Source organism: Megalobrama amblycephala, linkage group LG21, assembly GCF_018812025.1.
Source record: "Megalobrama amblycephala isolate DHTTF-2021 linkage group LG21, ASM1881202v1, whole genome shotgun sequence".
Taxonomy (NCBI): Eukaryota; Metazoa; Chordata; class Actinopteri; order Cypriniformes; family Xenocyprididae; genus Megalobrama; species Megalobrama amblycephala.
The window spans coordinates 20395569-20525888 of record NC_063064.1 but is presented as its reverse complement, the minus strand read 5'-3'; the positions used below and the strand labels follow the sequence as shown (position 1 = coordinate 20525888).

Here is a 130320-nt window from a genome sequence, read left to right as displayed (position 1 = left end):
ACTGAAACAACCATTCTTTGAGATAATGGCATTATTATATCCAACTGTTGTATGAATAAAAATCATAATAGAACTATAATAGATGTGCTGTGAACATTAACTATGATACAATGTTATTTCTTTTCATATCTGTCATATTATTTCAAGTTCCTCCATTGTCCAAATCTCAGAGTATTGCCTTAAAAAAAGTTATGACATCTGAGTATGATGATTTAAATGGACACAGGTCTGGGCTTCACTTTATCTCTGTGCTGTCCAGCGAGTCGAGCAGCATTGCCACACAGATTTTGATAGGTGCTCAGCAATAATAAAACAGGCAGTGTGACAAAGCTGTTTATTATTATGTTTTTAATTATTATATCTGAGGTATACTAGTATAAGGATAATATTTCTGAGATAAACACACGTAAGTTGCCAAATTCATAGACAGAGTCGTTCCCTGAACGAAAAATGAAAAATCTAGTTGAATTTCTTGTTTTTTCATGTTTTTGAGAAAAAATCTGTTTTCAATCACTTTTTTGAGTGTCGTCTCACCTTGATTTTCCTTTTTGATTTCTTCAATCTGAGCTTCACTCTTAGCAAATCTGATTTCCAGATCTTGTTTGATTTCCTCAATCTGAGCTTGTTTTTCCTTTTTTATTTCTTCAATTTGAGCTTCACTCTTGGCAAGTCTGATTTCCAGATCTTGTTTTTCCTTTTTGATTTCTTCAATTTGAGCTTCACTCTTAGCCAGTCTGATTTCCAGATCTTGTTTGATTTCCTCAGTCTTAGATTCACTCTTAGCATGTCTGATTTCCAGATCTTTTAGTTGCTTCTCTGTGGCTCCAAGTTCCTTCAGTACATCTGTGCATGTTTTCAAAGGACAAGGCAATCCTGAGACGGCAGGTTCTGTCGCGAATATGACATTCGGAGCGAATACAAGACATTTGTACAGAAGCAGAAGAACTGCTACTCTGAACTTCATTCTTAGTGCTTTAGCTAAAGCGTGTTGGAGATGTGTGTGCTGTATCTGTATGTTCAGAGTGTTACAAATCAAATGCTTTTATACCATAATCTTCAGTAATGCTCACATGATTAACAATTTAGCCAATGACAGACAAAATAGCCAACAGCATATGACTGTTCCTCAAAAAATATTGTTGTGCTGGCTTAATGTTTTACAAATGTATGCAATGTTGACAGATTAAAGTTGTGTTTTCTTTGGCAGCTTTGATCTTACAAAACGCTGAACTTTGGGCTTAATAACAGTACAAGCTATCCAGTACTAGACACGCATTCCTCTATGTTTGCAACATGTTTTTTTCTTCATTCACTGTAGTTTGGATTCTGAGAGCCGCACAGTGACAAAACGCGGCTGTTTGAGATCCTGCTGTGCTTATTCCATTAATTCATGTATCATATCGTACAAGTTATAAATAATATACATATCAAATACTAACATGTGTATGATGTAGTATTTTAGTTGATTTACTCTTGTCAAGCTCTGATTTCTGAGACACAAACACAGAGGAAACAGCATCGCAGCTATTTAATTTGTGCTCAATTCATTCAAAGAGTTTACGCTCATTCATTATTGCAGTGACCCTACAGGTTTGGGTATAATACTGTGTTTTCCCCTGGCTCTCCTGAAATCCAGAAACACGAGGAGTGACAGTGTCAGTGGAACCGGCTTGTCACTGCTGTTACGTTTCTCTCTGCATTGTGTACAATGAAGACCAGGGCTGGATTTCCCGAAACCTTCTTAACTCTACGTCATTCTTAAATTATACCTTAAGCTGAACCTTAACGTTAATACATGTTTCCAGAAACGTTCTTAGTTAAGTATACCTTCTGTAAGTCATATTTTCTTAAGGTTGGTCTGGACTGCTCTTAGCTATATCTTATTATCACTGTTGACAGTCAATATGAATATAATTCTGAAGCTGTAATACACCCAGTGTTCGATTAGGACTATGGCAAAGAATAAAATGCAAAGATTCACTGCTAAATTCAAATGTGCTTTAGCGCTGACGCTTGTCATGTGTCACAACTAAACTATTCTGTGTTTTTAACCTCATCAGGTTTATTTTAGATTTCAGACATTTAAAGACATTCAGACATACAGGCTGCTGCATAAAAAAAGACAATTATAGTTTGTTAAAATCAAATTCCATACACTGATGTCTACAGAAGCTGCAACAATAACTTGTATATCAAATTATATAATTTGATGAAGTGATACACAGATATCAGATACACGTTGTTTATGAAACAATAAAGTTTACTCTATACCTCTCCCAGTTCACCAGCAACATAGGCTACTTTTATGTATTTCAGGGAAGATTTCATAAATCTTACACCTCTGAATTGCCGTGCATACTCACATTCTTTCACATATTTTACAATCAGAATATATCATAAATTCATTATATAGGAAGCTTTGGAGCATTATGAATCAGTGTATCGAATCATGATTCAGATAGTGTTTCAAACCGCCAAACTGCTGAAGTCACGTGACTTTGGTGCTCCGAACAGCTGATTCGACACTCTGATTCATTATGCTCCGATGCTTCCTGAAGCAGTGTTTTGAAATCGGCCATCACTATATAAGTCGTTATTTTGTTTTGTTTTTTGGCACACCAAAAATATTCTTGTCACTTTATAATATTAATATTGAACCACTGTACTCACGCGAACTGATTTAAATATGTTTTTAGTAGAGATGTTCCGATACCCCTTTTCCATTCCCGATACCGATTCCGATACCTGAGCTCAGGGTATCGGCCGATACCGAGTACCGATCCGATACCTGGGTGTGTATCTGTATATATATATACACTACTAGCCCTGTATGAATTGATAGAATTATTTATGGTGTGCTTCAGACTTATCCCTTAATAAAACAAGAACAAAAACATACAGTGAACTAGAGTATTTTTATTATCTGACATACATTTGGCAGTTATATTATTTATTTATTTATTTTAAGTGAAAAAGAACTTCAAATGCAGCCACAAATCTAACACTGTAAACTGAAAAAGGTATATTAGTTTTACAATATAACTATAAAAACAGTGCAACAAATAAATCTAGGAATATAATTAGGCTATATAAGAAAATAATCTCTTTAAAACCGTAAGTCCAGAAACAATTTTAAATAAAAATTCCACGTTTTCAACGACTGACAGCAGCTGGTCATCCAGAACAATAAACCCGACAATTTTGTCGGTTATCTTTATTTGTCTTTTGAAAACTTTTCTCTTTGTTTGAATGAAGCTGGCACGCCTCATCCTTCTCTATCTTAAGCGCGTCAAACGCCCGAATCGCTCAATTCGCACCGCGTCATTCACGCGAATCGCGCCGCAGGGAGTCAATTCGCGTCTTTGCATTGACTTAACATGTAAATCACTCGCGCTTATCGCTTCATTCACGTCTGGTGTGAACGCAGCATTAGCCTTTCTGTAACCATTGTGTTGCGCGAGGTGACGCGTCTTCAAATGCTTTATTAAGTTATTTGTGTTAAAGTTGCCAATACTTGTGCCACTCGAAATTGCAGCATTGCATATGAGACATGTCGCCGTTTTACTGGTCTGAAATACTGCCAAACAGCAGACATACTGCTAGCGCGTTTTCACTTCTCCGCTGCTCTAAACAGTGGTTGCTTGTGGCAACACAGCACAACTTCCTGTGTTTGCATTCTGAGCCGCGAAGAAGAATTGATTTCCGATTTGCTGCGTTAAGCTAAGATAGCGGGCACAACTAGGTATTGTTTAAGAAAATGGTATCGGATCGGTACGTGAGTTTAAATACTCGCCGATACCGATGCCAGAAATTTTTGTGGTATCGGTGGTATTTCCGATACTAGTATCGGAATCAGAACAACCCTAGTTTTTAGTACCTTTATGGATCTTGAGAGAGGAAATGTCATTGCTGGCTATGCAGGCCTCACTGAGCCATCGGATTTCAACTAAAATATCTCAATAAATGACAGAATTTTCATTTTTGGGTGAACTAACCCTTTAACATCTGGAGCTGCACAGCTGAATCATTAGACTTTATGCAGGTAAGCAAGCAAGAACAATAGCGAAAATGGCAGATGGAGCAATAATAACTGACATGATCCATGATATCATGATATTTTTAGTGATATTTGTAAATTGTCTTTCTAAATGTTTCATTAGCATGTTGCTAATGTACTGTTAAATGTGGTTAAAGTTACCATCGTTTCTTACTGTATTCACGGAGACAAGAGCCGTCACTATTTTCATTTTTAAACACTTGCAGTCTGTATGATTCATAAACACAACTTCATTCTTTATAAATCTCTCCAACAGTGTGTAATGTTAGCTTTAGCTACAGAGCACAGCCTCAAACTCATTCAGAATCAAATGTAAACATCCAAATAAATACCATACTTACAAGTTATATGATCTGATATGCTGCATGATGAACACTTTGTAAATATCCATTTTGAGGGTTATATTAGCTGTGTGAACTTTGTTTATGCAATGTATTATAGAGTTGCGAGCTCAGGGGCAGGGAGTGCAAGCATTTAAAGGGGACGCACATTTTTAATTACGCCCCAAAATAGGCAGTTAAAGCATTGTATAATAAAAAATCTATGGGGTATTTTGAGCTGAAATTTCACAGACACATTCTGGTGACACCTTAGACTTATATTACATCTTGTGAAATAGTGTTCTAGTGCACCTTTAAATCCTAACTCTGTTCCCCCTTCTTTTACAAATTAAAAAATATGATATGTTCTTTCTGCCAGTTTAGCATAGTGGTTGAAGAAATGTTTGGGTGAACAAGGTTTACCATCAACACTAAATCAAATACCATCTTTAATACTGCAGATTTCCTCCAGACAGCTCTCTCTGCCTCTGAAGCAAATATTTCATGCTCTGTAGAGAGTTAGAACAGTCAAAGTTATTTTTAACGTATTATTATTATTATTAGATAACGTACACACAATCTTCCTTGTTTGGGTGGCAACAGCTTTTGCCTTTTTAGAAACAGAAATCCAAATGGGCAACAAAATATCGTCCAGCAAATCTGACACGAACACATAATGAATGATTTGGCGACCATCTGACTTCAATCATTTTCCATGTTTCCACAGCGCCCCAATATCATTTAACACCCCAAAACAAAAACAGGAGTCTGTCAATCGTCACACATTTTCCTGCCATTAATTTACAGATCATTTTGATAGTGACTGTCATTTTTATATCCCTACTGTCAAGTCTATAACATGTTCAGTTTATCATTCTGATCATACATAGATAACGGTATTTAAATTTAGACCCTCAGTTCAATTTAGATAAAGCGTCAATCTTCAACTTCACATTTCCAGTTTGAATCAATGCTTAAACTAATCCTGAATGTAATTCAAATCAACATCATAAATGACAGAAGTAGTCTTTAGCAGACAGAACTGATAACCGGTCTAATTAAAGCTCATCTGTATCATCTTTTTCATCAGATTCAGTCTGAATTATCAGCTTCTTTAAAGTTTTGTCATTTCATTTAACCCATCTGTAATGACACTCTTTCCAGAGGTTAGTGACACAATATACACACGGTAGGGACAGAATAGTACCTTGAACTAACAAATACAAAACAAAGTCCAATGAACACACACACACACACACAGACACACACACTCATACTAGACACACACACTCATACTAGACACACATGACTATTAACCGCTCATTTTCAAGGTTTGCTTTTTGGTGTTAACTCTAAAAACATTTAAATGTTGCATTTTTCAGGTTTTATCTAGTTCTTTACATGGTCTCTTAACCATTTTTAAAGCATGTCTGATCATTATAAATTAGTTTTAAAAGAGTCAGCTGGGATTGTTTTGGTTGTGATATCATTACTTTATGTTTTGTTTAAGCTTTAGCAGATAACATCCCTGCTTCCACTAAGGCTCTCTCTCTCTCTCTCTCTCTTACAGCACAAATAATCTTTTCAATGGCCTCCTAAGACTGTAACTCAGACAGAATGTAATATTAAATTAATTTCAATAAAGAACCCTTAATGTTAAAATGTAAATGTTGCACACACAGAAGAGACGGGGACTTCTGGTGGCACATATATTGTTTTATTGCTGTAAACACTGTAAACACACATAAACAGAGATAAGAATTAGTTATCTTCAACTGTGTATTAGTGACTGCCAGAGTGGCTTCTTCATATATAAAATAATATATGAAGCTTTCTCTCAATAAACACACTTTGCACAATCTTATGACAATACATCAAAAGAGAATGAGAATACATTGCTGTATACTGTCTTTAACACATTAACATTACATCAAACAAACAATACTCAATAAACATACACAAATGGTGTATAAGCACTTTGTTTCCTTTTTAGTAGACTATATTTCTCTCTATGTGCTCTGTTGTTAACGATCGTATCAGCAATTTAGTTGTCCCTAACCAATGACAGATTTACAGAACACAAACATAACAATAAACAAATATCAACTCTTTTATAACAACGAGTGATTGCAATTATATTGTCTAACGACATTAAGCACTATTATTATGTCGTGATGTCTCGCGCGGGCGCCACCGGCCGCATACCAACCGCCAAATCCATCGCTCCAATATACAAACTCATTAAACTAACACATATAACTAACGTATAAACACTTTATGAACACAAACTGTGATGCCACATCACTCATCTTACCTGTAAACACACATAAACAGAGATAAGAATTAGTTATCTTCAACTGTGTATTAGGCTGCGTCCGAAAACTGGAAAATGCTGCCTTCTGAGGACACATTTCAAGGAAGGAAGGCATCAAGGCACATCCGAGTCCAATGTTAGCTTCACTTCCTGTCTCATGAGATACCTTCATCTGATCGATTTTTGAAGGAAGCATAGATGTATCCTTAGCTGCCTTTGATATCCCACAATCCTGTGCTTTCCATTCTGTGACAGTTGAGCTAGAAAAATAAAGATGGCGTCCGAAAGTTGCGTTTGCTTCTCAGTTTGTGTAAAAATGTACGATTTTGACCAACATATTTCAATTTTGATATCATTTCTATCGAGAAATTACTACTGTAATAATTAAATATTTGTTTAGTTCTCACCAAAGCTCGCGCTATATTGCTGTAGATCATTAAACTCTTACGCTGCCTCAGAAGTCTGTCCGAAATCAGTTTCGTGAGGTACCTTCATGGACAAACGCTGCCGTACAAGTCATTCTCTTATAAGACAGGGAGGAAGCAAGACAGCTACCTAGGTTTTCGGACGCAGCCTTAGGGTGCTTCTCAATATCCCTCCTCGTCTCCTCGCTCCTCCGTCCTCCATCCTATGACCCGGAAAATGATCGAGCTCAGCCATCTTGAAGGATATCTCAATTCTCTAATTACACCATGAGGAGGCGAGGATCGAGGAGTGAGGAGGCTTCCCAAGGAGTTATGAGCGAGGATACACAGGTGCATCCTTTGCGGAAGTCTTTGCAATCGAGAAACGTGACGCACGCATAAATTCTCCTCCCCCTTTATATCGATCACAATAATTTAAATTTAAATAAAGTTTGGTTATTTAAAGAAATATATAATAAATATTAATAAAGCAAGATGCCCCGTTGAAATATATGAGGTATAAAGTTTATCAACATGTGGGTATCCCTCGTGCACAGCCGATGACGCTTTGAAGTGACGCTAAAGGGAGTGAGGATATATCATTACACTTGATTCAATTCCTACATCCTCGTATCTTTTCCTTGCTTCCTTCCCTCGCATCCTGAAGGGGTGGAGCTAAGACGCGAGGAAAGGAAGCAAGGAAAGGAAACGAGGATGCACAAATAAGAATTGAGAAGCACCCTTAGTGACTGCCAGAGTGGCTTCTTCATATATAAATGAAGCTCTATATCCTGCGGCTCACGATCACCCTCTAGCGTCACCCGCCAGCGTCTACAGGTCTAAGTGATGTTCAAGTTGGCATCCTTGCACAGTACTACATACAAATGTATTTTCATAAACATTTAACGCAAGAACTATATTTAACAAATGACAACTAATAATATTAATGATAAACAATACATACATGACTACTTGAGTTCATATCACTACATAAATGTTTAACTACCAAATAAAAACCATTACAACAATCTTGAAATATTTTATGCTAGAATCATTTTTAAGGTTACCTTTAAAGCCGAGTTCAGACTGCACGATTTTATCCCCGATTTTGGCTCGCCGACAGGTTTTGAGAAATCGCCGACAAATGCCCGAAATCACAGGCAAATCGGTGCTCGTTCACGCGAGTGACAATCACACAGTGTGAATGAGCAAAGACGCGATCTGAGAGAATGGCCGACGAGTCGCAGACACCCGTGAGATATTTGGCATGCTAAATATCTGGACCTGTCGGTGATTCAAAATCCTGCTGTGTGAAAAGTGTTCTGACTGAAAACTACATCGGCGATGACCGACAGCCAATGAGAGAGCAAGATCAGAGCAGCGGGGAGTTCGGGGAGGAGTTATAGACCACAATATCAGCAAGCATGGCTTCGTTTCAGATAAACATTACAATTCCATCAAACAGAAACAAAGCACAAACATTTGCTTGACCATCAGCAACAGCAGCACATTGAAAAGTTATGTATTTACCTCCAACTCTCGTTGCAGAACACACAATCCAGTCTCCCCAACCATTTCCTCCTCCATATTCTTCTTTTCTTTTTCTTGTTTTCGCTGCAAATCAGCGCACAGGCAATTCGTATTGCAAGCTTCTTGGGGGCTACCCTTTTTAATAATAATAATAATAATAACTCCGGTCTTGCACGTGTGATATTGCGTTGTTTCCTTGTCACATATCGCGTGTGTTTGGTTGTGAAACACAGTTTGCGTGCCAAACAGAGTTGTCGGCGATTCTTCCTATTGTAAAGTCATGCAGTGTGAAACCTTCTGTCGCCGATCCATCGTGCAGTTTGAACACAGCAGCGACTGAATGCTGGCCAAGATAGTCATGCAGTGTGAAAAGAACAGTGACCCGACTGCTTTGAAAATCGTGCAGTCTGAACTCGGCATTAGTTAAATTGCTGAAATCACTTATCCTTTGTAATCCAGACTTTTCTTTAGGCACCACCATGTCTTGGAGTTATTCTATGTCATGTCTAATGACCTGCAGGATTGAAAACTATAATAAAGACATATTTGTTCAATATCAACATATCTCACAGGTTCAGGAACTCATCATAATGCTGAATCCTAAACTTCTACAGTTCTTGCCCATACGGCAACCAACATCATGGCATTGTTCAGCCCTGACAAAACATTGCAAAACGTTTTTTAAACAGAAACGGAGGTGTGTTGAACACCCTCTTCTGATGACGCAGGAGTTGCAACTATGGCAGCTGAGAAGGACATTCTTTGTGTTGTTTTTGAATTATTTTCAGAGCCTGATGAAATCGGTATAAATACGTGTTTAATACTGCAAAATACACTCGATGTTACAGTCACTGCCCTTACCGTCCAGAATAAAAGAGAACATCCCAATCGAGTGAAGGGATTTGTGGAAACTTCTCATTATTGTCATACAACACTTGCCTTGCATTTCAGGATGAAAAGACAAACATTTCAGGTGAAGGATAATCCACTTCTTACCTCTGAGACTGTGTTATGATCTATATTTTTATTGGTTGTATTAGGCTTATCATTATTGCTGATCACTGTTGTTGTGCTTTGATATTGTAATATTTACCATTATATAATCAGAGGAGTATAGAAAAGTTTATGAAAGTGTCACTTCACAATACAACAGCAAAATATACAAGTATAGTATTTTTATGTTACATTAATACCCGTTGTGCGAGCCGTCTCTTTAATACCGCGTGGTTTAAATACATCTTGCTGCTGATTGGGCTGACATTTCTGACACACCCACCAAACAAGAGAAAACGCATCTCAAACCCGTTGCACACCGTTTCCAGGAAACATGTCGTTCAACCCGGAAAACGACAAAACTTTGTGCACCGGTTTGAGCTTGAACGTGCCCCATGTTAATAACTTCCCTCAGTCTCGTTGACTCAGGCTGCATTCCAGTTCGGTTTTTAAATGCCCTTTCCTCGCTAACTCCCCTCAGTCTTGTTGACTTGGATGTACGTCATTGCTTACGTTGCACGAGTGCCCACTTCTGGCAGAACCTTTTGTAGTGGGCTGAATTGGAACGTCCTAAACCCTTGATCACTTGATATCCACTATGAAGCTGATTTATTATGTATTTTCCCTCTTACAATTGTACAGTATTCTATATGTATATATATAAATGTGTGCTTTTTAAATGTTTAAAAAATAATTAATATATCGAGTGCTTGTGGTGGGGTAGATTAAACGAGATATGCGGTGATGTGCGAGGGAGCGAGGGTCTGTCCATAAACTTCCCTCGTCAACTTCACGAAGTGGAACGCACTTCAAAAAGGCGGCAGGGATTCCCCCGAGGGGAAGTGTTTAGGGAAGTTTGCGAGTGAGCGTCTAAGGCTACGTTTACACGTGGGCGGCTATTTTCATAAACGGACATTTCAACCTCTCCGGTTTCAAAAATAACATCGTGCACACATGTCAGTTTTCAGAAAAGTTTTCATTTACACGTATCCATGTACATATGCAACTTTTTCAAGGTACTACTATAATATAAATGCATGCATACATTTCATACAGTTTCTATTTGAGGCATAAAGGGTTAATTCACCCAAACATATAAATTATTTACTCGCCTTCATGCTGTTCAATCCATGTGCTCATTTCTTTTTTCTTTTTTTCTGAACACAAAAGGTGATTTGTCAAGTTTTTCCTGCTAGTTTCTGGTCATATAATATCAGTCAATGAAGCCTGACTTCCAGAAGCTTCATGACATTATTTGATGATGCTTTTGAAGCTCCAGTGTATGAACAGAAACCAGCAGAACAAACTTGACCAAAATCACATCCTCACTGTCCTCTGGATGTCTAGATGCTCTCTCTGAGGATGAAGAACTGCTATTAAGTCCAAAGGTCAAAGTTCAGTGTTTTGTAAGATTAAAGCTGCCAAAGAAAACACAACTTTAATCTGTCAACATTGCATACATTTGTAAAACATTAAGCCAGCACAACAATATTTTTTGAGAAACAGTCATATGCTATAGGCTATTTTGTCTGTCATTGCCTAAATTGTTAATCATGTGAGCATTACTGAAGATTATAGTATAAAAGCATTTGATTTGTAACACTCTGAACATACAGATACAGCACACACTATAGTGAAGCCCAGACCTGTTTCCATTTGAATCATCATACTCAGATGTCATAACTTTTTTAGGAAATACTCTGAGATTTGGACAATGGAGGAACTTGAAATAATATGACAGATATGAAAAGAAATAACATTGTATCATAGTCAATGCTCAAGAACCACTGGGCTCTGTAATTTTGAAAAGGAGAACACTGATAATATCTTAAAATATAATTTCAACATTTTATTTCATATATAACACCAAATAAAACAAACAAAAAATATATATGAAATGTTACATTGCAGTGTTTCCCACAGGATTTTGTGAAACTATGGGGGCACGTTTGTCATTTATAAGGTTTTGTATATTTTATATCTCAAATATGATACAACAGGCTTTGAGGAACATTTATTTGTTCATCTCTCAATCATCATTGTATGCATTTGCATTGCATTGCATTGTGTTTTGCCCCCCACAATAAAAATGATAGAGCTTTCATCATGAAACTAAGCATCTTCTTATCAAGACATATTGTAAGAGATATAGAGTGACAAGTTATATTTATATGCATTTTATGAAAGTAGTCTGCTGTACTGTTATACAGATCTCATTGATTTACATAAATAACTGCAGCAAACTGCATTTTTTGCTCAGTTTTGGCCTCTGAATAAAATTAAGCTGTTTTCCCCTTCCATACTCTAACCATATCATACTATATGGGCCATAAAATCCTGGTGTATCAAATTATGACAAAACATAAAGTAAATGCAAACTTCTTTTATTTTTTGTCTAAAGATTAAAAAAAATGATGTTTAAAAAAAATGAATTATTTTCTGACTATTACATTATTTCAAGCTTTACCGGGTTGATTAGTATTTTTATAATACAACAAAAAAAGAGCCTTAAATATAACAGTGGCCTACTTTTGAAAAATACACAAAATGTATGAAGCAAACAAATGTCTCAAACAGATTAAAGTGCAAAAGAACATAACTATATAGTTTGAATGTAAACCATCAGTAGACAAGCGGTGTCAGAAAGGTGAAGTAGTTTCCTGCTGTTTTTACAGGGGTGACCCTGGAAATATTATCGAATACATTTTCATTCAGCATCTCCTTCACTTGTTCCGTCTTGCTCCTCGTCCATTTTGGGGCTGTTTACAGAGTGAGTGAACTTATGCAACATACAGACACTGTTGATAAACTGAACCGATTGATGGAAACGATGTCACTCAGTGCGTGTGTGTGTGTGTGTCTGTGTGTGTGTGTGTGTGAGAGAGAGTTGCGCTTACAGCGGGAGCAGGGTTATAGAGTGCCCCAGGAATGACGCGTATTTGTAGGCCAACCCGGAAGTTAGCGGCGCACGGGTTCCCTCGGTTGAAAGCCTATTCATTTTTCCCATAGACTTTTGAAAAATCGCAGAAAATAAGCTCTGTGTTTAACAAAGGGTTATGACACTTACACGTTTTGTCTATCAAGATAATCTTTACAAGTTAACACAACATTTATAGATTTTGAAGCCTAAATAAAGTGGTCCGATATAAAAAGCTAACAGTAGGCTATAAACAGACTACAGCACACCATGGTCGCGGATCAACGTCGTCACCACCGAGGTTCCTCAAACTGTATTTAAAAAACAACTTTATTTAAAAACATGCTCGCTGATTATGATCTGTGCTGTTATGAATACTTTTCCACTTTTTCATGAGAAATGCTGTCCAAATGTCCCATTTTTAATGATGACGTCTAAAGTCCCCGCCAAAGGAAGTAGTCCCTTTTAGCAATTTGTTAGCAACCGCCGATTTTAAGAAACAGTAAAGGTTTAAAAAATCACAAGTGGGTTATAACTGGTGTGTTTTATGTCATAGATCAAAACGTGAAAGTATTTAGAGGCTTTGTTTACCACAGACCTTATTTCAGGCGATTTAGCAAAAACCCATTCAAAAAACCCATAGACTTTACGGCGTTGGAACCGGAAGTCCTAAAAGGCTAACTCGCTTCCGGGTTTTGCCTACAAAAATGCGTCATCCCTGAGGCACTCTATTGCGGTGGTTAACTGATTAACTGACTGACAGATAGCCGAATCAGCGCCGCAAACAGTTGTTTATCGATCGATTCAAGTTCAATGCACGTAGTCTACTTCGAAGTGGGCTTTCCTTTGGCTGAATGTACGTTGTGATTACGTCACATGATGCGTTTAGGCCCCAAATCTGCGGAAAATATGCGGCAATTTAGAAAAATTGCAAGCCCCTCCGAGTTTTGCAAAGTTTGCTTGATTTTGTGCTAAATTCTGCGATCGCGGAATCCTGGAGGGACTGATTATAGTTCTGTTATGAATTTTATTCATACGCTGTAAGAAATATTATTATACTGTTTATCTCTGATATAATAATTTACTTTGCACCTGCACTAAAAACTACCTAGCCAACAGCTTTGGCACACTGCCTGTTTAATTATTGCTGACCACCTATCAAAATCTGTGTGGCAATGCTGCGCGAGTGGAGTATCCTGAAATGTTTGTCTGTTCATCCTGAAATGCAAGGCAAGTGTTGTATGACAATAATAAGAAGTTTCCACAAATCCCTTCACTCGATTGGGATGTTCTCTTTTATTCTGGACGGTAAGGGCAGTGACTGTAACATCGAGCGTATTTTGTAGTATTAAACACGTATTTATACCGATTTCATCAGGCTCTGAAAATTCTTCAAAAAGAACACAAAGAATGTCCTTCTCAGCTGCCATAGTTGCAACTCCTGCGTCATCAGAAGAGGGTGTTCAACACACCTCCGTTTCCGTTTAAAAAACGTTTTGCAATGTTTTGTCAGGGCTGAACGCAGCCATGATGTTGATTGCCTTACGGGCAAGAACTGTAGAAGTTTAGGATTCATCATTATGGTGAGTTCCTGAACCTGTGAGATATGTTGATATTGAACAAATATGTCTTTATTATAGTTTTCAATCCTGCAGGTCATTAGACATGACATAGAATAACTCCAAGACATGATGGTGCCTAAAGAAAAGTCTGGATTACAAAGGTTAAGTGATTTTAGCATTTTAACTAAAGGTAACCTTAAAAATGATCCTAGCATAAAATATTTCAAGATTGTTGTAATGGATTTTATTTGGTAGTTAAACATTTACATTTGAACATTAAGGGTTTTATATCGTAATGAATTTAATATTACATTCTGTCTGAGTTACAGTCTTAGGAGGCCATTGAAAAGATTATTTGTGCTGTAAGAGAGAGAGAGAGAGAGAGAGAGAGAGCCTTAGTGGAAGCAGGGATGTTATCTGCTAAAGCTTAAACAAAACATAAAGTAATGATATCACAACCAAAACAATCCCAGCTGACTCTTTTAAAACTAATTTATAATGATCAGACATGCTTTAAAAATGGTTAAGAGACCATGTAAAGAACTAGATAAAACCTGAAAAATACAACATTTAAATGTTTTTAGAGTTAACACCAAAAATCTAACCTTGAAAATGAGCGGCTAATAGTCATGTGTGTGTTTGTGTGTGTGTGGTCACTGGACTTTGTTTTGTATTTGTTAGTTCAAGGTACTATTCTGTCCCTACCGTGTGTATATTGTGTCACTAACCTCTGGAAAGAGTGTCATTACAGATGGGTTAAATGAAATGACAAAACTTTAAAGAAGATGATAATTCAGACTGAATCTGATGAAAAAGATGATACAGATGAGCTTTAATTAGAGCGGTTATCAGTTCTGTCTGCTAAAAACTACTTCTGTCATTTATGATGCTGATTTGAATTACATTCAGGATTAGTTTAAGTATTGATTCAAACTGGAAATGTGAAGTTGAAGATTGACGCTTTATCTAAATTGAACTGAGGGTCTAAATTTAAATACCGTTAGCTATGTGTGATCAGAATGATAAACTGAACATGTTATAGACTGTAATGTTTACATTTGATTCTGAATGAGTTTGAGGCTATGCTCCGTGGCTAAAGCTAACATTACACACTGTTGGAGAGATTTATAAAGAATGAAGTAGTGTTTATGAATTATACAGACTGCAAGTGTTTAATAATGAAAATAACGACATGACTCTGGTCTCCATGAATACAGTAAGAAACGATGGTAACTTTAACCACATTTAACAGTACATTAGCAACATGCTAACCAAACATATTGCTCCATCTGCCATTTTTCGCTATTGTTCTTGCTTGCTTACCTGCATAAAGTCTGATGATTCAGCTGTACAGCTCCAGATGTTAAAGGGTTGGTTCACCCAAAAATGAAAATTCTGTCATCATTTACTCTCCCTCATGTCGTTCCACACCCCTAAAAGACCTTCGTTAATCCTCAGAACACAAATTAAGATATTTAAGTTGAAATCCGATGGCTCCGTGAGGCCTGCATATGGAGTAATGACATTTCCTCTCTCAAGATCCATAAAGGTACTAAAAACATATCTAAATCAGTTCATGTGAGTACAGTGGTTCAATATTAATATTATAAAGTGACGAGAATATTTTTGGTGCACCAAAAAAAAAAAAAAAAAAAAAAATTACGGCTTATATAGTGATGACTGATTTCAAAACACTGCTTCAGGAAGCATCGGAGCATAAATGAATCAGCATGTCGAATCAGCTATTCGAAGTGTTCACCTGACCAAAAGTCAGACCAAAGTCACGTGATTTCAGCAGTTTGAAACACGATCTGAATCTTGATTCGATACACTGATTCATAATTCTCTAAAGCTTCCTATATAATGAATTTATGATATATTCTGATTGTAAAATATCTGTAAGAATGTGTTTTGTCACGCAATGAGTTTGCACGCCAATTCAGAGCTGTCAGATTTACGAAATCTTCCCCGAAATACATAAAAGTAACCTATGTTGCCAGTGAACTGGGAGAAGAATAGAGTAAACTTTATCGTTCATATTATTTTACTGATATGAATAAAACACTTCATCAAATTATATAATTAAAAGGGTTATTGTTGCAGCTTCCGTAGACATCAGTGTATGGAATTTGATTTTGATTTTCAGCCTGAATGTCTGAATGTCTTTAAATGTCTGAAACCTAAAATAAACCTGATGAGGTTAAAAACACTGAATAGTTGTGACACATGACAAGCGTCTGTCTCTGGATCAGCGCTAAAGCACATTTGAATTTAGCAGTGAATCTTTGCATTTTATTCTTTGCCATAATTCTAATCAAACACTGGGTGTATTACAGCTTCAGAATTATATTCGTATTGACTGTCAGCAGTGATAATAAGATATAGCTAAGAGTGGTCCAGATCAACCTTAAGAAAGTATGACTTACAGAAGGTATACTTAACTAAGAACGTTTCTGGAAACACGTATTAACGTTAAGATGCATCTTAAGGTATAATGTAAGAACGACGTAGAGTTAAGAAGTTTTCGGGAAATCCAGCCCTGGTCTTCATTGTACACAATGCAGAGAGAAACGTAACAGCAGACGGTGACAAGCCGGTTACACTGACACTGTCACTCCTCGTGTTTGCTGGATTTCAGGAGAGCCAGGGGAAAACACAGTATTATACCCAAACCTGTAGGGTCACTGCAATAATGAATGAGTGTAAACTCTTTGAATGAATTGAGCACAAATTAAATAGCTGCGTTGCTGTTTCCTCTGTGTGTGTGTCTCAGAAATCAGAGCTTGGCAAGAGTAAATCAAATAAAATACTACGTCATACACATGTTCTAGTATTTGATATGTATATTTAAATTATTTATACCTTGTATGATATAATACATGAATTAATGGAATAAGCGCAGCAGGATCTCAAACAGCCGCGTTTCGTCACTCTCAGAATCCAAACTACAGTGAATGCAGAAAAAAACATGTTGCAAACATAGAGGAATGCGTGTCTAGTACTGGATAGCTTGTACTGTTATTAAGTCAAACGTTCAGTGTTTTGTAAGATTAAAGCTGCCAAAGAAAACACAACTTTAATCTGTCAACATTGCATACATTTGTAAAACATTAAGCCAGCACAACAATATTTTTTGAGAAACAGTCATATGCTGTAGGCTATTTTGTCTGTCATTGGCTAAATTGTTAATCATGTGAGCATTACTGAAGATTATGGTATAAAAGCATTTGATTTGTGACACTCTGAACATACAGATACAGCACACACATCTCCAACACGCTTTAGCTAAAGCACTAAGAATGAAGTTCAGAGTAGCAGTTCTTCTGCTTCTGTACAAATGTCTTGTATTCGCTCCGAATATCATATTCGCGACAGAATCTGCCGTCTCAGGATTGACTTGTCCTTTGAAAATATGCACAGATGTCCTGAAGGAACTAAAAGATCTGGAAATCAGACATGCTAAGAGTGAAGATCAGATTGAGGAAATCAAAAAGGAAAAACAAGCTCAGATTGAGGAAATCAAAAAGGAAAAACAAGATCTGGAAATCAGATTTGCTAAGAGTGAAACTCAAATTGAAGAAATCAAAAAGGAAAAACAAGCTCAGATTGAGGAAATCAAACAAGATCTGGAAATCAGATTTGCTAAGAGTTAAGCTCAAATTGAAGAAATCAAAAAGGAAAAACAAGATCTGGAAATCAGACATGCTAAGAGTGAAGATCAGATTGAGGAAATCAAAAAGGAAAAACAAGATCTGGAAATCAGATTTGCTAAGAGTGAAACTCAAATTGAAGAAATCAAAAAGGAAAAACAAGCTCAGATTGAGGAAATCAAAAAGGAAAAACAAGCTCAGATTGAGGAAATCAAAAAGGAGAAACAAGATCTGGAAATCAGATTTGCTAAGAGTGAAGCTCAAATTGAAATCAAAAAGGAAAAACAAGCTCAGATTGAGGAAATCAAAAAGGAAAAACAAGCTCAGATTGAGGAAATCAAAAAGGAGAAACAAGATCTGGAAATCAGATTTGCTAAGAGTGAAGCTCAAATTGAAGAAATCAAAAAGGAAAAACAAGCTCAGATTGAGGAAATCAAAAAGGAAAAACAAGATCTGGAAATCAGATTTGCTAAGAGTGAAGCTCAAATTGAAGAAATCAAAAAGGAAAAACAAGCTCAGATTGAGGAAATCAAAAAGGAAAAACAAGATCTGGAAATCAGATTTGCTAAGAGTGAAGCTCAGATTGAAGAAATCAAAAAGGAAAAACAAGCTCAGATTGAGGAAATCAAAAAGGAAAAACAAGCTCAGATTGAGGAAATCAAAAAGGAGAAACAAGATCTGGAAATCAGATTTGCTAAGAGTGAAGCTCAAATTGAAGAAATCAAAAAGGAAAAACAAGCTCAGATTGAGGAAATCAAAAAGGAAAAACAAGATCTGGAAATCAGATTTGCTAAGAGTGAAGCTCAGATTGAAGAAATCAAAAAGGAAAAACAAGCTCAGATTGAGGAAATCAAAAAGGAAAAACAAGCTCAGATTGAGGAAATCAAAAAGGAGAAACAAGATCTGGAAATCAGATTTGCTAAGAGTGAAGCTCAGATTGAAGAAATCAAAAAGGAAAAACAAGCTCAGATTGAGGAAATCAAAAAGGAAAAACAAGCTCAGATTGAGGAAATCAAAAAGGAGAAACAAGATCTGGAAATCAGATTTGCTAAGAGTGAAGCTCAAATTGAAGAAATCAAAAAGGAAAAACAAGATCTGGAAATCAGATTTGCTAAGAGTGAAGCTCAAATTGAAGAAATCAAAAAGGAAAAACAAGCTCAGATTGAGGAAATCAAACAAGATCTGGAAATCAGATTTGCTAAGAGTGAAGCTCAGATTGAAGAAATCAAAAAGGAAAAACAAGATCTGGAAATCAGACTGGCTAAGAGTGAAAATCAGATTGAGGCAATCAAAAAGGAAAAACAAGGTGAGACAAAAAAGTGATTGAAAGCAGTTTTTTTTTTTTTTTTTTTTTTTTTTTCAAAAACATGAAAAAACTAGAAATTCAACTAGATTTTTCATTTTTCGTTCAGGGAACGACTCTGTCCATGAATTTGGCAACTTACGTGTGTTTATCTCAGAAATATTATCCTTATACTAGTTTATCTCAGATATAATAATTTACTTTGCACCCACAACTACCTAATAGCCAACAGCTTTTTCACACTGCCTGTTTTATTATTGCTGAGCACCTATCAAAATCTGTGTGGCAATGCTGCTCGACTCGCTGGACAGCACAGAGATATAGTGAAGCCCAGACCTGTGTCCATTTAAATCATCATATTCAGATGTCATAACTTTTTTAGGAAATACTCTGAGATTTGGACAATGGAGGAACTTGAAATAATATGACAGATATGAAAAGAAATAACATTGTATCATAGTCAATGTTCATCTGTTATAGTTCTATTATGATTTTTATTCATACAACAGTTGGATATAATAATGCCATTATCTCAAAGAATGGTTGTTTCAGTGATTGACTTTAGTGAAATATGAATTTGAGGCTAATGATTTTAAGGTGAACTTGTTTGAATTGAATAAAACCCTGAAATAAGACTTTGTACAATAAACCAGAGATGAAGGGTTTTCATATTTAATGCCATCTACCAGTGTCAGAAATTAACTTTCTCATATGAAACAAATCATTTTCAGGGGTATTTTTCTTTTACATTTATATAGAATTTATTTCCTAATCTTATTACCGCATACATTATGATAAATCTATAGAAAAAAATATTTGATGCTTTTTCTTTTCTTAGAATGGCTTAACTTGAAGTGCTGAAAATTTTTTTGGAAAAAATTATTATTTTAATGTAGTTTATGATATGTTTCCATATGGCAACAACACGCAATAGTGGAAATAACTTAGAACAGTAGTTAATATTTTTCCTCAGAAATGTTGTTTGTATTGAATCAATTGGTGCTATTATAAGCTTTAGCAGTGATTATAAACACCTTATACATATTTTCCAACATCTTGGGCTTTTATTTATTCCATTTTCTTTTGATGAATAATGCTTTATATTTTTTAAATTTCATTATGTTTTTCATGAATATTATTTAAATTGCAAATGTAGACAGTTAAAAACAAATCTAATACTGTTCATCATGTATCATAAAACATTGACATAAAACCAAAAACATTGCAGTTCATGAAAATTCAACATTACGCAATCTTATGAGAGGAAGGTTATGTACATAAATCCCCCATAATCCTTGAAATTTCACCTTTTTCTGTACGAAACTTCAAACAAAAAAAAAAAATTTCAGAGGTGAGACACAGGGACACATCACATTTGGTGCACTTCACCCTAACAATACACTTACAACCACTTGCACCAGCCTTTTTGAGACACAATGGTAGGCCAGTGGTTGGTCTGGTCCAGTAGTACTGGCTGTGATGGCAGGTCTCTGATGTTGATTTAATCCATAATACAAATGTCATGGCAGTCCTTAACATATGACTAATCAACATTATATCACTAGCATTAATGTTTTTTTTGTTACATCTTAAGAGACTGCAGCTGACCTTTGCTAGCTAGCTAACCTATTATAATAATGTCATTCCATTATTGTGCAGTGTTGCCATATGGCAACACAGACATTTTATCGATTTACCAAAAACTAATTTCATAACTTTTTTGAGTGGTGAATATGTCATCATAACCTACCTGAGACGATGTTAACATTTTTTTTTTGTGGATGTGACATGGGCGGGTCCTTGAGAATGTTCTCTTAAAGAGACAGTGGCAAGGAAATGAACGCAAAGATTATGTTGCCATATGGCAACACTATGCGGTAGAGGGTTGAATATGTATGCTATCTATAAAGTTAAATTCTTAAAGGATTAGTTCACTTTTAAATAAACTTTTCCTGATAATTTACTCACCCCCATGTCATCCAAGATGTTCATGTTTTTCTTTCTTCAGTCGAAAAGAAATTAAGGTTTTTGATGAAAATACACAAAATATTGCCTTGAACGTACTTCCGGTTTCCGCATTCTTCAAAACGCTTATGCTGTATGTCCCACGCCTTTCCTATTCTACTTACGGAACGAACGCAGCGCCAGTTTCGTTTCTTCACGACGCAATCATGCAGAGGGTTTCCACAGCGTCATTTTCTATGCAATGTCTCGTTCCCTCCTCAGGGAACAAAGGTTACAGTCGTAACTGAAACGTTTTTTACATTTTCTGATTTCAATATTAAATCAAAAAACAAATGACCAAAAGATACACGGATCGAACACACTGAACTTTCTGAACCACTGCCTGTGGGAAATCAAACAGGAAGTGTTTGTCAGATCTCACAACAGGTTTTGGGAAATGCAAATGTTTTGCGAGGGAAAAGTTAAAAAAAAAAAAATTTTCATCTCATCCCAAATTTTTTCCACCACTATGTCCCTTTAGTGGCTCCGTAGTATTGTGCTGTGCATTTATGAATTTTATTTTGTAAATATATTATTTTTGAGGCTGATCTGGCTCTGTATGAATTGGTCGATGTGATGAGCAAAACATTATTTTATCGTAACAACAATGCATGATTCTTGATTCGAATTGGAGATTATAAAAATGTTCTCTGTTACATATTTTGTCAAACAAATAATCAGTTACAATGCAGAACACACACAGAAGTGAAGGAGTGACACCATAACACATCCACAATAGAGAACAAACACACACACAACACCATGTTCAGGTTTGACTGTATTTGTGACATAATTGCAAAAAAAAAAAAAAAAAAATACTTCAGTGATCATATATTGTTATATTGTCTAAACACAAATCTAGATAAAAACTTGTGAAAAGATACCTATAAAAATAGATATGTGCAAAATGAGTGATGCTCTTCAGCCAACTAGTGGCTGTTCTTAAAATTTCAAGTTATTTTAATTTTTAATGTTTGTTTTCCGGTAGATGTCAGCAAACTAATGAACAAAATTAAGAAATTAGATGTAAATTATCACCAATGCAAACTTATGCATTATAAAATCACCATATAAGTGGTCATGCTTATGATTATTTTTTATGGATTTATCAAGGATTCTTGATGCCTATTCATCATACAGTAAACATTTTTCTTTTATTCATATTATATATACTTTTTTTTATTTCAAAAGCTTATAAAGTGGGACGATTTGACAATTCCATACCGACTCTTATTCTACCAGAAATAAGGCCGTCCTGAAGACGGCACGGTTTGACCAATCAGATGAAAGGGGCATTTCGGCACCTCCCACATGTGTGAATGAAATATCAAAGCCATAAATTGATTTATAAATCACAACTGAAAAATGAGAAATCAGGCCAAAATCTCATTTTCCATTTATTAACCCTTTGAGCCGTACGGTTTTATTTCTGTGCCCCTGGGCGTACGGTCCCACATATGGGATTTAGTATGTTGGGCGATGTCACATGACTGCCAGATTCAAACTGTGCTTTTGCGCTTTGACTGCGAGACGGACATGCTCAGCATTTGTCATACGCAGTGTTTTCAGCCACATAATGTTTTTTTTTTTTAAGGTTTCAGACATTTAAATACGCATAAGCACCAGTAAAACAACACATTTAGAGTTTGCAAAATACACACTGATGTCAGATATCAGTGGAAGCAGCAATAACAATCCATTCAAATATAATTTGCCGACATGTATTCATATCAGACAGACACAATGGGCCTAAGTAACTATAAAGTTTACTCTTTTATTCTTCCAGTTCACCAGCCACTTACTTTTATATGTATTCGGGAGAAACCAATGAATTCACATTCTGTACTCTGAAAACTGCCGGGCAAACTAAGATGGCGGCGCCCGCGTTATGGATCAAGGTAAAGATCATTTATAAATGTTTTTAAACAACAAAACACACTCACGCTTAAAAGGGTTAAATTAAACAAAAACCGAATAAACAAGCCGTCTTTTCATTTCTCGTTATTCCATTCCAAATAGGAAATGAAATGATCAAAATGTTCACAGATCACAGGGCTTTCTTCAGTGCAGAAATAAACGTCATAGAAATAGGTACGCATAGGGCATAACCTGATATTGCTGAGTTCAACATGTTCCTGGGTCAACATTTTTGTTGATCCTGGAACAACATTCAAATCAACCAATCAGATTTGAGGGACAAGTTTACAGATTATGTCAAGTTTAGGCTTAAAATCATGAATTGATGCTTCTACATCAGTGTTATTCATCTATCATTTCCCTCTTATTTATGGGATAACTTATGGGTAGGGTTAGGTTTAGGGATAGGAATAGGGTTAAGACTAAATTTTCAGACTAGAATGTTGTTCCAGGATCAACAAAATATGTATCTAACTCAGCAATATCAGGACGTGCACCATATAGGTGTTTATTTTAGAAATATGAATGTACCTCACATCTTCTCCCGTACATTGCCCATTACTTCTTTGGCCTGTTTTGTTTAGCTGACCAGCTCTCAAACTCTCATCTGTGTGTGAAAGCTGCAGGAAGCCCTGGACAGCGCAGAGAGAACACAAACTTCAGTTAATACTCAATATCAATTAAAGGGTTAGTTCACCCAAAAATGCAAATTCTGTCATTTATTACTTACCCTTGTGCCGTTCCACACCCATAAGACCTTCGTTAATCTTCGGAACACAAATTAAGATATTTTTGTTGAAATCCGATGGCTCCGTGAGGCCTTCATAGGGAGCAATGACATTTCCTCTCTCAAGATCCATAAAGGTACTAAAAACATATTTAAATCAGTTCATGTGAGTACAGTGGTTCAATATTAATATTATAAAGTGACGAGAATATTTTTGGTGCGCCAAAAAAAAACAAAATAGCAACTTATTTAGTGATGGCCGATTTCAAAACACTGCTTCAGGAAGCATCGGGGCATAAATGAATCAGTGTGTCGAATCAGCTGTTCGGAGCACCAAAGTCACGTGGCTTCAGCAGTTTGACACACGATCTGAATCATGATTCGATACACTGATTCATTTAGCTGATGCTGCGGCTCGTGACCACACATTGATGTCCTAAGAAACGAAATAATCGGTTTGTGCGAGAAACCAAACAGTATTTATATCATTTTTTACCTCTAATACACCACTATGTCCAACTGCGTTCAGCACTCGTTTAGTGAGGTCTGATCGCGCTCTGACAACGGCAGTGATGTCTCACGCTTATACTTCAATGAGTGCCAGACATCACTTCCGTTGTCAGAGCGCCCTTTTGGGCAAACTGAAGTTGATAGGATGGCTAGAATATATATTGTGCAGGCCACAAAATGGCCGCCTACAGTTGTTTAGAGTAGCTTGAGTTAGCACTCATCACTTCAGTTAATATGTATGTTTAGGTCGGCCTTAATCAGCCGCCTGACATTGTTTGCTTGTGAGCTTCACTTTCTTTCTCTTATCTATGAGATTTGGAAGTGAAGCCCAGGCTTCACTAGGCTTGTGGCCCTGTAAGAAGGCCCGTAGCTTAGCAGCCAGGCTAGAGCTAGGTTAGGTGTTATGTCTGTATTTATCAAGTTTGAGTTGAAGATGCTAGTTTTTAGAACAGATTTGAGAATCTGTATGAGAGAGTGTTTTTCCTTTTAAACAGCATGTACAGTGGGTACGGAAAGTATTCAGACCCCCTTAAATTTTTCACTCTTTGTTATATTGCAGCCATTTGCTAAAATCATTTGTTCATTTTTATTTCCTCATTAATGTACACACCACACCCCATATTGACAGGAAAACACAGAATTGTTGACTGTAACAATGTTCGATGTAAGGAAGGAAGAGGACAGGGTCGGCTTGACTACTGACTGCTTTATTCAGCTTCAAAAAACAACAACAAAAAGGTGTGCAACAGGCACGGGGTGATCAAACGACATAAACAATAATCTCCGTCTTCATTCGGGAGTGCAGCAGTCAGTAGTCCTTTTCTCTCTCACACACTCCTGCTTCTCCTGGCGTTAAATACTCTCTCCACGCCAATTACTGAAACAAGAGACAGGTGTTCATTATTTGCGCTTAATCCACTCACGCACCGCGGCTCTCCTGCCTCTCTCTCCCGCTGCAGACTCCGCTGAACCACGCCCCTCCTGCCACATACCCCCACCGCCCGACTCAGGCCGGGGAGCCGTCCAATAACCCTTTGTTAAGTCCAATGTTGAATAAAAACGAGCCGTACCAAGCCGGTCAAGCAATTCGTCAACCCGTGGCATTGGATATGCGTCGAATTTCGACACAGCATTCACCTTGCGAAAATCCACACAGAACCGAACTGAGCCGCCTGTTTTAGGAACCAAAACTATCGGGCTCGCCCAGTTACTGTTGGATTCTTCTATTACTCCAATTTCAAGCATAGCTCCTAATTCTTCCTGAACTACTTTTTTCTTATGTTAAGGTAAGCGATATGGCCGGCTGCGAACCACCACGCCCGGCTCTGTCTCGATATGGTGCTGAATGAGATTTGTACGTCCAGGTAGGGGAGAAAACACGTCCGCAAACTCTGCTTGTAATTTGGTTAAATCAATGAGCTGCGAGGGCGAGAGATGATCTCCTCCTGGGGCCAGTGCGAGAGATTCTTTTTTTTTATTCGCCTCTGGCCCGAGATCATCCTCTCCGCTAATCACCGTCGCCAGCATCACTGATTCTCCCTCATTCCATTTTTTAAGGAGATTGAGGTGGTAAATTTGACGTGCTCCCCTCCTATCTGAACGTATGACCTCATAATCGAGCTCTCCAACTTGCCGTGTGACCTCAAACGGTCCTTGCCGCTTTGCAAGTAATTTTGAACTTGACGTTGGGAGCAATGCAAGCACTTTCTCTCCCGGTGCAAATTTACGCAAATTGGTTCCCCTGTTGTACAGCCGGCTCTGTTTGTCCTGGGCCTGTAACAAAATTCTCCGTAGAGAGCCGCCCCAAAGTGTGGAGTTTTGTTCTCAGGTCCAGCACATACTGAATTTCGTTTTTTGACTGAGAAGGTCCGTCCTCCCAAGCTTCCCTTATGACGTCTAACACCCCCCTGGGCTGACGACCATAAAGTAACTCGAAGGGGGAAAACCCCGTGGAGGCTTGCGGGACCTCTCGCACAGCGAACAACAGGGGTTCCAACCATCTATCCCAATTTTTGGCGTCTTCCTGTACGAATTTACGAATCATTGTTTTAAGCGTGCGATTAAAACGTTCGACCAGCCCGTCTGTTTGTGGGTGAAAGACGCTGGTACGAATCGATTTAATGCCCAATAATTCGTAAAGTTCGCATAACGTCCGTGACATAAACGCTGTGCCCTGATCAGTGAGGATTTCCTTGGGAATCCCCACTCGGGAGATTAAAGAAAACAGTGCGTCAGCAACACTCTTAGCGGAAATGTTGCGGAGAGCCACTGCTTCTGGATATCGTGTTGCATAATCCACAATGACTAATGCAAAACGATGTCCTCTTGCTGATCGCTCTAATGGCCCGATGAGGTCCATGCCAATTCTCTCGAAGGGGACCTGCATTAATGGGAGAGGGCGCAAAGGCGCTTTTGGGGTGGCCGGTGGGTTTACCAACTGACATTCACGACAAGCCGAGCACCACCTGCGCACATTCTCGTGAATGCCCGACCAAAAAAATTGGGTCATGAGGCGATTTACTGTTTATCCCTGTCCTAAATGACCAGCCATCGGATTAGAATGAGCCGCTTGAAAAAGCATTTCCCTGCGGCTCCTTGGAACTAACAACTGGGTTGTATCTTCTTTTGTCTGAGCGTCTTGGGTCACTCGATACAACCTATTTTTTATAATTGCAAAATATGGATAAGTAAGCGGCTGTCCAGGATGGAGAGGCTGACCGTCGATGGTGCTGACCTGTTCAAATGCGCGTTTCAGCGTCTCATCCTGAGACTGCTCCAGGGGAAAATCATCGCGCTCCGAAAGAATGAGTCTTCCGATTTCGCTCTGCTCCCCTGAGGCAGTACCCAGTGGTCCCGGTTCAGTCTCTCCCGCCTGCACACTCGCATTACCCTCCAGTGCATTCTTCCCCCAAGAGGCATCCGTACATAAAACCCCCAACAATTCTGTAAATGCTGGCCAATTGGTTCCCAAAATTAACGGATGCCGGAGGTGCGGATTAACTGCCACCTCAACACTATGCTTTTTTCCCCGGAATTGAATAATGACTGGCACAATAGGATATTCTACCACGTCACCGTGCACACACCACACCTTAACCATGCGGCTCGTATCCAATGCCCCGGATTGTATCAGATTTTGATGAATGGAGGTTTGGTTACAACCTGAATCCACCAATGCCTGATAGGTAGCCCCCTTGATACTCACAGGTATTTGGTCCCACCCAGCCTGACCGGGGGCAGCCTGCGGGACATCCGGGACCCGGACCAATGTCCCCACCTCCATAACGGGGCACATATCCACAAAATTATCCAGGTCCCCGCAACGCCAGCAGGCCGACCCAGACCTCCCCGCCGCTCCCGTGGCAGAGAGTGGGTTAAGCGGTTGACGTGGAGAGAGCGGAGAAGCAGGAGCGGGGTCCAACCCGGCTGATGACTGTCCCGCCCCCCTGGGCTGAAAAGGGAACCTGGCTATTCCCGCCCCCGGGTGATAGCTGAGTGATAAACTGCTCCAGCACCACTCGATCGATGATTCCCTCCACGTCGCTTCCCTCAGCCAGCAGCCATTTGCGGCAGGAGTCCCGGAGCTGTTGGGCCATCACAAAGGGCCGGCCGGACTCGCTCAGCTCCAGAGACCGGAAGCGCTGGCGGTGTTGTTCAGGGCTCCGGCCGACCCGCTGGATGATGGCCCTCTTCAGGTCGTCAAAGACCAGGAGATTCTGAACCGGAAGCTGCTGTGCCGCAACCTGGGACTCCCCGGAGAGCAGCGGGACCAGGCGCATAGGCCACTGGTCCCTCGGCCACCCACAGACTTCGGCCGTCTTTTCAAATAAGTCCAGGAACGCCTCCGGATCGTCCGCAGGGCCCATTTTATTGAGAGGCAGGTGGGCCGGCACAGCTTGATGTTCCGTGGCTTCCGGCCAAATCCCCCGGTCCATCCAGCTCCGGAACCTCTCGCGGTCCTCCTGCTGGGCTTGTAGGACCGCGTGGAACCTCCGTTCTTGGTCTTGGTGTAAGTCCAGCAGGGCTTGATGTTGATCCTGTTGTAGGACCGTGAGGGACTGGAATAACTCCACAAATGGCGAACCTGAGGACGCTTGCATGGCGGCGGCTTCCGTTTTCCTTCCCGGGTTTCGGCACCAGTGTAACAATGTTCGATGTAAGGAAGGAAGAGGACAGGGTCGGCTTGACTACTGACTGCTTTATTCAGCTTCAAAAAACAACAACGAAACAAGAGACAGGTGTTCATTATTTGCGCTTAATCCACTCACGCACCGCGGCTCTCCTGCTTCTCTCTCCCGCTGCAGACTCCGCTGAACCACGCCCCTCTTGCCACATAGACATTTTTGCAGATTTATTAAAAAAGAAAAACTGAAATATCACATGGTCCTAAGTATTCAGACCCTTTGCTCAGTATTTAGTAGAAGAACCCTTTTGATCTAATACAGCCATGAGTCTTTTTGGGAAAGATGCAACAAGTTTTTCACACCTGGATTTGGGGATCCTCTGCCATTCCTCCTTGCAGATCCTCTCCAGTTCTGTCAGGTTGGATGGTAAACGTTGGTGGACAGCCATTTTTAGGTCTCTCCAGAGATGCTCAATTGGGTTTAAGTCAGGGCTCTGGGCCATTCAAGAACAGTCACGGAGTTGTTGTGAAGCCACTCCTTTGTTATTTTAGCTGTGTGCTTAGGGTCATTGTCTTGTTGGAAGGTAAACCTTCGGCCCAGTCTGAGGTCCTGAGCACTCTGGAGAAGGTTTTCGTCCAGGATATCCCTGTACTTGGCCGCATTCATCTTTCCCTCGATTGCAACCAGTCGTCCTGTCCCTGCAGCTGAAAAACACCCCCACAGCATGATGCTGCCACCACCATGCTTCACTGTTGGGACTGTATTGGACAGGTGATGAGCAGTGCCTGGTTTTCTCCACACATACCGCATAGAATTAAGGCCAAAAAGTTCTATCTTGGTCTCATCAGACCAGAGAATCTTATTTCTCACCATCTTAGCAAACTCCATGCGGGCTTTCATGTGTCTTGCACTGAGGAGAGGCTTCCGTCGGGCCACTCTGCCATAAAGCCCTGACTGGTGGAGGGCTGCAGTGATGGTTGACTTTCTACAACTTTCTCCCATCTCCCGACTGCATCTCTGGAGCTCAGCCACAGTGATCTTTGGGTTCTTCTTTACCTCTCTCACCAAGGCTCTTCTCCCCCGATAGCTCAGTTTGGCCGGACAGCCAGCTCTAGGAAGGGTTCTAGTCGTCCCAAACGTCTTCCATTTAAGGATTATGGAGGCCACTGTGCTCTCAGGAACCTTAAGTGCAGCAGAAATTTTTTTGTAACCTTGGCCAGATCTGTCACTTGCCACAATTCTGTCTCTGAGCTCTTCAGGCAGTTCCTTTGACCTCATGATTCTCATTTGCTCTGACGTGCACTTGAGCTGTAAGGTCTTATATAGACAGGTGTGTGGCTTTCCTAATCAAGTCCAATCAGTATAATCAAACACAGCTGGACTCAAATGAAGGTGGGTGTAGAACCATCTCAAGGATGATCAGAAGAAATGGACAGCACCTGAGTTAAATATATGAGTGTCACAGCAAAGGGTCTGAATACTTAGGACCATGTGATATTTCAGTTTTTCTTTTTTAATAAATCTGCAAAAATGTCAACAATTCTGTGTTTTTCTGTCAATATGGGTTACTGTGTGTACATTAATGAGGAAAAAAATGAACTTAAATGATTTTAGCAAATGGCTGCAATATAACAAAGAGTGAAAAATTTAAGGGGGTCTGAATACTTTCCGTACCCACTGTATATCAGCGTTTTGTGTTAATTTGAGTTCTAGACTTTTGCCCTACATTTGTATGTGATTTTACTTATGCTGCCACAGGTTAGCACCTGTTCTCATAATATTAGGCTCTTTTTGCTGTAAAGCGGCCTCTATTTGAGAGGATGGTGACTATATATTCCCCAGTTAACCCTCTGGAGTCTGAGGCTGATTTGGGGCCTGGAGAAGTTTTGACATGCCCTGACATTTGTGCTTTTTTCAGTTGTTCATAAACATATTAATGACAAAAGTGTCATTACACTGTATTCAGCACAAACTAGGCTACCATAATATGTGAGGAACATGTATGTACATGTTTGTGTTTTTGAAGGAATAATGTTTATGTGTGGTTATTGAAAAAACAAAAAACTTAAGTCACTGAAATAAGGCCAAAAAAAGTATATTAAATCTGTGTTCACAAGACTTCTGGGTATTGGAGGTTGTAGACTAGAGTTTTTGCTTCAAAATTATGTAAAAATTATAATGCCTACTTGTTCATATAAAACAATATATTGATTTAGTTTTTGTAAGACACTTTTTGTCAAGAAACACAGTATGTGTGGAGGCGTGAATCATCATGAATAATGGGTCATTTACACCTGAGAAGACAAAAGAATCACATAATAATGACCTGAAATGACTTGCATAGGCCTTTCAGTCAGGTAGGCTGTGAAAAAGCCCTCTGTAATCATGTCTCAGCTCAATTTAAAATAATGGTATTCTATTATATTCTTTAAAATATAATGTATTTCTGTGATGCAAAGTGTCTGAACAATTATGTAACCTCTATGGCATTTCATATAGGCTTTTAGCTTAAAATCATGCACATTTGGAGAAATATTGATGGATTCTTATATGTTTATGTCAATATTCTATACTGAGGAGTAATATTTATTCAATATTTATTATCATCACTATGAGTGCTGGATACTGTAGGTGCGTCCCAATTCGCGTACTTATGCACTATTCTATGACGTTTTTAAGTATAAATAGTGTGAGTAGTGCGTTCACATTGAAAATTCCAAAAAGAAAAAGTACACTTTAAATACCCAGATATTGTGTTTTCAATTCATACTTGCAGCCGGAGGGCGCTCTGTACACCTTGAGGCCACAAATTATTCTAAAGAAGAAAAGGAACCAGGAACTAACGGTATGTCTTCTAGAGGTCGCTAACCATGGCTTTAACATCCAGATAAACACTTTTCAGGACAATAAATACACGATTGAGACAATGCATACAAGTATTGCCTCTGAATTTGCATCTGAATAGCGCTGGCTCCGTGGGCGTGGCCGCATTAGCGGATAATGAGCTGAATCACGGAGTTCTGACATGGCTCTCTTTTCATACAGATTACATAAACACAGAATGATTGTTTTCGATTTGACTTGCATGATTTAAAACCTGATATTTCAACGTTTTTTTAGACATAAATGTCTTTTTTGTCATTAGTATTCATAAGTTACAGTTCATTTTCTGAGAACTATCAGATTGGACTTCGTGCAGAGGGAGACGAGAGATCACACATCATGTTAGTTTTCTTTATTTTACAAAAAGCACAACACTGTGTTTTTACTCTGAGTGTACACAAATAAAATAAGACATTATAGTTTCAATTGATATATTACTTATGTCTCTATGACAAGAAATGACGGAGTATTTTAAGTCTGTTTTGCTGCAATGTGAAAAAAATCCTGCAAAACGCACCGGTGCTCAGGGAGTTAAGAGGTTTATTTGTGTCACTGAGTGCATCACCTGTTGGATTGCATACTCAGGGTAGTTAGAACCACTCTTTGAGGAAAGTTGGTATCTATTTAGCTCCCTCCTTGGTGATCTTGTTAGCAGCTATATTGCATATAACTCCGATTGTAGGATTTATGATATTTCGCCTCCTTCTAGTTAGCAGTTGTTTTCTACAATGCTGTTTAACTGATCATAGTTTGCTCACATATTTACACTGCCACAGGCCTTTGCCACGTGTCTGTTTGAGGTAGTAGGCCTTATAACCTCCCTTAGACCATGTTGGCTTTGTTTGGTTCCCTTTAGTCATATGTTTAGGGTACATTGCCTGTTGGAATGTGTAGCCTAGCGCAGGTCGCAGTTAGCTTCCCATAGTTATGTTGGGTTAGAGCTGGTTACCTGTAGCTTGGTCCCCTTTTAAATTCACAAGCTGGAGCCAGGTGTCATTGAATTGGTAGGCCCCTTCAGGCCTCCTTTTTAGTCCACATGCTGGCACAATTTGTGTTTTTAATTTGCAAACAGGCTGAACGCCACTTGTTGCTGGAATGGTAGGCCACTCAAGGCCTCCTTTTTTAGTCGACTTGTTGGCAGGATGCCTGGGAAACCATGCCACCATCGGCCATGCCCCATCGCCAACGGATAGGCCCTAAACAGGCCTGTTCACAATGTTTGGCAGCGTTTCATGTATTCCCTCTTTAGAAATTTCTAACATTATTATACTCCTCTCAATATGAGGGTTCATAGCTGAGTTCTGCTCTCCAGGATGCCCGTCTCTACGCGTGGGGGAGTTGCTCCTGCCTTTCTGCAGTCACTCTTACCTGCTCTCTTCTATCAAGAATGCGTTACGGAGATTCTGTACTCAGGACAAACTTAGTCTTGGCCAACCCAGTCTATGACAGACCAGGTCGACCTTCCTGGTGGCATTGGGGGTGACTTTGTTCCCCTCTAGTGACTGGCCGGGGTTCCTTTCGGTTCTCTGGCCACATTCCCTTAAATGGACCACTTTCTCTTTGGAAAAGTTGGTTCCAGATGCCTTTAGCGGCCTTGGTAGGCCTTCTGTGAAAGGCCTTCTGTAGGCTCAGCTTGGGCTGTTGGACAAAGGGAATGCTGTCACTGACAGCCTGGTGTGACCCGAGGGTGAGTTGCTAAGCGTTTCCTTCGAAACTGCTCGACATTTGTCAGCCATATTATTTGGCATGCACTCTCCTCAAGCATGGCGGCATGGGTATATTGTTTCCCATTGCGTATTCAACGCAGAGCGAGTTCCCTTTCGAAAGGGAACGTCTCAGGTTACGTATGTAACCATAGTTCCCTGAGAACCAGGGAATGAGACGTTTCCTTGCCATGCTTCGGGTTCTGCCTGCAGAACAGTCCCTCAAGACGATAAATACTGACTGTTTCTCCAGGCGCTCCTTTATACTTCCGGGTCATGCCATATTATGTCATAGGCTGTTGCCGGCCAATAGGGATTGGAGTTGTTGGATAGTTGGCTTTCAGACATCGGATCACGTGTGACGTTCCCCATTGAGTATTCAACGCAGAGTCTTGTTCCCTGGTTCTCTGGGAACTATGGTTACATACGTAACCTGAGACGTTTTGAGCACTTCAATTTGGAACGACCCTTCAATATGGCGGCCATGATTATTTTCACTCCGAAGTGCCCTTAGGAGAGCGACATATCCCGTTTGGAACGCACCGTATATCATGAAAATGAATGTGGCCGACCCCCTGACCAGTGCCCTGACTACTGAACTAGGGAGCTGAAGCTGATTGAGACGCATCCTTTAGCTCTGCCCACGGCATGACGGCAGACACGCCTCCAGGAGCGCTGCTTTTTACAGAAAGACTCGGTACAGCATATCTGTCTTTTATAAATATGATAAAACTAAAGATTCTTCAGAGATATGAAGTATGCTATAGGTGTGTAACAATACATTGATACATCAATCTAATGTCTAACAATACGATGTATCGATGCAACGCATAAAAAATTGATACCTGTGGGCTATTTATAGAGGCACCTTTGTTTTAACACTATCCACATTTTCACACAATGACAGTCAATGCATTATCACCAATGTGTGCTTCTGGTTTAAAGGTGCCATAGAATTGAAAATTGAATTTACCTTGGCATAGTTCAATAACAAGAGTTCTGTACATGGAAATGACATACAGTGAGTCTCAAACACCCTTGTTTCCTCGCAACAGTCGGGATCATTAATATGTACGGCCCCAAATTTTGCATATACCAGCCCATGTTCAAGGCATTAGACAAGCCAATATTAACGTCTGGATCTGTGCACAGCTGAATCATCAGACTTTATGCAGGTAAGCAAGCAAGGCCAATAGTGAAAAATGGCAGATGGAGCAATAATAACTGACATGATCTATGATAACATGACATTTTTAGTGATATTTGTAAATTGTCTTTCTAAATGTTTCGTTAGCATGTTGCTAATGTACTGTTAAATGTGGTTAAAGTTACCATTGTTTATTACTGTATTCACAAAGACAAGAGCCATCGCTATTTTCATTATTAAACACTTTCAGTCTGTATAATTCACAAACACAACTTCATTCTTTATAAATCTCTCCAACAGTGTGTAATGTTAGCTTTAGCCATGGTGCACTATCAAACTCATTCAGAATCAAATGTAAACATCCAAATAAATACTATACTTACATGATCCGATAGGCTGCATGATGAACACTTTGTAAAGATCCATTTTGAGGGTTATATTAGCTGTGTGAACTTTGTTTATGCAATGTATTATAGAGTTGCGAGCTCAGGGGCGGGGAGCGCGAGCATTTAAAGGGGAAGCATGCTGAGTCTAAATCTCAATAATAGGTGGAATATTTGTAGTCTCAGTCATCAGTTTAGAAACAGGCGCCTCAACCCCTGTGATGTGTGGCAGCAGCAGCGCAAGAGCTCGGGAGAATGACCAAGCAGACACAGATCAAGTGTGGTACAAAGCATTCTCAGATTTATTCAGGAAGAAGGATCATATTTATAGACATAGGTCAAACAACAATCTCCAGGATGGCTTGAGCATCCAATCATACGACTTAAGAATCAAACCTTACCATGTATGGCATTAAGAAATATAATAACAAATAAGAAATGTATGTGCGTAAATGTGTGCGTGTCTTCAACTTCTGGTTACGTGTGAGAGTGTCAGTGTGTCCAAGGACTACTACTTCTTGTTTTGTCTAAGTAGGTTCATGATGTGCACAATGGAAAAATCCCAAGACACAGAGAAAGTAAAAAAGTGAAGCCCAATAAATAAGAAATTATTTAATTATGCCCCAAAATAGGCCGTTAAAAAATTGAATAAAAATAAATCTATGGGGTATTTTGAGCTGAAACTTCACAGACACATTCAGAGGACACCTTAGACTTATATTACATCTTGTGATAAAGTGTTCTAGGGCACCTTTAAACTACCTTTCAGAACTTGTGAAAGACGCTTGGGACAGTAGATGGAACTGAGCCAGTGCTGAATCTTCACGAAAGTTTATAATTTGTTCACGTTTAAAGCCTTGGAAAAAACAGTGCGTGTACATCTCAGACAGTGTCTGTTACTTTGATCACAACACTGGAGAACAGAGCGCTGTGAATTGTTCTGAACACACACAGTAACTGTTAAAAGTAAATCCTCAATAAACTGTGACTCTGTGTTGCTTCAAGTGCATCATTCTGCACATGGGATGTGTATAAGTGCTTTGTGCCGCTCTGTATTGGAGCCTTTATAAAACCTTTGCACAATGAGAGATTATTAATGACCAGTCTTGCTCTGTCCTACGTATATGTAGGATATACATTTAAAGAGTATACATTTTGTATACATTTAAAGGGTTAGTTCAGCCAAAAATGAAAATCATGTCATTTATTGCTTACCCTCATGTCGTTTCACACCCGTAAGACTTCAGAACACAAATTAACATACTTTTTAAAAATTTGATGGCTCAGTGAGGCCTTCATAGGGAGCAATGGCATTTCCTCTCTCAAGATCCATAAAGGTACTAAAAACATATTTAAATCAGTTCATGTGAGTACAGTGGTTCAATATTAATATTATAAAGTGACGAGAATATTTTTGGTGCGCCAAAAAAACAAAATAATGACTTATTTAGACTTTCGTTAATCTTCAGAACACAAATTAAGATACTTTTTTTAAAATTTGATGCTCTGAAGCTTCCTGAAGCAGTGTTTTGAAATCCGCCATCATTAAATAAGTTGTGCGCGCATATGATCGGTTTCAGCGTGGAGCTCTGCTTTCTGTTTAACAACACCAGCCACGTGGATCCTAGCTCATATACAGAATAAAGTATCCCTGTTTATGCACACATATTTCATCAAGTCCTCTTCAAATGAATTATATGTGCAAAATGGACACAGATACAGTGGTGTAGCCACATCTGAACACGATGACGTGATTATTCTAATAGACAAAAGACTGATTTAGAACACCACCCCCGAAAAAAATATTCATCAATCAAATTACTAAGTCATCACTCTAAAATGGAGTGTACTCGTGAAACATGCTCTGATTGTAGAAATATTTACATAATTTACAGCAAATTGAAATGAGTCCGCATAATCCAGGAAGCCAATCATGAGATATTGCTCACACAATTAAGACACATAAAACCCCACAGACACACAGATGCTAACTAAAACTAACGTCTCAGGTTACGTATGTAACCATAGTTCCCTGAGAACAGGGAACGAGACTCTGATTCAGATTCAGATTCAGATATCTTTATTAGTCCCCAAGGGGGCAATTCAGTTCTACAGCCAACCCATCCAATAAGGGTTAAATTAGAATTATTAGCACACAATAAATATAAAAATTATAAAGTTAAAAAATGTATACAAACGATCACACCCTGACACACACATACAGCACAACACACACATTCACCTGCCAGTGACAGAACAAAGCAGTGGAATACAAGAGCCATTTATGTAGTTATGAGTTCTCATTCAAGAATCTTATAGCAGAGGGAAGGAATGAGTTTGCATAACGATTCGTTTTCCGTATTGGCACATAATACCGCCGACCTGACTGCATGAGAACAAATCCATGCCTGAGCACATGATCTGGTTGGCACAGTATTCTATCTGCTTTTTGGACCACTCTTTTTTTCCAGAGAGAACAGAGATCATTTAATTGGGTACCAGTAATTTTTGAGCATACTTTAACAATGTCGCTCAAACTCTTTTTGTCTTTCACAGCTAAACCATTAAACCAACCCAAGAAAGAAAAGGTTAATAGACTCTCAATGAATGCCTGATAGAATGTACATAAAATTCTTTTACAAACCCCAAAGGAGTTCAACTTCCTCAGTAGGTATATTCTTTGGTTTGCTCGCTTAATAATGCTATCAGTGTTCTCTCTGAAATTCATTTGTGAATCAAATACTGTGCCCAAATACTTGTATGTTTGAACCACTTGAACACCTTCATTGTGTATTACACTCAGTTTTGGTTCGTCGCTAACCTTCCTAAAATCTATTATTAATTCTTTGGTCTTTGACACATTTAAGTCAAGGAGACTGTAAAAGGGACAACAGAGCTGTGTCATCTGAAAACTTCACTAAGTAGCTGTTCTCCCAAGATGACCTGCAGTTGTCAGTGTATAATATGAAAAGAAGGGGGGAGAGCACACAGCCCTGAGGAGAGCCTGTGTTTGATACGATAACAGATGACATATTTCCATTTACATAGACCTGCTGCCTTCTATTTGTTAAAAAGTTTAAGATAAGTAATAGGATCTGCTCAGGTAACTTAAAATATGAAACTAATCGTTCAATTAGAATGTGAGGCTGCATTTTATTAAAAGCTGAACTAAAGTCAGCAAATAAAATTCTTACATGTGATGCAGGTTTCTCAAGATGTTTATACACCTTGTCAAGGATAAAAAGTTTTGCATCCTCTACACCCTTACCCGCTTGATATGCGAACTGTAGAGGATCTAATTTGTCTACAGTTAGGGGGATGATTGTGTCCTTCAAGATCTTTTCAAAACATTTCATGACCAGGGAAGTTAATGCAATTGGTCTAAATTCATTGAGGTCTTTAGGAAATTTTGTTTTTGGGATGGGTATTACTGTTGATGTTTTCCATAAATCAGGTATATCCCCACTATCAGCACATTTTTGAAAGATAACTGTAAAAGCCTCACTAAGCTGCTCGGCACAATAATGGAGTGTACGCCCACAGATTGCGTCAGGACCGGGAGCCTTACCTATTTTTATACTTTTAAATAGTGTTGTGACTTTTTCCTGTTGTATTTTTATCCCTCTCTGAGGCTTCCACGTCTCTCTCAATGTGACTAGGCTATCTGAGAAGGACCTTTCGAACCTGCAGAAAAATTTATTAAAAATATCAGGCAAATCGCCGTCATCTATACCATTCAATTTTATTGATTGCCCTGTTCTACACACAGGCTGATTAATGGCTGCCATGGTTTTAATGCCTTGCCAGGCTGCCTTTAAATCCCCACTATTATACTGATTTTCAATTTTATTCCTGTATTGGCTTTTTGCTTTCCTTATTTCATTTTTGACTTCTCTTGAGACAGCTTTTTTTCTCTACCAGGTCCCCTAAATAGAATGTCTTTTTTTTCCTGTTGATAACACTTTTCAATTCCTTCGTTACCCAAGGCTTGTTATTAGGATAAATGACCACTTTTTTAGATGGAATAATCATATCAACACAATATTTGACATAGGCAGACATTGTTTCTGTGAGTTCATTAATATCATTAAAAGTGTCATAAAAACAAGTCCAATCAGTACATTCCAGACACCCCTGTAGAGAGGAAATGCTGTCTTCTCTCCAAAGTTTTATGTTTTTTTCCTCACGCTCAAGACGTCTGAACGCGGGCTTATACACAGGCATCAAATAAATACTGTTGTGGTAGGAGGCACCAAGTGGCGGCATAGCCATAGATCTATAGGCTCCATTTACTGAACCATAACATAGATCTAAAGTGTTCTCTGCGTTGTAGAACAAGTTATATACTGTTCATATGATCTTAAGGTCTTGTCTAAAGTACAGTGGTTAAAATCTCCTATAAAAAACTTGGGAGCCTCTGGGCAAATAGAGTCCAGTCTGTGAGTAACATCAGCGATCACTTGCGCTGCAATAGAAGCATTGGCTCGCGGATGAATATACACAAGCGTATAAAACAGTTGTTGGAACTCTCGAGGTAAATAGAACGGCCGGAGAGACACTGTCAACAATTCAATATCCGAAGTGCATATTCTTTCTCTCAATACCACAGTGTTACAGTACCTTTTATTTACATAGAGGCACACTCCTCCTCCCCGACTTTTCCCAGTTGTCATCGGGTCTCGGTCCAGGCGAATTGGGCTACCAAACCCACTCATAATCAGGTCCTCGTCCCGGTCTAACTCCCTTAGCCATGTTTCCGAGAAGGCGAGAAGACAAGTCAAGTCAAGTCAAATTTATTTATATAGCGCTTTTTACAATAGGTAATTGTTTCAAAGCAGCTTTACATATTAGAAGCACAGAAAAAAGAGAAGTGGTTAAAAATAAGCTGTACAAGCAAGCGTGGTAATATGTAACATATACAAGATGGTGCTACATTAAGCCAATGTCGACTGACTCCCAGGGGTGGAAAAAACCCCCTAGGAGAAAAACCCAGCGTGCTAACACTGGGAAAAAAGTCCTAGGAGGGAAAAAACCCCTTGGAAGATATATATAATATATGTAAATGGATATGGAGATCAAAATCTGAATTATACATTTTTATTATAGAGATTAAAAATAGATTATATATAAATATATGTAAGCGGATACGGAGATTTAAAAATCTGAATTATAGATGCAGCCAGAACTGGATCTGTAGGCCCATTGTCTCCTGGGCTACGTTGTAGTCAGGTCCAGACACAGGTTCTCCATCTGATCTGGATACGGCCTGGATCCAGCACCCGGCAAACCTCAGGATAAGCAGAGAGACTGATATTAGCGTAGATGCCATTCTTATTCTGATGTACAGGTATATCTAGTGTTATAGGAAATGTTCTCGGTTCCGGCCGACCTAATTATTGCAGCGTAACAATCCTTTAACGGATTTGAAAAAAAATGTTAATGTATTGATAGTGTGTTATGTGTCTGCAAGAGCAAAGAGATGTGTTTTTAGTCAAGATTTAAACTGACAGAGTGTGTCTGCTTCCCGAACAATGCTAGGAAGATTGTTCCAGAGTTTAGGTGCTAAATAGGAAAAGGATCTGCCACCTTCAGTTAATTTTGATATTCTGGGTATTATCAACTGGCCTGAATTCTGAGATCACAATAGACGTGAAGGACTATAATGCACCAAGAGCTCGCTTAGATATTGGGGAGCTAAACCATTTAGAGCTTTATAAGTAAGTAGCAAGATTTTAAAATCTATATGATGTTTAATAGGGAGCCAATGTAATGTTGACAGAACTGGGCTAATATGGTCATACTTTCTGGTTCTAGTAAGAACTCTAGCTGCCGCATTTTGGACCAACTGTAGTCTGTTTAAAAGCCGAGCAGAACAACCACCCAGTAGAGCGTTACAGTAATCTAGTCTTGAGGTCATGAATGCATGAACCAACTGTTCCGCATTTGTCATTGAGAGCATATGTCGTAATTTAGATATATTTTTTAGATGGAAGAAGGCGGTTTTACAGATACTAGAAACATGACTTTCAAATGAAAGATTGGTATCAAAGAGCACACCCAGGTTCTCTTATACCGGGTTTGCACTTGATCCAAGCTTCCAGCTCGTCTGTCTTGTGTCTTAGTGACTGCATGTTTGACAACAGGATTGTAGGAAGTGGGGGTAGCTTACGGCGGTTGTCGAGCCTGAGGTTTTTAAGTCTCCGATGCAGGCCTCCTCTTCTCCCTCTTTTCCGATGTTTGCTCCGTGCATGCAATCTGCACAACTCCACCGAAATATCTGGTATAATACCGGCAGACGCTGTTCGTAGGGAGATCAGGAACTCCCGACTGTAGATCATTTCCCCCAATACTCCATACTCCGAACCGTAACAGGTGGAGAGTTCCAGCAGTAGCGTTATCACAATAGATATTGCGAACAGTTGATCAAAAGTCTTTAGAAGCCACATTTCTGGATCACTGACACTTCCATTCACGCATAAACATTAACGTCCACAATAAACACTCAATAAAACGAGTAAAACAAACAATGGATGGGCAAGCCGCTGGGTCGCACACGCACTGGAGCGCCCCGGAAGTGGGCGTTCGATGACGCAATGGGGAACGCCCACGTGACCCGGTGTTTCGAAACCTTACTACCAAAAACTCCAATCCTATTGGCCAGCGACAGTCATATGGCGCGACCCAGAAGTATAAAGGCGCGCCTACGGAAGCAGTCAGTATTCATCGTCTTTGAGGGACTGTTCCACAGGCAGCCCCAAGCATGGCAAGGAAACGCAGAGTCTCGTTCCCTGTTCTCAGGGAACTATGGTTACATACGTAACCTGAGACGTTCCCTTTTGAAGGGAACTTCAACTCTGCGTTCGATGACACAATGGGGGACGATATACCCACGCTGCCATGCTTAGGGGAGTGCATGCCAATCTAGAATGGCTGAGACCAGGCTCATACAGTCCTACAGGAACTGTAGCAACTCCCCCCTCGGGCCACACCTGACTGTCAGTGACAGCATTCCCTAAGGCCATCTAGCCCAAGCTAGGCCTATAAGAGGTCTTCCTCAAAGAGAGAAGACCTGATAAGGCCGCTAAGAGCTTCTGAGATCCACACTTCCGTAGACAGAGTGGTCTCTTCTAGGGAATGAGGGCAGGGAGCCAAGAAAGGGACCCCGCCCAGCCACTAGAGGGGACAGCATCACCCTCAATGCCACCAGGGAAGCTAACCTGGTCTTATCATAAGACATGCTAGATGTGAAGCCATCCCTGTCTGAACACAGAATCTCCAAGACGCAACCTCCACTAAAGGGAGCGGGTAAGAGTGACTGCAGAAAGGCAGGAGCACCCCAACTCGTGCATAGAGACGGGCATCCCGGAGACCAGAACTCAGCTTGAGTGCTATGAACCCTCATATCGAGGGGAGTGTATTCCGCTCATCTAGGATCTACTTAGTGCCTGATTAACGCACTAAGGAGGCTGTGCGCTAAAGCCTGATCCTTCAGGGAAGCACAAACCAGCCTATAGGCTGAAACCCAGTGGGAGGCCTGGACAGAGCCAACCACCATAATCAGCTTAGGGAGCCAAGCACTATTATGTACGCAACCCAAAGGGAAGTACAAAGCTCGCCTAACAGGTAGACCATGCAATGGGCAAACACTCATGGAGGCCAAAGAGGGGCCTACAGCATGACAAATGGATATGAACCAGCAGAATATTCAGAAGGTGGCCCAGAGGAGCCACCCCGAACATTTGCTCTGTTCTGAAGCAGACAGAACACTTTGCCCGTTTGCACATACTACCCAACACGAGCCAACGAGCAGTGTACTCGGTAAAAGCACCTTTTACTCTATCAACTAGAGGAGTACCACATACGCCAATACTTTGTCAAAGAAGGCCTAGAGAGGCCTGTCACCTTGACAAATGCATGGCATCAGCTCATGGCAGTGTTCTTAGGTACCAGAAAGGATACTAACCAACACGAAGGAGGTTAAGTACCATCCGGACCCGTGGCCAACGGCGTGTGAAGAGATCCTCGGATCAACAAACACATCAACATACACCATATGTTGAGAAAAGGCGGCCTATAAGGCCTAGGAACCTTTAACATATGGCATAAGTCCATTGGCCTTTACTAGGAGCATACAAAATCCACCTTAAACATCTAGGTGGCTGGAGCTCAACTAGTATCTCTTCTTAGGCTCAGTGAGACAATATAGTAAGAAACCAAACCTCAGTAAGGTTTACTACAGTCTACTGAGGGGTTATAGCCTGACTACGTCAGACTTCCTACTTCCGCTCAATTTCATTTCGCTTCTGTACTCAGTCTGATACAGCGTCAGAGCTTTGTGTTTGCCACCGGTCTGGAAACAGCCGGGCCAATCAACGAACAGAGGGCGGGCTGAGAGCCGTGACGTAGATGCTAAGCGCCGAGTTTTACATTGTAGGTTAGAGAAATCGAAAACCGAAACGACCGCGGAAATGGGAAACGAGACACGGGATGCAAACTTCGGGATGCATTAACTTCGCATAATCTGCAAAAGTCGTTTACAGCCATGTTCACTCCGGTATTTCGCTCACATCATCATGTGTTTACAACAGGTTTACAGTGGAAGTTCAATCATAGATTTGAGTTCGATGCATGATGTCTGTGCTTCGATGCGGCTGTACAGGCGGATAACATACGTCATAACTAAACGTATCTGATTGGCTTACGGGTAACCAATGATTTTAAACTTCAGACAAGCGTCCCCTAGCGAGAGAGAAAACACTTCTCTATTATGCCATTCCAGACTCTGTCTACGAAGCAAAGTGAAGTAGCAGAGTCTGGTATTACCAGGCTAGAGGGGTTAGCCACTCAGAGTATTTAGCAAACACACTCCTCAGCGAGAAGAGTACTCTAGCTGAACTCCAAATGTTACATCAGAGGCCGAGAAGGAGGCCTACCTTAGTATACATCTGGCATCAGCAAGTGGCTGCCACAATCGGACCACCAAAGAGCAGTGTATAAATAAAGAGTTCATTTGCAAAAACTGATAAACGCCATTTTTAAAAAAAAAATGAACTAAGTGCTGTGCATTATTCTCCATATATAGCATGTTCTGTACCCTAAATCCATTTTGTCAGAAAAGCCGGTTTTGTCCACTTTCAGGCATCGCAAGTTCACGTTTTACAGCAGAAGCCGACAAGCGCCCTTGTTATTTGTGTACAGAAACCGATAAGTCCGTTTTAGCGAATCAGTGCACAGTATTCAGGTCAGATGACAAGGCTTGTAGTCACTTCAAAAAGACGCGCTAGCTGAGGGAAGTTTTGTCAAAGCTTACTAAAAGTGATCAAGGATTTATAATTTCGACTCCTGTAAGTCCTTGTACACCATACACGACTTACATGCTGAAAAATTGGTTGTCCTTTTGCTTGTGTGTGTGCGCGCGCGCGTGGATGCGTGTGTGTGAGCGTGGATCTGTGTGTGTACTTGTGTGCGTGTGTGTGTGTGCTTGTGTGCCGATCTGTTTGTGTGTGTGTGCGCGCGTGGGTGGGTGGGTGTGTGTGTGTGTGTGTGCGTTTGTGTGCACATGTGTGTTTGAGAGTGTTTTAAATGTAATTACTTGGGTTTTGTTTAACTATGAAACATGAAATGTGGAGTTATCTGCTTTTGCCAAAAAACGACTGTTGGAGTTATCTGCTTTTGCTAAAAAAACAAACTTTTAATATATATATAAAACATACTTTCAATGAATTTTAATTTTTTAATTTACTTGTATTTTTAGAGTTATTAATTACTTAATCAAAACAACCCAACTGCAGTTTGATTGATATTACTTGGAATGCACAATAAAAAAACATGATTTGTGAGAATTCATAAAAATTGAGTTTTTGCAAATAAACTCTTCAAATCGTCCTAGAAGGAAATATACAACTCCCTGCTACAAAACAGACCTGAAGTGGACTGTTTGCTCAGGTCATGACTGCTCTAAAAGTGGTCGCAACTACCAGCCGGCTAGAAAGGAAGGCCTCAGAAGGGCCAACGATCTTAGCAACAGATGGCTTTACGGCTTTCTGTAGTCAATACCAGACTGTACCAACCAGTCAACTGAAAGGGAAGGCCCCTCGGAGCCAACCAAATCAGGAACAAGAGGCCGAAGCCAGACTGGCAGTTATCTAAACCACTGAAGAGCAGTGTATCTGACTTCCTCAGAAGGGATACACAAATACCGTTCTCTAATGCAAAACAGGCCATGTGGCCTGTTTGCTCAGAGCGTGCTCCTGAAGTGGTTAGATACAAGGCATCCCGCACAACAAGTCAGCCAAGAAGGAGGCCCCTAGGGCCTACCATCCTAATGACAAGTGGCGTTCGCCATTGTGAATATACACTCGCAGGCTGAACCAACCAGTTAACTAAAAAGGAAGGCCTAAAGAGGGCCAACGATTATAGTAACAGGTGGCTAAGCAGCTGTAAGGTATACCAAACAGTGCCAACCGGTGAACTGATAAAGAAGCTCCTCAGAGCTATGACCAAATCAGAGACAAGAGGCAGCAGCCCGATTGGCAAATCTAGACCACCAAAGAGCAGTGCATCAAAACTTCCTCAGAAGAGATACACAAAAGCTGCTTCTTGACGCAAACGGGCCTGAAGTGGCCTGTTCGCTCAGGTCAAGCGTGCTCCTGAAGTGGTCAGATTCTAAGCACCCCGCACAGCAGGTCAGTCAAGAAAGAGGCCCCTAGGGCCTACTATCCTAGTGACAAGTGGCGTTTGGCCATTGTAGAGGCATAACCAGTGTGAAATCATAATGTTACTAATGTAAGGATGGAAAAGTTGCAGAATGAGAGTAAAACAGGTAAAACCGGATTTACTGTTAAAATCACACATTTAAATACTGATGATACCAAATATGTTTTTAGAAGAATTTAAAACCAAAACATCATTTTTATGATTTTAATAACTAAAGCTGAAATGTGGCTTCCATGTTTTCAGTCATGTTCATAATAAACAGTAGAATTATAATATACTGTTGGCTAATCAAATAATTGAGCAGGAGACATTTATTGATTGATCAGAGTCTCTTTGAAGAACATTACTAAGGATGTTGAAGTTTAATCCAAGTCTTATGAAGCGATATGATTTCTCTGTATGGGGAGCAAAGTGAAATTTGATCCTGTTCCCTCTGATCAGTTCATGTCTACAGAAGACAAATCAAATATGGTGACGTGTCAATAATATCAAACCCTCAGTAGTGTCTGTGTCAGGAAACAGCAGAGGCATTTCTCTAAATATCTTCTGTGTTGGAGGATTTCTGCATGTGTGAGCGATGGATGCAGGGATCATTTTCTCCTGACATGATAATCACACTCTTCATGTCTCTTGATTTCCACAGACAAAGACTTTGTTCCCAAGACCAGGAATGACTTCCTACAATGTAAGTGTAGCGAAAATTAACTCAAAGGGGAAATATTAATAATTATTCATAACTCATTATGATTATTAATTATGATTAATTAGGAATATGCAAATCCGCTAATCAGATTAACTGGACGTAGCTACATTAAAATTAACATTACAATCAGTTAACCTGTTCGTCCAGTGAACGCTCAGTGTTGATTGTTTATTAATTCTAAGAAATGTCAATTTCCAAGTTATGGAAAAATAATATTTCTTATTGTACTGTACTACTCACGTAGTCCGGACCTATCACTTAAGAGGCAATTCATTAGCAGACGGAGTCAGAACCAAACGTGTATTGTGCACAATCTTTATTACCTAACTCACAAACACATAACTAAACTAACAAACACATAACATAACATACATAAAGGGTCACACACACACACACACACACACACGCAAGTCAGAATGAGTAATGATAGTGTTGAACCGGAAGAGATGCTGTTACTAGAGCTACATGAAATGTCAAAGGCAATCTGGAAAGGAATCATCAGTTTCTTCAGCAATAGCAAGGTAAGTCTTACAAATTAATACTAACTTGCTGTTTAGTGTTAAAATGTACGATACTTGCAAAATGCCCTTAGGCTGAGGAGCATCGGCTCTGCCATCTGAGGAGAGATCTTGGGTGATTCAGTCCGAAGTTGTTGCCAGTCTTTTCCATGTGGGATGAGGAGCACATGGCTCGTTTGTAGGCCGAGGCCTACAGGCCTTGCAGGCCTGGCCTAGGCCGGCCGCAAGGAGATCGATTCGGTCGTTCAGAAGCAAGGAGAAAAAGAGAGGGAGTGGCACTGTTCGCTGGTTTTTAACCTCTGGTCAAAGTCACACCTCTCAGTTGTTGACCGGACCAATGAAGATGTTGTAATTCTGGGTGGCAACACCCCTCCTGTCAGGGCTTTTACAACCCAGAAAGATTAACAAGCTGAGTTCTTGAATCAGAACTATTAAATATTCTTTTAATACCGATGTGTTGCACAGGTATGGATGTACCGCATACACAAACATTTAAATCTTCCCGCTACGAACGTATAGACACTAAACATGGCATGATTGAAGTTACCGTGCAGGTCATAACATTTAACAATCATCAAACATGTAAATACAATGAGTACAATACAACATCAGTAATAATGGATACCATTTCCTGAGAAGGAATCATTTATAGCACAGTCTGTCTATACATTAATGCCATAGAGTCTGTGTTCTGTGTGGAAAATGCAGGGAAGATGCAGATTTTCTGTGTCTCTACTCTGTTCTCCATGCGGCAACCACATTCCTCAGCGCAATAAACTTGTAACTGAAAACTTCCCGGGGGATGGGGACAGACTCCAGAGTGAGTTTAAAACTATTGGTTAACTAACCAATAATTGTGTCTGATTTGCCTCAGTCATTACATAATTCCCCCCCTTTCGCTCGTTGTTGTCTCCCTTATGGCAACAGTGAGCGACATTGAAGGTGCAGAAAGATCAGACACATCACTGACACACAAGGTTGGAAGGCTGTGATGGGCCCTGGTTGTATGTGTCTCCTGGAGTGGTGGTCGTTGATGCAGACCGTGGGCAAGCTAAGTTCTCTGAGCTGGTGCTGCAGGAATCAACGCATCCAGTGCCTTGACGGTGTGTCACCTGTCACCCTAAAGTCAGTTAGTGCGGGCGAGACGTTTGCTGGTGGCAAGGTTCAGGGCTTTGAGCTTGCTCAGCAGGTGTCGAGGTTGCAGGTGCCATGACAGTGTCACCTGTCATTCGGACACCCATGAAGCAGGTGGTTGCAGGAAGAGTTTTGTAGTGTGAAGAGTGTTTCAGACTGACCTAGGGTTGATGACAGAAGCATTTGTTACCTCTGCTCTCAGTCCAAAGGAGTCTGAAGTTTGCTGTGTCCCTCTGCTCTGGTGGCCGCGCCGACTTGAGCAGGTCTGAGTTGTCTTGTGTGAGTGGTCAGAAGCTTGTGCTTCTGAGTACTTCTCAAGTAAGTACTGTTCATGGGGCTCCTTACTAGCGTTAGAAGCTCCTACAGGTTCGATGCAGGCATGTCCAGTCGCCCTTGTGCTACCTGCTGTTGGAGATCATGCGGTGTCTGCAGGAAGAGGATGTTTCCATCCATGGCTTCTCCCTGTGGTAGGTCTGGTGCCTGGGTCTGTCTGAATTAATCCTTCTCCTTCTGTAGCTTTAGAGGATTTCAGGAAATTGGCTGATGAGGTGTCAAGCAGAAGGCTTTGGCTCCCCTCTCTGTACCTCTGTGCTTGGCTGGGGGAGGTTCTTCTGCTGCAGGCAAGAGAGTCTCAGTTCTCTTTGGGCCATGTCAAGTTCATCTTTGGTGTTGTCCAGCTGCTGGGTCAGAGCTTCAGTCCCAGGTCTGGACACATCCAGAGGACGTTCACAGGTCCTGATCCTGTCATCTTTGTCCTAGAGTTCAGAATTTGCTATTTTTAACAGTGACTATTTGTGACAGAGTTCTTTTACCACGTCTTCTCTGGCTGCCTTTTCCAGCTGCTCTCGTTGCGGAGCAGCCGTCAGAGCCGTTTGCAGTTTGTGGCTTTTCTTCTGTGTCTCTATTCTGTCAGGGTCCTTGTGTCTGTCCCGAGCCTCCATCTCTAGCTGGTCTATGTGGCTTTTAGCATGCATCAGCTCCTTGTGAGTCTCTGTGATCTGGAGTTTGAGGTTGTTCACCTCCTGTTTCAAAACAGTGAGGATGTGGGCCAGGAAGAAGTTGACTTCAGTCAGATCATTGTGACCATACCTCTGGTTTGAGTCATCTGCCTTTACTTCTCTTCCATCTTTGTCCAGTTGCTTTTGGCTCTGCGGTTAGTTAGGCTGAGCATCTGCAACATTTAGGCACGCTTGTGGTGAGAGTAAGGGCAAGAGACTACTGCAAGATCAAACAGAATTTAGGGCTAAAGGCACAGTGAGCAGCCAGGTGTATAAAATACAGCTAGGTTTAACAAATGACTTAAGATGGTTCTTGTGGTCAAATTATTTCTTAGTATTTCTTACTGATGGCTCACGACAGGCTTGACCTCTGAACAAATAGGAAAGAAAAAGGGAGAGGAAGAGGAGAGCTTTCCTATTAGATTCTGCTTATTAGTGGTGCTCAAAATTATGCCCTAGTAATTGTTCAGATTACTTTGTAGCTGGCTCATAAAATTGAAGCAACTGTTGTAAATAAACAAAATCAAGAAGGAGAGTATGTCTAGTTGCTTGTGGTTATATTGGGAAATTAAACCACACAAGAAAAAAAGGAAGATGTAAGTAAATCACAAAGATGAAAGAAATAATACTAGTAAAAATTAATAGCTGACTGCTATTATAATTAAAATCAATAAAAAGATTTAAAGAAGTGACTAAAACAGCAGAATGGGTTTAGATCAGTTCACACTGCATACACACAAGCTGTAGTTAAAGGCTTCACATAAATGATGCTAACCGCTAACTGTAGAAGCTATTAGTTAGCTTAGCCTGAGCGGAAGGGTTGCTAGGTGGGGTTAGCTTAGCCACCTAGCCTGGTTTGTTTACACCATGGCATCACAAGGTGATGAGTTAGCACTTCCTGTGACAAGTCGTTGTCATGGGAACCAATGCACACCACAGCAATTCAAACAGTTCATGAAGACTGTCTGCTCATTTCAAACTAGTTACGTACAGAGTTAAAATGTGACGCTTATACTTTCAGATTTCCCAAAAACTTGATATTACATTTAGTAAAATGCAAATATGTTTTGGCATTTGCAAATTTTACTCATGTAAACTCTTCTCTCTACTTTAAACAACGTCTTGTACTTGTTTAAAGGGTAATTACACAGTTTGCTGTAAGTCCAAGCTTGTTTAAGCATATATAGTTAAGTCCGTCTTGTGCAGGTATACTGATATTCCTTTCAGCGAGTGAAACACTGTTTTGGTCAAGAGGTAGCTATGCTTGTAGATGCAGCCAAAGTTTAGATGAATGACATCAATCTTAACTATAAAAGGGGAGCATTACCCAAATCTACATTTATATAACGCTGTACTGAGATTCATTAATCAGAAACAGGTTAAGCAATACTGCAATTGGTATTTCTCCAACCAAAGCAGAATAATCAATTCTGGTACAGTTTACATGCCGCTGAGTTGAGATTCCTTCGTCAACACAGGCTTACGCTCTAATACTGAGATTAGGATTTCTTTGCTAAAATCAGATTAACTTTACACTGATACCATTTGAACATATGCTAAAATGTCTTAAGACTCTTTCTGTTACGGCAGAGGTGTCACTTCAAGCTATAGTTTTATCTGCATCTAACAAGCCAGCACCATCGATCTACATGCGAATCAAACGTTGTCAAACGTCATGTCGGAATTATCAATTATTAAACACACTTTTAGTTGGACGATGGTTTAAGCGAGTGGCGTTAGGCCATGCTGGCTTAACCGGCTCAATCTAGTGTCATATTTCAAAATAGCTCGTCGTGGATAGTCATGAGCATTTGAGATTTACACATTCACACAAGGTTTCCTTCCACTCCTACTGCAGACTCTGCATTTCTGCGAACACACATTTTCATCTACTTTAAAAGCTTTATGCCCTATGCTGCCTAGGAACCTTTGTAGAAGCTATGGGTAAAGCACTGCGTTGGCAGTTCAAAGTCATTGGGGTCTTGAGAACCCCCTGCTGAGAGGCCTTGTGTGTTACAGGCCTTCTGTGTCAGGTCACATGAGTGGCACTGTGTGAGGGCAGGTGGTGCTGTCCAAAGGGGTGACTAGCTGTTGTAGGAGGCAAAGGTCCTGTTGGTGTCCTCCATTCATTCCAGGTTTGTCTGAGTCGGTGGCAGTAACCTTGGGACTTTCAGATCTGCCCTGCTTGGTGTCGGGGCAGCACTCAATCTGCATTCAGGCTTCTGGGTCTGAGAAATCCTTTATGCAGACTGGCTTCAGCTGCTGATAGTCTAATTGGAGTTTTTCTGGCTGTTAAGTCAAAACTCATAGTGAATCTGGTGGGGTGTGATCTGGAACAGAGAGCCTGTCTTGGTGGATCACACCAGTCAGGGACTTTGGAACAAAAGGGAATGTCTATTATGTTGGCATTGGTGCTGTGGTCTCCTAAGCTGCAGGCTCTGGCCCCTCCCCCCCTTTGTATAAGGCTGGGGGAGCTGGTGCTTGGTGTGGTCCATTTGCAGTTGGTAGGACTGTTTCAGTTCTTTTTGGACCACCACAAGTTCGTCTCCCACACTGGTGCATTGCCGAGTCAGTGTTTGGGTTTCAGCTCTGCATGCGCTTTAGTGTCTCTTTAAATACAAACAGTTCTTTACGTTCTTTGACTGGCGAAGTTCAACAGCTGTCAGAGCCTCCTGAAGACTGGTGACCTCCCTCAATTGCTCTGCTCTGTCATGGTTCTTGCATCTGTCCTGTGCCTTCTCATGCTGAGTGGGTTGGTTCTCTGTGGAACTCAGTGACTTGCAGCGTTCGTTCAATTACCTCCTGTTGGAAGCCCGTATGAGCATGGGCTAAGGAGAAATTGAAGCTCCTTTTGGCTCAGGTCAGGTGTCAAGTGTCTGCTGGTGCTGCCGATCTCGCTGTCCCTTACTCTGCTGTTGCAGGTTGTTGACTGCTTTAGCTGAAGGGCAACCATCACATTGTTCCGCTGGGTCTCCAGGGGGTCCTGGATGGCAGGGCTGGATGTACTGGGCAGACAGGCACACTTATGGGGACATGAGAGAAAGAGATAGCACAGGCAAATGCAAGTTCGTACAGCTATGTGGGCCATATAGGAAGTGGCTAGCTGAAGTGGGGGAAGCCAGCATGAGACTAAGGTGTTTAACTATCTTGGATGACAGCTGTAAGCTGTGTTGACTGATGACGGGGCTGGTACACGTCATTAAACTATTACTCAGAGTACAGATGATTCCTTTCCAGAAATTATCACCATAAGGTAAATGAATAGAACAAACTGGTAGAGAGAGAGAGAGAAAAAAAAATGAAATAAGAAAAGGGAAAGGAAGGAAAGAGGTTTTTTACCCATTTAGTCTTGCTAGGAGATATGGTTAAGCAGGTGTCACTGGTTCAAGTGATGACCTAATCTCTAGACTAACAGAGAAAGACCAGATGCCTTGAGGTCGAAAGGAGAAGAAACAACGGGAAGAGTTTCTAGTCCTTTCCGGAGCCCCAAGTGCACTGGACGGTGGCCGTACTTCATGTACTCAGCACTAAGGAGTGAGGAGGGGGAGCTGAGAGATAGGTGTTAGCGTAGTAATAACCTATAACTCATTATGCCTCATTAAGGAAACAACAGTTTCTAGAACTACTGTAATCCTATAGAAAAAGGGAAGAGGGTGATAGTGGAATAACACAAAAAAATAAAATAAAATAAAAATAAAAACAGAAGGTCCCTTTAGACCTAGGGAATGTGAATACCCAGGTTGATTTAATTAAATGCTAAGTTTGATTAAATCCAACTTGACCGAACAGAGATATAGAAAGAAAGTGAAGGAAATAAAATGACACGTAGAGGAGGAATGAAGTTGAACAAAATAAAATTAGAATTTCCTAGTAGATTTAGAAATCTAAAAGGAAAGTTAAACAGACAAAATTGATTTAATTAAATTTTCAAATTTAACCCAAATTCAACTTGGCTGCATAGGGATAGTCAGGTGAACAAAGTATTAGCATGAAGTAGAGATAGGGAACTAAACAAATTGATTTAATTAAATTTTAAATTTAATTTAAATTCAACTTGACTGAATAGAGGTACTCAGACTTGACAACGTGAGTGACGCCACATACGCACACACACGCACACACATACAAACGGTTTAAACCAGAGATGGGTGCCTTTTGAGGCGTGCCTTGTGAAGCTTTGGAACTCAAATGAATCGTTTGTGTTGCATCAGTGATTCGGAGTGTGTGTCAAACTGCCACAGTCACGTGATTTCAGTAACCGAGGCTTTGTGATGCGTCCTAGCAGTTTCAGAGTGTTTCAATAAGCGCTCCAGTTTACTGAAATATCATGTCTTGACAGAAACCTCAGGTTTAAGGATATTAGATGATTCATTGATCACACTTAATTGATAACAACTTAATAATAACCATTTGTGAATGGCTTATTAAAGATGTCTCGTATTCATATATCTCTAGTATTCACTACGCTTACTGTTCTGGCTCGCAAAGGGGCGCTTTGAGCGGTTCGAACAGTGAATCGTTTGTGACGCAATTGATTCATTTGATTCGGAGCTTCACAACGCATTGTGTTCCCATCAGCGGTTCAAATCAAAATCCCTCCTAAAGGGAATCCCAAAGTCTATAAAGTCTTTGGCTTGAATGCTTCACGCTTGCACATGTCTAGGTGCTAGCAGGGTGCTAGCAGGGTGCTAGCAGCTTTTAGTCGAGGTAAAGGGTTTTAACTCGTAGGGTATACGCGTAGGGTTTCTATAGAGCTAGATTCGGCTACGCGTGATTCGTTGTTTGCACAACAGTCTGTGATGTGGGTGTGCTGCTATCAGACTTTCAGAGGTGTCTGTGCTACACGCTCTGTTGTCATGCGTTGCCAGGAGACCAATGCCAGCCCGCAACACGATCAGAATGGAGCAGAATTCTAACCGCGTTGCAAGCCCGCATTAAGAACTCCAGTGTGGTCACGCATAACTCACAAATCACAACAGCACATCACTTCACAGACAGTGGTGATTGCTAGTTAGCTACGCTAGAATTTACACCACAGGTTCGTTGCGTGTGTTTCATATGTGCGGTCCCGCGCATGAATATGAATACAGTGACGGAACGAACAGTAAAAAGGCCTTTAATCGGTGACTGGGGAGTCTCGCCCAGAACACCATTACAAACGCTGTAGTGAGATTTCTTCGTCACACAGGTAAATTTATGCTGCTTAATCTGGAATTCCGTCATCAGAAAAAGGCTTATGCATTTACAGCTGAAAGTGGGGATTTCTTCGCCCAGATTCAGGTTAGTTTATTTGTTCGTGCTGCTAATCTGAGATTCCATCGTCAGAAAGACTTATGCATTTAAAGCTGAAAGTGGGGGTTTCTACGCCCAAGTTCAGGTTAATTACTTTTGATACCCTTTTGTACGCGCTACTAATCTGCGATTCTGTCGTCAGAAAAGTTTTACGCTCATTTAGCAACTGAAATTATGATTTCTTCGATAATTTCAGGTTAGCTTCTTCATACAATTTAAACATGCATTATAGCATCGAGGAACGTTCTGCCGTTCAAGAGAATGTGCATTGAAGCCCCAGTTTGTGCATGTATAAGATGTCAACAAAAATTATGCCAAAACACATGATTGATTACTGGTCCATCTGCAAACAATTGCTTAAAATGATGCCTTTCGTTCTCCACCAAATATGTAGCGGAAATTAACTCAAAGGGGAAATATTAATAATTATTCATAACTCATTATGATTATTAATTATGATTAATTAGGAATATGCAAATCCGTTAATCAGATTAACTGGACGTAGCTACATTAAAATTAACATTACAATCAGTTAACCTGTTCGTCCAGTGAACGCTCAGTGTTGATTGTTTATTAATTCTAAGAAATGTCAATTTCCAAGTTATGGAAAAATAATATTTCTTATTGTACTGTACTACTCACGTAGTCCGGATCTATCACTTAAGAGGCAATTCATTAGCAGACGGAGTCAGAACCAAACGTGTATTGTGCACAATCTTTATTACCTAACTCACAAACACATAACTAAACTAACAAACACATAACATAACATACATAAAGGGTCACACACACACACACACACGCAAGTCAGAATGAGTAATGATAGTGTTGAACCGGAAGAGATGCTGTTACTAGAGCTACATGAAATGTCAAAGGCAATCTGGAAAGGAATCATCAGTTTCTTCAGCAATAGCAAGGTAAGTCTTACAAATTAATACTAACTTGCTGTTTAGTGTTAAAATGTACGATACTTGCATAATGCCCTTAGGCTGAGGAGCATCGGCTCTGCCATCTGAGGAGAGATCTTGGGTGATTCAGTCCGAAGTTGTTGCCAGTCTTTTCCATGTGGGATGAGGAGCACATGGCTCGTTTGTAGGCCGAGGCCGCAAGGAGATTGATTCGGTCGTTCAGAAGCAAGGAGAAAAAGAGAGGGAGTGGCACTGTTCGCTGGTTTTTAACCTCTGGTCAAAGTCACACCTCTCAGTTGTTGACCGGACCAATGAAGATGTTGTAATTCTGGGTGGCAACACCCCTCCTGTCAGGGCTTTTACAACCCAGAAAGATTAACAAGCTGAGTTCTTGAATCAGAACTATTAAATATTCTTTTAATACCGATGTGTTGCACAGGTATGGATGTACCGCATACACAAACATTTAAATCTTCCCGCTACGAACGTATAGACACTAAACATGGCATGATTGAAGTTACCGTGCAGGTCATAACATTTAACAATCATCAAACATGTAAATACAATGAGTACAATACAACATCAGTAATAATGGATACCATTTCCTGAGAAGGAATCATTTATAGCACAGTCTGTCTATACATTAATGCCATAGAGTCTGTGTTCTGTGTGGAAAATGCAGGGAAGATGCAGATTTTCTGTGTCTCTACTCTGTTCTCCATGCGGCAACCGCATTCCTCAGCGCAATAAACTTGTAACTGAAAACTTCCCGGGGGATGGGGACAGACTCCAGAGTGAGCTTAAAACTATTGGTTAACTAACCAATAATTGTGTCTGATTTGCCTCAGTCATTACATAAGTCACTGAGAAAACAAGCAGAGAAACTCACTGAGTGAGAAAACACGACAGAAGAGTTTTAGAGTTGATCATGATAATGATGATTTTCACAGGATATCTGCTCAGCTGTACTGAGACACTGATGAAATACTGAACATGAAGAGTTCAGATACATTTAAACATCAGATTGATCATTCCTGATTGTGATGTATTTTATCTCCATCAGATTCCCATCGGATCACTCTGGATCTGAACACAGTGAATAAATACATCCGTCTGTCTGAGGGGAACAGAGTGATTACTGGCACTGACACACTGCAGTCGTATCCTGATCATCCAGACAGATTTGATGGGTGGTCTCAGGTGTTGTGTAGAGAGAGTGTGAGTGATCAACGCTGTTACTGGGAGGTTGAGTGGAGTGGAGATGTGCGTATATCAGTGTCATATAAGAGCATCTGCAGGAAGGGAGGGGGTTATGAGTGTGAGTTTGGATATAATGATCAGTCCTGGAGTTTGAAGTGCTCTTCCTCCAGTTACACATTCTATCACAATAACATATGGACTGAACTCCCTGTAAAGCCCGTCATCAGTAGATCAGTGAATGATGTGGATTACTATAGAACAGGAGTGTATGTGGATCACAGTGCAGGAACTCTGTCCTTCTACAGCGTCTCTGGAGACACAATGAGCCTCATCCACACAGTCCAGACCACATTCACTCAACCACTCTATCCTGGGTTAAGGGTTTATAGAGGATCATCAGTGAAACTGTGATGATGAATCAGAACAGAGACTCTACCCATAATGCTTTGAGCTGATGATGAATCAGATGTTATAGAGTCTCTTCATTACATTAATACTGTGACACTGAAATATCATGTCGGAATAAAAGTGTGTGAGACACAGATCATTGTGTGTGTATCTGTGCTTTTCTCAATCTCTTTTAATGGAAATCACCTTCATTTAGTTCTATTATAGTGTCACATCAATTATAATTTATGAGTGTAGAATTGAGATTTGTTCAACATTTTGTAATCAAGTGTATTTCAGGAGTCAAAGCACAGAAGCAACATTATTAAGTTGGCTTGAAAAAGCAGAAATGCTGTTTAAACTTATTATTAGTGGTGCCTGAAGCATCATCACTAATCTGTGCTCACGTTAGTAACGGACTAAAGTACAGTTTAAGTGGAGCAGTGGGGCACACCAACTGATATTTTAGAGCTCCGACTGACACATTGGCATTAGTTAAGTATACTTAGACTGTGTAGGTGTAACGGGGAAAAGAAAATTGTAATGAATTGTGCTAAAATGTTTGTTTATTTTGTATAATAATTCTAAAATATTAATTGAATAGAACGATCTAAGTACACCTAAAAGAAGGGATATGGGGACACCTGCAGGTGACTAGGGTAATTTATCAGTGAGGTCGGCCATTTTCTCCTCAGTCGCATTAAGCTTTTGAGGAGAACGGTAGGTGTAAAACCTCTCTCCGGTCAAATTAAAATAACGTGTTGTTATAAATGTTTTTATTTCTCTTTAAGGGTCTTTTCTCTCATGTGTATTTATTTTCAACAGTTTTGTGACCGGATTGACTATATTACACGTCTGTATGGTGTTTCCATTTTGTTTATTCCAGGTATGGTGCACTAATGTTTGTTCAATGTTATGTTTTATGTGTTCGAAAAAAGAAACTGAGCTCTTAATTATTTGGAAAAATTATTTATTGATTGTTGAACTGGAAATCAGTCGCATTAAGCTTTTGAGGAGAACGTTTTGTGACCGGATTGACTATATTACACGTCTGTATGGTGTTTCCATTTTGTTTATTCCAGTTTATTCCAGTAAACACAAGTGAGTTTAGCCTATGTCTCCGTCTGATCCTTTCCGGGAGGGTTGACACAAATGAAAGAACCAGGAAGATGGGGTTACATAGGCTAGTAATGGGTTTTTCCTTTTAGAGCAACAGAGTATTGCTAGATCTAAACAGGGTGAGCCTCAACCTCTGGTTATGGTGAGATTATTCTAACTAAGTGTCTGTGGGTAAACCACTGCATGATTGTGTAAAGTTACCACTAGAGAAAGCTAAATTGGTCAGCCTGATTTTATGGTAATGGTCATGAACCCTGGTTAAAAGTAATCTTACCTTAGTTCGGTGTGTTCAGATTAGGGCTGGGCGATATATCGCATGCGATTGTCACGCGCATTTCGTCAGTAAAGCCGGTTCCCTGATTGCCGCTAAATCGCCATCACCTGCTTTTAAATGGAGCGGCATTTAATAAACAGAGCCGTAGTTCACTGATAAGCTACGCAATATCGCGTTCATTACCGAAGGCGATTCATCTGCGATAATGAACGCGATATTGCGTACCTTGTCAGTGAACTACGGCTCTGTCTATTAAATGCCGCTCCATTTAAAAGCAGGTGATGGCGATTTAGTGGCAATCAGGGAACCGGCTTTACTGATGAAATGCGCGTGACAATCGCATGCGATATATCGCCCAGCCCTAGTTCAGATCTATGGGGACTAAATAAACGTATTCTAGAATGAGCAAAGTGGGTACGGCCTCTAGAATATTAGTCATCGCCTCTGTCTAATGACCAAGACCGACGAGATTGTGCGTATGAGATCGTATGCCCAGCCGGTGCGAGACTCAAAGCGTTATAGGAATACGAATGAACGAGTACAATAAGAGTAAAGAGTTAAATAGAATCATCAAATGTAGAGCTAAATTATTATACAAATGACCAATAATCAGGTGACATTCTAAACTAAATTCGAGGTCATAATAAAATGGAGTCAGATAAAAGTTTACTTGGAATTAAACTACTTTGCCACACTGAAAAGATCTAACGCGCAAGAAACCTTCCCCGTCCTGTGGAAAACCGCCGATTGGGCTGGCCTTACACTCAGCTCACGGTGTTGACATTTACTTTGCTTAAATTCGATGCAAATAATAAACGCCTACATTTATTTTCAGTTCTACATTTGTAGGCTACTGTAATTTCAGCACTGTGATTATGAATTCATTTATCCACAATATTTCAATTGAATTCATCTGCTACCACAGCTCTCAACGAGCTGCGGCAGATTAATGCTTAAGAGAACGAACTGACACATTTACTTTCTAATTTTTTAAAAGTCTGTGATTATAGCGCCACTTAGCAATAAAAGGCAGCAAACACACGTCCCCAAGTATTATTATATTATGAAGTATTATTCTGGCTGGCTACGTACTGTATGTGGTTACTAAAGTGTCCTGTGTGGTTGCTAGGCGTGATCTTGGTGGTTGCTAAGGTGATTTCACGTGATTAAGTTAGCCATTACGCTTTCTCCAATGGTAAGAGATACAGACCCTCCCATCTCCCTGTAATAATAAAGTCTCTGGTAAAAAGCGCTAATCACATCTCTATACGATGATCTGATGCAGTGATATAGGTCTTGGTAAACGGTTGCTAGGGTACTCTGTCTAGTTGCTAGGGAGTGTCTTGGCAGCTGTTAGTGATGATGCTTCAGGCAGCACTAATAATAAGTTTAAACAGCATTTCTGCTTTTTCAAGCCAACTTAATAATGTTGCTTCTGTGCTTTGACTCCTGAAATACACTTGATTACAAGATGTTGAACAAATCTCAATTCTACACTCATAAATTATAATTGATGTGACACTATAATAGAACTAAATGAAGGTGATTTCCATTAACAGAGATTGAGAAAAGCACAGACACACACACAATGATCTGTCACACACTTTTATTCTGACATGATATTTCAGTGTCACAGTATTAATGTAATGAAGAGACTCTATAACATCTGATTCATCATCAGCTCAAAGCATTATGGGTACAATCTAAAAAAATGCTGGGTTAAAAACAACCCAAGTTGGGTTGAAAAAGGACAAACCCAGCGATTGGGTTGTTTTAACCCAGCAGTTGGGTTAAATGTTTGCCCAACCTGCTGGGTAGTTTTACTTAACTCAACTATTGTTTAAAAATTACAGTATTGCTTACTTAAAATGAACCCAAAATATCTTGAAAATGAATATTTATTAATATGTTTAATAAATGAACATTTTAATTTCATTTTAGATTCATTTTTTCATTTTTCAAGATTTTAATGTTATTTAAGCTAACATAAAGTAAGGGAAAATACTTCCACTAAATGTTAAAAACTAGTAATGTATGTAACAATGAGAGATTTTTATTTTTTGACAAAATAAAGTTGATAGGCTATATATAGCTCCAGTTTTCTGTTTATTTCTGACCCCTCCAGCCAAAAGTGTTGCTGGTTTTGTTCCTAAATTACTAATTTTTTTTTTATTCCATGCACCTTGTTGGATGTGAGAAGTTGCACCAGACTATTGCAATTAATAGTATTATATTAGTAGTATTATATTAGTAATAGTAGCCTATTATATAATTATATTGCACTCTAACAATGAGAGAGACACTACTGTCTACATTTAGTATGATAAATAAGATATAGTATAGGTATAAAAATATTTTAGTAGGCCTAATGAAATTTGAAGTAAATGAGAAATAATGCAAAGGAAAGTAAATTTTCTGAAATGTTGGGCTTTCTTGCGCTTGAATGTTAATATGGCCCTCCTATGAGGTGTCAATCACAGAAACGGCCCCCCGTCAATTCGAGTTTGAGACCCCTGATATACACTAATGTGTGTTTGATGAGGAGTTTTCCGAATCAGATGAGAGCTTCTTTTTTTCCCCCCAGAGGAGAGCTAAACAGTCTTGTATTAGTAGTTTAATAGTAGTAAAATAGTGTTTAATTTATCTATAACTCATTGTTTAATATTTACATAAGTTTTTTTTTATACATGTTTTAGAATAAATTTGCGTTCAAAACATTAATCTGATGTTTTTATACACAAATGGGTTTAAAAGGTTCCTCTTAATTATGTCCAACAGCAGAGCACAAGCTAGTGTTAGTACCAGCTACTTTGATATTTCCTGCAGAAGGAGCAAAAGCCCTTGTCTACAACTCATTGTGATATTGTAACGTCTGGTGAACTCAAAAACAAAGGGAGAGCTGGATCCACATGCAAAATAGTTTAATAATAAAAATAAACATAACCACAACAGAGACCAGAGAACCATGGAACAGAATGAGAAGCATCAGACATACATACATGTAGGACAAGACCTGACAAAGATCGCAGGTAACACAGGGGTATAAATACACACGGTCAAACAAGCTAAACAAGATAAGTTAAAAAGACACACCTGGAAAAGAGTAATCAATGGGGAAAACTACAAACATGGCCACAGGACACAGGAAAGAACACAGAGACAAGAGGAACATAAAAAAACACTTCAACATAAAAGTCCATACAAAACAAGTACAACACCGGGGTCATGACAGATATGCAGAAAAATTCATTTAAAACAAAATTCCTTGTGACAATGACGTAACCTTTAACTATAGTTTGACTGGTTTCCAATGTTTGACAGGATGGTCCTTGTAAGAACTATGCTTTAAAATCATCATTAAAATATATCATTCATAATCAATATTATTGTGACTGTCAGTGATCCCCAGCAGTTTCACCCCAAACTAAAGATCTCTGCAGTGGTTGCAGCAACATTCATCATTTATCAAGCCCTGTTAAACTTGTGCCATGAGCTAAAATGCTAGGTAATCTCCATCAGATCACAACTACTGAAACCACTGGGGTGAGTTAAAAACAACCACCACAACAATGATAACAACAATGACACAGGTCCAAGCCAACCAGGTTCTCATCCTGGACCGGTGTCTGAGATGTTGAAAACCACAATGGGTTGTTTTCAACCACTTTACCCAACTTGCTTTAATCCACTGGGGTTGGCTTTTATGATTTAAAAGAAGTCGGGTAAAGTAGTTGACAAAAACCCACTGATTGGGAAACAGCCTTTTTGTTCTGCAGAGATACCTAACTGACCCTTCACAAAGACCCGCCCCCCTTAGTTACTGTGGCTTTGACGGTCAAGCCATGCCGATGTCACGCTACACAGAGTGAAAAATACTTTGCGGAGCAAAGAGGACACTGACAACACGATGACAGACAAGACAAACCAGGTTACTTTTAATATTAAACAAAGTCCCAGCTTTCAAACTGTGTCATTTTTTAATAAATTCGAACAATAAAAACCATTTTGTGGATCTTTAATGTGTCGTGACAGATTGCTGTAGCGCCTCAGCTCAAGAGTTTTGTCTCTTGATCATCTCTTCCTACTAGTTCATTTGTAGCATTAAATATGAATGAACATGAGAAGGAATGTTGTTTCAAATGCAGAAAGATGTCAATATACACAATTTTTCAAGTTCAAGTCCACTGAGGTTTATCTTCTAACTCCTCACTGCTTTGCCGAACAAAATGGCGGATTTGGCGTTATGATTGGTTAGATCACTTGTCAATCAAACTCCCGGCGAAGGGTCAATTGACACACATGGCAAGATCCTTTGAAAATCAAAGATGAATCTTAGGCAGTTCCTTCATATTGGTTATAGTTGAATTGATGTCCAAGTGGGAGGGAACTTCAGGGAAACTTGTGACCCTCGAATACAGCTGTTGCATCTGTGCGAGTCAGATGGTACTACGGTGGGACGTCCATTGTACTTCCTTCCAATAAGCACCATTGAAACTATCTCTCAATGGGTCAAACTGCTGGAAACATTGCAAAGTTGTCTGGTGTCTGTGAAAGAACTATACAGAATAAGGAAGGCGCAACATGGTTTAAGGTAAGCAGCAGCTCCTAGTAGCCTAGCCTTATAATCTACTTAGCTTTCACATTAGTGTTTGAATGTGTGTGTTGTGTGGTTGATAATGGGTTTATTTTATTCTTATAGAGTAAGCAACCTGTTCTCAACTCTGGAGGACGCTGAACTGGATGCTTTGGTAGAAGATGTACTTAAGCGTCACCCAAATGCCGGATATAAAATGATGGTTGGACATCTCGGTACACAGGGCATTCGAGTACAGAGTAAGATGGGTTTTGTACCTTGACATATTAGCATCAATGGGTAAAAAGCATGTAAAATAAAAATTAAGTAAATTTAGTTTTTTTTTTTCTTTTCCTAAATTTATATAGCGCTTTATACAATACAGATTTTTATTTACCGCTGTATTACTGTGAAGCTGCTTTCAAATGGTGTCAGTGGTGCAAACTTCATTATTAAGTGATTTTAAGCAAGTAAAACATCTCAGAAGTGTGTCCTTATTCAGCTCAGTTAATTTCAAGTTCTTGTATTCACATCTGATGGTGTCAGTACAGTGATATTTTTGAATACTGTATTTTAGGTCCCCACTGAGCTCGCCAAAGGTCAACTCAAAAACTGGAATATTAACTATGCATATATTGACGAATTTACTTTTGTAGGGTGACGTGTTCAAGAATCCATGAGACGTGTGGATCCTCAGGGTATCCGTCTTCAACTGAACCCCTGGAGGCGCAGGAAATACACAGTCCCTGCACCCAACAGTTTATGGCACATCGATAGTAACCTTTTATTATTTATCATGTTCATCTTGATGCGTTTTCTATGTTAGAATAGGAAATGTCTGTACAGTTGAACAAAAGAAAATTAAATGAATGTGTAATTGGTGGGATGTGTTTATAGCTTAATTTAATGCAGATCAAAATCACATTGATTCTCAGCATTTAAATTTCATAACTACCATGTAGACCGCAAGTGTGAATTTGTTGGGGTAAGGTTGAAAGAACTTTGTTATAAGAAGATGGCAATAAGACCTGTCCTCTCTTGCCAAAATCCTCAATTCACTGTTCTAAAATGTATCGCTGAATGTTGTTTCTCACAAGAAGGATCTTTCTTATTTAATCTCAACAGATGGACACAAAAAAAAATATGCAGTGGTGGAATTCACAGAGGACAGTGCAGTTGAACTAGTCAGAGACCAAAGAGGCATGTTTTTGGTTTCAATAAGCTTTCACATTCATTTACAGTATTAATGTCTGTTCAAGAATGGTAAAGCAAACTCTTTTTTTTTTTTTTTTCTCAGGGAACCGTTTGTTACTGGACTTATGGAAACGTAAGGCAGCTAGTAAAAAAACTGCACAATGCCAGACAAAGGAAAGTGGAGGTGGTGTCTGATAAAAATAAAATTGGCTAAGAATAGGTAATTTAGTAGTTTTTACATTATTTAAATGAATCTACAGTATTTCAGTGAGGATTGTTAAAATAATATCCAATTATCAAGAAAATTGCTAAAACAACAACAACAACAAAAAAAAAACACTATACTTTACACCAACAACATATTTTCCAGATGTCAGGGTAGCACACAAGAACAAGATGGTGGGATCCAGATGCAGCAGTTTATTGTAGTGTAATCCAAAACATAAATCCAGAAACAAGCAAGGGTCAAATTCCACAGAAACAGTCCATAAAACAGAAAACCAGGGAAACAAAAGTGCATGTAACATAAATCAACGAACCACAAACAAAGGCAGAAACAACTGAGTATAAATAGACAGACACAAATGATGAAACACAAAACAGCTGAGTGCAATGAAACAAGGATAATGAGTCCAGGAGGTGAGTTATGGGAAATGAAGTCAAAACTTTGGTGAGATGTAGTCCATGCTGGAGCGCCCTCTGGTGGCCAACCAGGGCGCTCCAACTGGTGATCATGACACCAGACTCATACACCAAAGGTGTCCAGAAGTGCCGGCGTGTTGTGGAGACCTCAAATATTGAAACAGAGGACAACTCCACATTGAACAAAAAGAGGGCACACAAAAAGCCACCAAGATATCTGTCTGAAACAGATTCCTCCTCAGATGGTAATTATTCAATAATGTTTTTGAGGATGAATTTTGTCCATTTTCTAAGTGGGGTTTAATCGTAATGTAACATTATTGAAAAACAGATTTATTTATTTATTTATTTATTTTTCAGTACAAAAAATGCTAAACTTTGACAAAAAGTAATTTTATTGTTATAACTGTGATTTCATAATATTTAGATATGGATCTAACTGAAAAAGAAAATCTTGTGAAAAGATGTCTTTCAGTTAGTAAAATAGCACATAGCAAATAGTGGAGCTCTGGAGCCATTTACTGGTGAAAGTGATAATTTTCTACTTTTAAAACTGCATTTTCCAAAAGATGGGCAAAAATCTTACACTAAACCATGTCAAATGATCCATGTTATCCACATGAATGAAACTTAGAAATGTGGGTCTTTTATAAAGTGAATTTAAGATAAAAAGCTGTTTTGTTCTATTTGTGAACTCTTTTTAATTTTAAAGCATGCCCTAGTGAAAAAAAAGTATACTAAGTATACTTGCAGCAAGACTAATTATTAGTTTATTTCAAGTGTGTTAATGATTAGTTCATATAAAGTGTGCTATTTTGAAACAACTAATTTTGTACTAAGTATATTTAAGTTGAAATTAAGTAGTATTAAAATACAACTTTAAGTATATTTAGTATACTTATGTGTGCTAAATTGGAACAACTTCAAGTATACTTAGTACACTTTAAGTATATGTCTGTGTAGGGACTAATTACATGCTTGATTAGTGATATTAAAGTGTACTTAATGTGTTATAAGTATACTTTATTTGTGTTAAAAGTATATTTTTGTTATAATATACATTGTATTATAAGTATACTTTATTTCTGTTATAAGTATACTTTTATTTGTGTTATAAGTATACTTTATTTCTGTTATGAGTACACTTTGTGTTATAAGTACACTTTATTTGTGATTTAAGTACATTACAAAATAGTTACGAGTGTCTTCAGAAAACACAAGCAATATACACTGAATATATTATTTTACAGGTAACAGTATACTGTATGCTCAGTACCTTTGGCTTATTCCAAATATTAAACATTACACACTTTGCAGTCAATAACAATACACTTTGTTATTACTTATACTTTGTATAATATAGTCAACATTTGAAGCGGATCAAAACCTTTAATCAAAGTTGTCCTAACTTTTTTGATCCACTTCAAATGTTGACTACTGTACTTTGAATTACATAATCTCACACAATACAGTTGTGCTACTATTTAAATACAGTTTAACACATTTTCCCAAAGTTGAATGCATTTGTTTTCAAGGCCACTAAATTAAATAAAATATAAGAACATCACTAATGAAGAGACATATTTCATTGACAAATCCAATAGTTTTTATTTAAACTTAGATTCAGCAAAACTTACCATGTTTTTCATTAAAGAAAAAAAATATTGGACCATGGTAACCCTCTATACACAAATACAAATTAGACATTATATTCCATTTTCTGATGAGCTTCTCGTTGTGTCTGATGGCACAATGATGACCGCAGAGACTCGTGAAGAACAGCATCTGTTGACAGAATATACCAAAGATATAAGACAGCATGTTCAACTCTTTATTCACGTTTACAATAGTCTGTCTAAATCCTACATTGAACCAATACTATTTCTGAACAGTAAATGAGGATTAGCAGCAGGGAACTGTATCGGAATGGCATGTCGATATTGTTTTCGGTTCATAGTCAAGCATAAAACACTTTATGAATTAATATCGTAAAGAATACGGGCCGATTTGACCAATCATATGAATGTTTTGGTGCTGCATTTTTTTAAACAAAGTATTCTTTAAGATGGTCACGTTGCCCTTTGGCAGCTATTGTTGGATTTTCCCCTCCTAAGAAATTGTGAAGGCACAGTGCAGCCAAAGTGACTGTAACTGCTTTGTCAGGATTAAGGCAGATGGTTGTGCGGAACACCCTGAGGCGGTTTGCTAGAATTCTGAAAGCATTTTCCACAACACGTCTTGCCCGGGATAGCCTATAGTTGAAAATGTGTTGTTCAGGCTGTAGTTCACCCAAAAATGAAAATTTGATGTTTATCTGCTTAACCCCAGCGCATCCAAGATGTAGGTGACTTTGTTTCTTCAGTAGAACAGAAATTATGATTTTTAACTCCAACCGTTGCGGTCTGTCAGCCGTATAATGTGTGTCAATGGTAACAATTTATAAGAGTCAAAAAACATGCACAGACAAATCCAAATTAAACCCTGCAGCTCATGACGGCACATTGAAGTCCTAAGACATGAAACGATCGGTTTGTGTGAGAAACCGAACAGTATTTATATCATTTTTTACCTCTAATACACCACTATGTCCAACTGCGTTCAGCATTCGCTTAGTGAGGTCTGATCGTGCTCTGACAACGGAAGTGATCTCTCGCGCTTATACTTCAATGAGTGCGAGACGTAGATTTTCTTCCTATGCATTCTATAATGTCCACTAGGAGTTTCTCTTGACAAATGTTTTCCTTTATTGGTTTTCACTGAAGAGAGATGCTGTTTTTGCTCTTGTGAACGTAAGCGTGATGCACATTCATTGTGTTTTACTGTGAAATGAGAGTTTTTGTCTTTATTAAAATCAAAACATTCATGATTTATGTCTCATTATGAATGTTTTGTGACCCACCTGCATTTAATTGACTGTTATTTTTTATTACCGCCCCGTGGATACCGTGATCCGCACATCTGTAGTACACACCTATGAAATATAGATATTTGCTGATAATTTATTTTTCTTCCTTTTTGATTTTGTCTAAACAACAAACCTGGCTGTCACATAAAAGCACATAAGAGAACCAAAAGTCTCTTTTAAGAGCATCACAGAATTTGAATCACTACATATGCAGCAACTCACACAAATGACCCTTGACATTGAAGACTTTACTTGCTATTGATTTAATTACAAATATGTGAAACATTACATTTTTTATTTGACTGAAACTTTTAGCAAAAATTTTTGGTACTGAATTACATTTAATCTTGATTGCTTCATTTACTTATACTGATTTTTGAAAGATAACTTTTTAAAATGTGTCCACATTTTATATATTCGGACACATGAATGAACTCTGCTTTATGAACTCAAACAACCTTTTTAACACGTTTGTTTGTATTATATTTGTCACTGTTTTAATTTTACTACAAAGATTACCTGGTAAAATTGTTGGATTTTTATTTTTTATGCACTTCTGTGATTGTAGATAATGCAGCGTCTGAACAGGACTTTTATTTTGGAGTGACGACATGACGTCATAAGACTGCGCCGCGATCCTGCATCTGCTGTGATTCTGCTGAAGAAAGGTTTGTTTTAAGAATTTAACGTTTAAATCGATAAAAACAGTTCAATGAGTGTTTTGTTTTAAACAAGCGATGTTAAATGAGTTTATTTACTATTTAATGTAACATTGTGATTCTTTATCTAACTGTAATGAAGGATATTTGTGTGAGTAAAGCTCATATCCACTGATGAGAAACAGTAAATCTGCGTCTCATTTCTCTCTCTCTCTCTCTCTCTCTCTCTATATATATATATATATATATATATATATATATATATATATATATATATATATATATATATCATAAATCAGTTTATCATAAACACGAGTTCAGTCTCTGGAGAATAATGATGGAGAAACTGAACTTTTTAACTCCGAGTCAATTGAATCAAACACTTTGAGAAATGATTCAGTGAATCACGACACGTGCTGCTCAAACAGTGAACATAAACGAGAACAACAAACACAACGTGTGATGACAAATTTATCAAACAAACTGCTTATGTTTTCATCGGTGTAATCATTGATATGTTATATAATTCATTAAATACCAAATGTAGATCATAAATTCCTGAATATTAAGTGTTAATTAATTTGCAGCGTTAGTTTTTAGTGTTTTTTGTCTAACAGGGTCATTTAAGACCATTAACTCTGTTAATTATTCTATTCTTAAAGATGGAGTTTATTAAAGAGGAGAGTGAAGAAATTAAGATGAAAGATGAGACTGAAGACATGAAGATTGAAGAAACATTCAGAGTGAAACATGAAGAAACTGAGGAACAAACAGGTTGGTTTTATTCTCACAGCTGAACTCAGTCATTTGATCCTTATTAAAATGTCCAGATCTACAGAAATAGAGAACATACAGAAGTACAATCTTACAGAGAATATTACAGAAGTAGACAAAACAAAACAAATATTTTCTGCAACATTAAACCAAATATCTTCTTATGAATAGAGAAAAATGGAAAAGTAAGATGATTTTTTTCCATTCATGCTTAAAAGTGCTGTGCTAACATTTTAACATATCTGGGGCCCGTTTCAATAAGGAAGTTCAACCAACTCTGAGTTGAGACTTTAACCCTGAGTTGACTTACTCTGAGATGAGAAATTCTGAGTTTTCAGTTTCAGAACAGCTGAATTGAGTTAGTTCAATCGACTCTGAGTAGGTTGACTCTGAGTTAAGCGTGTGCACCACAACTATGAAAAGCCATCATCAATGGAGCTCCGATATTACGATTCGCCATGGCAACAGCACGTGACAAAAGGACATCCGCATACTTCTGAGTCAATGCAAGTTTAATTCTTATCACTGTTATAATATTAAAGGTGAAAACTGGTAGAATGGTAAGTTATTGAACTAATATTTATTTTCATGGTATCCCACATGCAAAAAAAGAAGAAAAAAAATTTACTTCCACTTTTAGAAAATGTTCTTCATTTTTATTGAAAATAAATGCCTTTCTGATGTGATATGTGATGGGAAAAGGGAGAATAGTGAGCTCGGCAAAAGGCGGATTCAAACCCAGTTAATCACATCACAAGTTAATTCTCCGCACCAACACACTATTGCCTACACCACTGCAGCCACTAGAACGTCGGTCAATTTTAACTTGGTTTGACATTGGTGGGCGGAGCTACTGTAAATTTGCACTTAGTAATACCCAGGTGAAAAAAAAAGTATACTTGAGTGCATTAAAAAATACTTAAATACAAGCAAGTACATTTGTAGTACATTCTTTATTTTGGTGCTAAATAAAAGTGTCAAAGTCATACACTATAAATACACTAATTCAATGTATATTTGTACTTCACTGCACTTGGAAAAGTATACTAAATACCACTACTACTTAAATAGATTTTTAGTGCAATGAAAAAAAAATATATACAGAGGATTTTATTAGTGTATTTGTTAAAAGTGTGCTTTCAATGCTTTAAAATTAGTTACAAATCTTAAAATTAGTACAATCTTAGTAGACTTTTATATAATAATCCTAAATTTAAATGACATTGATCTTCTTACAAATATATTACTAATGTACTAGTTATAAGTACATTTTCCCCCAGGTGAAAAAGTGCAGTAGAATACACTTTATTTTAGTACACCTCAATAATATACTTAAAGTGCTCTATTTTCGTGCAGTTATTTTGTGCTTAATATACTAAAAGCTGTACTTTAGTACTTTTTAATATAATCTTAAGAGCATCTAAGTGTACTCAACTGTGCTATTTTGAGACACCATGAATTTGAACTAAAATGTGCTTTTAACATAATATCTCTGTATTTAAAAAAATTTTAGTTACCACTTGTAGTACACTTGAACCCATCTTTCAAACACCTTTAAATGTACTCATCAGACATAGGAAATACACTTATGAATTATTTAAAATATAAGAATAAAATGTGATAAATATATACAAAATATATTCATAATGTTGTAGGCAATAGATTACAAATACAAAAAAATATTTAAAAATACAGAAATTGTATGTGAAAATCATATTTTAGTTCATATTCATGGTGTCTCAAAATAGCACAATTGAGTACAAGATGTTCTTAAGATGATTTTAAGAAGTACTAAAGAAGAATCTTTAATATATTTAAGTACAAAAGTGCACGGAAATAGAGCACTTTAACATCTATACATTATGGAAGTGTACTAAGTGTACTAAAATAAAGTGTATTTTATTGCACCTTTTTTTCACCTGGGTAGACACGCCGACATATTCCGTTTGCGTGGAAACTGACTCTGAGTATAAGTTACCTCTCTTTCAGAAACAGGCTTGACTTGACAGAAAACCCAGAGTTTCCTTCATTTCAGGGTTAACATACTCAGAGTTTTCACTTAACCTCCTTTCTGAAACGGGCCCCTGAACATGAATAGCAGTAATTGAACATTAAATCAATAAGTCCTGATTGAAACATTTTACATCAATAATAATTTCATGTGTGTGTGTCATATGGAGGAAAATCAGCAGGGGAAGTGCTTAAAACATTTTGAAGTAGAACCGAGTGAATTGGTAATATTTGATGAAATCAGTGAAAAATATTTACCTTGTCATTCGTGGTACAGCTGTCGGTTGTAAATCAATAAGCAGATTGAGGCTAGAGGTGAAATGGTGTGAAAATTAAAGAATTATCATGGTTGTCATTTAAAAATGTCTAAAACTGCTATTTTTGTTGTTGGCGCCAATATCCTCGTGGGCAGTCCCACCTTATTTTCTGTCCACTCTCTACGGTCCTGTCAGAATAAAAGCAAAAATTAAATCTTTAAAATTGTTAACTTTTGTAGTTGTTGTTGATGCTCCGTGTGTTTTGCTCCTCATTTTGCCTCTGTTGTGCTTTTCTCTGTTCACTGCTTGCAAATATTTTTTTATAATCATTAAATCAGTGACCCGGTCAGGCAAGTACAATTCTCTTTTACCTGCTCAAAAAATCACTTGTCCCGTACAAAAGGACCTCTAGTAACAGTTTGATTATTGTACTGAGATTAGCTCATTTACGATCCTCTCCACTCATCGGATATGCCTGTGATTGGCTACAATGATCAACGCATGGGAGCGTTTCATTTTGAAAGTGTTAGCGTTTGAACGCAGGCGTCTGTCATTGGACTGGTCAGCAATAGATGCCTACTTTTAAATGCTCCTGTGTGTATCTGTGTAAGCGCTTGGTGAAGAGCTTCATTGGTGACAATTTACCACGTTTTTACAGCGTTGATCATTGAAGCCAGTCGCAGACATATTTGATGAGCTGTGAACACAATGGCCAATCGGAGGTGTTTATGAATCCGCTCGAACGCTCATTGTCACATTTTTCAAGTTTTCTATATGGACTAGGCACTGATGTCGGTACTTTTGACAACTCTATTGCAAATTTATCCCCTGGGGTGAACCTCCACCTCTAATTTAGGCAGCTCCCGCCAGAGTCCTGCACGGGTCGTGTTTGATAAACCCACACCCACAGTTATTAATACCACAATGACCCGATATCCGATAAAAATACAAATTTTAGCCCATACCCGACCCGTTTGGCGTAAACATGACCCGACCCGCATTAAATCTCCTGCATGAGGTAGACAAAAATAATTCTCATGTAGCCTAACACAAGCAATAAAATCATCATTAGGCATTTGTCGCTGCATTTAATTAAACATTGCATTAAAAAACACGTAAAAATAATAGAACAAAGAATGTTTCAGTTAGCCTATTTTTAACTGTAAGCTTAAAGCTACTAATATTTTAGCAGATTCACTCAGCATTTAATTGCAGTTGTCTCTTCTGAAACTCAGTTTTATTTTATTCAAATTGTGAATAGCCTATATTAGATACATACAGCGAGCAAAGCATGCTTTCATTCAAATGCAGCGCGATTGGGTACAATGCGCAGTGCTGCCTCTAACCACTTAAACTTGGAGCGGCCCGGTACCAGGCCAAGGGGGGCGCCAGAGCTGAACAAAAAAGAGTGGTCCTGTAACTTCATAAACCCTTGCTTGATCAACGGAAATACGTGTCATTTTAAAGTTTAGAAGCTTGGCTTTCCAGTGAATATGATGAATATGACTAACTCTTAATAACTGCTTTTAAGTTTGCTGTAATATAAGAGAAGCACCATTTTTATTTGATTACTTTAACTGTGGTCTGTAAAAGCATAATATAAGTCTTTTCTTATATATTCTTGAAAGTTGCTGCTTGAGCATAAACAGTATCTGCAAAGTTACAGCGCTGAAAGTTCAATGCAAACAGTTTAATGCCAGACAATATATATATGGCAGTTTATGGCATATGTGGCAGTTTAATGCCTACAAAAAACGACCGGTTTGGATTACAACAAGCTTCTTTCCGTGTTGGTGACATCATAAACCCTGCAAAACACGCCCCCGGGAACAAGCAACAAAGTGGACGAGGCCATGTGGTGCAGCATGTGGAAGTGGAAGAGTTGTGTAAACCGAACGCGTCAAAAGATATAGAACCCATTATAATCTGTGATATTTTCTACACTGGATGCGGTGCTGAAGACAGCTTCCAGAATCTACACGAGTTCAATGCTGGATTTACACAAAGGCTTTTACTGAAAGAAGCAGTTCCCACTTTAAAAGCAGAAGCTGCTGTTTATTAGCTTCAAAATGTAAGTGTTTTATTGTTTGTACATGTCTTTTGAACATATAGTTCTGTTGCTATTTTTGGTTGCATCAAGGACATAAAGAGCAACTCGTTTTCACTAGCCAGTTAGCTAAATTCTAGTGCATACTTCAACAAACACCAACAAACTTCTCTGTTCATAGACAAACAGTTGTTCATGCTGTAAATTAAATGATACCTTTACAAAAATGCGACTACTCAGTCATGTATTCGGCTAAAGCTTTAATCAGGATAAAACTGTATATTGAAAGCTAACAAACAGCAGTGACAGCATCTAAACACTTTGACACAAATAATAAATACCATTCATACTCGTCCTTTAAAAGCCGTGATTGCAGCTTGACTCTCTTCATCTGGGTCTGATTTGGGCTCAATTTGATACAGTAATATAGACGCCATTATTTACATTTCCACTGAAGCAACGAATGGTAAGGGGTGTGTCGTTTCCGGACGCTTCAGCGAATCACAATACACTGGGCCAGCTACCAACCTGCTGACCAATCTGAGCACACTGCGTATGTCGGAGGGAGTGGCTTCAAAGAACCAGGAAGTCAAACAAGACGTTCATATGACAGTGGAAACAGAGGTGTAGAATAAATGTAAAATATATGAAAAATACAGCGTTTTCAAAAAAACATAGCATCAAGATATGTTAAACTGTGCCCCAAAAACACAATCAAGCCTAGAAAAAAAACACTGAACCACCCCTTTAAAGTGAATATGTGATGCCACAGGTAGCCAGTGAAGATCATGCAGTAGAGGAGTAATGTGAGCAGAACGCCTGGTAGAGGTGAGAACTCTTGCTGCTGAGTTTTGAACATACTGTAACCTTGCTATGAGTTTTTTAGGCAGACTAAGAAATAGAGCATTGCAATAATCCAGACGTGATGTGATTAGCTGATGCTGAAATCTTAATTCATGCATTAGAGTGAGAGAAGATCAAAGACATGCAATATTATGAAGATGGAAAAAATAGTTTTTAACGACAGAAGAAATATGAAAGGCAAAAGATAGAGATGAGTCAAATAAGACACCAAGATTATGGACAGATGAAGAAGGCTTAACGTGAACCCCGTCGATTTCAAAGGACAGGTCCATCCTTCTGACTGAGGTAGCAGAACCAATCATCAATATTTCAGTTTTGTAATTGTTTTTTCAAGACGATTCAAGGACAGCCAATGCTTGATATCCCTAATGCATGCAGTAAGTGAGTCAGGCAGGGATAGCCCATCTGAGCTGGTGGTAAGATAGATTTGAATGTCATCAGCATACCAATGAAAGTCCAGGCATGTCACCAAGTGGAGAAATATAAATGATAAACAGAAGTGGACCCAGAGCTGAACCTTTAGGAACACCCTGTGAGACCGAAGCAGTTGCAGATTTATACCCTTGTATGGTGATATAATATTTTCTGTCACTGATGTAGGAAATGAGCCAGGAAAGAGCTGAACCAGTGATACTGATAACAGAAAGGCTAGAGATTTAATGGCAGCCTGTGTCAAATGCAGAGCTTAGATCGAGAAGAATCAGGATGTTTATTAACCCAGAATCCATGGACAGAAGAATGTCATTAACCACACGAAGAAGAGCTCTTTCAGTGCTATGTGAAGAGCAAAATCCTGACTGAAAAGGTTCAAAAAGGCCATTAGCGTTTAAGTAAGATCTCGATTGTGAAGCCACAACTTTTTCAAGAATTTTACTTAAGAATGGTAAATTTGAGATTGTCCTGTAATGATTCATGTTTACATGGTCAAGGCCCGGTTTTTTTAAGAAAGGGGGTCACTGCAGCCATTTCTAATTCTACTGGAACAATGGCAGATGCTAAACTACAATTTATCATATGTGTTATGAAAGGTTCAATCTCAGGAACATATCTTGCAAAACAGTTGGTGCCAGACCAAGCTGGCAGGATGTAGAATTAGACGTCACAATTAGAGCACTTATGGCAGCAGAAGTAGTGAGAGTAAAAGCAGAGAGAGAGTTTAGAGTCAGCTGACATCTACAGTTCAGCCGATCAGTGTGACAGCAGGACCACGAAAAATAGCAGGTCAGTCATCCAAATCTTATTGAGTGAAAGTAGTCCAGAAAGTAATCCAAATATGTCAAATCCCAGTAGAAACATATCCATATCCTGTGCCAGAGTTCTCAGGCAGGTGTATTTGATTAGGGATGAAACTTTATTCCAGAACCAAAGCTGCCCATCCCTGATCCATAGGATAGGACAAGGTATAGGGCAGGGGTGGCCCTTGTCTTTCAAAGTATATTATATGTGGCCCGCCATGCATAATTTACAAATCATGCAGTTTCACAATGTTAACACACAGTGGCAGTACTAGATTTTACACCGGTGTCGGTGTTATATTCTTTGAAAACAGCGAAAACTTCATTGCAGATAAGGCACACTGGCTTTGCATTCACAAAACTAGGTAGGATGAATGCATAGTTGTCTTTCCATTCTTCTTTGTATGCCCTATTTTCGCTCTCAACTTTCCACTTTAGACTCTTTGATAGTGCCATTTTCTCTCACCAGCTAGCTTAACATCACTCTGCACACATGTGTGTTTTAGCAAGGCAGTCTGTGTTGCAACTTGGTGAATTAAGATACTTGCCAGGTTATGCATCACTACTCTGCTTTATTAATTTATCCAGTGTAAAACCCAGACACTGACACACGTGGCTTTTTGTTAATGACTGTTCTACAGGATTTTACGCAGAGTAACAGCTCAATAGCAGTTACAAGAGACACTGTAACAGTCTGTCATGGGTAATTGTATAAATGTGTGTGTGTGTGTATATATATATATATATATATATATATATATATATATATATATATATATATATATACACACAGTGGGTACGGAAAGTATTCAGACCACCTTAATTTTTTCACTCTTTGTTATATTGCAGCCATTTGCTAAAATCATTTAAGTTCATTTTTTCCTCATTAATGTACACACAGCACCCCATATTGACAGAAAAACACAGAATTGTTGACATTTTTGCAGATTTATTAAAAAAGAAAAACTGAAATATCACATGGTCCTAAGTATTCAGACCCTTTGCTGTGACACTCATATATTTAACTCAAGTGCTGTCCATTTCTTCTGATCATCCTTGAGATGGTTCTACACCTTCATTTGAGTCCAGCTGTGTTTGATTATACTGATTGGACTTGATTAGGAAAGCCACACACCTGTCTATATAAGACCTTACAGCTCACAGTGCATGTCAGAGCAAATGAGAATCATGAGGTCAAAGGAACTGCCTGAAGAGCTCAGAGACAGAATTGTGGCAAGGCACAGATCTGGCCAAGGTTACAAAAAAAATGTCTGCTGCACTCAAGGTTCCTAAGAGCACAGTGGCCTCCATAATCCTTTAATGGAAGACGTTTGGGACGACCAGAACCCTTCATAGAGCTGGCCGTCTGGCCAAACTGAGCTATCGGGGGAGAAGAGCCTTGGTGAGAGAGGTAAAGAAGAACCCAAAGATCACTGTGGCTGAGCTCCAGAGATGCAGTCGGGAGATGGGAGAAAGTTGTAGAAAGTCGACCATCACTGCAGCCCTCCACCAGTCGGGGCTTTATGGCAGAGTGGCCCAAAGGAAGCCTCTCCTCAGTGCAAGACACGTGAAAGCCTGCATGGAGTTTGCCAAGATGGTGAGAAATTAGATTCATTGGTCTGATGAGACCAAGATAGAACTTTTTGGCCTTAATTCTAAGCGGTATGTGTGGAGAAAACCAGGCACTGCTCATCACCTGTCCAATACAGTCCCAACAGTGAAGCATGGTGGTGGCAGCATCATGCTGTGGGGGTGTTTTTCAGCTGCAGGGACAGGACGACTGGTTGCAATCGAGTGAAAGATGAAAGTGGCCAAGTACAGGGATATCCTGGACGAAAACCTTCTCCAGAGTGCTCAGGACCTCAGACTGGGCCAAAGGTTTACCTTCCAACAAGACAATGACCCTAAGCACACAGCTAAAATAACGAAGGAGTGGCTTCACAACAACTCTGTGACTGTTCTTGAATGGCCCAGCCAGAGCCCTGACTTAAACCCAATTGAGCATCTCTGGAGAGACCTAAAAAATGGCTGTCCACCAACGTTTACCATCCAACCTGACAGAACTGGAGAGGATCTGCAAGGAGGAATGGCAGAGGATCCCCAAATCCAGGTGTGAAAAACTTGTGAAAAATCTTTCCCAAAAAGACTCATGGATGTATTAGATCAAAAGGGTGCTTCTACGAAATACTGAGCAAAGGGTCTGAATACTTAGGACCATGTGATACTTCAGTTTTTCTTTTTTAATAAATCTGCAAAAATGTCAACAATTCTGTGTTTTTCTGTCAATATGGGGTGCTGTGTGTACATTAATGAGGAAAAAAATGAACTTAAATGATTTTAGCAAATGGCTGCAATATAACAAAGAGTGAAAAATTTAAGGGGGTCTGAATACTTTCCTTACCCACTGTGTGTGTGTTTTTATATATATATATATATATATATATAATATAGGATCAGATCTGGCCCCCTTTAAAAAAGTTTGGACACCCCTGGTATAGATCATACATGTTGTTGGTTTTGATTGATGCTTTAAATGTCTAAATTGTTTTTATGTCTGTTTTTTTCCTAGACCTAATGACACTGAAAGAGGCGAATCATGAACTTAATGAAAGGGAAGAGGAGAAAAAACATTATGATAAACATAATGATTTCTTGACTGGGGAAAGATCAACGCAGGCTAAAAGTTCTTCTTTACGAAAAAGAGCTCAAAAGACAGGAACTAAAAGTTATTTCACCAGCCAACAGTGTGGAAAGAGTTTCACATGTGAAGGAAGCCTTAAAGTCCACATGAGAATTCATACTGGAGAAAAGCCTCATACCTGCAAACAATGTGGAAAGAGTTTCAGTCAAAAAGGAAACCTTAAAATCCACATGAGAATTCACACTGGAGAAAAGCCTTTCACCTGTCAACAGTGTGGAAAGAGTTTCACTGTAAAAGGAAATCTTATATACCACATGACAACTCACAGTGGAGAAAAGCCTTACACCTGCACTCTGTGCGGGAATGGCTTCAAACGGAAACGAGACCTTAGGAAACACATGAATATTCACACTGGAGAGAATCCATTTACATGTGATCAGTATGGAAAGCATTTCAGATTTAAAGGTAACCTTAAGTGCCACATGAGGATTCACTCGGAAGAGAACTGTTTTAGAAGTCGTCACTGTGGAAAGAGCAGAGGTGTAAAGAGTATCTGAAAACCATACTTGAGTAAAAGTATGGATACCTTACAATGAAAATTACTCCCATTACAAGTTAAAAGTGACAAATTCTTATACAACTTGAGTAAAAATCTTGGAGCATCTGATTTTAACATTACTGAAGTATTTTACTCATGCTAAATGTAGGCTCAAAGATGCACTAGTCCCCAACACCTGAGAGACATGCCAGTAAAAATAAATAATTAATTTGATTCATTAGAAATTGTTTATTCTCTATACATACATACCAGTGGCGTGCGGTCCATATAAGATGCGAATGCTCTGCATACCCAAGCCATTCATGGACTCTGCAACGAATATTATCATTATAAATCTGTTTGATGTGTACCATAAAGCCTACAGGATTGGTAATGCTATGTAACTGTCCGTAATTTATTTATTTGCCAAACGACAGTATTTTAAATCTGCCAGTTACGGAGATTTCCGGGTAAGCTGATCTGCAGCAGCTTTTGCGCCTTCACGCTTTTGTTATGTAGCCTCATCATCGTCCCACGTTCTCATTGGTTTGCTGGTCTATGCGAGTTTACATGGGCAGGATAAGCTATGAGCGGACAGCTTGCCCAAGAGGAAAAAATAGCTGCTGCCAGATCTCGATCACCGAAAATCACATTGTATTTGATACAAAACTAACTAGACTTAGCCAAATCGGGAAACAAATCGTAACTAAAACTATTTTCATAGTATTTTTTACATTTAAATTGACGCCATGGTGTTTATTTGTCATGTCTGATTTAGATGTGTGTCCTAAACTGATTAGTTTCAAGGTGAATTATATTGATTGTGTGACACTAGCGGCACCTAGCGGATTACAAAAATACAGCATATTTTGCAAACGCACCTTTCGCATTTTGCGCCTCCATCGAATGAAACATCACAAAAGCTCTTAAAGGTGCTTGTGAAGGCACGTCTCAACAGGTAAATGTAGGCTACTCTCAGTAAAAGGTCCAACATATTATTACTTTTCGCCGTGATGCTATTTGTCATGAGCAAGCAAATGAGTAAACTAACACTGAAAACACGAGACACACAGTGCGGGACATTCTAAAATGCTTAACGTGGCTTAATTTACTAAGACAGTGTTATTACCAAACCAAACTTACCAAACATCATACTAATAAAGCACACTACAGAAAAGCAGATGAGCCCATAATATGAACGCAACACATTTAATTAAACATTTTCCTCCTATTAAGAAAACGCTTAACGTGACTTAATGTATTAAGACAGTGACATTAAAAGACCAAACTTAGTAAACAGTGTACTAATAAAGCATAGTATAGGCTACAGAAAAAAAAAAAGTTTTTTGTAGAATTTGATCTTTTAATATCACTTGGTAGCTTAGGCTACATTAAGCGATGTTAAAAGCTTTTTCTTTATAATGGTTTCCTATGGGAGGAAAATGCAACGTATAGGCTAATTAAACGAATTGCGTTCATATTCTGGGCTCATCTTTTTTGCTGTACACAGTATACTTTATTAGTATAGTGTTTACTGAGTTTGGTCAGTTAATATCACTGCCTTAGTACATTAAGTGTTTTAGAATGTCCATTCAATGTAAACTGCATCGGCCACATTTTTTCATGACTCACCACCCAGCATACCCGGTTAAAAAAAGTCACCACTGATACACACACACACACACACACACATATATATATATTTTATATATATATATATAAATATATATATATATATATATATATATATTAATTAGGGCTGCACGATTAATCGTAATTGAATCGAAATTGCGATTTGGCTTAGTGTGATTTTAACATTGCAAAGGCTGCGATTTTTAATGATATAAATATGTACACAGTGTGTTAGTGAAGAGCTGCTCTGTGATCAGTAGTAAATGACGCTCCGTCTGAGAGCACTGCATTAGAAAAAGCAACACACGTCAAATATACACACTTTCCAAACATGAGAAGCCTTCATGAACTTCTTTTCTAACAAAAGACAACATTTAATGTGTTTTTACTCCAAACTCACTTCATAATGTCTGGTGAGTGTTTGAAATAGCATTTTGATTAGCATTGGATTATAAATATACTTTGTTATTACGGAAATACCCGAGAAGGCTCGAAGGAAAAAAACATAAACCATGTATTGTTGTAGTCTTCTGTTTAGTTTATTCATGTTTAATCAATCAAAGAGTTTCTACCTTCTTAGCATGATGCCCATTGGGGATTTCCTGGAACAGCGTTTGTTTTATTGCATATATATTTGGAGTATCTGCTCAAGGGCGCCCTCCGGCGTCCAGTATGAAACAGACATGTTTAGCACCAAGTAAAGCTCACTCAATCCTATTCAGGGTAAAAAAAAAAAAATGGGGAAAATGATTCCTCTCTCTAAAGAACTTTGAGGGGAATGTATAATCCATATGTTTTTCTCCAGCGTACATCAGTGTACAGGGTTTTTTTCCCCCCAATGTGGCACTTAGTTCATATTAAATACATGGAGTCCATTTTTGATTTTGCATACCTCATGACAAAAAGTAAAGAAATTACTGAGACAGATTTTTATCAAAATAATATAATATTTGATAATAAATCCTTAGACCTTTCTAATGATTTATAGACATACTGCTTGCATGTTAACAGGTACCCCACATTTTGTCATACAAGATTTAAATATTATTTTCTAATTATTATAGTTATATTTATAATTAAATACTAATGCTAAGTACTTTAATAATGAAAGTTATTTCAACAGTAATATTATTTGCTTTAATATTTTTAATTAGCAATAATGATAATAATAAAAAATTATTAGTCAAAATAATATATTAGCACACAATTTCGGGCCAAATTGTGCAGCCCTACAAACAAGCAAAACAAGCCTTGTATTGTTTATATTTTTCTTTTCATATTTTATAAAATCACATTTTAAATCGCATTTCTTTCTCCAAATCGTGCAGCCCTATATATATATATATATATATATATATATATATATATATAATATAGAAAAGGAACCCCAGATGTGTCCACAACGAATCTGGCCTCCTTTAAAAAAGTTTGGACACCCCTGGTATAGAGCATACATGTTGTTGGTTTTGATGCATTAAATGTCTCAATTGTTTTGTCTGTTTTTGTCCTAGACCTAATGGCACTAAAAGAGGCGAGTCATGATCTTAATGAAAGGAAAGAGGAGAAAGAACATTACGATAAACATCATGATTTCATGATTGGAGAAAGATTGACACAGGCTAAAAAGTCTTCCTCACAAAAAAGAGCTCAAAAGACAAGAACTAAAAGTTATTTCACCTGCCAACAGTGTGGAAAGAGTTTTGACCAACATAGAAACTTTCAAGACCACTTGAGAGTTCACACTAGAGAGAGCCCCTTCACTTGCCAACAGTGTGGACAGAGTTTTACATATAAAGGAAACCTTAAAGTCCACATGAGAGTTCACACTGGAGAAAAGCCTCATACCTGCAAACAATGTGGAAAGAGTTTTACTGTAAAAGGAAGCCTTAAAGCCCACATGAGAGTTCACACTGGAGAAAAGCCTTACACCTGCAAACAATGTGGAAAGAGTTTCAGTCAAAAAGTAAGCCTTAAAATCCACATGAGAATTCACACTGGAGAAAAGCCTCACACCTGCAAACAATGTGGAAAGAGTTTCAGTCAAAAAGGAAGCCTTGAAATCCACATAAGAATTCACACTGGAGAAAAGCCTTACGCCTGTCAAGAGTGTGGAAAGAGTTTCACTGCAAAAGGAAGTCTTATAAACCACATGAGAATTCACACTGGAGAAAAGCCTTACACCTGCACTCTGTGCGGGAAAGGCTTCACACGGGAACAAGGCCTTAGGAAACACATGGATATTCACACTGGAGAGAAGCCATTTATGATGTGATCAGTGTGAAAAAAGTTTCAGATTTAAAGGTGACCTTAAGTGCCACATGAGGAATTCACTCAAAAGAGAACTCTTTTAGAAGTCGTCACTGTGGAAAGAGCAGAGGTGTAAAGAGTATCTGAAAACCACACTTGAGTAAAAGTACATATACCTGACAGCAAAAATTACTCCCATTACAAGTTAAAAGTGACATTCTAATACAACTCAAGTAAAAATCTTGGATTTTTTTTTTTTATCTGTATTTTTTTTTATCTGTATTTTACTCATCTGTATTTTACTCATGCTAAATGTAGGCTCAAAGACTAGTCCTCGACACCTGAGAGAAATGCCAGTAAAAATAAACAATTGATTTGATTCATGAGAAATCATGTTTATTTTCTAAAATCAAAATAAAACTGAACACCTCAACATTGCAATAAATCAAGGTTGACACAACAGGCACGATTCGTCAACAGAAAATACGTGCAAGTCCTCTGCCCTCTTGATGGAGGTCAATGCAACTAGGAGTACTTTCTTAAGGGTCTTTCTTAAAGACTCCTCGTCCTCCCTGACCTTGCACAGAAGCTGTGCGAGCAGGCTCACTGGGGGAAATGCAAACTTGCATAGACCCCGGGGCCAGCTGTGAGCCAGTGCATCTGTGCCAAGAGTGCCCTTGGTAAGGGAGTAAAACAACTGGCAATGGGCTGTGTCCGGGGGGCAAACGGATCTGTCTGAGCGGTCTAAACCACTGCCAAATCAGTTGGACCACCTGGGGATGGAATCTTCATTCTCCTGGAAGTGGAGGCTGCTGTGAGAGCTCATCGGCTGCACTGTTGAGCACACCTGGGATGTGAATGGCACAAAACGATCTCAGATACTTCTGTCTCCAAAAGAGGAAATGGCGGGCAAGTTGCGACATGCAACAGGAGCGTAGACCGTCCGGGTGGTTGATTTATGCAACGGTTGCAGTGCTGTCAGAACGGACCAGTACATTCTTGACTGTTAACAGCTCTTTATGTAAGGTTGTGGGCTGTATTCCTCTCCTTCAGGTCGCCCATCTCAGGTCCACCTGGCTCAGCTGCGGGCGGGGCACCGCGTCCTGCTGTCTGCCGGGTGGAGGCTGCTGCTTTGCGGTCTTAACGGGCGGAGGACAGTGCATACTGGTGCCCTCGGTGATGAGCAGGCGGAGTTACTGCAGGGCAGGATGTGCTTAATAGCCTCTGTCTGCTTCTGCACAGTCAAGAGCTTTACCCAGCAGCACTCGACCATGCAGAAGCAGACATTGGCGAATAGGCCAACCTGTGATACGGGGGACTCCAGGAACTGATATTTACCGGTCTCCTTCATGTCTGCCAGGTTCAAGAGTGGCCTTTGCTTGACCAACTCATCACCTCATCACCTTAGTCGCCTGGAGAGCGAGGTTGGTGGCGGTTCTCAGCTTCCCCGGAAGCTGTTTATTAAGACTATCCTGGGTCATTTCCATGAGCGCCTTGGCTTGATAGACCTGAAGCAGCGCCATGGCATGCAGGACAGAGGCTGCCTGTCCACAGGTTCTGTAAGCTTTCTCCGTCAGGTTAAATGAGAATTTACAGGCCCGGGATGGGAGACACTGTTCATCCCGCCAGCTGACGACTGTCGGACACAATTGCATCGCGACAGTGCACTCAACTACGTACCCCTTAGTCCTCCAGAGGACTCTGGCTCACCTTCCTATGCCGCAATTGACATCTGTTCATCAACAGGTGCGCCGGAGGAAACAACTGGTCACTCCACAGAGAGACCAGTATGATCCTCCAGCAGCACCACTGGCTGCTGTGTGGGGTTTAGGGGCCCACGGTGAAGTTCTAGGTGGGGAAGCCCTAACAGTAATCCTCAGGTCACCATGCCTACACACTGCACTACTGCCTTCCTGGCGTGAACTAGAAAAAAACAGCAGAACAGGGCATAGGGGAGGGGACTCCCACCCCCTGAGAATCAAGGAACGAGAATCTAGACCTCAACACTGAGACAGTCATATTCGCACAATGCAAATATGAACTATCCACAAAAGCATGCTGAATGCCAAGGCATGTGATGCAGCGATTGTGACAGTCAGCAGGGACCAGGGAATGACTGCATCCAATAATGCAGAGACAGAATGAAAAATAAGCAGTGTCTGTCTGTGAAACTCTTTTAGAAGGGAAGAGATAGCTCTTTATGTTGTGCTGAAGCACACAGGGGATCAGCTGCGGTGTGACTGAGGTACACACTGATCGCCTACAGTCAACACACACAGAGAGGAACCGGCCCAAATCACAAACCAACCAAAACAAAAACAGCTTGCTGTGAAAACAGCAGATTAGAGCTCTGTAAAGCTCATGGCCACCATTGTAAAGTGCTTTAACACACTTTACTTGTGTAGTGAATTTTGCTCCATTCACTGGTGACATTGTGATTTTTGATTGTGTGTCACTTCAGATGTGGTTATGAGTGTATCAGATGACCCCTCCCTCCTTTGTAATATGGGGAACCAGTTAAGAGTAATATCTTAACAATTTAAGAACACTCCAAAAGAGCTGTTCAATTAATTCAGAATTAATATAAAATGGAGGGAGTCGGTCAACTAGTAGAGTCTTTGATCGTCAACACAAGGAAGACACAGTTATAATAAAATCAATAAAATGTATTACCAATAGACATGCAAGAGTAAATACCACAACGATTAATAATGAAATAATGAGTATGCACTTCTAAAAGATAGTAAAATAATAATCAAAGGTGAATATTGAATTAAATCAAAGAAACATAAATGAAGTGAGCACCGAATGGATAAATGCAATGCTGTCGAACTGAATGTAGAATAGAAGGCAAGGCAAGGCAATTTTATTTGTATAGCACATTTCATACACAATGGTAATTCAAAGTGCTTTACATAAGGAAGAATAATAAAAATAGAACATAAGGAATAGAAATAACAGTAAAAACAGAATTTTGCCATCTGGATGGATGAGCTAGGAAGTCTCAGGGACTTTTTGTTGTTGTTGTTAATCTGACAAGAGCGTCAAAATTGTATGGGAATGCTTCTTATGGGAGCCACCTAATGGCTCTGGTAAAATGGTGATAAATAATTGCTTATTTATCATTCAACAAATAATATCCCTGTTATTTGTAACAAGCTGACCTCAAGTAACTGTGATCTAAACAGGTCAGAAAAACATATGCTATATTGTAAAAAAACTAATGCCAAGATCTCTAGAAAAGAGGTTTTGTAAGTGTACATTTCCATTCCACACAGTTGGATGATCAACATCTTCCACTGATGATGCAGGCTGCGTGCAGTGGGAGGGTGCAGAGTTGCGATCCAGGAGTCATGCCACGCTGGGCTGGAGGATGCTGAACTTCGGTTGCGCCAAGAGGGTCCTTTAGGATGGACTGGGCAGCTGGGTCAGATGAATCTTAACAGGTTTCTCTGCAGACTGGCCGCGTCGCTGAGGAGCCATGTGGTACAGTTAATGTCTGCCAATGCAGAGGTCCTTTGTGGACTGGGCTGCATTGCTGTAGGAGCCATAAGGTTCAGATGAAGTCCCTCAATGCTGGGGCCTTTTTTGCAGCTAGAGTGCAGCTGAAAGTTATGTAAAAGGTTTTGCTTGTGAAAGCTTCACCTTAACCGTCTTGTAGTCTCTTTCCTCGTCAGGTCAGAAACTCAGGACGTGGAGTGTCTGTTAATGTCTCCTTCCCTGTCGAGCTGGAAACGCAGAACAAGAGTGTGTCTTCCCGGGGGACATATTTATCCCTTTCTGATGAGGAGGAGATTGAAATGTGGTGCCTTGCCGATCCTGGAGTGCGATTGTCCACTGTTATCTGAAGCAGCCCTAGTGTGGAACTCATTTGCATAGCATAAAGTACAGTGTTAAAATAGTGTCTTTAACATTTTAACCATGCATTATTTCTTTACCAAACCTCTTTCCAATTATTAAAGGCATCGTAGGGAACAGATAGACACCAAACACGATATGAAATGGTTAAATCATCGTCCATGCATCTGTTTATTTGTTAACAGGTCTGTCCCATGACCTGTTGTTTTAACAGTCAGTAACCATTAGCATAAACTGTGCTTTGCATGAAGATGGAGTAGATGTGATGCAATTTAGATCAAATTAAGGCCTCCAAACATAGGTATGAATGGATTTAGATAGATCTCCGTGGCCTCTCTTTATTTCAGTCACTCTTGCTCCATCCAGGGGGTCCTGAAGGAATTTTTATGGCAGTCCTTGCCTAAACCTTAGGAATGAGTTTGGTGGTTAGAGTCAATTTGTCGTCCAATGAGAAGTCCTCTCCTTGGTTTTGGTGGGTGCAGAAGGTCCCCCTTCCTGCTCTGGAAGAGGTGTCTGGTAGTTGTCCCAACATCTTATCTGATGTTGCTACACATTTGTTTACGTTCATTCACCAAAGATCCAATCACGGTGTGGCACATCTTCCTACACACCAGCAGTTGTGGGCCCTGTCGTAAACTAGTCTCTGGAATGCCATCTTGACTGTTGTTCACAACACCTGTCATGGTTTAAAATAGTCCTAGACTTAGTCTAGTCCAGAGTTTAATGAGCTGATTTCCTGGAGGAAGACTAGAGCTACTCCAGGACTAAATTGAGATTTAAATTAAACATACCAGGAGTATTGCTTGAATTTCTTAATGAAATGGACAGAATATGAAATGTGAGACTTTGTTCCATATAAAAACCAACACAAAGAATTTACGAATGGATATTGGTCTTATGAATGTGACCAAAACAGCAAGCAGACATTTTAATTGTTTATTAATAAAGTAATGTTTTCTGAATCCGTGTTGGCGGCAAAGATGAAGTTAACATTACTGACTCTCATCATCTGCTCATAGTGGACGCGCCAAGAGAGAGAATGCACGTTTCATACGGTTTAGTCTACACAATCATAGAAGCTTATTTCTTTTTGTTTTGAATTATTTCATTTTCATTAAAGTAGATATTTAAAGCTTTCTATAGATATATATCTTATGTCTGTGAGGCATGCAGCCTATAAGCTGAGTTTTGGTTCATTTAGCCTGTAGCGCATCACTGTATAACTGACGTGCTCTGAGGATAATATAAGATTAGGCTATTTGCTTGAAAATGATTTAAAAACTTTTTAGGTCTTAGCTATACAATGAAATATAGACCTATAAAATTATTAAGAGTGTAAGCTATAATATTGTCATCAGTGAAAATTAAGCGCAGCTTTACTTTAAGCACTGACTTTAAAAAAAACTTAAAATTCATGAAAGCTACTGGAAGATTAAATGCCATGAACCAACATCTCGCCTGTTCACTGTCTGTCTAGCTGGAAAGAAAAGTTACACATCTAGTGATGACAGAACAGTAGCTGAGTTTATCTTAACTCTTCTGCATTTATTAGTCGTAGGAGATTCAAAATTAAATCTGTTACACACAGTTACAGATTTTATATGGCTAATAGTAGGGTACCCTTTGGATTACAGCCCAGCAAGTACTGCATAATGGACTATATCAAAGAGTATAGAACCCAAGAAGCGATACTCTGATACTTTTTGGGCAACATCGACTAGATGGCGCTTCGGTAGCACAGCCGCCATTATGGGGTGAAAATACTAACTGGACCATAGAATCCTTCACATCTTACCCACCCAAAATCGGCGAATTTCACTGCCAAATCAGAAGTGTGCAAGAAAATTTTTAAAATGAAATCATCAGTAAATTTTATGGCTCCAACAGTAAATGTTGTATTGTGTTATATATGTTTTATTTTACCAGTTGTGGAATCCAAACATTCATCCATCTGAGGTAACAGTTAGCCTACTTTATTGAGTATTTCCATTTTATGCAAATTGACACATTTATTAATAGTAAATTAATAATTAATAAAATTAAGATCATCATGTTTACAGCGAACAATATATTTCAGACCTAGTGGAGTAGGGTCTAATAGTAATAATATCTAGGACTGAATTGAAATATATATTGTACATTTTATTGGATCACGCTACAAACGTAATGATCTCATAATACATGATGCATTGCTGTGTCCGTTATCACATAATTCCCACTTTTGGACACTTTTGCTTTAATGGACATTAGACAAAACTGCAAAATCAAGCTGTTATATTTATATATTTATTGTCCAGCATGTCCTTAATTTAATTTCATATGTTGTATTAATTCAGTGTTTATAAGCCTTCTAAAGAATTTTAACCCAAACTGACTGGATTTCTAGAGAGCAAAGGTTTTGTGAAAAAGTGGAAGACTTAAACACAAAGTGTGTAAAATGAACTGTTAAAAGGATTTGATGATCACTAGTGATAGTATTTTATTCTGTGTTGTCATCATTCAGGTTGGATTTCAGCTTTAATGTACTTTTTTTTTTTTTTTTTTTTTTAACAAAGCAGCTGATATTGCCATAGAAACTAGTGGACCGCCGAGTCGCTTTCACCCCAAAATGGTGGAAACGCAGGGCTGTTGCTGGGCGCCGGTGTTCCAATGAAACTTTCTTTTGAACGTTCAATCTGTTCAAACTGACATTATCAGAGAAGGAACGCCATTCCAGACCGGAAGGAACTTTTCAGATTTTGATTAAAGATTGTGTTTTAACTTGCACGGATTAATTGTTTACCACAAGAGTAGTAATATGCACTAAGTAAATAAGGTCAATTTTGATTTCATGTGTACTTTAACTAGGTGGTGGCAAAGTAGCATTTGTTTGCGCATATATCAGCCATTTCCTCTAATTGATTTTCACTTCATTTTGACTAAATATTAAACATTCTAAAATAACTACGTTTAAAAATAAAAAAAAATAAGTAAGTGTTTTCTATCAAGTGTTGAATTTCCTACATTTTTTAAACTTTCGGTTTTATAATGGGGACAATCTCAGAAGGATAAACAAATAACGTTTGTGGTCATCACATTAAAAATAACATTTGAAGTGCTGAGGAAAAAATGTGTGTGTCTAATTACAGACACAGCGTTTTTAAATGGTCCCAATACCCTCTTCTTTATTGCAATCAATAAAATTGATTTATTCGCAAATTAGGTAAATGTGATAACTGCATTAAAATGTGAATACAACATTAAAAAGTCAACCATTGATGGTTTTGTGTTGATGTACAGCGACTACAGAATGAACAGCTAACAGTTCACCGGAAATGCCCCGCGCTGGCTTAAAGACAACCAGGAAGTAACCGTGCATATAGTCCATTATGTCATATGTTATTTGCTAATTAAAGTGTAAACTATAAGCTCTATTTAATAATACAACCACCTACTAAATATATTGCCAAAATAGTATTATTGTATAAACTGATTTAAATTGAATTGTATAATTGTTTGATTGAAATGTATCATCTATACAAACACTTTTGGGGCCTCAGTATTTACAAAATCTTGAAACAAATACAAAACATTAAGTAAAAGTGGAAAAAAAAAAATTAGACAAATCTCTCTCTTTATTGACTTATAAGAGCCAAAGCATCTCAAGAGAAGAGAAGAGTATGGAGGACCAGGAGTGCCACTTAAAAATATAAATAACAATAAATTCATTAATTTAATAATTCAAACATAAAAATGTATATAAATGAATCACTTTTTATATGGGCAAATTAATTGACATATTTAAAGTTGTTTAATTCCTGTTTTTAAATATAGTTTAATAAAACAATACATTTTAAAAGTCTTTTTTGAATGTATAAATAAAGACAAATTTGAAACAGGTTATTTAATTCATTTTTTAAAACGTATATCAATAAGACAATAAATGTACATTAGTAAATCATTTTAAATGTGCATTTAAATCGCTTTTTTTTAAAGAATTTGGCAAAATGCTTTTTTCTCTCTATTAACCAATTGCTTTTCTTTGTCGGTTTGCCAAATACTTTTTCTTTATCCATTTGTCAGTCGAGTGGTAAAAGGCCATTGGACAGTTACACACGTGGGAGCAACCAATCAACTTTCGCCTCAATTTGAAGAGCCAATCCTCTCTCACTTGTAACACTCTCTGTCTTTGGACAGTTAAGCTGTGTCAAAGAATATACACTGACAAGAAGCAACAGTCAATAGAACGTTCCATTGAGACACCAGCGCCCAGCAGCAGCCCTGCGTTTCCGCCATTTTGGGGTGAAAACTACACGGCAGTCCAATAGATTTCAAAGGGAATATCAGCTGCTTTGTTAAAAAAAAAACATACATTAAAGCTGAAATTAGCTGAAAACCTGAATGATGACAACACAGAATAACATACAACTTTAAAGGGGTGGTTCAGTGTTTTTTTTTTTTTTCTAGGCTTGATTGTGTTTTTGGGGCACAGTTTAACATGTCTTAATGCTTTGTTTTTTTGAAAACGCTGTATTTTTCATATATTTTACCTTTATTCTACACCTCTGTTTCCACTGTCATATGAACGGCTCGTTTGACTTCCTGCTTCTATGAAGCCACTCCCTCCGAAATACCCAATGTGCTCAGATTGGTCAGCAGGTTGGTAGATGGCCCAGTGTATCGTGATTCGCTGAAGCTTCCACACCCCTTGGAAATGCCACACCCCTTACCATCCGTTGCTTCAGTGGAAATGTAAATAATGGTGTCTATATTGCTGTATGAAATTGAGCTGAATCAGACCAAGATGAAGAGGGTCAAGCAGAAGCTCTGCAATCGTGGCTTTTAAAGGACGTTTATGGATGGTATTTCATTTAGTATTTGTGTCAAAGTGTTTAGATGCTGTCACTGCTGTTTGTTAGCTTTCAATATACAGTTTTATCCTGATTAAAGCTTTAGCCGAATACATGACTGAGTAGTCGCATTTTTGTAAAGGTATCATTTAATTTACAGCATGAACAACTGTTTGTCTATGAACAGAGAAGTTTGTTGGTGTTTGTTGAAGTATGCACTAGAATTTAGCTAACTGGCTAGTGAAAACGAGTTGCTCTTTATGTCCTTGATGCATTAAAAATAGCAACAGAACTATAACATTACGTTTAAAAGAAATGTACAAACAATAAAACATACTTACAATTTGGGCCAATAAACCGCAGCTTCTGCTTTTAAAGTGGGAACTGGTTATTTCAGTAAAAGCCTTTGTGCAAATCCAGCATTGAACTCGTGTAGATTCTGGAAGCTTCTTCAGCGCCGCATCTTTTGATGCATTGTGTCACTCGCGTCCGGTGTACACAACTCTTTTGCACCACATGGCCTCGCCCACTTTGTGCGTGTTCCCGAGGCGTGTTTTGCAGGGTTTATGATGTCACCAACCCGGAAAGAAGCTCGTTATAGTCCAAACCGGTTGTTTTTGTAGGCATTAAACTGCCATAACTTTAAAAGACAATATCTCAGTTTGCATTGAACTTTTGCTGTAACTTTGCAGATACTGTTTATGCTCAAGCAGCAACATTACACACTAACTAAAGTTTAAAAAGTGAAATCGCTTTGAACCACCCCTTTAAAATTCTTTAAAAGGCTTATAAACACTGAATTATTACCAACATATGAAATTAAATCAAGGACATGTGCATCAGAAAAACTGGGAATGTTTGACAATAAATATATGAATATAACAGCTTGATTTTGCAGTGTTGTCTAATGTCCATTGAAGCAAAAGTGGGAATTATGTGATAACGGACACATCATGTATTATAAGATCATTATGTTTGTAGCGTGATCCAATAAAACGTACAATATATATTTCAATTCAGTCCTAGATATTATTACTATTAGGCCCTACTCCACTAGGTCTGAAATATATTGTTCGCTGTAAACATGATGATTTTAAATGTATTAATTATTAATTTACTATTAATAAATGTGTAAAGTTGCATAAAATGGAAATACTCAATAAAGTAGGCTAACTGTTACCTTAGATGGATGAATGGTTGGATTCCACAACTGGTAAAATAAAACGTATACACTCACCTAAAGGATTATTAGGAACACCTGTTCAATTTCTCATTAATGCAATTATCTAATCAACCAATCACATGGCAGTTGCTTCAATGCATTTAGGGGTGTGGTCCTGGTCAAGACAATCTCCTGAACTCCAAACTGAATGTCAGAATGGGAAAGAAAGGTGATTTAAACAATTTTGAGCGTGGCATGGTTGTTGGTGCCAGACGGGCCGGTCTGAGTATTTCACAATCTGCTCAGTTACTGGGATTTTCACGCACAACCATTTCTAGGGTTTACAAAGAATGGTGTGAAAAGGGAAAAACATCCAGTATGCAGCAGTCATGTGGGCGAAAATGCCTTGTTGATGCTAGAGGTCAGAGGAGAATAGGCCGACTGATTCAAGCTGATAGAAGAGCAACTTTGACTGAAATAACCACTCGTTACAACCGAGGTATGCAGCAAAGCATTTGTGAAGCCACAACATGCACAACCTTGAGGCGGATGGGCTACAACAGCAGAAGACCCCACCGGGTACCACTCATCTCCACTACAAATAGGAAAAAGAGGCTACAATTTGCACGAGCTCACCAAAATTGGACAGTTGAAGACTGGAAAAATGTTGCCTGGTCTGATGAGTCTCGATTTCTGTTGAGACATTCAGATGGTAGAGTCAGAATTTGGCGTAAACAGAATGAGAACATGGATCCATCATGCCTTGTTACCACTGTGCAGGCTGGTGGTGGTGGTATAATGGTGTGGGGGATGTTTTCTTGGGATGCTTTAGGCCCCTTAGTGCCAATTGGGCATCGTTTAAATGTCACGGCCTACCTGAGCATTGTTTCTGACCATGTCCATCCCTTTATGACCACCATGTAACCATCCTCTGATGGCTACTTCCAGCAGGATAATGCACCATGTCACAAAGCTCGAATCATTTCAAATTGGTTTCTTGAACATGACAATGAGTTCACTGTACTAAAATGGCCCCCACAGTCACCAGATCTCAACCCAATAGAGCATCTTTGGGATGTGGTGGAACGGGAGCTTTGTGCCCTGGATGTGCATCCCACAAATCTCCATCAACTGCAAGATGCTATCCTATCAATATGGGCCAACATTTCTAAAGAATGCTTTCAGCACCTTGTTGAATCAATGCCACGTAGAATTAAGGCAGTTCTGAAGGCGAAAGGGGGTCAAACACAGTATTAGTATGGTGTTCCTAATAATCCTTTAGGTGAGTGTATTTTATATGTGTGTGTGCTTATTATTATTATTATGTATATATTTAATATGTGTGTGTACATTTAATGTACAGTTTTGCGTTTATACCGTTAATTCCGTTATATGTGTGTGTGACGTCAGATAATTTAAACCGTTTCGTGAGAACTCGCACACTGTCACTCTGTGCGTACACCCAAAGTGCGCACAGAGAGACGCATAGACAGTTTTTTTTTTGCGTCTACGTACACGCGTCATTTATTTATAGAAAATTATTATTTCTGTTATTTTTCCACTAAATTATGCAGGCTGAAGAGTTTTGAAAGCTCACACACAGAAATTTAATCAAAATCAGTGAATACAATCAACTAAGTATGATTAATGAGTTATGTTATATTGAATAACTATAGATAGATAGATAGACACGATGAATGTTTGTATGACCACTTTTTTTCATTACAGAATGGCATCAAGAGGAACACCCCCATACTCAACAGAACCTATTCGAGTCCTTTGCGTGGGGCTGTGTGCCACTGTCTGTAACCTCACCTTCAAGAGGGTTGACGGCATCATACAAGCAGATAAAAAAAGGACCACAAGTCTTGCAGCCCTTACAGATGGGAAAAAAAATTACACCATCCCAATTAATAACGAACAGCCACAATTCCAAGAAGATAAGACCTACCTAATTAAAAACTAAACACAATCAACAAAAATATGGGAAGGACTGCCTTGTAATTTATCATAGAGCAAAGATTTTTAAAACGAGCCCCCTCACTTTGACTGCTGACCTCAGGTGGATATGTCACCCTTGGTGGTCATATTATTAACGTGAATATATATATATATATATATATATATATATATATTTTTTTTTTTTTTTTTTTTTACTGTTTTCCAGTTCTGGTCCTAAAATTTCTATGTAATTTCATACATCAACAATGTTCAGCAAAGACTTTGAGGGATAACATACTGCACGTTTGGTGCACAGCTAGCCATAAATTATCTCTTACATATATTCTACATAATTTGCATTTTACTTTTTATTTACAGTTGAAAGTGATAAGAATGACCACATCGGAGACGTGTGAAGTTCCTGTGTTGGACTTGGACCTCTGCTGCGGGTCAAAAACCTTTGCAGTTACCCTTTGGCGTGACGAGGCCCTGGTGCACAAATGAAGTTCAACTCATCCTCCTACACCACAATTAAGGTACCGTAACCCTAAACAACACTTTAAGTAGGAATGATCTGTATGACAGTTTTTAATAAAAACTCACAAAACTCTCTCTCTCTCTCACACACACATTTTAACAATTTATTTAAATCCATTTAAAAGAAATAATCCACAGGGACATAAATAGTATAGGTGCAGTCAAATACATGTACAAAAAAATCATGGACCAGTGGCATACAGCAGATTATCACAATATTAAATATGCCAAATATGGCGGCTGCCTATAATAGCAGACGGAGCACAGTACCTTGCTAACCGCTTAGCCCTTTTTTTGGGGCATCCCAAGCTGTTGAAGCCCCTTGACTACCAGCCTATGTGTATGTCCTAAGCTGCCAAATATAAAAACAAGTAATCGGGCCCGATAACCTACCTCTGAAATGAAGTTTAGAAGTGGTTGGTACTTAACTACTTTAGTTATAAAAGCTTCCTCCATACTGGAGTCAAAAGTGCAAGCAACCTCCAAAACAAACACTTCTCTAGACTCCTTATTAATCACAACAACATCAGGTGTATTAGCCAACAGATGTGAAAAGGTTTCAAAGTTACTATTAAAACACTGAAACATGTATCGTTTTACACAAGAATGTTTATACATTTTTACTGAAGATGAGAAAGGATTTGATATTTCTTTCATTATAAGATCCACAATTCTGTCGTGACGTGCTATATACATTCCTTTGTAAGCATGGCAGCCGTTCAAAATATGCGGCAGTGTTTCAATAGTCTGTTCTGTGGTATGATGCAAACAATAGGGAACCTGAGTTGTTGAAAACCAGATGGAAAGGTTAAATCTAGTGGGAAGAACTTGTAATCTAGATTTTACTGTGAAAATAACAATGTCCTCATTAAGTGCTGTAAGTGCACACAGACACACACACACACACACAGACACACACACACTCACTCACTCACTCACTCACACACTCACACACTAGCTAGCTTTTAAACTACTAAACTAAAACTTAAACTATTTCAAACTGAAAAGCTTCAAACTTCAAGCTTTTAAAACTACTCCAAACATTCTGGATTTTTCAAGCCAACTTAAAGTTTGTCTACGAAATTTACTCATCTAGTTTATTCTGTTATTTTATTTACTTTCAAAGTTGCTGTTTTTTTTCCTCATAGGGCAAAGAGATTTATATAGAGGACATGTTCATTGTTTCTACATGGAAGGATACACAAAGCAACATCACTGCCAACTTCCCAGTGAGTGAATATAAAATATGTATGGTGTCACAAAAAGATCTGCATAATGACAACATTTTTCATTAATGTTAGGAGGATGTTGACATGAAAGACTTCTTAGTCTTTCCAGGTTGGACAAAAGCAAACGGGCCAGAACCAAGCGGCAACCTCCCCCTTTCTCTCGTGAAGCCAATACGGAAGTGACTTAAACTGCGATTCATCGACTGGCCGCTAGGGACAGGCTCCAAAAGAGAGCAGAATCTCATAGAGTCCCATGTTAAATTGGCCAAGTTTATAGCAGAAAAAAACATGTTTACAAGTTGGTTCAAATTGCTGTTTTGGTCTATACTGCTATTTTTGCCCTTCATGACAACTCTGAGGGGGGTGAATTTTTTTATAACTTATCCGTTTAAATTATATTAAGCCTTAAAGTTCTGCATAATTAAGGGCGTGGTCACTTGAGTGACAGGTAGATTGCGCTGCTGTCTGTGTGTCATGTTACCTCAGCTGCCGCTGAATTTGGCATCTCAGCCGTATTTGTGCTCGATTATTTTATACAATTATAAAATATGGCTTGCTGCATAATATTCGAGACTGATGTGTGTCTGTGTAGATGTGCATGCATGCGGAAGAGACACAGAACACACGTTGTTGGATCGTGGCATTGGCTGAAAGTTTTGGTTGTGAGATTTACTGCAATGACAATGGCGGGAGGATATCAAAATCCGACAGCACTGCTTGGATATTATAACTAAAACTGCTGCACTATTTTGAAAAAATATACTTTGGACACAGGCTCATTTGTTTGTTAGATACGATCGCTGCTCAGATTGCATCCTTTCTTGTAGAACGATGACAGAGCAGATCATTCAGAAGAAATGTTACGCAAACAATGGATAATAAATCAATATTTCATGGACAAAAAGTACTTTTTTTGTTTTGCAATGGACATTTATATTTTACCCAAGTGCCACGGATTGGATTCATCTCGCGATCTCTATTTCATTATAAAGGTATGAAGTCCCATTTTGATTTTCCATGTTGTTATTTGCACACCCAACACTACTGGTGTTGGAGGATCTATATCTTTAAAAAAAACACCGAAGATTGACAGTAAACCTTTAGAACTTTCTGATGATAAAACTTATCTTCATTAATAATTTAGATAGTATCTAGATATGTAGCTCCTTTGCTGCTAACATGGTCATGTCGAGCTAGGCGGGCGTGGTTTCAGCAACCAGTCACATCAGCTCAAACCACCTCCCCGCCTCTTTGCCCATTTTCAGTTATCCGGGAGTGACGTGCGGTGACGCGCAGCTAAGATGGCCGCGGCCTCATTTTCGCTTCAAAACTGCTGTTCAGAAATCTATGGGTGACGTCACGGACGCTACGTCCATATTTTTTTACAGTCTATGGCTAGAACACTTTGTTCTCTTTATAAGGGAATGTTACTGTTACTAAATACTACATAGTATACGTATTGGTAATTAAGTTGGTTAGTTCATGTGTATTCCAACAAAGTGAACTGCAGCTCTACTCTTTGTCCTAATGACTTTTAAACTTATGTGAATGTCTTTAACCATTATCACATTATAGATCATGAAGCCACTCCTGAGAGAGATCCTCTTTTTAGACTCGCAGTACACATTGCATGAGTCTGGGTTTGGTGATGCTGAGTACAGAGCCATATTTAGGTCCACATTTGAGGCTTACTGTTTGCTATGTTCATATAGCAATTTACATTTTGGCTATGTTCCTATGGCCTGTACTGATATGTTTCAGCTGATAACGTCTCAGTGGTTGTCACATCTATCTGTTTCAAATTATTTATATTTTTGCTTGTATAGAGATCTTGCTCAGAAAATTGATCCAGGGAGCTGGACTGAGAAGACTGGGCATGATATTGTGGTGAATAATATATTGCATAATTTGATATTACAATGAAATATGATTGCCTGTAATCTGCATTTCATATACAAGACATGTGACAGAGAAGACCGTAGCTTTGATCTACCAGTCATGTTTCATGTATAACTAATCTTACCTTATTTTTTTTGTTGAATATAGGGCTTGCAACGCCAGATCTGTGGAAATGACTGTGGGATTTTTATGCTTATGGTAAAGTGTCCCTTTTGTGTGTGTGTTTGTGTTTATTACATAGTGGGGTCCTCAACGTGTTAGCACACTCACATAGTGGGGACCAAATCCCCGATCCCCACAATGTATTGCTTGTAATCCGCTCAGGAGGCGGTGCTTATATGCCTAGTGCAGTTTTTTTTTTTTTCTTGATCCCCTCCATGAACAAAAAACGGATATCTGTGTGTGAGTGTATGGCGCCCCTGTAGCCGGTCGCGGAACTGCACCTCTACACACACATATGACGTCATATATATGAAGGTACACATTTATTCCAACTGCTCATGCACGAATCGCTTAATTAAATGACAAAAACAACTTTAAACAGCGTCTGTCAACGGGAAAAGTACATTCTTACAGGTAATTAACCTACTTGTAAATATTATATTACATAATTCAATAAATAAACATCACAAATTCGAATTATTTTTAAGAATGTTCATGTGATGGAGTTTTCTAATGAAATTAATTAACGTTAAAGTTTTTATCAGAATCAGAATCTTTGAATGTGTCGAATGAACTATTGATAAATTAAAATTTCACGTCGTTATACAATTATACAAGTGTTTACTCGTAAAGTGTAATAAACTGCGGCGTGGCGGGAGATTGTGAGGCCGCGTGACATCTCTGAATCACTGGAACCGGAGGAGCGACGGGAGACGGGACCTGTTGAAATGAGACAGAGAAGAAGAAGAAAACCATTAAAAGAAGCGGAAGATCATGTTCTCCGTTGCATCGACAAGACCGACGCACTGAAGGCCAAACACATAAATGATTATAAAGGTAGGTTTGTAAAGAAGTTGGTTGTTGTTGTGACTGGATTGTGATTAGCACTATGGCGCTCCCCACATGACGTGAGAAATATAAATAGCAGTCTCGTTTCTTAATTGGTAACGTTATGAGTGTTAAATATACAGTAATCACATACGTTTTAACTATGATTTAAGTGGTTTAAAAATACTAAATAAGTAACCATGATTATTTTGTGGGATCTGGGTCCATTGGAATATAAAGGATATTGTTTTTTGTTTGTTTTAGCAGTTTTAAATTGCTCTTTGTGATAGTATCTGTAAATTAATGAAAGAAATAAGCATGAGCTATGAAAGAATGTTGAATACATTGGTTAAACTATTACAAAGCATAAAAGTTGTTTACATTTGGCTAACCATCAATGTATTAGTTACATGTCTACAAGGAATTGTATTAACAATTGTATCCCCCCTTTTTTTCAGGTTGTGGAGTGTTTGCCCAAATTCCTTTTATTAAAGGAGATTTTGTTGTCGAGTATAGGGAAGAAATGATCACCTTAATTGAAGCCGAACAAAGAAGAGAGGCCAATCATGACATTTTTTTTTATGTTTGACTTCATCTGGCAGAACAAGTGGAGGTAGTTGGGTTTTTGTTTGTTTGTTTAATGAATACATTTTAAAATTTACAGTAAAAAAGTAATTTTTATTTTGTTAAAATCCAAATTTGTCTTGTTGTGGTTTGTTAGGCTAAATGATCGATTTTTATTTCCTGAAGCATTGATGCGACTCATGAGGATGGCTCCCTTGGCCGCCTAATAAATGATGATCACATAAACCCAAATTGTACCATGAAAAGGATTATCGTTGAGGGAAAACCCCGTTTGTGCCTGTTCGCTGCAAGAGATGTCATTCCTGGAGAGGAACTCACATATGACTATGGAGGAAGTCACTGGCCTTGGAGAAAGGTTTGGCAAAATTTTATATTATAATACTTTTATAATTTGTACAGTAGAGGAAATGGAAAATTTTTAATTAAAGACACAGTATGTGCATTTTTTAAGATTAAAATATATAAATAAACTAGACAATGCTATATATTTTTGTTGACCTCCATACATTATCCCAAATGTTTCCAACAACCTTTGAAACCAAATAAATGAGCTATTTTAACCAGTGTAGTGGTGTCATTGCATCACCTGTCAACAATGCCATACCCGCATGGAAACGTCAAATAAATAACTTTTTTTTTTTTTTTTTGTGGTAATAAAAATTTATTTAAGGGAATAAAAGCCTTTACAATGGCTTAAAATACATATACAGTATGTATTTTTTACTGCTATAGTAACACATCATGGAACAACGGATTAGGTCTTGGTGATCTCAAGGACATGATTGAGGAAGTCATTATTGCAGCAGATGGCCTACCTGCTGTTTCTGCGAAGATCAGAGAGGTGTGCAAGCAGAACAAAGGCCTCACACGGCAGCAGTGTGACATTTTGAGGACATCCTTCAGATGCAATGTGTGCAGAGGCAAGTAGTCACCCAGACATCTCACTCTTGACTTTGAGAAAATGTTTCCTATACTCTGGACAATACAGGATTATAAATACCTTTATAATGAAGTAAAAAAGGCAAAAAGTTATTTTAACCCTTAAACGCATATCTCGGGACGTCATACATTAGCCTCCCCTTAATTTTTTTTTTTTTTTTTTTTTAAATTAGACCTACACCATCTTAGTATTTCTCGTTCTTTTCATTATCATCAATGTAATGAGTAAAAATACAACAAAATGGTAAAAGAATGCTAGATTTCTAACTTTTTTTAATAAAAAATGAATAGGGTGACCCGAGATTTTAAATTTCTTTTTTTCTGAGCAACAATATTGAGTCTCTGACATCTCAGTAAGGGTAATTCATCTTTATTCCTCAAGGTGGCAATGTCCGATAAACAATTATGACATAATGCATCAATCATAGTAATTAGTCCAGCCACAAAACTAAAGAATGTACAAATAGCAAATCATGACATGGCTCATTGAGCTTTACTGTAGAGCAGGTACATAAATATAAATTATATATTTATACATCAATATATAATACTTGATAGTGTTATAGATGGAGCAAGTGTATAAATAATAATAAAATAGTATTATCAGCATAAAAGTGTTTTTTGCTTGAATGTCGTTACCCAAATCATTTATATAAATAGAAAACAAAATAGGTCCTAAAATGGAACCCTGGGGGACCCCTTTAGATACATCAAGAAAATCAGATTTGAGATCCTCCACATGAACACACTGAGTCCGATCTACCAAATAATTTCTAAACCATTTCAATGTTTCTGGTCCGAAACCAGCACTGCTAAGTTTATTTATCAGTAAATCATGACTATGAGCTGTAGCGTGTCTTCTGGAGAGTGCTTGATGATGTTCAAGTGTTTTGGGGTTCATTTGTGTAACCACTAGAAAGAAACTGAGTCACCAAGGTGCAGGTAAGAACATCTAGGAGATTTTATGCATTCTCCAAGCCATGCTTAGGATTTTTAAGATGTTTTTGTGCTATCTAGTCAACAACCTGAAAAAGGTTAAGACTCCTTAAAAGAAATCGAAACAACAATTATTTCAGTACATTGGTGCAGAGCAGAACTCTGCACATTCAGCACCACACGTGTGGACAGCTCCCATATAACATGGACTGGATCATGAATGAATTAAAACAGGTTCATCATCCCATAAGTTAGCCGAGTTGTAGATTGTTCACTAGGCTGTGAGAAAGAAATTCCAGCATCTTCTGAATTCAATGAAACCCAGTAGATATGACCATACCTGAACTATGAACTGTGTGTTTTTTGGAGAGTGTTTGATGATGTTCAAGTGGTTTGGGGTTCATTTGTGTAACCACTGGAAAGATACCGAGTCACCAAGGTGCAGGTAAGTCACAAGTCCAGACACAAACTATTGAAATAAAAAAAAATATTTTATTTATTTTATTTAACCAGGAAAGACTCACTGAGATCAAAAATCTCTTTCACAGGAGTGACCTGGCCAAAATGAGCAGCAAAATAATTAGATTCAACACAGATTTACACCATACGCACATACACACATTTGCCGGATGACTATTTTAGATTGATCTAAAGACAGCAATTTTTATATATATATATATATATATATATATATATATATATATATATATAAACTGTGTGCCTTTAGCCATGACTAGACAGCAACAAGTCTTACAAACACAGACAATTCCAAAAATTGCAATTTACAATTTATTTGTGGTTACACGTTTAACTGCAATATATTCACTAAGGTTAAAGAAAGACATTACGATCCATTTTAAATCAACCTATAACACTAGTTAAAAAGTATGCTGTAGCATTACAAAGTCAAGTGAACTCTGTAGATATGACCATACCCAGACTTTGAGGTTCACTCAAGTGTGCTTGATAATGTTGAAGTTATTTAAGGGCAATATACATAATCATTAAAAAGATATTTAAGTTATAAAGTTATAAACTGTACTATGCTGCATTTTCAAACTTGTAATAAAGTATAAAGTATAAAAAAACCCCACAATATTCAGTCATTAATATATTTTAAAAATGAAGATAATCTGATACATTTTTATAACTGAATTCAGTTGTTTCGATCTAAAGCTGCTGACAAACAAATGGAAAAAACAACAATAAACAAAACAAATAGCATGTTATTAAGACTTGTCTATGATTTACTGTCCAACCATGTGGTGTTGAATGCTTGTGGTTGTGTTGATCATTCTGATAATAAAAGCATTTAGAGTTTTTACAACGTTTTGGGTTTGGCAGTTTTGATGGGTGACTTATATGATGACAAAAATAGTTGAAAACCTTAAATACCTAACACATGTACCAGCTGTATAACTCCAAATATTACTGTTTTTTAATTGTTGTACAAATTTAATCAAAAGTTGGGTATAGTGGTAAAGTCACATAGTTCACTTGATTTTGTTCCTCAAGCTGGACATATTTATGTGAACTCAACTAAATAGACTAGATTTGACATTTTCATTATTCTTCTGGATTTTGGTGGTGTTAAATTTTGGATATTCTCTCTGTAGCATGTTGAATTTGGATTTTAGAGGACTTATAGTTTCCTTTGCTAGTGTTTATAATTTGATTATGTTTTCAGATATATAACTGCATATATATATATATATATATATAAATGCATTCATCACTCGATTCGTTTGGTCTGATCGCGCTCTGACAGCGGCAGTAATGTCTCGCGCATATACTTCAATGAGAGCGAGACATCACTGCCACTGTCAGAGCGCGATCAGACCAAACGAATCGAGTGATGAATGCCGTTGGACATAGTGGTGTATTAGAGGTAAAAAATGATATAAATACTGTTCTGTTTCTCGCACAAACCGATCGTTTCGTGTCTTAGGACATCAATGTGTCGTCACGAGCCGCAGGGTTTCATTTGGATTTGTCTGTCGTGTTTTATTTACTATTATAGTCCAAGTTCCCGCTGACTTGCATTATACCACTGACAGACGGCAGCGGTTGCAGTTAAAAATCATCATTTGTGTTCTACTGAAGAAACAAAGACACCTACATCTTGGATGCTCTGGGGGTAAGCAGATAAACATCACATTTTCATTTTTGGGTGAACTATCCCTTTAAAAAGAGCGCAAGTCACGCATATTTCTTAAGGAACACTGCCAAACAGCGACACCCGCAGGTGAAGTTACACAGAGGAGTCATGCCTCCCTTTCCTCTCATAGGAAACCATATTAAACTCATCAGACCCCCGGCGTGCGGTGGGTTTTGTGGGGGGGTAATTGAGAATGAATGGGGGAAAGTCACGTGAGAGGAGGCAATGACTCCATCGCGCTATGATTGGATGTAACTGGTTATGATTGGATATGATTGGTTTGTGCGATAAATCCCGCCTCTCGTTGACGTGCGCGTTCCGCGCGTCAGTTTCACTGAACAAATGATGGCGTCAAAAAGTAAGTAAACAGATCACAGATATCACTGCTTTATGTCATGTCAAAATCAAACTTGAAATGGACTGAAAGCATGATGACTGCGGGGTTTTTAGTGCAATCAGCTTGGTGAAATTAAAAATACAATTCGTGTCTGTGACAGAGACGGTGTTAATGGAGCATGACTGATGATCCAAAATATCCTAAATATCGCAATACACAAATAAAATATATTGTTTAAATTATTATTGCATTTAGTTATTATTTTGGTATGAATGTAGAAATGCTTAAAACACTTGATGAGGCTGACTTGGTTCTGGTAAATAGAATATTACATAGTTAATGTAAAATTACAAATATATATATATATATATATATATATATATATATATATATATATATATACATATAAAAACATGTATATGGTAACAAAGTAAACATGGTAAAAAAACAAAAAACAAAAGATTACATCTGCCACAAAACAGAAAATCAAAAAATGTTCACGAGCACATTGCACAGGACCACGATTCATCTTCAGGTGGGACCACTATTTTTAGGCCTTCAGTGTGAAAACACCTTCTGCATAATTCACACTGTATCTAATAAGAAAATTGAAAATGTGATATTTAAATTTTTTGACCATGTTAGTATAGTTTTTTTTTTTTTTTAGATTTTTTTTTCACATTTAAAGTGTTTCATATACAGTATCTCACAGAAGTGAGTACACCCCTCACATTTTTGTAAATATTTTATTATATCTTTTCATGCGACAACACTGAAGAAATGACACTTTGCTACAATGTAAAGTAGTGAGTGTACAGCTTGTATATCAGTGTAAATTTGCTGTCACCTCAAAATAACTCAACACACAGACATTAATGTCTAAACCGCTGGCTGCAAAGTATCAATATTTTGTGTGGCCACCATTATTTTCCAGCACTGCCTTAACCCTCTTGGGCATCATGGAGTTCACCAGAGCTTCACAGGTTTCACTGGAGTCCATGAGGACATCACGGAGCTGGTGGATGTTAGAGACCTTGCAGTCCTCCACCTTCTGTTTGAGGATGCCCCACAGATGCTCAATAGGGTTTAGGTCTGGAGACATGCTTTAGCAAGGCAGCGGTTGTCTTGGAGGTGTGTTTGGGGTTGTTTTCATGTTGGAATACTGCCCATGCTCATACTGAATCATGCTCTGCTCATTTATGGTTCCCTCAATGATCTGTAGCTCCCCAGTGCCGGCAGCACTCATGCAGCCCCAGACCCTGACACTCCCACTCTAAGCAAGACACACTTGTCTTTGTACTCCTCACCTGGTTGCCACCACACACACTTGACACCATCTGAACCAAATAAGTTTATCTTTGTCTTTTGTGGCCAGCAGTTTAGACGTTAATGGCTGTGTGTTGAGTTATTTTGAGGGGACAGCAAATTTACACTGTTATACAAGCTGTACACTCACTACTTTACATTTTAGCAAAGTGTCATTTCTTCAGTGTTGTCACATGAAAAGATATAATAAAATATTTACAAAAATGTGAGGGGTGTACTCACTTCTGTGGGATGCTGTAGTTATTACCATAGGATTTCATATAATGATTACACAAATGCAGGTCTCCTCTGTTTGGACTCCTTCTTTTTGCCCACAAACCGAACAGTACTCTTCCCTTGACACTGCAATTATTTTAAAGTTAAAGTATACTGTAATTCTGAGTACAATACAAGAAACTACAACAGTACTTTCATAATCGTTTTGAAAATAATACCTGATGCCAGCAAAATATCTTTTGCCACCTGCCATCTACAGTTGTACATCCACTCCTCTGAGGGATCGATAGTGATGCTCTCAGGGATGTTAGGGAAGTTCTCCACCACCTGTTTTGCCATCTAGAGAGACAGCAGTAAACAGCACAATGAAAAACACAAAGTTGCAACACATTCATGTACACCTTTTTTCTCCCATTACCTGCATCACAAAGACACCACAGCTCACACTATCTTCCTGAAGTGTGTGAGGTATTGTGCCAGCCTTCCATTTTATGTTGATCCAATCCTCTCTTGCATTTTGTTCCTTTCTCATTTTGTAGTATTCACTAAAGTTGGACAAATACATGGAATCAGTTTTGTGACATTCTTTCACATTTTTATGATGAATCTGAATAGTCACAGGTTGTTGGGAAAAAAAACAAACAAACAAGGAAATGTACCCAAATCTGCGACATGCATGTGAAGCTTCCTCAATTTCCATGGCAACACATTGAGGGTCAAGCACAAAGATTGTTTCAGATTTAGCATGCAGATACTAGGATAAAGAAACAATACATTATTATTGTTCTTCTTCTTCTAATTATTATTATTATTATTATTTATGCTAGTAATAATAATAATAAAATAATGTCCTTCTAACATAAGTATTTAGATTGATTAATACGCTATGGAATATAATGCAACAGTATGTCTTGTTTGTTTTTTTTACTTACAATGAACTTCCAGTGCACATTCTTAGTGTTTACAAAAGTAATCACCCCATCGTATTTCTCAGTGTTGACCTGTATCATAAAAGGATGGAAATTCAAACAGTTATTTATGCATAGATGTAAAGGCTAAAAAAATAAAATAACAATAGTTCTGGAATTACTCACTGTTCATAAACCTAAAATTCCAATATAATTGTCAAAAAGGAAGTTGATGATCCCTGGACAGAAGTACGGATTATCTTCCGAGATGTCATGGGTGTCCTGCTCCCTAGCCTCTTCCAACACCTTCTGAAAATAAGAAGTGAAACATGAACTGCCCATGATTTTTTTTTTTTTTTCTTCTACGTCCCACTTGCTTTCCTCCAGTTCATTTTCATCAGAGGGTTTGTTGGATTTTTTGATAATTGACTCCAAAAGAACAACACTTTTTGTGAATTTTGGAGTTGTCAGGATGGTACAAAGGGGTCTGAAGATATGTGTGGCTTCAGGCATGGTGCTTGCATTTTGGATTCTGGCAAAGCAGAATGTTGTAAATTCTACGAGGCCCTTGTCTTCTGTGTGCTTGCGTATTGCCTGACGAACTGCTTTCAAAACATGGGCAGAGCACATATGCAAAATGGTGAATGGTTTCAAATCCTCTGGTAAAGTTTTCCCCTGACAAATATTGTACGCTCTGTCAAGATATAAGTTGACATTTTCCTTGTTAAACGCAAGGATGACACTGTGCATTAGTGCCCAGCTATAGTCCGTTTCCACCTGTGAGATGTGCACTTGTGTGTATCTTGAGAGATGAAGTGCAAACTGCATTAACCAAAACGTAATGGGGGGAACTGAATGTTCATTCAAAAGCATTTCAGAGACCGGGAGGGGTGGTGCATCCCGACCCCCTCCTGGAGGTGTAAGGGAGTAGTACAGCACTTTTTGTCTTGATTTGGAATTTTTGAAACCAGTCCCCCAGTGGCATCAAGGTAGAGGGTCACAGGACACTTTTGTCTCAGGTGTTCCACAAGAATACTGATGCCCATTTCTGTGTACAAATGGACCCCAAAAGGATCCATGCTTGAAATGCTGAATGTATCCTGGCATTTTAAAATAGTATGTGTCACACTCTCTTAATATTGTCTGAGTAAGGTGTACATTAATCAGCATGTCACTGTGGAACTTATGCTGCTCACATTTCCAGCCCGTATCTCTTCTGTGGGTGTTGATACAAGCTTTTCGTAAAAAAACTCACAGGGCCATGGGTCAGTGACTGTACAATTTTTCCTCGTTTTAAGTGAGTTGCTGGCCTAAACTTTTTTTCACCCATTTTGTGTAGGATTTTACCTTTCTGGGTGACCCCGATTTTAACCGTATTCAGATATTTGGCTGGTTTGTTTTTTAGCTTAAAGGTGTATTTAGCAGAGCATGTATTAAACGTGCAGACAGCCACAATGTGTAAGAATGGGGCATTCTTTTTTCTGCTAAGCAAAGGCTTAACATGCTGATAATAGGTCACTCTCTGATAGTCTCTCTGTCTTTGAATCTTTTCAAATCATCAACCATTAGCCCTGACCAGAGTGTAAAAACTGGCATGTAGTCTTTCATCAGAATATTGAATATTGAAAATGTCTAATGTCCTCTGCAGACATGTGGTTGTTCATCAGTTGTGCCACACAGTGAGTAGCAAACTCTTTCAAACCCTTGTCGGTTGTTTTTCTGCCAATAGCTCCTTGGGCTATCCATTAAGTAGGTATGAATGTTACAGTTTGATGCAACCAGAAGGAAACATTTGGGATTGTATGGTCATTCGTTATCATTCCAGACACAGGAGGAGGAGGCTTGTCTTTTCCATGTCCGGGAAGATTGATGCTGTGGTACAACAGTTTCTTTGCCTGACTTGGAATTCAACTCACAACCCATCCAGTAGCAGATGTAAAGTAACAGGATGTCCTTTTCTTAGATGTTGTATAAGAATGACCAGTCCTGTCTTTAAATGTAAAGATGAACACCTAAAGGATCCACCTGCAAATGTTGGACATATCCTGAGCAAAATTGGTATGCAGATCTGTGTCTTTCATAATTTTCTGAGTCAACATCAGCTCCAGGATAACATCATCATGTAGTCTGCAGCTTTTTTGAATTTCACTAGAAACTACTTTGAGTATGTTTTTATTTAAACTTCTAGTGATGTTTCCTGCCATCAACTCAGGAACTGGTGTTTCTCTGAGATTTTTATAGTAGACATTGCCTACTCCTTGTACCACAATTTTGGCAATCTTGCCGCACTCCTGGTAACTTGCGTGGCAGGACCTTACCTCCTGTTTCAAATGTGTTACCTTACCAGTCATTGTGGGGTGAACTTTCAACTGTGAGAGACCTTTAAGTGCTGGTATGTAAAAACTTTCTGGGCATCTGAAAGTGTTAATTATCTTGCTGTCAATAGAGGCCTCACTGAGCCATCAGATTTTACCAAAAATATCTTAATTTGTGTTCTGAAGATTAACAAAGTTCTTACAGGTGTGGAGCGACATGAGGGTGAGTAATAGAATTTTCATTTTTGGGTGAACTAACCCTTTAAAGTATAATGGTGAGTAAAGCCCTATTCGGACGGGACTAGTTTTCCAAACGACGTTTAAGTAACAATTCTTATCAACCTACGTCTGTGATTTTATGTACGGATTCGGACGGGACTAACATCTCCGTGTTTATTACCGAGGTAGGAGTGTCTGTGTTTTACATGTGGGCATTTCAGAAGATCACGTGTTCAGAATGCGTGGATTGCGTATGGTCATATGACCGATCAATGGCAAGATGGCGGCGAAAAAGAAAGTGACGCGACACTGGAGTAGGGAGGAAACATTAGCTTTAATTTCTGTTTGGAGCGAACCTACGTTTCAGTTTCAGTTTGAAAATTGTATACATAACCACAAGGTGTGAGGGACAAACCTCACAAACTTTTTTAAAAACTGCCTATCTATTCAAAATACCTTTGACTGGGTGAAGTGCAAAGACCGTATAGAATATCTGAAACGACGTTACTGCGAATGTGTGAAGCATAACAAGAAGACGGGGTCGGATCCACAACGCTGCCCATTCTTTGAGGAACTGGACTCTGTTCTTGGTTACTTTTAAGAGTATTCATTTTCTATTGAAAAATAATTAACAGTCTACAAAGTACTTAAACTTGTGGCTAATAAGCATTCATATGAAAAAAAAAAAGACAAATAATAAAATGCAGTGAATAAGCTAGTAATAGAGACACAAGGATTCTGTTTACGATTTAGTAATTTAACCAGTACTGTCAATATTGAGTAGATATTTCTGTTTCGTTAGCTTGTCGTCCTATGACTAACCCCGGGGATGGACATATGGATGTGTCAAGTTCAGAGGAAGGTGAAAATTCTGGTAAGTTTGTTATTTTTCCCTTTACAAAATGTCAATGTTGCCATTTAATTAATGTCTTGCAGCTCTGAAATGTTCTAAATGATATGCTTTGTTACAGGTACCAGTTCACACTCATCTGGTATAGCAGAGCCATCAGGAGACCAAGCAGCTACAATGACAGCATCTGATAATGACAGTGGTCCAAGGTCAGAGCTGACCTCCAATCCCAGCCAAAATTCCATCATTACAAGTATGTTTTTTCCACTCTCTCTCTTCAGTAAACCTGCATAAGTTGTCATGCATGTCATTTCTGTCTTGTTGTTAGGGACGTGACAGTATTTTCATCATGTCACATAATGGTAATTGCTAAGATTTTATTGTGGTATACTGCTATTTCACGGAATTGAATTAGCTTACCAAAAACTGTTGTTCTCCTAACGTTTTTAGCTCTACATTTGTCCATATAATAAAGAACAACACCAAAAACATATAAAGCTAACATTTTCAAACAGGTTGCACTGGAAAATGTAACACTATAGAGAAAAATATGTTACCCTTTACAGTGAGGCCCCATTAGTTAACATTAGTTAGTCCATAATATAAACTAGCAAGGAGCAACATCTACATTTGTTTCACATTATTGTTCTTTGTTAATGTTAGTTAATTAAAGTACTACAGTTCATTGTTAGTTCAGGCTCTTTAAATATATTAACAGATTGGCCTACTACATTTGATTTTAATAATGTATTAGTAAATGTTGAAATTAACATTAAGCAAGATTAAAACATGATTTGGTATTTATTTTTCTGTTGTTCATGTTAACTAATAAATTATCTAATATTACCAAAGCTATTGGTAAAGTTTTACTGAACAGTAATAAAGAATCATAACAGTTTAAAATGTTTTTTATAGTACATTTATAGTGAAAAAGTTTTAAATACTGTTCAGAAACAAAGTAACCGGTTAAAAAGTATTTTTTAAATTCATTATAAATATCAAAACAATTCATTAGGAATTATTACATTTTGAAGTCTCCACAATAACAATACTGAGCATGTTCACTATCATGATATATTGTATTTTCATATAAAGGCACGTTTACTTGTCTTATGATGCAATGCAATTTTGTGATCTTTCTCATCAGGGCGTAAACGCAAAGGCAAAAAAACTCAAATCATGGAAGCCTTGGAGAGAGGGATAAACATGTTAATACAACATGACAAAGATACAACAGCAGCAGAGGTTGAACAGCGTCTTGACAAGGAGCACATGGCCTGGGAGAGACAGTTCCAGCAGGCCAGACTGGATCTGGAAAGAGCACGTCTTGAATTTGAGATGAAGCGTCAGGAAGCTGAAGACAGGCGTGCTCAAGATACCCAGCAATTCATGGTTCAAATTCTGCAAGTGCTTAGACCTGCAATGCCACAGTATGGACCCTCAACTTCGTTTGCACAATATCAACATCCAGCTCAGCACTATTATCCACCTGATCCATTTGCTTTTCCACCTGGTGAAGCCTCACACCAAAATCTGTCAATATCAGTTGTCCAAGATCAACGTTCACTGTCTGACCAAAGAAATTACCACTAGATGTTCTGGGCATTGTTTTTTTGCAAACATTATTGTGCAGTTGCACTTGTTTGTACAAGTTTAAAGAACTGTTTGAGGAACAAAAATGTTGTGAAAATTTTTTTTTTTGCACTATATTACGTTTACATTTTTGCACTTTAATGCCTAATGGTGAAACTTGAATGTTAAAATCCAGTTTACGTTAAAAGTAAAGAGACAAATGTTCAATACATGTCATAAGTTTTATTAGGCATATAGATTGTAACTTTTTTTGGTTCGTACAAACAGTTACCATACTAATACTTCACGGATTTTCTCTGCAGTAGAACTGGCCAGGTCAAGCGGCTCAGGTGTAATAAGGGTGCCTTCATCATCTGCATGTTCCTGCTCTGTGTCTTCCTCCTCAGGCATCTCTGCTGTGCTCTGCTCCTTTGGGAAATCCAGCTTCCAAGACTCACAAAAGTTGTGCAGCACAATGCAAGCTGCAACAACAAACTTAATGTTTGTAGTTTGACTATCATTGCGCTTCAATAGGCAGCACCATCTGCCCTTTAGACGGCCAAAAGCATGTTCCACATGAATTCTTGCCCTACTCAGACATGCATTGAATTGCAGTTGGGGCCCTCTTGCAACTCCTTCTGGGAACGGTTTCATGACATTACGAGAGAGGCTATAAGCAGAGTCAGCCACAATCAGCACAGGAATGTCAACACCTTGTATTTTCTTGGTGAGTGGTGGAAAGCATGTGCCATTTTCCAGCTATGCATGTAGTTTTGAGTTTTGAAAAACAAAAGAGTCGTGGCACTTCCCTGGCCAGCCAACATCAAAATCTTGAAACATGTACTGGTGGTCAACCAAGCCCTGTAGTATCACGCTGTACCACCCCTTTCTGTTGTAGTAATCAGTGTGAAAGCTGGAGGGTGCTAGGATGGGAATGTGTGTTCCATCCAGGGCCCCAGCACACATGGGAAACCCTGACTTCTCTTGAAATCCTTTGATTATGGTCTTCACGTCTTCTTCACTTTTTGGCATTCCAGTAAACTTCCTTTTCAGTTGGCAGAGACCCTTACAAACCTCCCAAAACACATCACAGGCAGTGCTCACCCCAATTCCAAAGAGGTTTGCAACATCATGGAATTCAGTGTTACTTGCTAACTTGTAAAGTGTCAGAGCAACCCTTTTTTCCAAACTCACTGTGGTCTTCATGGTTTGCTTTGGTATGTAAGGATGAAGAAGGTCACAGAGATTTAAGAAGGCCGCCTCTGGCATTCTGAAGTTGAGGTACCACTCAGTTTCCCCAAAATTTTGCAACACATCTGTCTCCCAGAAGGTGCTGGTGCGCTCCTTCTTGGCACTTGGTGCAGTTGTCATGCTGCAAACTATATAAAAGCACATTTCAGGTATAACTTAAAAACTTCCATTGAACACAATATATGAAATTTGTTCAAATGTATTTTGAAATTAAGTACTTTTAAATTTAAGCACTTTGAAATATAAAGTAAAACGTCCTAACACATTTAGTGTTTTGTAAACATTTTATAAAAATTGTAGTGTGAAAAAAAATAAACATACATTTATGATTTAATAGAACTGGGTTCTTATAATAAACCCACTGGAATAAAAAGTTTTAACTTATATAATTTACACGTTATGTAATTAAGTGCAGAAATGAAAGTAATCTTACCTGAAACTGACATTACAGTAGCCAGTCTCAACAGTTTACGTGATTTGGCTCTTCTTGTTGATTTATTTTTTTTATTTCTTTGCAGTGTACCAAACACATCTGCATCCATTTTCGGTGCGCAAAAAAACAGAAACTTGAATACCGGCGCGATAGCGAGAGATTGTACGGTAGTTCACGTTGACCAAAACACACAAGAAAAAGCGTTTTGGAAAAAAACATTTTCGGAAATCACAGACATTCGCATTCGGACGGGATTAGATTTCTCTGAGGACCGCCGAGTTTGACGAAAAACAGTAGGTAATTTGCTCTGGAATTTTTACAGAGGTCGCGTGAGAAAAAGACAGACATGGCAGATTCGGACGGGATTAAAATCTCAAAGTACGTCTGTGAAACAGAAATTTCTCTAACGTCCCCCTTTGAAACTAGTCCCGTCCGAATAGGGCTTAAGACAGAGAATGGTGTGTCTGCAGCAGCAGTGTTTGGTCAAAATATTTTTAGTATTCATATTCCAATTGAAAGCTCAATTTTTACTGCTGAAGCTTGTGCATTGTTCCTGGCTTTAGAACAAATGGAACATGAAAACAATTTTTTTTTTCTGTACGGATTCTAAATCTTGCCTCCAAACTCTTGAATGTTTTAAAACTGACCATCCTATAATAGTGAAGATAATAGCAAAACTCTTACTTTTAAAGGAAAAATATTTTGATATTATTTTCTGCTGGATTCCAGGTCATATGGGACTATTTGGGAATGAACTGCAGATGCTGCAGCAAAGAAAGCTCTCTTTGAGAATTACAGACTGTCAAATTCCTCCATCAGATCTCAAACCTGTGCTAAACTTGTGTATATACAGGGAGTGCAGAATTATTAGGCAAGTTGATTTTCTGATCATATTTTTTTTCCAAGCACATTTTACCAATTCCAATCCACATCAATCTTAAGAACTACTATTAATATTGTTTTTAATCATTTATAAGTGATATATAATTGTTCATGAAGGCTGGAAATGAAAAATGCCTTGTATTCAGGTGTGCAGAATTATTAGGCAGGTTTTCTTTTACAGATAAAATGAGCCAAAAAAGAGATTTAACTCAGATTGAAAAGTCAAAAATGATTAAATACTCATGAGAAGGACGCAATACTAATGTAATACTAGAAATTGCAAAGTTAAAGCATGACTAATGGACAGTGAAATGCTCATTGGGTCAGCGGGGTCATACAAAAACAGCTGGAGAAGCAAAGACACATGTTAACTGCAAAAGAATTAAGAATTAAGGTGAAGAATTAAGTGTAAAACCATCAGGAACCCTTTAGTCTCCAGCGCCACCATTTCCCAGTACTGAAACCTACCTGGAGTCTCCAGAAGTGCAAGGTGTCAGGATCTCAGAGACTTAGGTTAGCTAAAGAATCCTAAAAAATGACCCGCTCTTAATAAGAATCACAAGCTGAAGTGTTGTAAAATACATGAAGACTGGGTTTTTATAGGCCTTATAGACAGACAGCTTGAGAGTGACTCCTGAAGGACCAGCACCACATCCTCTTGTACCACTGTTTGAAGAATTTATTTTCCAGAATCTGGCAGTAAGGTGTGGGAGTTCACTTTTAGTCCATCTCTTATCCTGAAATGTCCATCTTGCAGAGATGGACTAAATGATCTTCCAAAACTTACTGCCAGATTCTGGAAGATAAATTATAAGATAATAAGTTTGAATAAAAGCATACTTAACCCTTTAAAAACCCAGTGGACCGCCGGCGGGACGGTAGACTGTTATGAGGTTAAGAGCAGCATAGTAGACCAAAAATAACATTGATATGAAATTATTTCGGTTCTGTGTTCGCATATATCGGCTTTACAGACAGCTGGGTAGTATTGGAAAATCATGTTTAACCCCATTTAGACCATTAGCAGCTTAGGTGCAGTGGAGTTAGCAATCGAATCAAAATACATTGTTCCCCAATTATCTTAGTACACTTTAGAGGCTGTTTATCTCAGAATTTTAACAAAATATAGTGTAAATTCACTTACCTTACAAAACCAGTAATCTTCTGTCAACAGTCGATAACGTATGATAAACTTGATCCCGCCTCTGCTTCAATTTCATTGGTTGAATCTGTGAACCAATCATTTTCCTTTCTGCCCTTAGAACATGTTTGAGTAAGTAAAACTCCCATCTGTGCTTCAGCGAATCACGATTAAAAACTGGGCCTGCTAACCAATCTGAGCACATAGTGTATTTTGGAGGGAGTGGCTTCATAGAAGCAGGAAGTCAAACGAGCCGCTCATATGACAGTGGAAACAGAGGTGTAGAATAAGGAAATATTTAATTTAGGCTACAACACACTGTAATTCACACCTTCATAGCATGGAAATTTTCTGCCCATTTTGGCCCGTATGATTGGCAGCCTTTGATTTTCCGCCACACATTGAAGCGCTTGAGTGTAATGCGCCTCTTATTTACAATCCAGTTAATTTGAGATCTTGACACAGACACATCATTAGTCATTAGTGGCAAGAAACTTGCGTATGATAACATCATTGATAAGAAGCTGCAGAAATGGAAGTTTTCCCTTTCTCCCTTTGTAACTGTAGCCTATAAGTCAACATAAACAAACACACATTTGGACGTTTAATTAATGCTGAAAAGATGTCAATCCAACACGTCCCGTCATGATTGAAAAATACTTCCAAAATGAAAGTTGAACCAACGTCATTTGGCCGTGAATTCCACATCTTTTCTGCGTGTCCCTGGATGTTTAAATGTGTGATCTTCTGGATGTTAATAAGGTGTGTTGCTGCATAATTTAAGTGCATAAGTAAGCCTGCATATAAAATAATCACACACCCATTGTGTAACATCGTGAAAGGCAATCAATTATGTCTTGAGGTTTACTTGAAAAAAGTTATAAAAAGGTCCAAAATCGGTTCAGTCAGACCTGAATCGTCCTTAAAACGGTTTAATCACATGTACATCACAAACAATAACATTTGTAGACTCAAGCAAATTAAGAGTGTTCTGATTTAGCATAATATTTTATTGTGGATATAAAATTTTTGAACAGAAACAAATTTTCTTCAGTTTTACATTAATTTTTTGCATCCATTAACCAAATAACAAAATAAAACTACAAAATACTGAATTATGGTTAACATGTGAAAGTTGTTTGGCTCATTTCCTTTATTCACCTCCCCCAGCTCTTCCTGGAGCATGCTTTAGGTGTTCTGCCATTGCTGCATCAATTTCCGAGTCAGTGGCATTTTGGCTCCACCTCTTCACAGCATCTGAGGGAAGAGAACATGATGCAAAAAACAAAAAACATTCACATTTGAGGTAAATGACATGTAATTAATTTGAAAATGTCTTGTGGTTCTACCACTAAATTTAAAATACAATGGAACAAGATTGTGTCCATTTCATGAAAGGTAATCAACATGTTTTACATTTTATTTTACTGTATAATAATCTTATATCAATAATATATGTTCTGCATTAAATGTGCATTACATTAGCGAGGAGAAAAACAAAACAGGAGGTCATTTAGAGAATTTCCCCTGATTTTTTTCAATGTCATAAGGCTAAAATTACCCTGAATTACAAAGTATAAATGTGTAGCCTTGAATGGCTTCTTTTCAAGGTTGCCACCAACCCTCATATTGAACTTCACCATTAGGTCATTTGACATTCTGTGAAAAAAATACTCAAGATTACTTCATCTCAGAAAAATTATCACATAAGGTCAATATTTCAATTAACAGTAATGTGCAGCATGCAATGTTAAAACATACACTTTCACAACCAGTCATCTATCATGTCATGTCAGTGCTATGAACTATGACCTTATCCATGTTCACAGTTTTTGTGACCATCATTTATGACTTACACTGAAATTATGTTTTGATTTCTTGTTTTCCGTCTGGCTGACTGTGAGTCAGTATGGACACCTTAAAACTTCTGAACAAGTGGTGTGTGACAGACTATATCCCGAATTCAAGTAATATAAAAGGCTATTTTTATTATGGTGCCAATCATATATATATATATTTCCTGAAATATTATGCCGCACTACAACCTAACAATGCAAGGTAAATATGTACCTATTCATGACTTTGTTAACACAGTCTCTAACAGAAGATCCCCCAACTCTGGACCGTTTCTGAACTTAAATGTGACACCACAATCGAAATAATGTAATATGATATTTTATAAAGGGCTCTTGATCGATAGATAAATATGGATAAAGATATAAACCCGATTCCAAAAAAGTTGGGACACTGTATAAATTGTGAATAAAAACAGAATGCAATGATGTGGAAGTTTCAAATTTCAATATTTCATTCAGAATACAACATAGATGACATATCAAATGTTTAAACTAGGGCTGTCAATCGATTAAAAACTTGAATCTAATTAATTACATACTTTGTGATTAATTAATCTAAATTAATCGCATACATAATTTTTGTTGTGAAAGTATTAAATATTTCAATTCAAATGAATCAATGCAGGGTTTTTCCTGGGTCAAAAATGGTCTTCGGTGGTGACAGACATGGTCATCCACACAGTCAGTAAAAAGTGCCCTTCCCACGTGATCTGCGAGCCCGATACTGACAATAAAGTACCCGTCACTGTAATTCTTTCTTGCCCTCTTTGCAAAAAAAAAAAAAAGTGATTTTATAGCTTTGTAAGAGAAGATGCTTTTTTGCTGAACCTGAAAAGTATTAAAAAGTAGCATTCAGAAGTTATATTAACTAATAATATAATTTTGTACCATATACAATTGAATGCACCTAGCTAACAACAACTTGCTTTGTTCTGGTTTCACCTCACTCCAGTCTAAACTTACTGATTTTATAGGTACATTGTCATTTAAATAACCTGAAAATATTGTGGATTATTAAGGCTAATTTACTAACCACTCTTGCTAAATGGGGTAAGCACACTTATGTTCTCATTTCAGAGTTTTTCGAGTAAATGATTCATTATAGACCGTGTGGACAGATCAGTTGTTGTCATGATTCATTAAAATTAATATGTTCAAATGAGTCATTAGGTCGCAAATTAGACATTAGCGGACATTGACGCGTTGCGTGCGAATCGCAACTGTTATTAGGACATCGCAAAAGATTTGTCAACACAGAAAACACTTCACCACTGGATAGGATTTTCTTTTTGTTTACTGAAAGTGTGGTTTATGTCAGCTGCATGTGCAGGGTGCCTGTCAGAGAAGATGAGGTGACGGTTTTTTTAGCACTATTCACACCCAACGGTTATTCAGGAAAAACATTCTCCGAATGCGCCTTGTGAAACATGGATTTGTGTCAGTTGATTTAGATTATTATGTGTGAGGTAGAGAGAGTGCAAAGACGGTGCTTACTTTAAAGACAGAGAGAGCTCGCGCGCACGAGAGAGGAGCTCTCTAATCGTTCTGTCCGTCAGCGCAGCAGTCGTCTCCCTCCTTCAATTACAGTCGGCTAAAACGGCTCCAGGTTCAAAGGTCAATGTGGATTAATCTGTGTTATTTTTTTAACGCGTTATTTTTTCTCAGATTAATTAATCAAAATTAACGTGTTATTTTGACAGCCCTAGTTTAAACTGAGGAAATGTATCATTTTAAGGCAAAAATAAGTTGATTTTAAATTTCATGGCACCAACACATCTCAAAAAAGTTGGGACAAGGCCATGTTTACCACTGTGTGGCATCCCCTCTTCTTTTTATAACAGTCTGCAAATGTCTGGGGACTAAGGAGACAAGTTGCTCAAGTTTGGGAATAGGAATGTTGTCCCATTCTTGTCTAATACAGGCTTCTAGTTGCTCAACCGTCTTAGGTTTTCTTTGTCGCATCTTCCTCTTTATGATGCGCCAAATGTTTTCTATGGGTGAAAGATCTGTGCCCGGTTGCATAAAGCATCTTAAGTTTTTCCCTTAAGTATGACACTTAAGGCGTGATTTCCCCTTAACTAAGGGAATGATTTAAGGGTGTTGCATATAATCTCTTAAACTGTTCACTTAGGTAAGGGAAACTGTTAAGTGTTTAACGACAGCATCCCAGGATTTGCCGTTGAAAAATTCTACTGTTGCCATGGACACGTTATTTGTTAATACCGATCGCGACATGTTTTCACAGAAAACAACTTACGATGGATAAAGAAAGCAATAAATAAAACCAAATATGAAAGAGAAAGACCAGACGAGAAACTCAAATTGATAGTTTACTCAAAATTGAGAATTCTGCCGTCATTCACTCACCCTCATGTCGTTCCAAACCCATAACACGTTCATTCATCTTTGGATAACAAATAAATATATTTTTAATATTCTTTCATCATTTATTTCCATTTATTGAAAGACATCCATATGATTACGGCTGTGTCGGGAGCTCAAACGAGCGTGCAAGAACCAATCAGGTTTGTTTTTGCGTGTGATGCACGCACGTTTGCGCTTCCGTTGACTATATAAGATATGTGCTACATATGTGATTTCATTAACGTTTATGTGAATAACCTGCTAAAGTACAATTTGTTTATCATATAAAGCGGTCGATCGTGTCTCGTTAGAAGACTTGGATTGAACCTGCTCACTCCGTGTAACACTTAAGGTGAAGTTTTACGAACCTTACGTTATACTTAGGGAAATGACAGTTAAGGGGCTTTATGCAACACTTACGGTTTTTTAAGGGATTACTTAAGTGAAAAATATATACTTAAGGGAAATTCTTAGGGTTTATGACGTTTCACCTAAAGAAACCCTTAAGTAACACTTAACGGTTATTTTCTGCAACACCCTTAAGTTTAAGGGAAACATAAGGGCGAACTTAAGGGAAAATTACACTTAAGGTGCTTTATGCAACCGGGCACTGGACTGCAGGCTGGCCATTTCAGTACCCGGATCCTTCTTCTACGCAGCCATGATGTTGTAATTGATGCAGTATGTGGTCTGGCATTGTCATGTTGGAAAATGCAAGGTCTTCCCTGAAAGAGACGATGTCTGGATGGGAGCATATGTTGTTCTAGAACTTGGATATACCTTTCAGCATTGATGGTGCCTTTCCAGATGTGTAAGCTGCCCATGCCACACGCACTCATGCAACCCCATACCATCAGAGATGCAGGCTTCTGAACTGAGCGCTGATAACAACTTGGGTTGTCCTTGTCCTCTTTAGTCCGGATGACATGGGGTCCCAGTTTTCCAAAAAGAACTTCAAATTTTGATTCGTCTGACCACAGAACAGTTTTCCACTTTGCCACAGTCCATTTTAAATGAGTCTTGGCCCAGAGAAAACGCCTGCGCTTCTGGATCATGTTTAGATATAGCTTCTTTTTTGACCTATAGACAGGGGTGCACATAACTTTTTTGGTCTGGTTCTCAAGGGAGTACCTGGAGATGTTGCTTGGTACTCACACTTTACACGACACATCCTAAAAGCTGTCCTAATCACTTTCCTCCTGACTGCTCTCCTCACTATCTTCTTTTCTCTCGAACATGGTAGATGATGATAATGATTTTTTTTTTTTTTTTTTTTTTTTACTAACATTAATGACAGCAAAGGCTGCTGTCACTTTAAGAAGGAAAGCACGGACCGAATAACTGACACACATCCGGTTTCTTTCTCAACACTTCACTTATGACATAAGCGAGAGAATACTTGCCGAGACAGGTATTTTGACATAATTTTGTGTGTATGTTTCCTTTCAAGCGCAAGTAAACGCGAAAGCGGAATTAATTCGGTGTTCAAGCGCTGTCTGACTCTCATCATGCGCGCGTTTCGGGGGGCTGTGCGCACAGATTACAGTTCGCGAGTCCCGATTTTCGCCTCTTCTTCCGCTTTTAAAGTCGTTTGAATGTGTTAATTGGCGAGACAAAACACGTCCAAATTACAAACTTTCACTCTATGATGGTTAAATATAGCAGTTAATCCGCGAATCACATGCGTGCCGAACCGTTGGACCTTATCCGTATGGATCACGGATTAACTGCGATCCGTTGCACACCTAATAATTAAAGAACACACATATTATCATGATTGCTATCTTACCAGAGATGGAGAAAAATCCTACTCCAGTAAGTAAACGTATCCCTGTGAACCGGTACTCAAAAGCGCTTCCCTCCATGTTTTCTGCTACGCATAGTTTATTTTTACCGCGCATGCGTACCTGCGTACCTCTAATGTGCACCCCTGCCTATAGAGTTTTAGCCGGCACCGGCGAATGGCACGGTGGATTGTGTTCACCGACAATGTTTTCTGGAAGTATTCCTGAGCCCATGTTGTGATTTCCATTACCGTAGCATTCCTGTATGTGATGCAGTGCCGTCTAAGGGCCCGAAGATCACGGGCGTCCAGTAAGGTTTTACGGCCTTGACCCTTACGCACCGAGATTGTTGCAGATTCTCTGAATCTTTGGATGATATTATGCACTGTACATGATGATAACTTCAAACTCTTTACAATTTTTCTCTGAGAAACTCCTTTCTGATATTGCTCCACTATTTTTCGCCGCAGCATTGGGGGAATTGGTGATCCTCTGCCCATCTTGACTTCTGAGAGACACTGCCACTCTGAGAGGCTCTTTTTATACCCAATCATGTTGCCAATTGACCTAATAAGTTGCAAATTGGAATGTGTAGCTCTTTTTTGGAATGTGTAGCTCTCATGAAAACCAAAATGAGCCAATATTTGGCATGACATTTCAAAATGTCACACTTTCAACATTTGATATGTTATCTATATATTATATTGTGAATAAAATATAAGTTTATGAGATTTGTAAATTATTGCATTCCTTTTTTATTCAGTGTCCCAACTTTTTTGGAATCGGGTATATATATATATATATATATATATATATATATATATAAACAAATGATTTTAACAATCTAGCAAAGACTGTGAAGTTGAACTGAAAAAATTAACATGAATTTCACAATGTCATCATCTTGTGAGCTTTAGTGGAGTCAACAAATTTGTCTTTACACGTTAGCCAGACATTTTGTGCTACTTGATTGAGAAACTTATATGACTGCAGTCTTGCATGAATGTACATTATTTGAAACATATCTCAAAAGCATTATTAATATTTTTAGTGGTAAAACATTTGAATTCAAAAGAAAAAAAAGTACATCTTAAAGTGAAACCTTTAACCCGCTGTGCTAAAAATACTTTAGAGGAAGTGAAACTAATAAGTGGTTTCTGTCGCTAAGAGATATTTTCTCACATAAGATGTCTTAACTATATATCACAGCATATTTACATGCTCATGTCAGGTGGGCATCAGTTAGCCTACATTTTAAAACCTTTATGGCAACAATATAGCAACATTTTATTTTGACTATGGCAACATTTTTATTAAAAAATATTTATTTGAATAGGACAACATTTGTATTTTAAAACCTTTATTTTAATATGGCATGACACTTCATTTTACAACATTTCTATGATTAAATCGCTGACTCCTCCCCATCAGCCAATCACTTTACTCCATAGCAACGAGGTCAACCCCGCCCTTATTCTTAGCTTAAAGGTCCCGTTTTTCGTGGGTTTTTGAAGCTTTGATTGTGTTTATAGTGTGCAATATAACATGTGTTCATGTTTCGCGTGTAAAAAAACACAGTATTTTTGTTGCTTTAAGTGACACATTTATGTGGCCAAGTGTAAATGGAATTGTTTTGATAAATCAGAAAGCCATTTGATCAGTAAAAACGCATGAAGTGACCAGGTGTAAACAGACCCAAAGAAAGCCTTGGGTGGATGTCAAGATTTTCTGTTAATATTATAATATATGTTAAGTTTTGTGGTGTGTTATTTTTATTCAAATGCCTGATTGCACATAATTAACTTTATTCTGTGTCAGTCTCATTGAATTAATAAAGTTCAAAACTTTTCTTGAAGCCTTCTTTAGTGTTGCATATTTTAACCGTTAGATGCACTAATATCAGATCAATTTTGTTCTGCATTTCTGACCAACTAGAGCAAGAATACACGAGCATAGCAGCCAATTTATGCAATGGAGGAACAGTCTTTAACCACAATTAAGGGTGACACTTTATTTTGATGGTCCGCTTAAGACATTCTACTGAAGTATCTTTGCAACTGCATGTCAACTAGATGCAAAAAAATGCATCCATCCATCATAAATATAATGCAATATAATCCAGGGGGTTAATAAAGACCTTCTGAAGTGAAGTGATGGGGTTTTGTAAGAAAAATATCCATATTTAAAACTTTATTAACTAGTTAATTAGCTTTTAACTTGTGGTTAATTTATGGTTATGATTGATCATTATATATTTCACCCATAATCCAAGCTAATTCGTTACACTGTACAACAACATTAAGTGTAATTTAATTTTCATGTTTAATAAAGATACATTGTTCTACAATTCACATTGTAGAGAAAGTGGTAAAAAGTTTAAATTACATTAATATCAAAGGGTTAACTTACAAGATGAAGGGGGAAAGAAAGAAGAAAAAAACAACTTTGATCTGTATCCATCACCAAAACATTTTTTATATAAGCAGACAGGAAATGACTGCTCAGTGCGGTCACAGTGGTGTAGTTCACGTTCAGCTAATAAAAGCATCAGTACACAGCAGCATCCACACGAGCAACTCACACAATGGACTCCAAAAGACCGAAAATCTACAAGAGGACTCATGGCAATAGTAGCAATGAGATACAAGAACTGGACAGAGAAGATGGTGAGGAGATGATCACTGATGCCAACAGAGACACAAAGAATCATGACGTCAGGACAGAAACAGAGAACTCAGACACTGCCATATATCAAACACTTCAACACTCAGGTACTAAGACTCATTTCATTACAGCAACATAACATTCAATTCAAATGAGTGTTTGAGAAATATTTATCTTCATATCTGTAATTTACAGGAAGTGTTTGTGTGAGGATCAGAAGCTCCAGAGCAGCTCCAGTGTGTTTGGTGCTGCTGTGTGTTCTTCTGCTGACTGCAGTCATAGTGCTGGCCATCAAACTCACTAAAACGGCTGATGAGTTTTACATCAAGTACCAAAACATCACAGAAGAGATAAATGAGTTAAGAAAAAGAAAAACAATCTTGAAAGAGAATACTACAAATTTATCAAATTATAATAAAACCCTGAATACAGAAAAATTGACATTACAGAAGGAGATGAAAGAACTGAGGCAACGGATACATAAAATAGGTAAAAAAAAACAACAACATTACACTAAAACTACACAACTATTCAGTATTTAAAGAATATAGTATGTATGTTTTGGGTTACCTGTTATAAATAAGTTGTGTCAGTCAGTGTGGAAGGAAATAAAGAGCTAATTGTTGTACTGGTTGTTCTTACAGATGGATGGAGTTGCTATCAATCCAGTCTTTACTTCATCTCCACTGAGAAGAAGAGCTGGACTGAGAGCAGAAGATACTGTACAGACAGAGGAGCAGATCTGATCATCATAAACAACAGAGAGGAACAAGTGAGTGAAAGAGAATGATTGTTTGTGACCATACCTAAGTTTGGAGCAACAAAGGCTACGTTCACACCAAGGATGCTCAATTCTGATTTATGGCTCAGATCCAATGTTTTTGTAGAGCTGTTCACATTGTTGTTTTAAATGTGGCCAATATCAGATTCCAGTGTGAACAGATAACGGTCCTGGACTGACCCGCATGCGCAAAATAATGATAAAAAAGACATCACGCAGCACGCTGTCATATGGAAGTAAACATGGAGGACATTAAAGCAAGTGATTTCACTTATTTATTTTTAGTGTGCTATAGTGTGATTTATAGTGTGAAAAAAAGAGGAGGATGCAATAAAAGAGATAAAAGAGAAATTTATGGTAGGAGTCCTCGTGTTTTGCTTGTATATAGAGCTGTCACTGTAATACTTATGAGTTCTGACACATCATTGTCCTTCCACGTCGTGTATGTAAAACCCTTTGAAAGTGACTCCCATGAGTTCAGAATTGTGACGAATGTTGCTCTAGACTAGAGTGATGTAAAAGTCACATGAATTCTGATTTGACTGTTCAAACCGAGGTCGCACTGCAAAACATCTGATCTTTACCAGATTTAGTACCACATATGAAAGTCGGAATTGAAAAGATCAGGTTCCATGTGGTTTGTGCTGTTCACACTGTCATGACAAAAACAGATCTGAGTCACGTGAGCAAAAAGATCTGATTTGCCTGCAGTCTGAACATAACCAAAGTCTGACAACACCTTCCTTTGTGGACATTCTGTGAGCGACGTGAAATTTGTCTGAACTGTACATCTTTGTTTGCAATGAATTTCTTGAATGAATGTATTAATTATTCGGCCAACTTAGATAACAGTTTTGCTGCTTTAAGTATGTTTCTTCATTCATTAGGAGTATTTAAAACAAGTTCCAGGTGGCACTGATGTCTGGATTGGTCTGACTGACAGTGATGTGGAGAACACATGGAAATGGGTTGATGGCACCAACATGACCTCTGGGTGAGAAATCACTCCTGTAAAACTACATCCACCAAACTCGGCACAGACCTACAGTCTGTTCTGACTTAGTCTGTCAATCTATCAATATATTTCAGCCCTTTTATAACCTATCAATACAAAACCACCATAGCAACAAAGTACAAACTTCCTGGAAATGCCTAAGCAACCACATAGCATGCCTTGGTAACTGATCAGAACACTTCAGATACACCGTTGCAATCATAAAGTACACTGTAGCAACATATACAACCACCCAAAACAACAACCACTTGATCAACTGCCTACAGTCATTCTGTATATCTGTGTGACTGTACAGCCATTAAAACAAGCTTTTAAAATGCTTTTAAACATTAAGACAAAATTAAAGTTAGTCTTGACAAACTTTATCTCACAGTTAGTATCATATCGCACAGAAAGCAGCACTGAACATCTAATGCTGATCTGTTGCAGGTTCTGGAGGGATGGAGCACCAAGTGATAGCGCTGGTGATAAGGATTGTGCCATAAATCTGCCATCAGGGTTTGCTGATTATTCATGTAAAAAAACTTTTAAATGGATCTGTGAGAAGAACACATCTTAATTTACATTGCTATAAAGGGTTGTTACAACATTTGTCTCATTTCTCTTTTTGTTCTAAAACATAGTTCTGCAAGTTTCCATGTAATAAATCATCTTTATCATTAAAACACTGAGTACATTTATTTATGATTCTATTATATTTTGTTACTGATTCATGTGTGCAGCTCCTCATCCACCATATTCACAGTGAAAGCTGAAGTGTCCAAATACTAACATTACTGAATGTGTTTCAATAGATTAACCCTCTGGAGTCTGAGGCTGATTTGGGGCTTGGAGAAGTTTTGACATGCCCTGACATTTGTGCTTTTTTCAGTTGTTCATAAACATATAAATGACAAAAGTGTCATTACACTGTATTCAGCACAAACTAGGCTACAATAATATTTGAGGAACATGTATGTACATGTTTGTATTTTTGAAGGAATAATGTTTATGCGTGGTTATTGAAAAAACAAAAAACTTAAGTCACTGAAATAAGGCCAAAAAAAGTATATTAAATCTGTGTTCACAAGACTTCTGGGTATTGGAGGTTGTAGACTAGAGTTTTTGCTTCAGAATTATGTAAAAAATTATGCTGCCTACTCCTTCATATAAAACAATATATTGATTTAGTTTTTGTAAGACACTTTTTGTCAAGAAACACAGTATGCGTGGAGGTGTGAATCATCATGAATAATGGGTCATTTACACCTGAGAAGACAAAAGAATCACATAATAATGACCTGAAATGACTTGCATATTAATGAGGCCTTTCAGCCAGGTAGGCTGTGAAAAAACCCCTCTGTAATAATGTCTCAGCTCATCATAAACAGCAATACTGTGAAATATTATTACAATTTAAAATAATGGTATTCTATTATATTCTTTAAAATATAAAGTATTTCTGTGATGCAAAGTGTCTGAACAATTATGTTACCTCTATGGCATTTCATAAAGGCTTTTAGCTTAAAAGCATGCACATTTGGAGAAATATTGATGGATTCTTATATATTTATGTCAATTTTCTATACTGAGAAGTAATATTTATTGTCATCACTATGAGTGCTGGATACTTTCAATTCATACTTGCAGCCGGAGGGCGCTCTGTACACCTTTAGGCCACAAATTCATATAAAGAAGAAAAGGAACTAGGAACTAACGGCATGTCTTCTAGAGATCGCTAACCATGGCTTTAACATCCAAATAAACACTTTTCAAGACAATAAATACACGATTGAGACAATGCATACAAGTATTGCCTCTGAATTTGCGTCTGAATAGCCCTGGCTCCGTGGGCGTGGCCGCATTAGCGGGTAATGAGCTGAATCTCGGACTTCTGACATGGCTCTCTTTTCATACAGATTACATAAACACAGAATGTTTGTTTTTCGATTTGACTTACATGATTTAAAACCTGACATTTCAACGTTTCTTTAGACATAAGTGTCATTTTTTTTGTCATTAGTATTCATAAGTTACAGTTCATTTTCTGAGAACTATCAGATTGGACTTCGTTCAGAGGGAGACGAGAGATCACGCATCATGTTAGTTTTCTTTATTTTACAAAAAGCACAACATTGTGTTTTTACTCTGAGTGTACACAAATAAAAGAAGACATTCTATAGTTTCAATTGATATATTACTTATGTCTGTTTTGCTGCAATGTGAAACAAATCCTGCAAAACGCGCCGGTGCGTTTTCGGACCTCAGGGAGTTAAAGTTTAGTCCATCTTTAAATAAACTTTTCCTGATAATTTACTCACCCCCATGTCATCCAAGATGTTCATGTCTTTCTTTCTTCAGTCGAAAAGAAATGAAAGTTTTTGATGAAAACATTCCAGGATTATTCTCCTTATAGTAGACTTCAATGGGCACCAAACAGTTGAAGGTCAAAATTAGTTTCACTGCAGCTTCAAATTGTTCTACACAATCCCAGACGAGAAATAAGGGTCTTATCTAGTGAAACCATCACTCATTTTCTGAAAAAAATTGAAAATTATATAAGTTTTAACCATAAATGCTCATCTTGAAAGTTTATTTAAAAGTGGACTAATCCTTTAACTCAACAAATGAAGTGAGATTGGGGTGTGGCTATTTTTTTTTTCTTCTTCTTTACTTAAATTCTCTATGGTGAGGCTAGTAATGCGGAAACTTCACACTTAAGAGGAAAATAATCAACTTCAATCACTTACAAGAAGTAAGAAATGTTATTACATTGATATAAAAGGCTTAACAACATGACTACTTTTACTAGTATTGTACAAAAATATTTTAACATAAATCGTTGCTGTTTATCTGCAAAACCTTTTTTTATATAAGCAGGATATGACTGCTCAGTGCGGTCACAGTGGTGTAGTTAGCGTTGAACTCTGAAAGTATCAGTACACAGCTGTGTTTTCCACACACAAGCAACTTACAAAATCTGACTCTAAACGACTGAAAATGTGCAAGAGGAACAGCACAGGTATTGAGATTTATTTGATTATAACAATCAACACACATATTTTAGTCATGTGAGTAATTAAGAAACATTTATCTTCATGTCTGTGGTGTTCAGGAATTGATTCTGTGAGGAACAGAAGATACAAAAGAGCTACAGCGTGTTTGGTGCTGCAGTGTATTCTTCTGGTCGAGGCGATCATATTGCTGGGTCTCGAACTCAGAACAAAGACTGATGAGTATGAAAACAGTGAGGACAAATACAACCAACAAAGGAACAAGGAACGTGATGAGATCCAAGGCTTGTTAAAAGAGAAAGATAAATTGGAGAAAGACATTAGCAACACGATTAATCAAAATAACCAGTTAAATGAGGAGAAAAAACAACTGTTAGCACAATTTTTGGGTAATCTTGAACTTCACTTAAACTACACATGTTTAGCATTAAAAAGATGCAGTGTTTATGTTGTGTGTACACACGGATGTTAGTAAGTTTCAGTTCAGTGTGGACGAGAACAAACAACTCATAACTAAACTGGTTATGTTACTAGATGGATGGAAGTGCAATCAATCCAGTTTATACTACATTTCCTCTGACACGAAGAATTGGGCTGAAAGTAGAGAAGACTGTTTGAACAGAGGAGCAGATCTGATCATCATAAACAACAGAGAGGAACAAGTGAGTGAAACACTGATTGACTAATTCAGATTCATGATTCAGTTACTCACATTAGACGTGTGTTAGCTGACATACTACAGAAATTATTTCACTTCTATTCTATTATTAGGAGTCTTTTAAAACTAATGCTGAATTCTGGATTGGTCTAAATGACAGTGATGTGGAGGGCACATGGAAATGGGTTGATGGCAGCACACTGACCTCTGGGTGAGAAATTACTGAACTGATTAATATGATATAAATGATTATCATATCACACAGAAAGCAGCACTGAACACCTAATGCTGATCTGTTGATGCAGGTTCTGGGCGTCTGGACAGCCCAACATGGACAAAGAGGAAAACTGTGCTGTGCTGAATCCATTAGGGTGGTATGGTTATCCATGTGATAATGTTTTTAAATGGATATGTGAGAGAAAAAAAGCACCTTAAAATGAAATCTGTAATGTGATGGCTAATAGAAAGCGGGTAAAAAAATAGTTAGATTTGTATTTGAAAAAAAAAAAAAAAAATAGTTGTACTTTTTTGTAAGCTATATGTCCTACTGTAATAAATCATCATTATTAAATTAAGCAAATTAATTTGTGTTGCTGTTATATTTTATTGTTGCATGTGTGCAGCTTATCTGCAGTTTTCTGTCATGTTAATATGTACTCAACATAAAAAAAAAAAAAAAAAAAACTGTTATACTTCCAATATCTCAATATCACTGATGCAAAAAGCAGAACTACCAAACGATGAGCTCCAACACACATCAGATCAAGAGTCTGCAGCCTCACACTAGGAACAACAGACTGATTTTAAATCTAAGCTAACGGCTTAAATCTGGCTAATATTCACATCCTAAACAACAAAAAGCATTTCCTATGATGCTGAGGAGACGGTAGAAATTTAGGGAATATTCAGTCTTTATTTCCACAGACATAAATTGAAACCTGTGTACATCTGAGCACTTAACAAACAGCATCAGTCTGCTTTTAACCAATAAAATATAAGTTTCTCAATCAAGTAGCACAAAATTTGTCTGGCTAACGTGTAAAGACAAATTTGTTGACTCCACTAAAGCTCACAAGATGATGACATTTTGAAATTCATGTTAATTTTTTCAGCTCAACTTCAGAGTTTTTGTTATGTTGGTAATATAATTTGTAATTATAAAAAAAAAGAGAGCATTCAAAGGCAGAATATTTAAATCATTACTTTTTAATGGATTTGTTACAAGACTTGATCAGTTCTGGTTTCCTACAGCTAAAATATGCCCCAAAGTTACTCTGAAACGCTGTGAGACATTTTGACCATAGTGGTTTTGAGTCTCGACAGCATAAGTGTAGGAGCAGAAGCTCAGAGCAGTACAGTCCCAGAACAGACACAGAACAACATTCACCATCTGAATGATTTCAATACATTATTAAAAGTTATCAAAAAAGTTGCCTTTTTATCATCTTAACAGGATATCACGTGTTCATGACCACAGTTGCAAAAACAGACCACTTCAGAGCAGTGCGGTTCACTTAAAGCAACGTCATGACTTTTTCATAATTACTGCAGCTTCAGATCCTGACGCCATGTTTCATAGCAAGGCTTGAAATTGTGAGCATTTTGGTTGTGCATGCACCTGAAATTTACTCTGTGCAACCTCAATTTATTCGGAAGCATTTGTGCAAGTGAAAATAATTGTTGAGGTGTGACCTGTTTTCATTTCTCTACAAACATTGCACAGTATGTGCCTGCTGTGAGCTGATACAGTGACCGGTCCAATCTTCTATCCAAATGT

General features: G+C 38.3%; 6 protein-coding genes across 6 annotated transcripts; 5 read left to right on the top strand and 1 right to left on the bottom strand.

Moving 5' to 3' along the window:
• The first annotated feature begins 17396 nt into the window (after positions 1-17396).
• On the top strand, positions 17397-57387 carry LOC125256407 (tripartite motif-containing protein 16-like). Its single transcript, XM_048172394.1, has 4 exons — positions 17397-17658; positions 17752-19053; positions 45808-45849; positions 55781-57387. The coding sequence occupies exons 1-4, from the start codon at positions 17397-17399 to the stop codon at positions 56326-56328; spliced, it is 2154 nt and encodes a 717-aa protein (XP_048028351.1). The 3' UTR covers positions 56329-57387.
• A 10709-nt stretch (positions 57388-68096) lies between these two features.
• On the top strand, positions 68097-84593 carry LOC125256769 (gastrula zinc finger protein XlCGF57.1-like). The gene is made up of 3 exons (XM_048172978.1): positions 68097-68444; positions 77427-77963; positions 81180-84593. Exons 1-3 carry the CDS (start codon positions 68333-68335, stop codon positions 81938-81940), a joined length of 1410 nt encoding a protein of 469 aa, XP_048028935.1. The 5' UTR covers positions 68097-68332; the 3' UTR covers positions 81941-84593.
• Positions 84594-108151: 23558 nt separating this feature from the next.
• LOC125256735 lies at positions 108152-110961 on the top strand. Its single transcript, XM_048172950.1, has 3 exons — positions 108152-109173; positions 109271-109402; positions 110297-110961. The coding sequence occupies exons 1-3, from the start codon at positions 109113-109115 to the stop codon at positions 110740-110742; spliced, it is 639 nt and encodes a 212-aa protein (XP_048028907.1). The 5' UTR covers positions 108152-109112; the 3' UTR covers positions 110743-110961.
• Positions 110962-111009: 48 nt separating this feature from the next.
• On the bottom strand, positions 111010-112092 carry LOC125256406 (protein ANTAGONIST OF LIKE HETEROCHROMATIN PROTEIN 1-like). Its single transcript, XM_048172393.1, has 2 exons — positions 111527-112092; positions 111010-111391 (listed from the first exon to the last, which is right to left on the bottom strand). Exons 1-2 carry the CDS (start codon positions 112090-112092, stop codon positions 111010-111012), a joined length of 948 nt encoding a protein of 315 aa, XP_048028350.1.
• Positions 112093-122779: 10687 nt separating this feature from the next.
• LOC125256792 (C-type lectin domain family 17, member A-like) lies at positions 122780-125797 on the top strand. Its single transcript, XM_048173005.1, has 5 exons — positions 122780-123203; positions 123292-123585; positions 123741-123868; positions 124765-124871; positions 125322-125797. Exons 1-5 carry the CDS (start codon positions 123017-123019, stop codon positions 125449-125451), a joined length of 846 nt encoding a protein of 281 aa, XP_048028962.1. The 5' UTR covers positions 122780-123016; the 3' UTR covers positions 125452-125797.
• Positions 125798-127516: 1719 nt separating this feature from the next.
• On the top strand, positions 127517-129009 carry LOC125257082 (C-type lectin domain family 4 member M-like). Its single transcript, XM_048173519.1, has 5 exons — positions 127517-127893; positions 127987-128274; positions 128420-128547; positions 128657-128754; positions 128849-129009. The coding sequence occupies exons 1-5, from the start codon at positions 127872-127874 to the stop codon at positions 128976-128978; spliced, it is 666 nt and encodes a 221-aa protein (XP_048029476.1). The 5' UTR covers positions 127517-127871; the 3' UTR covers positions 128979-129009.
• The last annotated feature ends 1311 nt before the right edge of the window (positions 129010-130320 follow it).

What these genes read in the sequence shown, in the direction of transcription:
- LOC125256407 (XM_048172394.1), top strand. Translation starts at nt 17,397, where the DNA reads ATGAAGTTCAGAGTAGCAGTTCTTCTGCTTCTGTACAAATGTCTTGTA. An exon ending in GGAAATCAGATTTGCTAAGA is followed by an intron (nt 17,659 to 17,751) that starts GTGAAACTCAAA and finishes CTAAGAGTTAAG; the next exon opens with CTCAAATTGAAGAAATCAAA. An exon ending in AATCAAAAAGGAAAAACAAG is followed by an intron (nt 19,054 to 45,807) that starts GTGAGACAAAAA and finishes TGATTTCCACAG; the next exon opens with ACAAAGACTTTGTTCCCAAG.
- LOC125256769 (XM_048172978.1), top strand. Translation starts at nt 68,333, where the DNA reads ATGGAGTTTATTAAAGAGGAGAGTGAAGAAATTAAGATGAAAGATGAG. An exon ending in AGAAACTGAGGAACAAACAG is followed by an intron (nt 68,445 to 77,426) that starts GTTGGTTTTATT and finishes TTTTTTTCCTAG; the next exon opens with ACCTAATGACACTGAAAGAG. An exon ending in AAAGCATTTCAGATTTAAAG is followed by an intron (nt 77,964 to 81,179) that starts GTAACCTTAAGT and finishes TTTTTGTCCTAG; the next exon opens with ACCTAATGGCACTAAAAGAG.
- LOC125256735 (XM_048172950.1), top strand. Translation starts at nt 109,113, where the DNA reads ATGACTAACCCCGGGGATGGACATATGGATGTGTCAAGTTCAGAGGAA. An exon ending in AGAGGAAGGTGAAAATTCTG is followed by an intron (nt 109,174 to 109,270) that starts GTAAGTTTGTTA and finishes GCTTTGTTACAG; the next exon opens with GTACCAGTTCACACTCATCT. An exon ending in CCAAAATTCCATCATTACAA is followed by an intron (nt 109,403 to 110,296) that starts GTATGTTTTTTC and finishes CTTTCTCATCAG; the next exon opens with GGCGTAAACGCAAAGGCAAA.
- LOC125256406 (XM_048172393.1), bottom strand. Translation starts at nt 112,092, where the DNA reads ATGACAACTGCACCAAGTGCCAAGAAGGAGCGCACCAGCACCTTCTGG. An exon ending in GATGTTGGCTGGCCAGGGAA is followed by an intron (nt 111,392 to 111,526) that starts GTGCCACGACTC and finishes CTCTGCTTATAG; the next exon opens with CCTCTCTCGTAATGTCATGA.
- LOC125256792 (XM_048173005.1), top strand. Translation starts at nt 123,017, where the DNA reads ATGGACTCCAAAAGACCGAAAATCTACAAGAGGACTCATGGCAATAGT. An exon ending in GCAACGGATACATAAAATAG is followed by an intron (nt 123,586 to 123,740) that starts GTAAAAAAAAAC and finishes TTGTTCTTACAG; the next exon opens with ATGGATGGAGTTGCTATCAA. An exon ending in GGCACCAACATGACCTCTGG is followed by an intron (nt 124,872 to 125,321) that starts GTGAGAAATCAC and finishes GATCTGTTGCAG; the next exon opens with GTTCTGGAGGGATGGAGCAC.
- LOC125257082 (XM_048173519.1), top strand. Translation starts at nt 127,872, where the DNA reads ATGTGCAAGAGGAACAGCACAG. An exon ending in ACTGTTAGCACAATTTTTGG is followed by an intron (nt 128,275 to 128,419) that starts GTAATCTTGAAC and finishes TTATGTTACTAG; the next exon opens with ATGGATGGAAGTGCAATCAA. An exon ending in TAAACAACAGAGAGGAACAA is followed by an intron (nt 128,548 to 128,656) that starts GTGAGTGAAACA and finishes TTCTATTATTAG; the next exon opens with GAGTCTTTTAAAACTAATGC.